Genomic DNA, 144,179 nt, shown 5'->3' on the forward strand with positions numbered 1-144,179 from the left:
TTTTCACCCTGAAGTCTGTTTTATCGGAAATCATTATGGCTACACCTGATTTTCTCTGGGTACCATTTGCTTGGAGTGTCAATTTCCACCCTTTCACTTTGAGTCTATGCTTGTCCTTGTAGCTGAGATGTGTCTCTTGTAGACAGCATATGGTTGGGTTTAGTTTTTTGATCCATCTGCTACTCTGTGTCTCTTTATTGGTGAGTCAGTCCATTTACATTTATGGTGATTATTGATATGTGAGGATTTCCTGTCATTCTATCTTTAGTTTTCTGGTAAGGCTGTGTCTCCATTGTTTCTTTGCCTTTTTGTTGTTGTCTATTATTTCTGTGTGGTGGTATTCTATGATGTTTCCCTCTGTTTCTTCTTTTATTACAGTATATATTTCAGTTCTGGATGATTTTTGAGTGGTTACCCTTGAGTTTATGTAAAAGAAAGTTTGATATTTAGAGTATTCCAGTTTCTTCAGTACGCTTACTTTCTCTATTCCCATATTCCAGTTCAGGCCTTTACGCTCCCCCTTTTTATGTTTCTGTTGCCACAAGTTGTCCCTGTTGATGGTGGTCTAATAGCCTCCTTTAGTATTTCTTGTAGTGCAGGTCGTGTATTAGAAAATTCCCTCAACTTCTGGAAGTCTGAAAAGGTCTTTATTCCTCCTTCATATCTAAAGGAGATCTTTGCTGGATATATTATTCTTGGCTCATGATTTCTCTCTTTCAATAGTTTGAATATTTGGTTCCATTCCCTCCTAGCTTGAGATTTTCTGCTGAAAAATCTGATGATAATCTAATGGGCTTTCCTTTGTAAGTTACAGTCTTTTTTTCCCTGGCTGCCTTGAGGATTCTTTCTTTGTCATTGATTTTAGACAGCTTCAATACAATGTGCCTTGGTAAAGGCCTGTTGGGATTGAGGTAATTAGGTGTTCTATTTGCTTCTTGGATTCGAGGATCCAGTTCTTTCCACAAGTTTGGGAAGTTCTCATCGACGATTTGTTTGAATGTATTCTCTGTTCCCTTCCCTCTTTCTTCTCCTTCTGGTATGCCCATTATTCTTATATTGCTCTTTCTGATGGAGTCAGAAAGTTCTTGTAGAGTTCTTTCATTTCTTTTAAGTCTCAAGTGTCTTTCTTCTTCCATCTGTGTAAATTCCAGGTTCCTATCTTCGATGTCACTGATTCTTTCCTCCATCTGGTGAACTCTACTACCTAAGCTGGATATTTTATTGTTAATTTCTTCTATTGAGTTCTTAATCTCCAGAAATTCTATTTGGTTCTTTTTCAAAATTTCAATCTCTTTTGTAAAGTGCTCTTGGTGTTCTTTGATTGTGTTTCTGAGTTCATTAAACTGCCTTTCTGTGTTTTCTTGTATCTTGTTCAGTTTTTTCAGAATTGCAATCTTGAATTCTCTGTCATTTAAATCACAAAGGTCCATATCTCTAAGTTCCTTTTCTGAAGACTTTTCACTTTCTTTCTGAGCTATCTTGTTGCCTTGGTTATTCATGGCAATCACTGATTTACTATTTCTCTTCCTAGACATCTACAGGAGTGGATTCTGCAACAGGTTGATAGGTATGCGAAGAGCTTTTGAAGTTCCAAAGCTCTTTCTGCACCAGATTCAGAGCCGGTTTGTTTCAGCAGTTCTGTTTACTCCTACAGGGATCCACCCAGATAGGTGGGGCCAGGGGCAGGGTGAGTTGTGAGAGGTGGCCCAGAGCAATGGTGGCGACCACCACCACAGCCAGTCCTGCTTCCACAGCTCCCTCCCCTTTGCCGGAACTAGTTGAGCTACGAATCTGTGTCTGTGGTCCACAGTTCTCAGAGCAGCAAATATTCTGTCCTTTCATCTGACCCTGCTACTTTATTGCTTGTAGCCCCGGGCAGGTGGGGGCGGGGCGAGCTCTGGGAGGGTAGGGAGGGGCGGCTAGTCTCAGAGCCTAAGGCTTCCGTTCTCCGCTGGGCAGTGAGGGCTTAAACCACCGATTTCAGCCCTCTTCCCTTAGTCTTTGCTCCGAGATCTGCCGTGAGCGAGCGTTGGGTTCAGCCGTTTTGTATGCTGCCCCCTCAGCCCTGTGGGCCGTAAGCGGAGCCCTAGCAGTCCGAGTCCTTCCCTCCCCCGCAGCTGTGGTAGTTCCGGGATGCAGTGAGCACGGAGCACTGAGCTAGGTCTGTGTCCTGCGCCCGCGCGGCTTCGTCTCCGCACTTCTCCTCTCCCTCCTCCCCCGCTCGCGCGATTCACCCACCTGGAGGTGAATTCAGTAGTGAGCCTCTTTGTCTTGCCTGTCTGCTGTGCAGGGAGTCCTTTGTGGAGTTATTGTTGTCCGATTCGTTGTAAATTGCAGGGGAGCACTACAGAGGCTCACCTCACGCCGCCATTTTTCCCCCTTCTCCCCAAGCCTGGCTTTTCAAATCCTGCCCAGATATAAAGACATTCAGTTCCCATTTTTTTCCCCTATATTTGGGTAATCAAGTCTCTTTAAATAAATTCCACACCCACAGTTATAGTAAAACTGCTCTTGAAAAGGTCACCAATGACCTCTTGATTGACATGTCCAATCGCTTCATCTACTTTTGCATCTGGCTTAAACTCTGCTCCACTGGACAGGTTGACCACTTCCTTATTCTTAAAGTGAGTCCATCCCTTGGCAGAGTCATTGCTCTTTCTACCACGCTGGTCCCTCTCTGGTCTCTTCTCTTTCTTCCCCTTAACTATGAACCCCGACATTCTTCCCTTTGCCTTCTCATTTCCCACCAGGCGTTGTCTCTGAATGCCTTCTCCACTTCTGAGACTTCAGTTACTACCCATGGGCCCTAATGATCCCACATCCATGTCTCCAGTGCAGACTTTTCCTCAGGACCAGACCCACCATTCTCTCTGTGAGTAGGACATATCTACTTGGATATCCCCACAGGACCACTAACACCATATTTCTAAAGTGAGTTATTTCCCCTACAAATTACTTCTCCTCTGTCACACACATCACCACTTATACTAGCCCTCAGCTGGAAACCTCAGTTATCTTAAGCAATTCCTTCTATCCCAACCTCCAGTTAATCCCCTAGTATAACAATTTCTCTATTCTCACAAGCCTTTTGCAGCTTTCCCATGCTCACTGCCACAGCTTCCATTCATCATTTCTAAAAGTCTTTTGCATGCTTTCAATCTCTCCCCTCTTCAGTCATCTGCATTGCTGTTAGAGTGGATTTTCTAAACACAAATTGAATAATATCACTGGCTTTACAATTTTCCAAGGCGGTAGATGTGTATGGGAGGGGGGTTGATGGGAAGGTTATATTATCCGCAATGCCCTCCAAATGAAGTTCAGACTTCATAACATGGCACAGAAGACCCTCCAGTCACTGAATCCAGGCTGGGATTTGTGCTTCATTTCCTACCATCTTCCTTCCACCTTCTGTGCATCCTTAGCTCGAGCTCCCAGGAACTCCTCTTTCTCTCCACTATTTCCTCTAATTAGGTGCTTAAGTCCTATTCCCCAGCATTCTGAACTCCTAGCATCCTCCAGTTCTCAAATCAAAATACACTTCTTCCCCAAATCATTTCTTGAGTGCAGGACTAGACCAGAGTTTCTCAACCTGAGTACTATTGACACTTGGGGCTGGAGAACTCCCTATTTTGGGGGCCATCCTGGGCCTGGACACTTAGACGTGTCCCTGGCCTCCACACACTAGATGCCAGTCACCCTCCTCCCCAACTTGCAACTACGAAAACTGTGTCCAGACATTTCCAAATGTCTCTTGCGGTGCAAATTGTCCCTGTTTGAACTAGATCAAGTCCCCTTTTGATCATCTCATAGTGTCCTGTTCTTTCCTGATCATCACACCCGTGGCACTTTTTCGAAGTGACTTGTTTGACTGTCTCATGTGTTTCAACTGATTGCTATCTCCAGGGGGGCATCTCCCAGGCCCTGGCACGCAGTGGGCATGCAGTCTAGCTTCCCAAAAAAGTGAGGTCCATGATGGAAACGTGTGTCATCTGTCTAGTGTCCGGCACAGTATTGGCATGTGGTAAGGCTCCAAAAATATTAATACTTGTTGAATGAAGAATGATTGATGATCCCATTCAAACACTTCTTTCTCTGTGAAACTTTTATTATCTTAGTCAAGGTCACAGTCTTTTGTTCTCTTCACCCCATATTTTGCACATGCCCCTGTCTTCTAGCACTTCCTACATTGTTCAATAATTAGAATCAGTGTGTTAATAAATGTTTGTGGAAATCAAATCATGCTCTCTCTGTCTTCAGGCCTCTCTCTTTAAACAGAAAAACTCTGTCCAGTCCTGTGCCCAGGAATCTCACCGTCTCCCTTTTTCTTGTACTTCTCCACCTGTTCTGCCCCTGGCTGCTCTCAGCCACACCTGCCACACACACTCTCATCCATCTTCCTTCACTGACTTCAAGGAGGAGGCAGGGCTCAGAGCTGCTGAAAACTGAGAACCCGCTTCCGCGTCACCGTACCATTCTGCCTCGCTCTCCCCTGGCTGTGTTCCCAGCCCTGGCACTGAATTCTGAGAGGTCTTAATAACACATAGTGCTCACTCATCGCTTCTCCCAGGGATGGAAAACCCCACCTCTGCAGTGTGCCCACCACCTGACGACTTTATATGCCAGAGGCGGAAAAGAGCTGTGATACTATTAAACAAACATTCAAACTGGTCGTGGCAAGGAAAACAGCCTGTGTGGAAGAAGAGTTCAGGACTCAGAGGTGAGTTGGGTAGCTTTTTACGCATGGTAGATGGTTAACATGCCTCCTTTGGTCAAAAGGCCTGAGGGGAGAAGATGCCGAAGTTAATCTTTATATTTGGCATCCAGCCCTCCACACAAATAACAGCATCAAAGCCTTGGTGTTTAGTTTAAGGTCAGCTCTGTTTAAACAGCTAGGCCAGGTGCAGACACACACACTGGACCTTTGAACTCTGTGTTGCAATCCAGATGTTCGGCAGAAGTGATGAACGTGGGTCACTGACAGTAAGAGAGTGTTTGGTGCTCTCTTCTAGCATCTTCCATGGGGAGCTCTGGACAGTAGACTTGGCCCCAACCCCACTTTTCTTGCCAGAATCAAGAAACAGTAGCAGCTGCAGTTGTTGCTAGTGCTGAGGGATCATCCACTTGGGAGCTGAGATAGCCAGGAGGGGGTGGAGGATAGCAGGAAAGAGGTCACAAAATTGACCACGCTGGGCCGCTGCCTGCATGTGGATGACTTGGAGACATTCTGCAATGGGAAAAATATCAGGCTTTTAACAACAGCCCTGACAAACATGATCCAAACTGGTCTCAAAAGCAATTGCTATCATTTATTAAGGGAGGGTTTGCCAAATTGCATAGTTCTTCCAGGGTTTTCCTATCCCACACTTTGCCTCAAAAAATGTATACAAAGTAAGGGGTTTGAACTTTTTGAATTTGATGCAAAGCACATATGTTGTTTGGGTTTTGTTTGTTTTTATGGTTGCAAAATACGTCATATAAAAAAGAGCCACATAGCAATAAAATGGTAATGTAAACACAACCCTCCAAAAGAATGTAACATATTTCTAATGAAAGGAAACAGCCACCTTCGCTTTATCCACAAAAAAATAAAAAATGACGAAGAGGCTCTGTTATATTCACAGATTGTGGAATCCTATTGTTTACTGCTCTTCAAATGAATATTTTTGATGCGTGACTTAAGATGGGAATTTTCAAAATGAAGCAGCTCCTGGCATAGCAAAAGGGACGCTGATGTTGGCAGCCAGGAGACTTGAGTTCCGGTCATGACTGTTGACCCTGCTTCTTGGCTTCCAGCCCCAACATGCCACTCAAGTGCTCTTGTCAAGGGTACCAGTGACCTTCTAATGGCTAAATCCAAAGGGCACTTTTCAGTCCACTTCTGACCTGACCTCTCTTCATCAGATGACATAATTGCCCACTCTTTCCTCCTTGAAATCCTCTCTCTCATGTCTTCAATGACACCATGCCATCGTGATTATTCCCTAGTATTCCCCATCACTCCTTCTCAGACCCCTTTTAGGCTGGTCTCTTTTCACCAAGAGCTGTGAGAAGCTGCCGTGGACGAGGCCCACGTGAGGCTTTGTGTGCATTTTCTTATCAACTCGTCACAGCAACCCTGAGAGGCAGGACTTAGTGTTTCCATTTTACAGGCAGCAAAGTCAGGCTCTGAGTGATGAAGGGACCCTCACCCCAAGTCACATAGCTACTAAGTAGCAGGACTGGGATTCTCATCTAGGTTCATTTGAATCCAGAGTCAGGTTCTCAACTATTACATTGTAATTTCTCTTCTTCCGTAGCCTTTGAAATAGACGTGTTTTCCAGAGCTGTGTTTGGCCCCTTTTTCTTCTCTCTGCCTCTGTCCTTGCAGGCTGTCAGCCACAGCCCTCCTCTCATAGCACCTCTCCAGTCAAAATCTGTCCTCTGATCCTCGTTTCCAACTGTTTCCCAGATACCTCCATTTGCATGTGCCACAGTCACCATGTAGAGATGGTGATGGCAGACTCTCCACCTGCCCCCCCATTACTGACGATTGGCCAAAAGCCATGATTGCCTAAAAGGTGGGCAATCATGTAACCCGATTCTGCTAGTAAGACATGATGGGGAAGATTGCTAGAAATATCTAGGAAAGGTTTCTCTCCCTCTTAAAAAGACACATGAGAGACGGTTCCTTTTCTTCCGCTAGATGTTGTGCTTTGTAATATTGGAGTGGTGACACCATCTGAACCACTGAAGGATAGGTTGAATCCAACACGAGAAAGAACCTGGGTCCCTAATCACCAGATGATTGTGTCTTATCTGGGACAGGGGCTTCCAACTATGTTAAATGATACATTTCCTTATTGTTTTATGGATTTTTATTTTGCTTTGTTTTGTGGTTGTTGTTCATACTTGCAGCCAAAAGCATCCTAAGTGACACATCAATTTCATCATGTCCACAACTCAACTCAGATTCTCCTCTTCTAAACAGTCAGAAACCTGGGCGTCATCCATGACTCCTCCCTCTCCTTCAGCCCCAGAGTTCAATCATGAATTAAGTCCAGGAGATTCTATTGTTGGAAATCTTTCTTTCTTGCTCTTTTCTCTTTGTGTTTCTCTTTGTGTTTCTCTCTCTCTCTCTCTCTCTCTCTCTCTCTCCTTTCTTTCTTTCCTTCCACTAACCCTCCTCTTGTTCTTTTAGTTCTTTGCCATTTTTTCTGGTCTTCTGCCCCCTTCTCATTCTGACCCAAGCCACTACCATCTACATTGCTCCAAAAGAGATTTTTAAAAATCAATACTAATCCTGCTACTCTCTAGATTAAAATGTGTCCATAGGCTACCCTTGTCTTCAAGATAATTCAACCAATGCAGATGGTTTGTAAGCTGCTTCAAGAGGGGCCTGGCTTGTCTGGACCCGTCCCCCGCCCCCATGGGCCCTCAGTTACAGCACACTGACTTCCGTGAGCCCACGAGCCACTGCTGCTTAACATCCCTGCACGGCTAGTGCTCTGGGCCTGGGATGCCCTCCCTGCCTGCTCTCCCTGGACAATCATGACTGGCCAGCACTTTCTCATGCACCTTGGTTTGCCTTTGGTACAACACAGCAGGTGTGAATTTCAGGCATGCCAGAAATATCTTTCCTTATTTTCATCTCTCTCCCCTTGATTTTTATTTCAAGCCCCCATCCTGACTCAATCTCAGTCAGTTTGGAGTTTCCCCTTTCTCCAGCGTTGTGTCTAAATTCTAGACCCTCTAGAGTCAGAGTGCTGAGGGAGGTGTCTGTCTGGTCTCAGGGCATCTGGTCATCATAGGCTGCCACGGAATTGGCTTTCTCTTCATGGTCCCTTAAAGTCCAGGAGTCATCCTGACAACATCTACTCCATGCTGGGTCCCTGGGATCTCTGCAAGGCAGCCGTGGCTTTGTCTGCGTAGATACCATGCCCATTACTCTTGCTCTGAGGTCTTGCTGCCTTACTGTGGCTCTGTTTACAGATAGCACTCTGCTTCTAGGCCCTCAGTGCTCTCCATCTCAGGACCTCCTTCTGTTCTCTCCTTCCCACAGCACCTGGGAAGACTTTTCTTGTTTGGGAAAAGCACTCCCCTCCACATCCTTCCTCTCAACATTTGTCTGTCTCCCATCTCCCCTAAGTTCCCATGCAGGAAATTTGAGAGTTTAGGATCATGGAGTGCAAGAGGCAGAGATTGACAGGCTCTTTTGCTTCTACTCTAGCACATTTCTTCCTTTAGAGAGAGAACACAGGCCCAATAAATTGCTTGGGAAAGGAAACTATACCAGGGGACAGAAGAACACAGAGGGACAGTTGCAATCCCCTGAGCACCACGGCCCTAACCACCCTGCTCTCATTATCTCAATCTGTGTGCATTTCTCCCGACCGCGCATTCTAGAGGCCAAGGCCTCGCTTGTACTTTATTCTAGTATTGTCGGCACCTGGTATCTGGCACATAGTAAGTGCCTCATAAATAGCTGTCAAAATTAAAAAGAAAAGTAGGAAGAGAGTGGACTTTGGAGTCAAGGAGACCTGAATGAGTCCTCCCAACTGCCTTCCCAGTTGCGTGACCTGGGGCAAATTACTTGACCTCTCTGTGGTTGGGCAGTAGCAACAGGGAGGAGAGGATCCAAAGAGAAGACAAGGGACGAGGTGGTCCTCAAAGCTCTGTCATTTGTCCCTTCCTCTCTTCCTAGCCTTCCCAGGTTCTGGCTCGATTTTACCATCTTGCTTCACCCTTCAAGTAGCCGAAACTTCAGATACCTCTGTAAACTCACTTTGTGTGTGCATAGATTTCTGCTCTTAGCCCTCCAGATGGACCCCTCCCCTTTCTGCAGTTAATGGCTTTCAGGATTCCTGAGTTCCAGGGATTTGGTTTCTGATGAAGTACAACGAACTTGAAATTCTGGTTCCGCCCGCTCCTGACTGGGACGTAGGACAAATGTCTGAGTCTTAGTTTCCTCACCTGAAAACTAGGAATGATGATAATTAACCTAACTAGATTCTTCAGAGAATGGGCTTCGGAGCCCAGGCCCCCTGGGTTCAAATCACAGCCACTTTCAAAATCTGTAGCTCAGGGCAAGTGACTTTTCTGTGTCTTAGTTTCCTTAGTTATAAAAGGGGCCTCATTACAGAACCTATCTTACAGCATTTGTTGAATTAAAATTCATTGAATGTTGAATTAGCATTCATTGAATTAAAATACTTAAAATGTTTAGCACCTCACATGAGTCAATACTCTGCATATGTTGGTTATTATTACCCTCTCCCCCAGGAAGCCTCTCTTTAGCTACACCCAAACTCATGATATGTGCATTAGTCTGCTTGGGCTGCTGTAACAAAATAAACTGGGTGGCTTAAACAACAGAAATGTCTTATCTCCCAGTTGTGGAGGCTGGAAGCCCAAGAGCCAGGTGTGGGAGGCTTGGTTTGTCCTGGCCTCTCTGCGTGGCTTGCAGATGGCCACCTTCTCACCTTGTCCTCACATGCCCTTTCCTCTCTGTGCACAAATCCCTGGTGTCTCTCTGTGTGTCTAAATTTCCTCTTCTTATGAGGACCCCAGGCAGATGGATCAGGGACCACCTCACAGGTCTCATTGTAAGTTATTCACCTCTTTAAAGGCCCTGTCTCCAAATATAGTCACGTTCGAAGGAACTGGGGGTAAGGACTTAATGAATTTAAGGGTGACACAATTCAGTCCATGACAAAATTAGATGTTCCTATGGGTAAACCTCTTTCATAAACTAATTCTTAATTAATGAATCCCAGGATATTTGGGTTCTAGGGTTTACATTTGTGGTGATAGTAGAAAGAACCTGGAATCAGAAAAGCAGGTTTTCAAGCTGGGATTTAAAACCTGCTTCAGGTTCTGTGAACTCGGGCCAGTCATGTGCCCTGCCTGAGCCTCAGCGAGCATCTTCCCTCTGAGGAAGAGGACGGTGGTCACTCAAAGCAAGGGTGCAGTGAGGGTCAAGAGCAACACTGCCTCCATGATCTTCATGCCTCCGCTTATTGCCTCTGAACTAAAAAGACAGAACCAGATGGATTATGTTGAATCTCCTTTCCACCCTCAGAATTCTATGACTCTAATGCTAAGTAAGGGTGGAAATTCCAGTATAAAGAACAAGCTGCTGGGGAAGCAATGTCTGGGACCAAGGCATCAACAGATATTGTTCAATCAATGAAGAATATCACAGCATTGTAGGAACCCCCTCACACACACTCTGCATATTCCTAAGGCCAAAACTAGAGCAGTGCCCAAGTGGGTCATTCATTCCCTGGGTTCTGGCACATGTGGCCTGTCTACTTGGGAATAATTCACAGTAGTGCGGGACCATGAACTAGGTGTGTGAGGGCCAGAAAACCTCCCTGTCGCTGAGAGGACCCTGGGATCCTCTGTCGGAAAGGACTACTTGAACTTCCATGTCTGACCACCTTCCTCAGGCACCCTCCAAAACCAGCTGGTGCTTTTCAAATGACAGTTGTGTTTTAGAGGCGGCATAGAAAAGAGGGACATTGGGGATGGAGTTGGGTAGTCAGATGCTAAGTATGAATTCAGACTCTGTTCCTGACTCTGGGCAATCACTTCACTGACTCAGTTTCCTCATCTATCAAGTAAGGTGATAATAATTCTTACTGGGTCGTTTGGGGTTTCAATGGAGTAATAGATGTAAAATCATTCTACAAATAATTTTTGTGCTCCTACTATGTGTAGGAACATTTCCTACACTGTTCTAGCCACTAGAGATACAGAATGGAACAAAACAAAGTCACTGTCCTGACAACAATCAAATTCTAGTGGAAGAATCAAGCAAAAACAAATAATACATCATGTAATGCCAAGTCATGATAAGGACTTAAAGAAAAATAAAGCAGGATAGGGATGGCACTGACTGGGGTTATGCCATGTAAAATGTCTTAGAGAGGTCCTGTCTGAAGAGGGGGCATCTAGCAGACACTTGGATGATGAGAGAAATGGAGCCATGAGAACTTCTGGGGGAGAACAGGTAGACCGGCCCTGAGGTGTAGCTAGGCTTGGCAGAAAACTGCAAGGCCAGTGTGCCTGGAGCTGAGTTAGGAGCAGGGGAAGTCAGCAGGCCTTGAAGGTCAGGATCAAGGTTCTGGCTGTTAATCTAAGTGTCATAAGAAGTCATTAGAGGATTTCAAGCAGGGGAGTGCCTTTGTAGTATACATCTTAACAAGATCCCTCTGGCTGTTTGGAGAAGAGACTTTAAAGAATCATAAACCACAAAGCTGATGGCCAAATATTTCCTGCTCTCTACCTCCTGGACACATGGTGGGCTATACTTCCTGGTCCCGAGTGGAGCCATGCAACTCTGACCAGTGAGCTGTGAACTGAAGTCACAAGTGTCACAGGCCAAGCAATTCATTCCCAGTGTGAGGCTCTCTAGAGCTCCTTCTCCTTCTAGCTCAGGGACCAACAATGTCCAGGTGGAGGTTGCTCCCTCAGCCTGGGTCCTAGGGGAAGAGATATGGGAGAGAGATGAAGTTGACCTGCAGTAGACATGTTGCTTCTGTGAGAAATCAACCTTGTACAGATAAGTCATGAAGACTTGGGAGTCATAATTATAGCATAATCTAGCATATCCTGACAGGTTCAAGGAGCAGGAGGGAGGCCAGTTAGGAGGCTAAAAGATGATCCTAACTTGAAATAGAGTAATAGAAGTAGAGATAATGAGAAGTGGTCAGATTCAGTATATCTATTGAAGGTCAAGTGCAAAGGATTTGCTGATGGACTGGATGCAAGGCATCAGGGAGAGAGGAGTCAGGGATGACTCCAAGATTTATGGCCTGAGTAATTGGGTGAATAGTAAAACGAACACTCAGAAAAGCACAGGATTCCCCCCACAGTGCTAGGCACATGGCTAAAGCACAAAATGAGAGTTCTTGTGGTTATTATTAGTAAGGGGATAGACAATATGAAATGTAGGGGCTTGGGTAACTCTTCAATCCAGAATAATCAAAAGTCAGATTTCTTACAGTGTAATTTATATACAATATAATTTACTCTTTTTGGCCTATAGGTCCAAGTTTTGACAAATGCATTTTTTTGTCTTGTAACCACCTTCACAATCAAGATGTAAATTACTTCCATCACCTCCCCCAATTCTCTTTTGCTGCTCCTCCCTTTGTAGTCAAATCCTCCCTCCACCCCTCACCCCTGGCAACCACTGATCTATTCTCCATCCCTATAATTTTGTCATTTCCAGAATGTCACATACGTAGAATCACATAGTATGTAACCTTTTGAGACTGGCTTCTTTCAACTAGGATAATAATTTAAGATTCATCTGTGTTGCACATGTCAGTAGTTTCTTCCTTTATCTTTCATGGTGTGTTGGACCACTCTTTGTTTATCATTCACCAGCTGAAGGGCATTTGGGTTGTCTCCAACTTTTGGCGATTATAAATAAAACTGCTATAAATATCTGAGTACAGGTTTTTTGTGTTAATATATGTCTTTAGTTCTCTTGTGAATTTCTAGAAGTGGGATTGCTGGCTCATATCATAAGTGTATGTTTAACTTTATAAGATATTGCTAAACTAGTTCTGGTCAAGATGACAGAGTAGGTAAATGCTGTGCTCGACTCCTCCTATATCAAAATTACAACTAAACTACAGAAAACCATCATTAAGAATTGCTAGCAATCTAGTTCAACAGAAGTTTTATAACTTCTTCATACAGAAGAAGCCACATCAAGACTGGTAGTGGGATAGAGAACAGGCTGGTCCCATACCCATGTGTGGCAGTTAAAAATTGAGAGGGTATCTTGGCTGCAGAGGTCCCTCCTGAGGAGTGAGGGGTTCCAGACCCACACCAGGCTCCCCAGCCCAGGATCTCAGTGGTAGGAAGAGAAGTCCCTATAACTTCTGGCTGTGAAAACCAGTGGAGATTGTAGCTGAGTGAGATGAAGGGCTGCTAGAGTCCCAGGCATTCCTCCTAAAGGGCCCACACATAGACTTACTCTCTGATGAATTCATTTGCTCTGAGCTCCAGTGCTGGAGGAGCATCTCAAAAGGTGCCAGGGACATACGGGGAGGAATTGAATTGTCCAGCTTCAGAGCAGAGGGCTAGAGGGGCAGCTTTCTCCCAGGTAGAAGTGCTGGCAAAAGCCATTGTTCCTTAGTTGAGTCCTCCCCTTACCCAGCCTGCATATACAGCTGGGCACCATATTTCAGTCTCCATCAACCTAGTTAACACCGTTAACACCGTTTGCCCTGCCCTGGTGATTCCTAGAGATCACGCCCCAACCAACTTTCAGGCCCACCCAAAGATTCCAGTAGCTTCTCCATACAAAGACTATGTTAGCTCATGCTGTGGATTTTCCTGAAATCTCTCAAAGGTTCACAAACCCCAAACAAGCAGCATCTGGCCTCAGCATGTCTCATATCCCTTGCTAAGCAGCCCTAAGCCTGGCACTAGTGGCAGCCAACCTTAGTTGACAGCTTAGCCTCTCCGAGGCACCTCTAGGCCCAGTACAAGTGGCAACCATCTAAAGATCACTTTGTAGCTCATACCAAGTAGCCCCAGGCAGGACACAGGCTTCAGCTGAACTTGGCCTGCAAAAGAGCCCCTCCCAAGAGGCTGCAGAACCTACACACCTGGTGGCCAGCTTCAGACAAGACCAGAGCACCACCCAACCACATCCACAAAGGGCAGACTCAGGAGGCACCAGAACACCTGCTAAAGCAAATCCTGCTCTATAGGGTCAGCCCCTGCCCAACCAGTCCTCATAGCCAATCAGCCTGAGTGTCAATCCTTCCCATTGATGTGCCAACAGCAATCAAGGCTCAACTACAACAGGAGGGACCACACAACACACAAGGGACACATCTGGAGCACCCTGCTCAAGTGACCAGGGAGACTGTGCCATTGGGCCCCACAGGACCCTTTGTACATAAGCCCACTCTACCAAGACTGAGAGACATAGTAGCTTTACCTAATACATAGAAACAAACACAGGGAGGCAGCCAGAATGGGGAGACAAAGAAACAAGTCCCAAATGAAAGAAAAGAACAAAGTTCCAGAGGGAAAAAACTAAACAAAATGGAGACAAGCAATCTACCAGATGCAGATTTCAAAACACTCATTATAAGAATGTTCAATGATCTCAGTGAGAACTTCAACTAAGAGATAGGAAATATAAAGATGAAGATAGAAAACATGAAAACGAATCAGTGAGAAATGAAGAGTACAATAATTAAAATGAAGGAGTGACTGCTGTGAGCAGCTGACCCATGGCCAGTGACCGACTGCCTCAAGCCGGAGGGAGTGCAAAGCTCATAATACCAGCATGGGCCAGGGAACTGTGTCCTACACAACTAGACTACAAACAACAGCTTGAACCGGAGTGGGGGGAGAGGTGGAAGAAGGGGAAAAAATAAAATAAAAATAAAAAAAGAAATGAAGAAGTGATGTCATAGGAATGGCAGCAGCAAGATGGTCTTCTTGAGTTCTCCTCCAGAACTTACTACAAATTGAACATCTATAACCCATCAAAGGACTCTCTGCTCAACACATTGAACAGCTAAGACAGTTAGATTATTTGAAAATGGGTAAACTGGGAGAGCAGAGGAAGAGGGAAGGGAGCGGTGTGGAGACACGGCCTGTATCTGTGGCTGCAGAGGCCCAAGGACACAGACAAGAGATCACAAGAACCAGGTGGTGCGCTCTTTCCCTGCATCTCAAAGCTGATCTCTCCCGCAAAGAGAGCAACATATCCAGCATTTGAGGCAGCAACCTCAGAGGAGATCTCCAGCTGGGTCCTAGGTCAGACAAAATAGCAAATGCCATACCTGGGTGTGGGGACAAAACCCTCCAAAGACAGTTTCCAGGCTCTCAGCCTCACATAGAAAGGTGCTGGCTCGGGTAGTAAATGGCCATCAACTGTGATCAGATGGCCAGCAGCTGTGGCTAGTTGGCCGTCAGCTGTAACCCATAGGCCATTGGCCACTAATATAACGGCTGTGGCTACGCTAGCAGGAAAGGAATGGGGGCTAGCAAGAAGATGGTGGCTGGCAAGCGCGGACTGCTGTTAGGCAGATTATGTAGATCCTGCTTCCTGTGTCTCCAGCCCAGCCGCCAGCGAGAATATATTGGTTTTACTCCCCTACTTATGGCTGTATGGGTGTTCCTTTTTGGCCTTACCGTGTCCTGCGTTCTTGGGCGGGGAGTGGGAGCTGAGACCCTGCACGACAAATGGCGCAGCGAGCAGGGTCCCCTGCGTGACACATGGCGTAGTCGGCAGGATACGGTGCTGGCCAAAGCTTTTCGAAGGGCAGTGGAGCAGTTTGTGTGTATGAAAGCTCAGTCTGAGGAAGACCAGGAGGAGCAGCTGCTGGAGAGCTCGATTCCCGTGGAGGGGTGGAAAGACGTGGATGGTTCCCCAACCAGCAGAGGCCGGAGAAAGCGGAGAAAGCGAAGGTTGTTGCTGCCCTGTGGGCTGGGAAGTGCTTGCTGAGGCAGCCAGGATGCAGGACTTTTAGTCCCAGGAGGAAACGCTTGCTGAGTCCTCCGTGGGAGATGAGGGTGAGGTCAAGGTCATCCCTCACCCCCAGGACAGCCCTGGCGAATGACTATGGACTATGGGGAATTGCCTTCTATCCCTGATTTAATGGACGCTTGACTGTTTGGGAACATACCACCATGTAGTAGAACTGGCGGATGTTTGCTTTTGTGTCTTGACTGCCCGCCATTGATAATATGTAAGCACCTTGATGTGAGCCGCTGTTTTTCCAGCACAGTACCCCGAGAGGCCCAGAGAGAGTGGCAGTGCCCTGAGAGCCCTGGCTGAGTCCAGGAAGTCTGGCTGTGCCCAGAGAGAGTGGCAGTGCCCTGAGAGCCCTGGCTGTGTCCAGGAAGTCTGGCTGTGCCCAGAGAGAGTGGCAGTGCCCTGAGGCCCTGGCTGAGTCCAGGAAGTCTGGCTGTGCCCAGAGAGAGTGGCAGTGCCCTGAGAGCCCTGGCTGTGCCCAGGAAGTCTGGCTGTGTCCAGAGAGAGTGGCAGTGCCCTGAGAAAACCTGGCTGTGCCCGGGGAAACAGGTGGTACCCTAAGAAGCCCAGGAAGTCTGGCTGTGCCCAGAAGTACTGGGGTGGTGCCCTGAGAAAACCTGGCTGTGCCCGGGGAAACAGGTGGTACCCTAAGAAGCCCAGGATGTCTGGCTGTGCCCAGAAGTACTGGTGGTGCCCTGAGAAATCCTGGCTGTGCTCAGAGAGCCTGGCTATTGCATTCACCTCCAGGCTCCTCGCACAGGGACCCTCGCAGAAGACACTTGTCGCGTAGATTGTGAGGCGAGACCCTGTAGGGGTGGAGTTTGGGGACAAAACCCCCAAAAAACAGTTTCCAGGCTCTCAGCCTCACATAGAAAGGTGCTGGCTCGGGTAGTAAATGGCCATCAACTGTGATCAGATGGCCAGCAGCTGTGGCTAGTTGGCCGTCAGCTGTAACCCGTAGGCCATTGGCTACTAATATAACGGCTGTGGCTACGCTAGCAGAAAAGAATTGGGGGCTAGCAAGAGCAGATTGCAGAGAGGCGGATGCCGCCGGTGAGAATATAGTGATATGACTCCCCTATTTATGGCTCCATTGGTGTTCCTTTTTAGCTTTACCATGTCCTGCGTTCTTATGTGGGGAGCGGGAGCGGAGACCCTGCAGACAAATGGCGCAGTGAGCAGGGTCCCCTGCGTGACACTGGGTCCCTCTCCCCACTCTCCCACAGCAATCTTACCTCTGCCCTTCCAGAGTCTCAATCTGGTCTTTGAACTAAAGAGTAGTGTCAGATTACAGAGTAGCTGTAATGCTCAGGACCTGGAAAAAGCCTCATTGCAACTGTGACCTAGGAAAGAGGCTGGGAAGAGTGTGACACTGCTGGGCTGGGAGATGGCAGACACCTACCTTCCCAGCCGTCGCCTTTTCTGGGCTGTTGTGGCAGGACAATTACAGCTGCAGAGACACATGCAGGGGTCAACAGCAGGTAGCAGAGGCAGCTCTGGGCTTTAAGCAGCTCAGAAATTTTGTGTCCTCCACACGTCCGATGAAAGAAGTGCCCTAAGACTCAGGAGACCTGGGCACAGGGAATAAACCCTCCTCCCAGTAGCTGGCTGTTGTGCTCTGAGCACGTGTATGTGCAGGTGGGAGCAGAAATTGCACTGACTTTGTAGAAACTACCAACCACACCCCATAGCCCCACTCAGCTAGAACTGCAGTGCCAGGTGGCGGGCTCTGCCTCCACAAGAGACTCAGAGGAATCTTTGTAGGGCAGAGGAAAACCTGGAGATTGTTTGGTGGGCTTAAGCCAAGACTGGTGCTTTTTTTTTTCTTTAGTATTACTATCATTTTTAGCATATATATGTATATACACATATATACATATATACATATATATATATACATTTTCCCCATTCTCTATTTCTTCTCTTCTTTTTTCTCTTCCACGCCCCTACTTTTCCTCCCTTTCCATTTTTCTTAATTTTTCCTTTTTTTTTTGGTATTTTTGATATCTTTGCCTCTGCTGAGTGTGGGTTATCAGTTGTTTTTACATGTGAGTGTATTTGGGTTTTTCTTTGTTGTTGTTGTGCTTCTTGATTTGCTTTGTTCTGAAATTGCCCTACACCAGGGCCCAGCCCAAGAGGCACAAGATTCAACACACCCAGAGGCCAACTCCAGACCAAACCAGAGTATTACTGGGTTTAACCTACAAGTGACACACCCAGAGGGAATTCTCTAGAGGCACAAGAGCCCATAGGAGCCAAGCCTCATCTGAGTGGTCAAGCTCATGCAGCAGCTCATGTACTGTGGGCATAGCCAACTCTCACAACTAGTCAGCCTAGGAGTCAATCCCACCTACTGACAAGCCAAAAGCAATTAAAGCTCAACTTAAACAGGAGAATACACACAACACAAGGGTCACCTTTGGAGCACACGAACAGGAGAATAGGGAAGTGGTGCAAGTCAAATATAAAGGACACAGACTACATAACATCACCTAGCAAAGACCGAGAACCCTAGGGGATCTACCTAGAAAACATCGAAGCAAACACAAAGAGTCAGCCAGAATGGGGAAACAAAGAAACATGTCCCAAATAAAAGAACAGAAGAAACCTCCAGAATTGGAACCAAATGAAATAGAGGTAACCAACCTATCAGAGACAGAGTTCAGAACACTGCTGAGAAGAATAGAAAAGGAGATTAGGGACGACATAACAAAGGATAGAAAAATCATAAAGAACAACCAGTTGGAACTAAAGAATACAATAACTAAAATAAGAAACACACTTGAAGGAATTACTAGCAGGTTAAATGAGGCAAAGGATCGAATCAGCGATTTAGAAGAAAAGTTAGCAGAGATCACCCAAGTGGAACAACAAAAAGAAAAAAAAAAGAAAAAACAATGAAAATGGTTTAAGAGACCTGTGGGATAACATCAAGTGCAACAACTTGCACATCAGAGGAATACCAGAAAGTGAAGAGAGGGAGCATGGGATCAAGAACATATTTGAAGTAATAATGACTGAAAACTTCCCTAACCTGGTGAAGGAAACCAACATACAAGCCCAGGAAGTGCAGAGAGTTCCAACCAAGATGAACCCAAACAGGCCCACACCAAGACACATAGTCAAAACTGCAAGGGTTAAAGACAAAGAGAGAATCCCAAAAGCAGCAAGAAAAAGACAGCAGGTTACATACAAGGGAATTCCGATAAGACTGTCAAATGACTATTCTACAGAAACTTTGCAGGCCAGAAGGGAGTGGTAGGAGGTACCCAAAGTGATGGAAAACAAAGGCCTACAACCTAGATTGCTTTTTCCAGCAAGGCTATCATTTAAAATTGAAGAAGAGATAAAGAGATTCCCAGAAAAGAATAAGCTAAAGGAAGCAATGCAGGAAATGTTAAAAGGGCTTCTGGAAACAGAAGAAAGATGAAAACAATCTAATTAATGAAGACCAGAAATACAAATAACAAAATGGCAATAATTATGTACCTATCAATAATCACTTTAAATGTAAATGGATTAAATGCTCCAATCAAAAGACATAGGGTGGCTGAGTGGATAAGGAAGCAAGACCCTTGTATATGTTGTATACAAGAGACTCACCTCAGATCAAAAGACACACACAGGTTGAAAGTGAAGAGTTGGAGTGAGATATTTCATGCAAATGGAAATGAGAAAAAGTTGCAGTTGCAATACTTATATCTGACAAAATAGACTTTAAAATGAAGAATATATTAAAAGACAAAGATGGGCACTATATAATAATAAAAGGATCGATCTGACAAGAGCACATAACCCTAGTAAACATCTATGCACCTAACATAGGAGCACCTAAATATGTAAAACACATATTGACTGACATAAAGACAAAGATCAACAGTAACACTATCATAGTTAGGGACGTCAACACACCTCTGACAACAAGGAACAGGTCCTCCAGATAGAAAATAAATATGGAAACAGCAGCCTTAAATCATACATTGGACCAGTTGAATTTAATCAATATTTTCAGAGCATTTCACCCCAAAGCTGTAGAATACACATTCTTCTCAAGTGCACATGGAACATTTTCCAAGATAGACCACATGTTAGGCCACAAAAAAAGCCTCAATAAACTTAAGAAAATTGAAATCATACCAAGTGTCTTCTCTGACCACAGTGCTATGAAATTAGAAATCAACTACAGGAAAAAAACAAAAACTAGAAGATACACAAATACATGGAGGCTGAATAACCTGTTACTAAGTAATGAATGGGCCAACAATGAGATCAAGGAAGAAATCAAAAGACATCTCGAGACAAACAAATATGAAAACACAATGACCCCAAATCTATGGGATGCAGCGAAAGCAGTCCTAAGAGGGAAATTCATAGCAATGCAGGCCTACCTAAAGAAACAAGAAAAATCACAAATCAACAGTTTATCCTTACACTTATGGGATCTGCAAAAGAACAGCAAAATAAGCCCCAAGGGAGTACAAGGAAGGAGATAATAAAGATCAGAACAGAAATAAATGCAATAGATACCAAAAAACAATGCAAAAGATCAATGAAGCCAAGGGCTGGTTTTTTGAGAAGATAAACAAAATCAACAAACCTTTAGCCAGACTCATCAAGAAAAAGAGAGAGAGGACCTAAATTAATAAAATCAGAAATGAAAGAGGAGAAGCGACAACAGACACCATAGAAATAAAAAAAAATTTAAGAAATTACTATGAGCAACTATATGCCAACAAATTAGACAATCTGGAAGAAATGGACAATTTTCTAGAAGTATACAACCTTCCAAGGCTAACTCAAGAAGAAACGGAAAATGTGAATGACTGATTACTACCAGGGAAATTGAATCAGTAATCAAGAAGCTCCCAACAAACAAAAGCCCTGGACCAGATGGCGATACAGGGGAATTTTACAAAATACTCCAAAAAGAATTATCACCTAGTCTCCTCAAACTATTCCAAAACATCCAGGAGGAGGGAAGTCTCACAAACACTTTTTATGTGGCCACTATCACCCTGATTCCAAAATCAGACAAAGACATTACCAAAAAATAAAACAACAGGCCAATAGCCCTTATGAACATAGGTGCAAAAATCCTCAAGAAAATATTAGCAAACAGAATTCAGCGATAAATTGAAAAGATCATACACCATGATTAAGTGGGATTCATTCCTGGTATGCAAGGTTGGTTCAACATCCACAAATCAATTAATATGATACACCACATTAACAAAATGAAAAATAAAAATCATATGATCATATCAGTAAATGCAGAATAAGCATTTGACAAAAATCCAGCAGCTATTTATAATAAAAACTCTTAAGAAAGTGGGAATAGAGGGACCATATCTCAACATAATAAAGGTCATATATGATAAACCCACAGCTAACATCATTCTCAATGGGGAAAAGCTAAAACCATTCCCCTTAAGATCAGGAACAAGGCAAGGTTGCCCACTGTCTCCACTTCTATTCAACATAGTTCTGAAAGTTTTAGCCACAGCAATCAGACAAGAAAAAGAAATAAAAGGCATCCAAATTGGTAAGGAAGAAGTAAAATTGTCATTACATGCAGATGACATAATACTATATAGAGAGAACCCCAAAGACTCCATGAAAAAACTATTACAACTGACAAATGAATTTAGTAAAGTAGCAGCATACAAAGTTAATATTCAGAAATTGCTTGCATTTGTATATACCAATAATAAAATATCAGGAGAAATTAAGAAAACAGTCCCATTTATAATTGCTGCAAAGACTATAAAATACCTAAGAATAAATTTAATCAAAGAAGTAAAAGACCTGTATTCAGAAAATTATAAGACACTGAAGAGAGAAATTAAAGAAGATACAAATAGATGGAAACACATACCGTGCTCATGGATAGGAAGAATTAATATTGTTAAAATGTCCATATTGCCTAAGACAGTATACAGATTCAACGCAATTCTTGTCAAACTATCAAGGACATTTTTTACAGAAATAAACATATAATCCTAAAATTTATATGGAACCATAAAAGACCCCGGATAGCCTCAGCAACCTTGAGAAATGAGAACAAAGTGGGAGGTATCATGATACCTGACATCAAATTATACTACAAGGCTACAGTAATCAAAACAGCATGGTACTGGCATCAAAACAGACACATAGATCAACAGAACAGAATAGAGAGTCCAGAAATAAATCCATGTCTATATGGTCATTTAATCTACGACATTGGAAGCAAGAATTTACGTTGGGGTAAAGACAGTCTTTTCAATTAATGGTGCTGGGAAACCTGGACAGACACATGCAAAAAAATGAAGCTGGACCACCACCTCCTTACACCATATACAACAATAAATTCAACATAGATTAAAGACTTAAATGTAAGATCTGAAACCATAAAACTTCTAGAAGAAAATATAGGAAGAAAGTTTACAGACATTACCTGGAGCAATATTTTTACTGATATATCCCCTCAGGCAAGGGAAGTAAGAAAAAAAATAAACATGGGATTATGTCAAACTAAAGTTTTTCACAGCAAAGGACACCATCAATAAAACAAAAAGAGATCTTGGGCTGGCCCAGTGGCTCAGGTGGTTGGAGGGCCATGTTCCTAATGTCCTGGGCTACCATGTGCTGCCAGGAGTGGCTGGTGGCCAGTGTGAGTGGCCGGTGGCCAGTGTGAGTGGCCAGCAGCCAGCAGGAGTGGCTGGCAGCCAGCGTGAGGAGCCGTGTGCTGCTGTGTGCTGCTGTGTGCTGTTGTATGCTGCCGTGGGCTACCATGTGCTGCCATGAGTGGCTGGTGGCCAGTGTGAGTGGCCGGCAGCCAGTGTGAGTGGCTGGCAGCCAGTGAGAGCTGCCATGAGCTGCTGTGAGCAGCCGACCGATGATCAGTGGCCAACTATCTCAGCTGGGTGGAGCGCAAGGCTCAGGATACCAGCATGGGCCAGGGAGCTGTGTCCTACACAACTAGACTGAGAAACAATGGCTTGAACTAGAGTGGGGGTGGGGGATGGAAGAAGGGGGTTAAAGTTAAAAAAAAATCAAAACAAAAAGCAAAAAGTGATCCTACTGAATGGGAGAAGATATTTGTCAATGATATATCTGATAAGGGGTTAATATCCAAAATTTATTAAAAATCTCATTCAACTCAACAGAAAAAACCCAAACAACCCAATTAAAAAATGGGCAGAGGACATGAAGAGACATTTTTCTAAAGAGGACAGACAGGTGGCAAACAGACATGAAAAAATGCTCAACCTCACTAATCATTAGAGAAATGCAAATAAAAACCACAATGAGATACCACCTCACCCCAGTCAAAATCGCTATCATCAATAAATCAACACACAATGGGTACTGGCGAGGATTTGGAGAAAAGGGATCCCTCGTGCACTGGTGGGATTGCAGATTGGTGCAGCCACTATGAAAATCAGTATGGAGGTATCTCAAAAAACTAGAAATGGAACTACCTTATGACCCAGCAATTCCACTTCTAGGTATCTATCCAGAGAAATCCAAAACTCTAATTCAAAAAATTTATGCACCCCTATGTTTATTGCAGCACTATTCACAATAGCCAAGGCATGGAAACATCTGAAATGTCCATCTGTAGATGACTGGATTAAGAAACTATGGTACATTTATACAATGGAGTATTATTTAGCCATAAAGAAGAATGAAATCTTACCATTTGCAATGATATGGATGGACCTAGAGAACATTACGCTAAGTTGAATAAGTCAGACAGAGAAAGACAAATACCATATGATCTCATTTACATGTGGGATCTAAAGAATAGAGTAAATGAACGAACTAATCAGAAGCAGTCTCAGAGACATAGAGGAAAAACTGAGAGTTGCTAGATGGGAGGGGGGGTGGGGATGAGGGAGAAGGTGAGCGGATTAGAAAGCACAATCGGTAACCACAAGATTGCCACGGGGATATAAAAATCAATTTGGGGAATATAATCAATAATGTAAATATTTTGTAGGGTATCCGATGGACACTTGTCTTATTAGGGAGACCATGTCAGGGATGGTGTAGATGCCTGATCACTGCACTGTACACCTGAAGCTGAAGCTGAGTAATAATGAATGTCAACTACAATTTTATATATATATATATGTACATATATCTATATCTATATATATATATATATATACACACATATATATACATATATTGTCAGAAGAAGCGGAGTACAGCATAAGGAAAGAGAGTGGAAATGTAACGGCCCTATGTCATGTCAGAGGGGTAGTAGATTGGGGGAGGGGGTTTATCACTTTGTGAGGGATATAAATGATAAATGTCTAACTATTACATTGTTTTGTACACCTGAAACTACTAAAAAAATCAAAATAAATAATTGAAATGAAGACTACATTAGAGGGAATCAACAGTAGATTAGATTAAACAGATGATCGAATGAGCAATTTAGAAAATAATGTAGCAGAAAACACCCAATCAGAATAGCAAAAGAACAACAACAAAAAAGAATCCAAAAAAATGATGATACTTTAAAGGGCATCTGGGACAATATCAAGCATACCAACATTCCCATATAGGGCCACCAGAAGGAGAAGAGAAAAAACAAGGATTTAAAACCTTATTTGAAGAAATAATGACAGAAAACGTCCCTAACCTGATGAAGGAAATAGACAGACAAGCCCAGGAAGCGCAGAGTCCTAAAGATGAACCAAAAGGGGCCACACCAAGACACATCATATTTAAAATGCTAAAGGTTAAAGACAAACAGAGAATATTAAAAGTAGCAAGAGAAAAGCAGTTAGTTATGTGCAAGGGAGCTCCCATAAGACTGTCAGCTGATTTCTCAACAGAAACTTTGCAGGCCAGAAGGGATAGGCACGAGATATTCATTTATGAAAAGTAAGAACTACAACCAAGATAATCATTTAAAATTAAAGGACAGAGACCTTCCCAGACAAGAAAAAACTAACAGAGTTCATCATTATCAAACCAGTATTACAAGAAATGTTAAAGGGACTCCTTTAAGAAGAGGGGAAAAAAGATACAAAAAAAAAGTAATAAAATGGCAATAACTACATATCTAGCAACAATTACTTTCAATGTATTAAATGCTCCAATCAAAAGACATAGGGTGGGCAAATGGATAAGAAAACAAAACCCTCACATATGCTGTCTACAAGAGACTAAGTTCAGATCAAAAGACACACAGAGACTGAAAGTAAAAGGATGGAAAAAGATATTTCATGAAAATATGAAAATGGAAATGAAAAGAAAGCTGGGGTAGCAATACTTACAACAGACAAAATACTTAAAACAAAGGCCATAACAATATACAAAGAAGGACATAGTGATTCCACTTCTGGGTATTTATCCAAGGAAACCCAAAACATTGTTTCAGGGTGACATACGCATTCATATGTTCATTGCAGCATTGTTTGCAATGACCAGGATATAGAGGCAGCATGGTGTTCGTCCATTAGTGGATGAATGGATACTGAAGAGATGGTATGCATATATTATAAGATGGAATATTGCTCAGTCATGGAAAGGAATGGAATTTTGCCATCTGCAGTATTATGCTAGGTAAAATAAGTCAGACAGAGAAATACAAAAATCATACGATTTCACTTGTATGTGGAATCTTGGAAGCAGAATAAATGAATAGGACAGAGGTACTCATGGATGCAGAGAACCTTTTGATGGTTGCCAGATGGAAGGGGATTGGGGGATGGGTGAAAAAAGGAAAGGGATTAAGACATACAAATTGGTAGTTACAAAATAGTCATGGGGAAGTAAAGTACAGCATAGGGAATACAGTCAACAATATTGTAATATGTATGGTATCAGATGGCTACTAGATTTATCAGAGTGATTACGTTTTAAGTTACATAAATATATAATCACTATGTTGTACACTGGAAACTAATATAATATTGTATGTCAACTATAATTAAAAATAAAAAAAATAGTTAAAAAATAATAGTATTAACAGTGATGAAAGAAAAAGAAAGGAACAACAAAAGGAAGAGAGAGAGAGAGAGAGAGAGAGAGAGAGAGAGAGAGAGAGAGAAAGAGAAAGAAATCACCAAACCATTTTCCCAGAGGAATTGTACCATATTGTACACCTACCCGCACTATGTGAGGGTCACATCACGTTTTACCAAGAACTGAGATTGTCAAGATTTTTTATTTATGCCATTCTAATGGGCAGTGGTATCTCATTGTCCTCTTAATTTGTATTTCCCTAATGAATAATGATATTGAGCATCTCTTCACATGCTTATTAAACCATTCATATATCTTTTTTGTCAAAATGTCAATTTAAATATTTCATTAGGTTGCTTGTTTTTTTTATCGTGTAACAAAAGTTCTTTGTATATTCTAGATATGATTCCTTTATCAGATATGCATTTTGCAAAGACTTCCTCCCTATCTTTGATTTGTCTTTTCATTTTCTTAAGTGTCTTTCAAAGAACGGAAGCCTTTCATTTTGACCAAGTCCAAGACACCAACTTTCTCTTTTATGGAGCATGATTTTGTTTGGTTGTTTGTTTTTGTATCACATCTAAGAAATCATCTACCAAAGGCTACAAAGGTTTCCTCCTACATTTTTTTCTGGAGGTTTTAAAGTTTTAAGTTTTACACTTAGGTCTATGATCCAATTTGAATTAATTTTTGTACATGTGTAAGGTGTAAGGTAAAACCCAGGACAATTTTGACTCATGATATTTCCACTATGCAAGAAGCAGATCAATAAAACTTTACATCTCTGATAAGCACGTGCACAGGTGACTTTGTAACTTATTGCAAAACTAGGTTAAAGTTCAAATACAAATGGTCAAGGAAGCTCCACCTGTCTTTGACTCCAGGGCTGCTTCTTTAGAAGTGAATCCTGTCATCAGTATCTCTCTGCAGATGTCCCCAGTAATACCAGAACAAGCCTGAGTCTTTCATGAGCTAGGTTCTTTCGTGAGCTAGGTTCTCCCCAGTTCCTGACTCCAGGTAGTTAGTTGCTTCAAGGAACAATGTTCTCTGGTAAACCACTATAGGAACATTTGGTGTAAAATGGGGCATTCAGTCCTAGCAATTAGGATAAAAATCGTAAACATGTCTAGTTTCTGTCTTCTTGAGTGGCTTTTTCAGCCACCAAATGATACTGTTTTCTCCTTCCTCTTCCCCTCAATAATACTAATTCTAATGTTTCATTAAAATCATTTATATCTAGGTATCCCTTAAACTACAAGAATAAAACTGGTGAGGAAAGAGTTTAGGAAGCCAACAGAGAAGAGTCAACTTGTGATAGGGGCTATTGAGGACATTTTAAGAAAGGCAACTACAATCTACTATTGCCATTACTCCATTATAGAGGGGGCATTTCAATTACCCAACACTCCAAGAAAAGAAAAAAATTGGAAGGACATAATCTCCTAATAAAAAAATCTTTCCTAAGAATCAACTGTTCGTAATTTATTTGAAAGTAGGAAAGTATGCATACATTTACCTCTTAGTTTTCTCATTTCACTAGAGATTGGTAAAAACCCCACCCCAAACCACTCAGACCATAAGAAGGTGTGACGTGGGTGGGGTGGGGTATTTGGAGAAAGGTTATTTTTTCTCTCACTTGTTTATAATAACTTTATTGGATAAATTTATTTATTCCTAAGGTTCAAAGTCCCAGTCTTAGTGAGTACTTAGTTTTTCCATCTGGGAGTAGCATTTGCAAATTTAAAGGCACAAGGAATCTAATAACAATCCAGACCCTTCCTGTGGCAGGCACCAATAGTGTTGGCTACTTTCTTGAGCAAAAGACAGGAGGGAAGCCCAGACAAGAGGCCCTTCCTGACCCATCTCTAGGGTCAGTCTAAAGGTCCTTTCACTATGTCCTCCCCGCAAGGGCTCTGCATTCTCCCAGCATCTCATTCATTAAGACAGATCGAAGGCACTCCCAGGTAAACAAATATTCTTGGTAAGTTCATCAATGGTGTAGATGAAAAAGGGGTGCTGTAATAAATTATAAATCTCTAACTGGACAGGTCATGGTGGGCAGTCATGCCTCATGTCTACAACCTCTTTAGTGAAAGGTTTTAAGCCAGCCCTGTCCATTGTTCTTGTGTATCTAGGTTAATATACCTTTGAAACAACAGAAGTAATACCCCTTGAAGGTGTAACCACCCTCAAGAGAACAAATAATCTTAACTATCCTATAATCCAATCCCCACCTTGCTTTCTCCCATCCTCATGTAATCGTCCCTCCTTAATTCAAAATGCCTAAAAAAAACTGCGAACAGTCATTCTCTGGAGCATTTGAGATTTTGCTTCTGGCAATTGTTATCAATTTTGGCTCAAATAAACTCATAAAAATTCTCTACAGATCTGGAGGTTTCTTCCATAGGTAATGGCTTCCACGCATTCAGGATAAACACCCCAAATGCCCACTAAGCCTTCCTTGCCTCACAGGAGCTAGCCAGAGCTTTGCTCTCCAGCCTTAACCTCTCCTCCTCCCCCAGGGCTCCTGCCACAGCTGCTTGCCTTCAGGTCCTCCCAACAGCATACCCTTGAACACTCTTCTCTTCCAGGCTACCTTAACTTTTTCGGGAACCCTCCCCCTTCCTTAATGCCCTCTCCACTTGGTCATTGTACTTGGTCATCCTGTACTTGGTCATTGTAGCAACTGTCACAATCATAGTTAATTAACTGTATAAAATTTGGCTCCTCAACTGGAATGTAAAGTCCAAAAGATTAGGAATCAAGTCTATCTTGTTTGTCTGATCTTCCAGTCCCTGGTATGGGGCATGCCACCTAGTTGATGCTCAGTAAATTACTATTGTTGAATGAAAAAAAAATCTCTTTAATGCATATTTCCCAGGTACTTATAGATAACAGTGAGGGGGAAAAAAGAGAAAAAAATTCCTTGCCATTATGAAGTTTATATTCTATTGGGGCAAGACGTGCTACACAAGATAACTTCATGGTATGTTAGATGTTGATAACTGCTAAGGAGAGAAAAGTAAAGCAGTGAAGAGGAACACAAGGCATCAGGTTGTGGGCTGATGTATGAAATTTTTAGATTGGGTGACCAGAGAAAACCTCCTTAAGAATGTGACTTTTGAACAAAGACCTAAAGGACGTGAGATGGCTGAAAATGTGGGTATCTGGGGAAAGCATTTCAGGCAGACAGAACAGCAAGTGCAAGCTCCCTGAAGTGGGAGAGCAACTTCCGGGAACAGCAAAGAAGCCATTGTGACTGAAGTAAAGGGGAAGGCAGGCAGAATATGGTCTTTTAATTTCCGCAACGTATGTGTGGAATCACTTACCTGCGGCAGTTTTGGAGAGCGCTTCTAATCAGCAGCTATTTTAAAACCATGGGTTTCAAATAATTTTTTTTTTTTAATTAATTTTATTGGGGTGACAATTGTTAGTAAATTTACATAGATTTCAGGTGTACAATTCTGTATTACATCGTCTATAAATCCCATTGTGTGTTCACCACCCAGAGTCAGTTCTCCTTCCATCACCATATATTTGATCCCCTTTACCCAACCAACTGAATGGGAGAAGATTTTTGCAAACAGTTCCTCTGATAAGGGGCTAATATCCAAAATATACAAGGAACTCATGAAACTCAACAACAAAAAAACAAACAACCCAATTGAAAAATGGACAGAGGACCTGAAGAGACATTTCAAATAATTTTTAAAGCAGAACCCTTCCTTCAAGTGAAACATGAAATGGAAGTTCAAGATAGGAAATGGAGGAGCCCAGGAGGGTGTCATCCCCTCAAGCTACACTGGTTCAAGGCAACACAGTGAGGACGGTTTGTCCCCTACCCAGCTCAGGTTGAAACCATGGCTCTAGAATCATAGTCTGATGCTCTGCCTAGAGCTCCAGAAGTAGCGCTGCCTGGCTCCTGTAACTACAAGGAGAATTTCAGTAGATCTTTACCTCTAACTTGTGAATGAAATTGGAGCCCCTACAGTTACAACCACATGGTGATGTGTAGGTCTGATATGTCCTTAGAAATTAGTTCTCTATAGTGGAACTTCTTTCTTAAAAACATTTTTTAAACTTTGTCCTTTTTTGAAAAGGTGAAAAGGTCAAGGATACTAAAAGAAATACAATAAAAAAAAGTCAGTCTCCTATGGATAACTAAATTACCTTGAATTTACAATGGAATTTTACACACTTAGGTACACAAACAAAAATGAACTTCTGATATAGGCAACGATATGGATGACTATCACGAATATTATGTTGAGAAAAAGGTGCCAGCCACATGAGGACATAGCATATGACCCATGTATATGATATTCATAAATAGGCAAAGCTAATCTTTGGTAACAGAAGATGGAATAGTGGTTAGCTGGAGGAGAACAACTCACTGGAAGGATGAAAATGTTCTGTATCTTGATCTGGATGGTGGATACAAAGGTGTAGTAGTTAGATACAAACAATTCAGTGGTGAGAAATGATTTGTGTCCTTTACATATATCATAATAATAAAGTCAGTCTCCTTCCCACTACCTATGGCTCCCAGCTACCCAGTTCTCCTCCCCAGAGGCCACTCCTCCTGCTGGGATTTCTTAATGCTCCTTTTCTTTCAGTACCTTCCACCAGGGGTGGAGTCCTGGGAGCATGCCAGGCAGCACCAGAGGCCAAGGCTGTAGGCACTGGGCCATGGCTGGTGGGCAGCCCCTTGGCTTTCTCAGGCTCCTTTGGCCCTCCGCCCCACACCCATGCCTCCCTCCTTCTCTTCCTCCTTTTCTTCCCTCCCTTCCTGAGAAGGCAGGGGCAGCAGTGAGAGTGGCCAGGAGGGCTGACACTAAACAGCGCTGTGGCTCCTGGCCCTCTAGGTCGTGCCTGCCTGGAAAGGACAGTGTGTGCTGAGCAAGCTTAGAGTTGACACATTCCCTCCCTCTTATTCTCTGGCTTCTGATCCCTGAACTGATCCTAGAACTTCCTGCTCCCTGGGCACTCAGTCTGCGTATGCTTCCCTTCAGCGGCGCAGTCCTGATAATAACCGACTTTGTGTTTGCATATAAACAGGGCTTAGCACAGTGGATGCCCAGGGCCTGTCTTATCTTCCCTCTACACCCCTTCCCCCAACTTCCAGCAGTATTCTTTGACCCTGTTCCACCCCACCCAAGGCTTCAGCCCAGCCAAGCCTTTTATCTTGTCATCTGGGGTCCACCCCCTACCAGAGTCCTCACCCCCCTTCCCCAGTGCCTGAGGGCAGAGGGTCCTGAGCCAGTTTGGTAAGCATTCTTGGGGCAGGGCAGAGAGAAAAGGGTACTGCGTGTTCCTTATCTTCAAAATCTCGTGAAGTGGGGGAAAGAGTACACTACCCAGGCCCCATTATGATAGTTCTCAACCCAGCATTTTGTTTTGGTCCTTCCGAAGACCGAGGCACTGACCTGCGTGCTTTTCTTGCATTAAGTCTGAATTTTCCAAACCACGTCAGGAGGAGGATTATTAGCCTCATTTTATAGATGGATTTGAGGCCCACGGTTCGCTGGCACGTGGCTGCCAGGATTCCAGCAGCCACTTCCCTAGGGAACCGCCCCATGCCGGCTCGGGTCGGGTGGGTGCAGCGGCGGTCCGGCCGCGGGAGCTGCGTCCAGCCTCGGGGACCTTTCATCGTGCCACACCCTTTTTGCACAGTTCCCTCTTGCGTCAGGGGCCTGGGAAGGGTTTAAGGCCGGAGTATGGGCTGGAGGCGGGGACTTCAGGGGAAGCCTAGTCAAAGCTCCGCGTGCCGGAGGAGCAGAAGGGTGCGGGGGGACCCGGGCCAAAGAGGCCCTGCTGGCTCCCGTGGCACTGCAAGCCTCGAGGCGTTGGTACAGGCGCGGCCGTTGCAAACCCCAGAGGTGTGAGCAAACTGAGCGGAACTACTTCCCCAGGGCGGCTTGGGTCACGGGGACAGCTTCACCCAGCGGCCGTGCCGGACGCGAAGCTGATCGCCGGCCCCCGGGCACCGCCACGTGCGCCCCGCCGGGCTCGCACGCTCCGCCGCGCCTGGCCGCGGAGCCACCAGCAGGCACGCGCGCCCCCAGCGTGCACACACTCCGGGGCACGCACACCGACGGCCCGGCCCACGTCCGCCACGCCACGCCCACCCCAGCGCCCCGCCCCCGTCCTCGCGGCGCAGGCCACCGCCCTCCCATTGGCCGCAAGGCGCGTGACGCGCGGCGCCCGGCCCCGCCCCTCGTCAGTCACTCGGCGGAGGCGGCGCTGGAGGGGACTAGTCTCGTCCGGAGACTGGCGGCGGCGGCGGCGGCGGCTCGGGCCCCAGCGGCTGAGGGCGGGCGGGCGGGCGCGGGGGAGGGAGGGGGGTCGGTCCGAGACGACTCCCCGGACGGCGTTTCTCCTTCTAGCGGCGCCGGGTTCAGCTTTGGGGGGGCGGGGGTACAGCCCATCCATGACCATGGGCGACAAGAAGAGCCCGACCAGGTACCTGCTCAGAGCTGAGGGGGCGGAAGGGGAGGGAGGGAGGGCTGGGGGCGGGCGGGGGCCGGCGACGACTAGGCCCCGGGGCCGCCCGGGCGGGGGGAGGCGCCGCTAAGATGGAGATCCGGGCGCGGGGGAGGCGGGGGCGGCGGGGCGGCGGGGCGCGCTGGGGCTCCCGCGGGGGCCGGCGGCCGTGCGCGCCGCAGCCATGGCGGCTCCTCCTCGGCCGCCGGCCGCCGCCGCCGCCGCTCCTCCCAGACAAAGGGAGATTTAACCAGGTGGGGCGGGCGGGCGCGAGCGTGGGAGGGGAGCGGGCGGGCGCCGGATCCGGCCCGCGGCTCCCCTCGCGGCCCCCCAGCCCCGAGCTCCAGTCCGCGAGTCGGCCCGCTTCCTGCGCCGCCCGGGCCCTTCCCCGGGCGCCGCCGCCGGCTGTGCGCGGCTGCTCGGCCCGGGCCCAGGCGGCCGGGTGCGGGGGGCGCCCCGTGCACCCCGCGTCCGCGGAAGGCTGGGTGGCTGGGTGGTCGCCGGGCGAAGTTCCCGGCGCCGGGTCCGCGCGATGACGGCGGCTCACCGGCGCCTGCGATGTGCTGTCCCCCTCCCGCTCCCCGCCTCTCTCCCCGTCCCCCACCCCTCGCCGCCCCAAGGCCGAAACGACAAGCGAAACCTGCGGCAGACGAAGGCTTTTGGGACTGTAGCGTCTGCACCTTCAGGAACAGCGCGGAAGCCTTCAAGTGCAGCATCTGCGACGTGCGGAAAGGCACCTCCACCAGGTACTGGAAGATCTGCGTTACCTTTTGTTACAGGACTTTCCCTTCCGCGGTGGACAGGCCAGGCAGCTCCACTTTCCGTCCCCTTTCCCACTTGTTGATGACGGCCTTTTCTGCGTCTGGGGGTGGGTGACAATGCGGTTTTGCTGGCATTTCGTGTTGGGGGCAAAGTCTCGTGTTCAATAAAATTTATGGGAAGGAATTTTCCCAAGGTTTCGTTTTATTTCAAACAGACGTTGAATTTATTTTACACTTGTGTTCTCACTGGTATTTGCTCAAAAACAGAGGGAGCAGTAGTTTTGCTATGGATTGTAGGACACAGACCTTTTATCTTTGCCATGCGTAGCACGTTTTTTAATTTGCTTGTCTTGAATTATTGTCCTCTGAGAAATTTAGTGGTGCTCGTACAGTAACGCTGCTTGTGCTTTTCCTGTTTTGAGCTGCAAATGTCTATTTTCTTACACTTGAAAACAAATGTTGGGGCTTGATAAAGGAAGTGCATTTTTTGGAAGTCTGAGTTGACAGTTTGGTTTTTTTCTGATTAGCTTATGTAGAGTGGTGATGGAGGATGATTTTGCAAAATGGTGAAGTGAATAGGTGACTGACTATATTGAAGTTGGTGTTTGAAACTATTATAGTAAAAAGAGTGTTGAAAGAATTTATTTTCATTTTGGTGAAGGTAGTAAACTGCATCTGGCATCAAAACGAGTTCACTCCATATTTAACATTTGGATATACAAGAAGAAAATGCCAAAGCTAATTTTTGTGGTTTTCCAGTCAACTTTTGACTTGTACCTTGAATTTGTTTCAGTGATGCTAAAGTTTGAAGTTAAACTAGTCTTGATGTCATTTAATGGGCAGACATTGGGGTATGTGTGTGAACTGGAGACAAAAATGAATGAATTCCTGGTGGATCCTTGAATGCTTTGCCAAAAGTCTCATTTCATCAGAAACTTGTTTTTGAATTGGTGGCTTTCCAATATGACTATGTAGTAGTACTCCATAGTTTTGACTGGATATTGTTCTTTGACTAAATGAATGTGTCCTGTTAGGATTTCATTGCTTTATTTATAACTGGGATTAAATAGGATATTGGGCCACCTAGAGAATATATCTCTGGGATGAATGGGCCCAGTTACTGGTGGAACAGTTCTGTGAGTTCCACTATCTCTTTAGGTAATGAGACCTTTGAACAAAAATATTCAAGAAGTGACAGTATTTTCACCATGAGTAGTTTTTAAAGTAAATTCATGTTAATATTTTTGTGTTATAGGTTAGTTAAGATAAAACAACCTCATTGGGAGCTTAATAGATTTTGTTTTGCTATCTAAAACACGTCATTCCATCAAATGGCATGAAAGTTGAGAAACGTATGTGTTATTTAAAGTAGTATTGATTGTATTTTATTTATGAATATTTTTTTTTTTTTAACATGTAGAATCCCACAGAGGCCAAACCTCTTTATTGTGGTTTTGCTTTGAGTGTTACCGTAGATGATGCTCAAGTAAATGACTAGGAAACTCCTAAGAACTTGAAACTTTAGTGGTGAAAAGAAACTTACCCAAATTCAAAAGTTTACATCTGATGTATTGCTGGGAATAATTATCACATAGTGAAGTACATTTCAGTTTCTACATGTATTAAAACCTGACTCATCAATGAAAAATGTTTAAAGTTTTTTCAGTCACAGATTATGACAGTGAAAATCAGTTTTTTAAAGAAACATTAAATTATTAATAATGAAAACATTTTAGACTCCATTCAGGAGCGGAATACTTACCTACTGTCTTAAAGGATCTTCGTGTAATTTTTTGATGTCTGTTGTTGAGTAGTAGGCTGTGAACACAGATTTCAGAGATCTAAGGACTTAAACTCTTACCAGCTCACAGTAGGTGCCCTTACATAGCCCTTAAATTTGTTTCATTTTGGTTACTGTCAATATTTTGGTATTAGATCTATTAAAGAAGTCATCTTTAATTGGAAAGAAGGCAGATAACATTTTGGCTTTCTTGTTATGAATGGGCTTCATGTGTGCGGAAAGAAAGGTGAAATTTCTCAGGTTTTCATCCTGTCCTATCCAGTGTATTATTGGTTACTTTATCTGTGATCATAGTTACTATGTTTTTTCCCGGAGCTTTTTTCATGTAATTTTTTCAATACCTCAAAGGTTTGACATTTTCTGATTTGCATAGTTTAATCAGAGTTGATATTGATGGCAGTAGAAAACTTGTTGGGTTTTGGACACTGGGTAATAGGCAAAAACTTGTGATTTTTAGAATAATTTTTAAGTAATAAAAGAGTTTTTCTAACCTTTTGACTGATGTAGAAGTTGGGTTTTATTATTCTGAGTTGGTGTTTGGTATGGCAGCCTACCTGATTGGTTAGCCAGTGGTTAACTGGCTAGTTAGTTCATCATTGTTGCCATCTACCAGTCAAACAAGGAAGTCAGCTTTGAATTAGTGGTGTCCAGTAAGACACAGAACTGTATTTAGCCTCTGAAGATAGAATTAATATTCTTCAATTTGATTAGGAAAATACTGTCATTTATCCAAATAACATTTATTAATCCCAGGATGTGAAAAATACTGCTCAAGACATTGGGGAGGGGAGCAGGGTGTTAAAGGTTGGTAGAACATGCAGTGGAATGACCATACTCCCAAGTTATAAAGGCCCTAAGAGCTATAAATAAAGAGCTACCGTATGAGAGATTGGCGCAGTCTGGCTTGGGGGATCAATTAGGAGTCCCCTTCCCCCTGTTTCTTCTGGGCAAGGAATATTGATTTCTACGAAACCACCTACCAACTCTTCACTAATATTGCCTTGTGGACCAGATATATTTTATTCTGCAGGTGGAATCATGAAAATGATTAGAAAGTCTTTATGCTTCTTGGAGCAGCATAGAGCAGAATGAAAAGAATGTCAGAAACTCCTAAGAAACATGTTAAGGGAAGAAGTAGGGGATGTTTAATAGGCTACTTGGAGGTTTAGGGGGGAGTCTCTACTCTGTATTTTGGATATATTATCAATTATGTAGTAGGTCTCTATCCCTTGCTGTGGTTATCTTTTTTTATAGCTTTATTGAGATGTGATTTACATACCTTAAAATCCACCAATTGTAAGTGTATAATTCATTGATTTTTAGTAATTTTGAAGAGCTGTGCAGCCATCACTATAAACCGGTTTAGAACATTTCCGTCACATCATATGATTTCCCCATGCCTGCTGTGTGATACACTTTTAAGTAGTCTATAACACTAGAACATGGAGGAGTCACCTGTAGCTGGGAAGGATGCCTCTTCAGACCCATCATGCTGATGTACTCTAAGCCTTTCAAGGTGAAAAATAACGGACTGTGTATGTAAGGTGGTGGTAGTTGGGGAAGAATCACTATCCCTTGTCTAAGTGATAGCTAAAGTAGTATTTCCCAGCCCACTTGCCAGTTTCATGAAAGAAGATACCAGCTTTTAGAAGAAAAAGAAAAAAAAAATCCCCACAAATTTAACCATTGTTAAATTGAAGTTCTTGAGTGTTGGGCATAATAACCTTTAGACTTAGTGATAAATATATTTTACTTCTGGTCTTGTTATTTCTCTGAATGTAGTGATGTCTTTATTGTAAAATAAAAATTACCAAGACATTGCTGCAGCTCTTGTTGATGAATGGTTCTTTGACAGTAGTGCTGCATTTTGAACTTCAGTTACTGCTTAAATCACACTCAACTTGAAAAATTGGAAATTTTTTGCTTTGGGTAATTACCATAGATTTAGAACTTTTCTAGTCTTTGACTCCACATTTTATCCTAGTGTTGAGTTGAAATTAGGTTTTATTTAATCCTTGTTTATTTGAACATTATCCCTCTGAAAAGTGTACTGTTTTTAGAGATGTTACAGGGAAGGAAATATGAGGAATTTACTTTAGATGCGTTAAAAGATTATGTAGCTTAATAAAAAAGTTGGTACTTAGATTGTTGAATTGGAACTTGGTACTCGGTTGTTTTGTGTGTAAAATGTTTTCCTTGTTCCCTGATTCTTTGCAGTTGTAATTTTGGACGTTTTCTCTTAAATTTAGATACCTTGACAACTGAAAATATCTTCAGTAGTAGTGAAGTACTTTAGGAGTTTTAGGGAGAAACACACATTTAGTGATAATGTCAAAGTTTTGATCTTTGCTGGAAGCTTCAAAAGTGCATCATCCTGTAATAGTGCTCAGATAGGAAAACTCCCAGGCAGCAAGGGAGTAGGTAACTAACCTGGAACAGAGCTTGGGCTCTTCCCCAAGGTCCTGGCTCATCCACCACTATCCTTAGGTCACATTGGTTTTATTGTAGTGTTTGTCTTTCATAAAATTTCCCCATAACATAGGTCAGAAAATTACCTGTCTTCCAAATCACCAAACCTTTCGGCCTTAAAGCTGGTACAAAAGCTGGATCAATCACTCTTACCCAGAAACAGAGTGACAATTTATTTTGTATTTGGTGTTACGTTGGACTTACTGATTTATTGGTACTGACTAGATCTTATGTATAGTTTGTAACCTTAAAGTAAATTATCTGGGTAGTTGTGGTTGTTTGACAAGTTTTTATTGAGCACACAGACACCTGAGTTCTGGGTGAAGTTCTGTAAAGGCAGACAAGGACCGTGTTCTTACTGAGCTTAAAATTCCGTGGAGAGGAAGAGAAAAGAAACAAGTAAACAGAAAAATCAGATAATACCAGCTAGTGATAAGTGCTACTAAGAATTTAGAGCAGGTTTGGGAACTTGAGAGTGATGAGAAGTGGATGCAGTGTCTGCTTTATAGACTGTGGAGACACCTGCCTTTTGAGGAAGCATTAATGCTGCTTCCTTTTGGAGCAAGGGCATAGTTATTTCTGTAGGTTTACTTGTGCCATTTAGCTCATATGTTTGGGGACAGTTTAGAGTTGGAGCCTTTGTGCACAGACTGCTCAACTTTTTTTAGTTGCTTGTCATAGACTAAACCCAGGCCAGCTGATTTGCCAGTATATCCTATTAGTTACAAGAATTGGAGGTTCTGTGTTATTTATTCACATGGCATACCTTTCTCGTGTGCTTCTATAGATGCTGAAGAAATCTTAAGATTAATAAAAGCTTCCGTAAGTAGCTGTAGTTTACCAAAATAGTTATCAGCACTAATTCAGTCCATTACTGCTTTAGGTGATAGTGGGTCTCTAACTGTCTCCTTTCCAACCTGTACTAAAACAGTCTGCAATCGATTTGGGTCCCGTTTTCTCTTTTGCCCCATCACCAGGGCCTTTTCTCTTCGTGGTGTGGCATCTTCCTTTATACCCTCCATCGCTGGTACTCCTCGCCTCTTTTTTTGCGTATTTACTCATAAGTAAATGTTTTGAACTGTAGTATACATAGAAGTGTGCAAATAAATTATAAGGCTTGATGAACTTTCACAATGTGAACACACCTGTGTAACCAGCACTTACATTAAGACACAGAACATGACGAGAACCCCAGAAGCCCCTGTGTGCTCTGTAGTCACTGTTTCTACTCTAGCCACTCTCCTGGCTTCTAACACCAGAGATATGTTTTGCTTGTTTTTGAACTTAATATAGTGGAGTCATATAGTATGTGTACTTCTGGGTCTGGCTTCTTCCACTCATTGTTGGTGAGATCCATCCCAGTTGTTGTGTATTGTTCTTGTGGTGCCGTTTAGTCCTAAGGATGTCTTAGAACTCAATTTTTTGTATGCAGACCCTTAGACATTGTAGAGATAGGATCTCTCCTGACTTGTCTTCATTACCTACAGACTTGAACACTATCTCCTCCCAGCAGTAGCGTAAACCCATACATCATTAGGTGAAAGGAATAAAACGATGTGTGGAGCTTTCTAGAGTACGTACTGTAGGTACATGATATACTTTGCCTCTCATCTGTAGTATTGTTCATCACTCATTTATATTTCAAGGCATTGATTAAATAGACAGAATTCCTGCATTCAGGGAACCTAACAAACTTGGTTAGGTGATAGGTGAAAAGACCATACAAAGAAAACAGATGGTGTAAAGCACCCATTGATTGAATGAACTTCATGGTAGTCGTGGAATGAATGAGTACATGGTGGAGAACATAAGTGCTTTTTGGAGGAGGTAGAGACAGTCTGGGGGTGGGACACTGGGGAAGGTCTCACTCAATCTGGGATTTAAACTAGGCTTTCGTGTTTCTGGGATGTAGGGTTTGCTGTAGAGGCTGATGCAAGTTAGTTCTTTGCCTCTTTCTACCTCCTTATTAACTGTTTACTCTTTTCAGGTGTGATTCACACCTTTCCACTTCTTCCCACATACTGATAATTCCCAAATACTATTTATTAACCACCTGTCACCACTCCCCCCCCTACACACACATTTGCATGACAAAGAATCCAGCTGGTTTTTGGGCCTCTCCACTTGAATAACTTAAATTATTTCTTGGTCCTTATTGCCTTTAGGATATAGTCCAAATCTTGAGCATCACAAGGGGCTTCTGATTTGGTCTTGTTTGTTTCTTTAGAATTTCTGGAAGCAGTCTGCCACCATCCCACCTGTCCTCCACGTACAGCATGTGTGTTTCATGCCAAACTGTTTGGTGTTTTCCAAGCATGGACCATGATGTCTCGTTTCCATACCTTCACCCATTCTTTTCCTCTGGGTTTTTTCCTGAAGTGCTTTTCCTCGCTTTTGTGGCCTAGCTGACGTCTGTTTGTCCCTCTGGATGTCTCAGGAAGCCTTTTCATTGCCCCCCATAGATGTGTAACAGTTGCAGTGCATTTTCATTGGTTTGCCTTTGTTATGTTGAGTGTGGGACCTTTCTTTTCATGGTTTTATTTTCCTGTCTGTTACAGTGCCTGCCTCTTGGCAGGGGTTCAGTAATGTATATAGAATAAATGAAGACTTGGAGTTTCAATTGGAGCCCTCTTTAACTGTTCCAGTTAAACTTTCATTTAGGGCTTGCATCTTGTGTGCGTAATGTTAGGGGAAGTTATCTTTATGAAGTGCGTCCTTAAAAGTAGTAGTCCTATTTTTCTGGTTTGTTTTCGAAACGTACTAGAAATTAAACACTGAACTACAGCCTTGAAATCTGTAGGCAGTGCATTTAAAGTACTTTCTGGAGTGGTTTTTAGCTTCAGAGCTTTATAGCACACTTAAATAACTGTGATGATTCTGAATTCTTTTTTCGTTGCCCATTTGGTGCTTTAAGCAGTCACAAGTCATATTGAAAAGTCTGGTAAAGCAGAGGGTCAGTCATTGTGCAAAAACAATTTAGAGGTGTGATAGATAAGATAAGGAACTTGACCAGTGCTTGCAAGATGGTTAAAAATGGCTACAGAACACTACTTCAGGTGTTAAAAATGGTATGCTGTCCATTGTGTAAGTTCTCTTGGGTCAACATATCCATAACTTTATGGTTGTACATGGTGTACATTACTATTTTGTTTGGTAATTTGGATTATTTCTGTTGGAAATCTTGACTCATTCACTTATTTAGCTATAATTTCAGTTCCGTGCAGTGATTGACACAGACTTCGGTGTCAGTGTTGAATTCTCCGGTAAATGCAATGCAAATAAACTGTGTTACACAGAAATCATAGTTGAAATCACAAAGTAAACAGTGAAATTTTTATTTTTTAATAGGATTAGCTATTCCTGCTCTCTTTTTCTCCATTTGTCAATTTAGAAAAATCTACCTTATTTATTCTTTGGGAAAAGAAACTAGTGGAAGGGATATGTAAAAAATTCATCTTAAAACTTTTCAAAACATTTTCCTCTAATTTAAGAGTCATAGCAATACAATTTAAGATGAAACTTTGATAGCCTTTGGGAGAGACAAGAAATTAAGTGCAATGTAAGATGCCAGTTTCATCAGTATATTGTCTTAAAACACACAGAGTGCATGGTGGTTAGTTGAAGGTGGAAAACAAACATGTTGACTGCTTTCTAAGAACAGGTCAGACTTCAATTGTAAGTTATAAGGGTTATACACTGTTCTCTTCATTATTTTACAAAACTAAAAGTTGTTTCGTATCTTAGGTGCTGCAAGAATATTCAAGGTTGCAAGAAATAGGAATTTAACTCAAAAACTACCTTACGTCAAAACAAAACAAAAAATAATGAATTTACTGGACCATTTAGCCAGTAATGACAAGAATACCATTTGAACTCAGAATCAAAGGAAAAACTGTGGGAATCAGGACCCGTCGTTTGCCCATTCCTGGACCCTTCTTTGTAGTCTGGAGGTTGGGATACTGGGATTAGCCAAGCCTAACACATCTGTAGGATGTTACTGGAAGGGAGTTGGGACACTGAGCCTAGCTCCTGTAGTTAGTACTCCATATCGGTTTTGTTGCTGGGCTAATACACAGGATATGTTCAGTTCTAACTTCAAACTACGTGTAATAAGTTTCTTGAAGGCGGGAGCTCTGTTTATCTGGCATTACCATAGCATCTTGTAAGTTTTTATCATATAGATAAAAGAAAGATTATCAGTGAACGTTGGTAAAATTTAAAAAATACTGACTGATGTTCTGTAGGTTAATTTTCTTTATCATTAGTCACTGGTTCTTTGTCCTTTATTTTAGTTAGAAGGTAATACTTGCTTATTACAGAAAATTTGGGACAAAAACAAATAAAGGTCACCCTTAATCCTACCATCTAAAATTATTTTTATTTATTAAGCAATGTATTTATTCACTGGACCACAACTATTTGAGTAACTATAGTTTTCCAGATATTATGTTTTAATATGCTAGTTGGTTGAATTTTCAAAGTGTTGTAGATGGTAGTTCCATGTGGGAGTAGGGAATCAGAAAGTGTGTGAGGTGAAACAAACTGACTCTCTTGATTTGAAAGATGTGTTCCGATTTGTTTATACAGTTCATTTTGGATTATTCTAAGGGAAAATTTTTCTGAACACTTCATGGTTTTAGGATCCTATTTGTAGAACATAAAGCTAAAATCCAGTTTCCAGTTTTCTTTTTGGATTGTTCTAATTTGGGGAAGAATGAAAATGTGTCATTGAATTCTTAGTATCTGTAGCATGATTAACTTGAACTTCTCCCAAGTTCTTTATTAGGGAACAATCAAGTATATAAGCGAACCTAGATTTAATGTTTTTATACTAAATTTGTTTAGATCGATGGTTCTTAAACTTTAGCATGCATCAGAATCACCTGGAAGGCTTGATGAAACACACTGCTAGGTCCCATCCCCAGAGTTTTTTATTAAGTAGGTCTGGGGTAGGGCCCAAGAATGTACATTTCTTACAAGTTCCCAGGCAATGTTGCTTGCTGCTGGTGTGGGGAGCACACTTTGAGAACTGGTTTAGATGACCTCAAACAGCATTCAGCGTGGCTTACTAATGAAGCCGAATAGAGTTGTTGATGTTTGTTAATGGAAGATAATGTCTTGGCCTTTCAAGGTGAATTCAGAGAGAAGTAAGTGATCCCACATTCTAGGAACCATGTTTTAAATCTAGAGCTGCCACTTGAGGTGATTTCTTAATTACTAACTATGTTGTGTGGAGTATAGGAAAGTTTACAAATTGGGGGACCGTGTCAGCTAAACTTGTAACTCTTTTACATTATAAAATCAGCTATTGCCTTACATTACTGACACTTGCATTGGATTCCAGATATATGTATTTTAAAAGCCTGTTTCTTTGCAACATGTTAGAACCAGGCCTTATAATAAACCAACGTTCCATTGACATGTTGGTGGAGAACATGAACAGGTTAATAAAAAGTACGAATTAAGTTAGAAAAGATGAGAAGCATATAACCTTTCTTGTTACACAAAACAAGATAACATCCCTCCCACCCCCGTTCTTCCCCCTTTTCTTCTCCCTCCTGCCCCCCCCCCCCCACACTCTGGTTCAAGCTGTTGTTTCTCAGTCTAATTGTGCAGCTCCCTGGCCCATGCTGGTATTATGAGCCTTGCTCTCTCCCCAGCTCAGGCAGCTCTCGCCAGCTGGGCTGCCGGCCTCTCACGCTGGCCACCGCTGGCCACCGGCCACTCCTGGCAGCACACTGCAGCCCAGCTCCAGGGAGAGCTGTTGTTCACAGTCTTACCTGTAGGGGGCACAGCTTACTGGCCCATGTGGGAATCAAACCAGTGACCTTGGCGTTAGGAGCAAGGCGTTCCAACCACCTGAGCCACCGGGCCAGCCCTAGATAACTTTATTTGACAAGTCAAATTTTAAAGATTAAAAAAAGTTTTCGTGAAGCTAGGAAATACATTCTCACAGACCTTTGATGGGTGTGTGAGTTGATACAAATTTTCTGAAGGCCATTATGTTAGTTGGTATCAAATACCGTTAAAATGTTTGTACCCTGTGACCTAACAATTTAACTTCTAGGAATTTGTGTGATCTGCCTGTAAAAATTTCTGTGTAAGTACAGGTATATTAATTGCATCATTATAACTAAAAATGAAAATTTTTAGTGAAATTTTGTAAATTTTTATTTACATAGGAATCAGCAGAGAATTGTTACAAAAGTATGGAATATTTTGCAGTGGTTGCCAAGATTCAGTGAAATTTTGTAAATTTTTATTTACGTAGGAATCAGCAGGGAATTGTTACAAAAGTATGGAATATTTTGCAGTGGTTGCCAAGATTTAGGGCTTGTGAGGCTGGAGAAGGGAGATGGGCGTATGACTGTAAAGGGGTAGCAAGAGGGAGATCTTTGTGGTAATGAAATAGATCTGTATCTTTTTAAAAAAAAAATTTATAAGAGTTTGAAACTGATGACATGTGAGGAAGCAAGATCTCAAATGCTCTCTAGATCTGTATCTTGATTGTGGTCATGGTTGTATGAATCTACATGTGATAAGATGGCATAGACCTATATACACACGTACCGATTTGCTGGTTTTGATGTACTGTAATCAAGAGCCTCCATTTCACGGAAACTGGATGAAGGGTATATGGGATCATACTATTTTTGCAACTTCTTGCGAACCTATGATTATTTCAAAATAAAAATTTAACAAAAATTTTAGAAAGGATCGTAAAAGAAAATGTAATAGAAAAAAACAAGTTACAAAATAATGAACAATATGGTCCCACTGTAATATTTCACACCATTTAATGTACACCCATGATCAGAAGATTAATTCTGAGTGGTGGGATGATGGATTCTTTTTTGTGTGTGCTTTTCTATAATTTCTGTGGATGAATAGGTATCACTTTTATAGTTGGAAGACCAATTTTTTTATGACATTCAAAGAATGATCTTATTGTGGAATATTGAAATTTAAATAAGCAGAACTATATTTTTACATTAAGGGATTTTAAAGTTTTGGTTTTACACTAATTTAGTATTAAGTTTGGAAAGTATCTGTATTTTAAAACGTGTTATGTTTACAATTTAAAGTTATTTTGTGCTTTTTGTATTATAAGATACCCTGTATGATGTTCTAAATTAGTGCTGTCCAGTATAAGTCTATGCATTGCAAGGCACACGTAAATTTAAACTTTCTAGTAGCCACAGTAAAAACGTAAGAAGAAGCTGGTGAAAGGAATTTAAAAATAATTTAAATACATTTTATTTATTCCAATATATCCAAAATACTATCATATCAACATTAATCAGTAGAAAATTGCAGTGAGATGTCTTACATTCTCTTTTTCATACTAGGTATTCAAAATCTGGTGTGCATTTTACAATTACAGCATAACTCAATTCAGACTGGCCACGTTTCAATAGCCGCATGTGGCAAGTGGTTGCCATGTTGGAGAGTAATAATAGTAGTTGAGAGCCAGGGCTTTGGTGTCAGACCTGAGTTCGAGTAACACCAGCTCTGTCATTTGCTGACCTTGTGGCCTTGGGCATGTTACTTGAACTTGTGCTTTCGTTTTTCATCTATGGATAATAACTTTTCCGTAGGTGAGTATTATAAGGATTAAATGAGTGAATGTGTGTAGCATACTAGGCACTGGACCTAGCACAGAATCCGTACTGTAAACAATATATAACTGTTGGTGATTTTATTATTGCAACGGAGTGTGTGTTGGATTGAATGACTAATCATTCTAAAGACATGACTGATTTCTTTATAATACTACTAGTGAGTAAAAATATAAATACTACATGAGCCACTGTTTGTTTTTTAGAATTAAAATTTGGGCCCTAACTTTTAAGTTATGACTGAATGAGCGGACAGAATTTGAGCACTTGTGCAAAATATTGCACCAGGCACTTGAACATTGAGACTGTAAGTCTTGGGATGATATTCGCAAATACTATATCTTTGCATAGTACTTTACATTTTGCATGCCAGTTTTATGCGTATTTTCCTAATGTAATACTCAAAGCAATCCTGAGAGGTAGTTGTTATTCCAACTTTCACAGTTGAAGAAACGGAGGCTCAGAAAAGTAGTAACTTAGTTGATTTCATTGATTTGATTGAGGTGATTACCCAGTTAGTAGAATAGAATAGAAATGTGACGTAGTTAAACAAATTAATAGGGTACCAAGGGGTTTTCACTGCATTCTTTTGATTCTATACCTTCCACCTTTGTCATCTCAAAAAAGAGCACATTTGAATGGGCCCTCTTCCAAGGCCATTTGAAGTAGAAGAGGGTAATGATATGTCAGTTGAATGGCTACCTTGCTCAGAATTATCCCAAGAGTATTAGCCTAATCAGATAACCGATGATGAAAAAAGTTAACACAAACTTGTATAGATTAGTTGATTTATTTTGCTTGTTGTGATGTTTCTGTTTATAAAGTTCAGTGTTTCTTATTCTGTCTCTTGGTTAAATATATCCACAAAAATGGACTGAGAGTATGCAATACATACTAACCGCCTTAAAATCAGATGCTGTTCATCTCTTGACTGATTCAGAAAAGTAGTTTTTTGAAAGAACATTGCATGTCGCCATTCAAATCAATGGCGAGAGGCAGTGAGTTTGAAAGATTGACTCCCAAGGCAGAGAGCAGCAGTGGATGGCACTTGTTTTCTGGGCAGTCAGACAGAGCATATGTATCATTAGATGTTCAGTTTCTGTGTTCTAATATGTAGATTCTGCTTTCACTGTTAGTCATTGCTGCTTTTATTTCCAGTTTCTTCTCCACTTAAGAAAATTGAAGTCGCATGACATCTAATTTGTTGTTGAGTACTCTAGGATAAGATGTACAATAGTAATCTATCAGCTCGTTTTGACAAGTACTTTTGGTATAAATGTATTTATAAGAAGGAGAATTATATTTTGGTGCTTAGAAATGGAGTGGTGATGGGGGAAGTGGAAGTGGAGGTAGGTGTGTTCTTTGCCCCTTGGTTTTTCTCTGTGCCTTTTCAGAGTTTTTCCCCTTTGTCCCTGTATGATTTGCCTGACAACGCCTCTTCCTGCCTACCCAACCTTGACTATAGAGTCAGGAGTATCAATCTTATAGTACAAAGAGCCCATCAGAGTCCTGTATGAAGAACTCATCATTCCTGATCTCGGTGCATCTGCAGCATCAAATTCCGCATTGGTGTTGTTTTCTTCATTGAAGGGCTGTTATGAGGATTGTGGAATGTATCTATCCTGGTTGAATTTTTGGATGAAATTTGATGGAATGTAATCATTCCATTAAATGGTATGGAGAATCTCAGCACCTAGAATTGTTAAAAGTCTCACTGTGCATAATTTGTGCTACTTCAGTTATATAAGTAAAAGCTTTAAAATATCATATTGTAAGACGTTACATATGCACAGATATCTATGCTAGGTTTGGATTTAAAACTGTGGGTTGCAATTAATATTTGAAATTTTCTGAAATTCCCAGAACTAGATGATTTCTATATCTCCTTCAGTTCTAAAATAGTGTGATTTATGTCAGTTTTGGTAGTTTATAATAAATAATAAAATGTCTCTTAAATATACAATGCCAAGTTACTTGTCCTAAAATATATAGAAAATTTGTAATGCCTCACTCCCCTACCCCCAAGATATATCAGTAGATACTTACACACTTTAGAATCTCTGAATAGCAAAGATTTGTCTGTTAAAACCTTTTGGCATTGTAAAGTTTATTTATAGCTGAACAAGTTTCCTTATTTAAGTTATAATTAATGTTTTTATTTTGAAATCGTTCATTTATGGGTAGGTAACAAATCCTAGTACCTGATTTTCCCAGTCTAAGAAATTCATTGCATACTGACCAAACCCTTAGGTTAAGATAAGGGCTTCCCCTCAGAACACCTGGTGTGGAAGGTGAAGTGTTTTTTGTTTTGTTTTGTTTAAGTGCAGAAAGGTGTACTACAGCCCTGGGGTGTCTTACTTAGTCCTTGTTATATCATTTAATTGCAAGAATGATTCTAGTCCATCTTTTTTTTTTAAAGTTTGTATTACTGAAACAGTTGATATTTGTGTCACGCCCCAAAGGCAAAGCTTGGTTCTGATAGAAGAGGTGGACATTGGACATTTTTCATGCTTCGCATTTTTTCATCTGTTTACTGAAGGAGCTAGGTGCTGTAAGTGTAACACAGACCCAGAAAGAGCTTCATTAGGTAACAGGAAGAACATTGGCACACAGCGTATCAAAGGCTGTCTTGGTGATGTGCGTCCAGCCCAATGATAATGCGTACAAGGGCCAGTGTTTAATGGGTATTGAACATAGAGCAGACACTATGCTAAGCCCCTTTCATACATTGTCTTTTTACCCTTAAGAGGCTGTGATGTATACATAGATATATCTCCATTTTACAGATAACGAAATGAGGCTTCGAGCTTACTTACATTCCCAATCCAAGGTATATATAGCAGAGTTGCACTTGACTCAGACCTCTTCCAGCTTCACAGGATTGCGTATGGTTTCTCTTTAGTTTTTTTCTTTGTTAATGACATTACCATCTGTACAGCCACCCAATCTATAGATTTCAATTTAGACACCCATCCATAGTAATCAAACAAAAGGAAACGCTTGCGTATTTGAATGTTGCTAAGAGTAGATCTTAAAAGTTGTCATCACAAGAAAAATTATAACTGTGTACGATGACGGATATTAACTAGACCTATTGTGATCATTTCACAGGACATACAGATAGTGCATCATTATGTTACACACCTGAAACTAATATAATAAGAATGATGTATGTCAATGAAACCGCAGTATAAAAAATAAAAATAAAAAAACACTTTGTAAGTCACTTGGAAATAATACCACACTAGTTTACTTTCTCTCTGTAGTTTCTAATTTTTGCATAATCTATTGTTACTCTTAAGATAGGTCCCTTAATTATCTCCCTATCAAGTTCATACCTGCTTTAGTGCTTATAGCTGAGATAGTTGATTTCACAATAGAATTCTTCAGTGTGTGTCCCTCTCAGAACTCCTAAAGAATGCCTTCCTCTTAAATTCCATTGTTTTGTGCTTGCTGGCTCAAGGTTTTAGAAACAAATTCTTGAAAGGTTTGTAAAACAGTGACTAGAGACTAAGATAGATAAGATAAGAATATCTTATCTTTCTAGATAAGAATATGGCTTAAGGAGGAAAAGGTGAATTAAAATTGGCAAGATCATGAAGTCTGTATTTTTCTTTGAAATTTTGCAGCTGAATCAGGAGCAGAATGGTTGTAGTTCTTAGTAAAGGATTTTCAAGAGGTGGGCTACATAATTTTTTGAAATGATTATTACATTAGATATTTGATTTTTTTCTGTTATTTGTCAGGAGTGAAGTCCTGGGGGATCTTTCCCTGTCAGCTGGTACTGTTTTATATGAAGCCTTAGAATTATTAGTATTTTTCAGAACTCTGATCTCCTCCTGAATTTCATGAGAGAAGATATTTCTCATGATGTATTGGGATGTTTTGGTAAAAAGAATTTGTTACATTTTAAATTAACCTATTAACTATTAATAAGCACTGGAGCACAAACTTGGAGAATAAATTCTCAGTGAAAATAGAGCTTAATGCTGAACTGCAAAGTTGGTTTCTAAATAGATGTTTACATGGAAACTTGTAAAATCAATACCCAGTTTTAAGAAATGTTTACAAAAATTGTACAAAAAATTGTACAAAAATTTCATACCAAGCAGCCAGGGGGAGCTTTTTTGCAAAATTTAGTAGTAAACTTAATCCTAATAGTTAAATCAACTAATGATAACTTGATGAACCATTATGATCCTCTTTTGGTTTTGAAAGGTGTACAGTATTTTAAGAATTAATTATATTTATAACATGATCACAGAAAATTGATATAAGGATATTTGTTTCAGTGACCAATAAATTCTTTAAAGTGTACTTTTTAGTGTTTTTTTTTTTGTTGTTGTTGCTATGACTGTAAGTTTATTTTGATTCCGGTTCAGTGATTTTTGTCACACAAATGGGTCCTAGTTATCTTTTCCTATTTCCCCTTTCCTTTGTCCAGGCTCTATAGTTTCATATGAAGTAATGTATTAGAAGTGAGATTTTTATTTGTAACTCTTTAGTTCGTCTGTATGGTCTATAAAGTGAAATTCACATTTACAGTTTTTATTGTTCTCCAACTTCTTAGTAGTAGGCAGTAAGGGGAGGTGGAAAACTTTTCAAACTCTGAAATAATGATAAATATATCTTGGATGGTTTTGTGTCATTTTAACTTTTGTAATCCTGATGTTAATGAGTCAGATTTTCAAGGAAAGAAGAAAGAGCTGAAACTTCTAACATTGACTTTATGGTGCTTAGTTTTTCATTTTAAAACTCTTTTACCTCTATGTAATTGAGTAAACATACCTGAATTGTAGACAGTAAAATATAGTATGTGGTTTTCTTGTGTTCTTTATATTCTTTCTAGACTTGGACCAGTGAATGTTCTTTAAGAGTCATATTTGTGGCATGCAGATAAATCAGACATTTGTAATAGCTCTGTTCTTGAGGATATAATTTGACCTTCAGTTTAGCAAATATTTGCATTCAAGTTGTGGAACACTTTTTATTGTATATGAATGAACACATTTTTAATTCCTGCCACTGGCTACTTAAAATCAGAGAAAACAATCTTGTTGGCTTCCTCTCTTGTCTGCTTTACAGTAGAAAGCAACGTAAGAATGATGAATGTGGAGCAATTAGCTTCGGTCTCCAGTTGTCTTACATGATTTAGAATTTTCTCATCTAACCCTAAAATTTACTTTAATCATTGGCTTCAACCTTCTCATCACTTCCTTCCCCTTCTGCCAAAAAACCCCAAATCCTGGAATTAAACAAAAGGCATCTGGCAAATGAAAGTTGATTTACTTTCTTTATGTTTTGCTTTTTAAGACTGGGGAATCAAAAGTAATGAAAGAACTCTTACCTTCCCCCTTTGTCCATTCCCCACGAAAACTTTTAGATGGTGTGAAGCAAGAAAGAGCTAACTAGATAATTGACCTTTGAGTAAATTCAGTCTGGTTGTGTTTCTTTCGCATCTTTTCTTGTGCTGGACATAAAAATGTTTGGACCATATACTGGTGTGGAGATAAGGAAGCAAGAGTAGGATTACTCTACTGTAGGGAACATGACATACAGTATAGTGACCTCAAAATCACATGAAGTTGTAAACAGGCTGGATTTATGATCTCTTCCAGTCGTCAGAAGAACCACTTTATGCTTTGGTGAAACCCTGGTGGTACAAGATTGTTTATGAAGAGATGCATGTTATAATTTATGGTGTGTGTGTGTATTGAGTCTAAATTTACAGCTAAAATGTTAGGCTCTATTGCCAATTAAAATTTCTAGGAACAAAGAGAAAATTTTGAAAATACTTTTAAGCTAGTGAGAAAATACTTTGCTTCATAAAAATACAATCTGTAGTGTATCTAGGATACACCCTAAAATAGTATTGTGTTTCCCCGAAAATAAGACCTAGCTGGATCATCAGCTCTAATGCGTCTTTTGGAGCAAATATTAGTATAAGACCCAATCTTACGTTAGACCAGGTAAAATAAGACTGGGTCTTACAGTAAAATAAGAACGGGTCTTACATTAATTTTTGCTCCAAAAGACACATTAGAGTTGATGATCCAGTTAGGTCTTATTTTCGGGGAAACACGGTAATAACTCGATTTTAAAATCTGATTTTAGAAGATGATAAATAGTAAAACTTATAAAGTTTTGTATACTAATGTATAATTTCTGTATTACTTAATGTTTGTTTTAACCCTCTGTATTTTTAAAAAGTGTTGTGCTGCAATCAGGAGAAAAGCACAATGATCTATTAATTTTTTCAGCTTTATTAAAGTAGAATTGGCATATAAGAAACTTCATATTTAAAGAATAACCTTGAAAATCACCAAAAACAACATAATAATCATATGTCAATCCTAAAACTTTTCTTTGCCCGTTGGTAATTTCTTCTTCCCCTTTCTGTTTCCAGGCATCCACTAACCTCCTTTCTGTCACTATAGATTAGTTTGTATTTTCTTGAATTTTATATAAATATAATCATATAGTATGTACTTTTTTGGGGGGTAGGATATTTTCTTTCAGCATGCTTATTCTGAGATTCATCTGTGTTTGTTCCCTTTTTATTGCTGAATAATATTCCATTGCTTGCATATTACGCTATTTGTTTATCTATTTACCTGTTGATAGACATTTGAGTTTCCACTTTCTGCCTGTTACAAGTAAAGTTGCTTTGTACATTCCTGAACAAGTCTTTGTGTGGATTATGCTCTCACTTCTGAGCAAATACCTAGCAGTGTAATCAGTGGGTGTGTTCACTTAACTGCCAAACTGTTTTTTCAAAGTGATACCACTTTAAATCCAATCCCCAAAGCACTGGATGAGAGTTCCAGTTCCGCATCCTTGCCAATCTTCATGTGGTTATTAATTTTTTAAATTTTAGACTGATACAGGGTGTTTAATGGTATCTCATTGTGGTTTTAATTTGTTTCCCTAATAACTAATTATGTTGAACATGTTTTCATGTGCTTATTTGCCATCTGTATATTTTCTTTAAGTTCTTATTTTCTTTTCCTACCTTTTATACATTTTTAAATTTGGTTGTTTGATTTATTGAATTGTGAGAGTTTCTTATTCCAGATTCAGATACATGTTTTTAGTCTTTTGAAGATCCAACTTAATAATTTTGATGAAACCTAATTTATTTATTTTTTTGACTTTTTGTGTCATTTGAGAAATCTTTGCTGAGTCCAACATCAGTAAGATTTTCTCAGATCTTCTAGTTTTGTAGTTTACCTCCTACATTTAGGTCTTTAGTCTATTTTGAGTTAAAATTTGTATACAAATTTGTAAGGGTGAGGTAAGTTTTTATTATTTATGGCTGTGTAGTGGTTCCACCACCATTTACTGAAAACGTGGTTCTTTCCTCATTGAGTTGCCTTAGCATCTTTGATGAAAATCAGTGGGCTGTGTATTTGTCTCCCTTTCTGGACTTTATTTTGTTCCATTGATCTGTTTGTCTTTTCTTTACACAGATACTGCTGTCTTAATGTGCTTTATAATGTCTTCAAATCAGGGACTATAAGATTTCTAACTTTGTTTTCAGTTATTTTGGCAATTCTAGGTCCTTTGCATTTCTATATAAATTTTAGAATCTGTCAATTTCCATAATAAAAGCCTGCTGGGATTTTTATTAGGATGCGTTGAATCTATAAATTTGGGGAAAACTGCATCTTAACAGTACTGGATTCAGTGTTCCAATTCCTGAACATAGTACAGCTCTTCATTTATTAGGTCTTCTCTCAGCAGTGTTTTGTGATGTTCGGTGTACAAGTTTTGCATATGTTTTGTAAGATTTATCACAAAATGTTCGTATTTTTGATGGCATGTAAATGTTACTACAAGTTTTTCAATTTCTGATTGTTCGTAATTAATATATAGAAATATCTTTATTAATCTTGTATCCTGCAACTTTGCTGAACTTACCTATTAGTTCTAATAGCTTTTTTGTAGAGTCTTCGGAGTTTTTTGCGTAGATGATCTTGTCTGTGACTTAAGGTAGTTTTACTTCTTTTTTCATTTGGATCCCCCTCACCCCCCCCCCTTTTTTAATTTTACTATTGCACTGCACTGGCTAACCCTTAAGTACAGTGTTGAATAGAAGTTGTAAGACCATCCTTGCATTATTCCTGATTTTTAAGGGAGTAAAGCATTCGGTCTTTTACTACTAAGTATGATGTTAGCTGTAGTTTTTTGTGTCTGGTAGGTTTGAGGTAGTTCCTTTCTATTCTAGTTTGCTGAGGTGTTTTGTTTTTTTTTATTAAGGAATACATGTTGGATTTGTCAGATGCATTTTCCTCTTCCATTTACTAAGATAATTATACAGTTTTTCGTATTTAGAGTTGAGTTACATTGGCTGATTTTTGGAATTGTAAACGAATGTTGCATTCCTGGGATAAATCCCACTTTGTCATGATGTATTCTTATGTCAGTAATCCATGTTGGATGTGTTTGGTAGAATTCATCGGTGAAGCCTTCTGGCCCTAGTTTTCTTTAGAGGTAGGTTTTAACTACAAATTAAATTTCTTTAAAATGTATAGGAATATTCAAATTATTTATTTCCTTTTGAGTGAGCTTTGACAGTTTGTGCTTTTTTAGGAATGTAGGGCTTTGTCCATTTCATTGAAATAAAGTTGTTCAGAATATTCTAAGATCATCCGTTAGTATCTGTAGCATCTTAAAGATGCCCCTCTCTTATTCCTCATTGGTAATTTGTGTTTTTCTTTTTCCTGATGAATTTGTCTTAATCAGGATTTTATTGATCACAACTTGATTTCACTGATTTTTCTTTGTTTCACTTTGTGTTATTTCATTGATTTCTACTCTAATCTTTGCTATTTACTTTCTTTTGGTTAAGTTTTATTTGTTCTATCCAAGTTATTTAAAGTATAATTTTAGATTATTGATTTGAAAGTGTATTTTTTTTTTACTTTCTTTTTCAAGTATAGGCATTTGGTGCTGTAAATTTTCCTCTCAAGTACTAATTTAGTTACAATCTATAAAATTTAATATAATGTTGTGTTTTCATTTTCATTCAGTTCAAAATACTTTCTGATTTTCCCTTTAATTTTTTTGACTGATACGTTACAGTCACGTGCTGCTTAATGGCTGGAATACGTTCTGAGAAATGTGTCTTTAGCGATTAGTCATTACACAAACATAGAGTGCACATACACAGACCTAAATTGTATAGCTTACTACTGTAATTGTATGTGCTATGCTAGTAGACATCTGGCAGTGCAATAGGCTTGTTTACACCAGCACCACCGCAAACACATGAGGCATGGCTTGCACCAGGACATTAAAATAGCTGTGACGTCACTAAGCGATAGGAATTTTTCAGCTCTATTATAATAATCTTAAGGGACCACCATCGTACATGTGGTCTGATGTTGACCAAAACGTCATTATGTGGTACGTGATTGTATTTAGAATTCTGTTACTTGGTTTCCAAATATGTGAAGATTTTCCACATATCTCTGTTTTGGCATCTAATTTAATTATGTTAATTTTATTAAGTGCATAAATATTTTAGAATTATGTTCTTGATGAATTGAACCCTTTGTCATTATGACATGATTTTTATCCCTGATCATTTTTTTGCTCCGATAATCTACTTTGTCATATATTAATATAGTCACTCCTGCTTTCTTTTGACTAGGGTTAGCATGGCATACCTTTTGCTATATGTGCGTCTATATTTGAAATGGGTTTCTAACATATAGTTGTATATAGGCAGTATGTAGTTCGATTTTGTTATTCTAATTACCAGATTCTTTTGAGTTTAATCTTGGTGTAAGACCACTTATATTTAATGTGATTATTGATATGACTGGTTTTAAACCTAGTCTTGCTATTTGTTTTCTATTTTTCCCACCCATTTTTTGTTTCCCCTTTTCTGCCTTCTTTTGGCTTAATTGAGGTTTTTGTTTCTTTGTTTGTTTAATCCCATTTATTTAGCTTCTTAACTATAACTCTTTGGTTATTGTAGTTGTTGCTTTGGTCTACACATTTACCACCGTTAACCTTCAAGTGATACATTTCACACACAACCTGACAACCTTATAGCGGTGTGGGCCTCTTTCCCACATCTAGCCTTTGGGCTGTTAGTGTCATATATTTACTTCTATGTAAGTTGTCATCCTCCACAATATTATAATTCTTGCTTTAATTAATAATAATCTTTTAGAGATTTAAAAATACAATGAAAGAAGTCAGTTTACCACACACTGTTTCTGGTTCTTCATTTGTTTGTGTAGATCCAGACTTCCATGTGGTAACATTTCCCTTCTGCCTAAAGGACTTTCTTTAACATTTCTTATAATGTAGGTCTGCCAGTGATTTTTGTGTGTGTGTGTGTTTTATTTTTTTATGTCTTAGAAGTGTTTTTTGCCGTTCTTCAGGTAATAGCTTTATTAAGATACAAGTCACATCATACAGTTCATCCATTTAAAGTGTATAATTCAGCCACATTTCATCAACCCCCAAAGAAATCCCATACTTTGTAGCCAAACCCCACCCCACACACCTATCTCCAGCCCTAGGGCACCACTAATACACTGTGTCTAAAGACATATCTATTGTGGTTATTTCATACAAATATTAATAGAGTCATACAGTATGCAGTCTTTGACTGGCTTTTCACTAGCATAGTGTTTCCAAGGCTCACCTTCTTGTGTATGTTGCCACATATATCAGTGCTTCATTCCTGTTTATAGCCAAATAATATTCCATTGTATAGATACAAGATCTGACAATTAACTTCACGAACTTGCCCCCGTGCGCTTTTGTTGGCAGCACTTTACAGACAGCTCAGTAAGGTTTCATAACCTTGGCGTATCAGTGTCTCACAGCTTTGTTTGTGTTGACGTGTGGCAGTGTCTTGCTGAGCGGTGTTCATTATTGTTGTTGTGTGTTTTTGTGTGCCATCGCAAGAACGTCTGAGTTTGAATGAGAGCAATGAACAAACATTAAATGTCTTGTTAAATTTGGCAAGAGTGGAAGTGAAGTCAGAGACATGTAAGTCCAAGTTTGTGGGGATAATGCCATGAAGAAAACAGTAGTGTACAATGGATTAAACATTTTTCTGAGGGGAGAGAACATGTCGCTGATGAAGAGAGATCAGGGCGGCCAGTAATGAGCAGAACTGATGAAAATATTGCAGAAAAATGTCGAATTGTGTATCAAAATCATCGGCTGGCTGTAGAAGCATAGCAGACCAAGTGAACATCGATAGAGAAACAGGAAAATCTGAATTGAAAATCTTGGCATGAGAAAGATGTGTGCAAAAATGGTCCCGAAGGAGCTCACCGATGAACAAAAGCAAAGGAGAGTTGAAGTTTGCCAAGACCTTTGGAGAGAATAGACAATGTTTTGGGCCGTGTTATCACTGGTCATGAAACATAGGTGTACCAACAGAACCCTGAAACAAATTATCAAAGTGCCCATTGGAAGTCAGCCAGTTTTCCATGACCGAAAGAGTTCATGGAGAGTGAGGGAGTTTTTAGCCAGTAAACAGATAATTGTATTGGAACACCCTCCTACTCACCTGATCTGGTCCCCAGTGACCTCTTTCTTTACCCAAAGACTGAAGAAGTACAGAAAGGGGGACATTCAGGACATCAAGGGTAATATGACAGCAGCTCTGATAGCCATTCCAGAAAAAGAGTTCCAAAATTGCCTTGAAGGGTGGACTAGGCACTTGGGTGCATAGCTTCCCAAGGGGAGTACTTCGAAGGTGACCTGTAGTGATATGCAGCAATGAGGTATGTAGCACTTTTTCTAGGATGACTTTGCAAACTTAATTGGCAGACTTTGTACAGCATATTTTGTTACCCATTCACCAATTGATGAATGTTTTGAGTTTTGCCATCTTTTAGCTATTGTGGATAATGCTGCCATTAACATTTGTGTACACATTTTTGTGTAGATGTTTTAATTTCTCCTGGATTGCTGGGCCAAATGGTAACCTTTTGAGGTTCACCAGTTTTCCAAAGTGGCTGCACTATTTTATATTCCCACCAACAATGTGTGAAGCTCCCAATTTCTTGTCCTTGTTTTGAAAGATGTTTTCAATAGGTATAGAATTCTAGGCTCAGTTTTTTATCAGTACCTTAAAGATGTGTTCTATTGTCTTCTAGGTTACATCATTTCTCATGAGCAATCTTTTCTCTGGTTGCTCTTTAAGATTTCTCTTTATCACTGGTTTGTAGCAGTTTGATTATCATGGTCCTTGGTGTTTTCTTCGTGTTTCTTGTGCTGGGGTTTGTTGAGCAGCATTTTACTTTCTCCTTAAAGCTCAAATTCTATTGGGAAATAAACAGAATTGTACAAAATAAGATATTGTTCAGCCTGCAATTTATAGTAAGAAATATGCCATAGAAGAGCTAGAATCCTTTGAATTGCCGTTGGCTACTGTATATTCCTCCTGAGAAAAAAGTTCTTTAGATTGGGTCTTAGAGATAATTTTATCCAACCATTATTTCCAAGAAAACTGGGTGCAATGACTGGCCCAAGGTTATGGAGCAAATTAGTAGTATTAGAGCCCGGACTAGACGCTGTTACTAGCCTTGTCTTCTTCCCATCAAATTACACCACCAATGTGACAAACTGAGCATTAGTAAGATGACTAGATGTATTATTCTCTGAACTCGATGCAGTAAGACTGCTGCTATGCTCTATATTTTAGGGTTTCTTACCTCTAAGATTCAAAACTAAACCAGGCATATGTGTATTTCATAGTGAAATAAGAACTGTTTTTTCTCAATTTCCAGCTCTCATTTTTCTCCATTTAAATACTTATTTGAAGTATTCTCTTTTATAATTACAAGTATCTTAGACTTTCATTGCTTATGTGTTGTCCTAGGATGTCTATGGTTTCGTTTACTTGACAGGTAACTTTCTTATTTGATATGAGGGGTTTCAGGGTGTGAACCTGCCTTCTCTTGACATATTTCTCTTTTCTTCCCACCTAATTTCCCCCAGTGGGAAGTATGTGTGAGTATGGGTTGGTGATTTTTTTTTTTTTTTAAGTTACCATCTGTATAACATCTGGAGTACTTCCTTTCCCTTTGTACGAGTTCCTTTTTTTAGTATCCTTTCATATTGACTATTCTGTTTGATGACTTTCTTGCACCTGGAGTACTTTGACACAGATGGAATACTTTACATGTCTGTATCCTTTTTGAAACTTAATCTGATTGGTTATGCATTCCTATGCATTTGAAACAGATTGTGTAGTAATGTGGGACATGAGGTCACCTTGTCTTGAAGAATTGAGGTTTGATGAAGCTGACTATATGAGGTTCTCAGAGCCATTTAGAAGTACATGATGAGTTTTTGAATGGAAAAGTGAAATGTTAAAATAGTTCAGAGAAAGTACGTAAGAAAAATTGGAGAATTTTTAAAGTCAGATTTAGGAGGTTTTTAAATATAGTAAAGTTAACCCTTTTGGTATACAGGTCTGTGAACTTTGGTGAACTCAGTCTTGTAATTACAATAAAAACAAATATTTTCATCACCCTAAAAAGTGCCATTTGCATTCTCCGCAGCAGTGGAAGGAATTCCAGTTTTTGTGCATCCTCCTCGGTACTTGGTATTGCCAGTCGTCCTTTGGACTGTTTTTACTGGCCAGTATAATAGGTGGTATCTCCTTATAGTTTTAATTTGCATTTCCCTAAGGACTAATGATAAGCCACTTTTCATATGCTTATGTATGTCGTCTACATATCTTTTTGCTGAAGTGACTTCTAATTTTTTGGCCCACTTTTAAATTCTGTTGTTTATTATTGAGCTTTTAGAGTTTTGCGTATGTTCTGGATAACAGCTCTTTATCTGATGCATATTTTGACAATGTTTTCTCCCTGTCTGTGGCTTTTCATTTTCTTACTGGTGTCTTGGAGGGTGGGGGAATTGGAGGAAAGTAGTCAAAAGATACTAACTTCCAGTTATAAGATAAATCCGTATTAGGGATTTAACGTACAGCATGACAACTGTAGTTAACCCTGCTGTATCATGCATGGGAAAATTAAGAGAGAGCGGATCTAAAAGAGTTCTCATCTCACGGAGAAATTTTTTCCTTTTCTTTTCTTTGCATCTGTATGAGGTAATAGATGTTAACTAAACCTATTGTGATAATCATTTCACAATCTATGTAAATCAAATCATTCTGTACCTTAAACTTGTACAGTGATGTATGTCAATTCTCAGTAAAACTGGAAAAAATAACGTCTTTTAAAGAGCAGAAATAAATTTTTATGAAACCCAATATATCACTTTTTGTCTTTCATGTTTTACTTTTATGTTTTATCCAAGGAATCTTTGCTTACATCAGGATCATAAAGATTTTTTAATGTTTTTTTTTGGAAGCTGTATAACGTTTGAGGTTTTATTTATTTATTTATTTATTTATGTATTTAAGAAGGGTGCAGGTTCACAGTGGCCCATGTTGGCATCGAACTGGCAACCTTGGGGTGTTATTACCACCACACTCTAACCAGCTGAGCTAACCAGGCACCCCCAATTTTGAGGTTTAATAGGCATATGGTTTATTTTGAGTTAATCATTGCTTATGGAGAAAGGTATGGATTGAAGTTCTTAAATTTTACATCTGGATGTCCCAATTGTTTTGTGCACCAGTTGTTGAAAAATACTTTTCTCCATTGAACTACATGAGTATGTTTGAAAATCAAACGACGATATATGTTGTGGATGCGTTTCTGTACTGTTTTGCCCCATTGATTCTTCATCAATGGAGCAGTTTTGCCAGTATTACACTGTCTTTACTGTAAGTAGTAAATCATGTAATTGAGAAGCTGGAGTCCTTCAACGTGGTACTTTTTTCTAAAAGTGTTTGACTGTAGTAGGTCCTATGGTTTTCCATGTAACTTTTAGAATCAGTTTGTCAGTTTCTGTGAAACTTGCTGCTATTTTGATGGGATTGCATTGAATCTATAGATCACCACTGTCCAATAACAATAGAACTTCCTGTAATGATGGTTGTGTTTTGTATCTGTGCTGTCCATCATATAGCAGTCACTAACGATATGACTGTTGACTACTTGCAATGTGGATAGTGAGACTGAGGAAGTGAATTTTAAAGTTTATTTGATTTTAATTTAAATTCAAATGTAAACAGTCATGTCACTAGTGGCTACTCTGTCAGATAGCACAACTATAGATCATTTTGAGGAGAATTACTTCTTAGAATATTGAGTCTTCCAGTCTTCAAACATGGTATATCTTTTCCTATGCTATTTTAAAGCCTTCTGTATTTGTTAACTGTGTTTTAGAACGTTGAGAGGGTTTAATCTTCCTGGACATACTTCTCTGAGTTATAATTTGAACTTCAGCAAAGTCCTTTCTCTTGATCCCTTCGTAAAGTCTGTTTTCATGTGTTCTACCTTTTGTCTTTAGTTGTATATTAGTTCAGGGTGCAAACGGACTATAGTATGTGCCCATCTTGCTTTTCTTTATATTGTTATAACTATCAGGCAGTGCTACAGTTTTTCAAACGGCTGCTTTCTTTGAAATTGAGAGGAAGGAAGGCTTCCCTACCTGGACCCCAAGCCCTCCTTTTCTTGGCAGCTGTCCATTCCATTTGAACACTTGCTGGTTGCCATCAGTAGGTTACCATATTCAAGGGATTGGGCTTTGCAGGCTTTAGGTGGAGATAACAGATGATGAAATCGGGCATGACAGTTTATTGCGATACTTTTTCCACTAACCAGATGCTCAAGTATTCTGTCAGGTGCCTTTGTTACCTGTCAAGGTGCTAAGAACCCAAGTTAATGATTTGAACTTGTTTGGTAAACTTGGAATCCATAACAAAAGATATGCTTGCTTGTCTTGAAAGCATGACTCCATCGGTATACCACACTCTAGAAAATATTTCTGATTGATGAGATTGTTCTTGTGCTCTATGACAATTTTTAGTCTCCCTCCAGAGATTATTTTATCTGGCTTGGTTGTAGAAGTTGTAAGTGCTGAATCTCTTTCCTACTTTTTTCTTCCGGTGTTTAGGAATCAATAGTTAATGATTGATTCTGATCACAAGTTTTATTAGGTCTACTTCTGTTCAGGAAAAGGTTTCTGTCCCATAAAAAGAATAATATATTGCAAGACTTAAACATAATGCCACTTCAGAATATGTGATCTATTGGTATTCCATAGAAGTAGTGCACATGTAGTATGTTGATTCTTTAAACAGTTCAAAAAAAAATTCATCTTGAAATAATTGTAGATTCACATGTGAGAAACACTATAGAGAAATCTCATGGCCTTTACTGTTTTCCCCAATGGTAACATCTTGCATGACTGTATTGCAATATCACACCCAGGAAATCGACAACAATATAATCCACAGACTTTATTCAGTTTCCTCTAGTTTTACTTGGTCCTGTGTGTGATGTTGTGAGGAGAGGTAGGGAAAATAGAGAATATGAAAACGCATATTTAGTTTTATGTACTTGTTATCACATGTGTGGTTTGGGTAATCACCATCACAGTCAGGATACAGAATAGTCCCATCACAAGAATCCCTTCTGTTACTCTTAGAGCCACAGTCATCTACCTTCCCTGCCACCAACCTCTCTGGAAACTACTACTGTGTTCTCCATCTCTATGATTTTGTCATTTTGAGAATCTTACATAAATGGAATCATACATACAACCTTTTAAGATTTTTCTTCACTCATCATGATTTCCTTTGAGATTCATTCAATAGTTCAGTAGTATCCATAGTTCATTCCTTTTTATTGCTAAATGGTATAACCTGGTATGGAGGTACCACAATTTTAACAGTCACCCACCGAAGGACATTGGGTTATTTCCAGTTTGGGACTATGAACAAATAAAGCCTGTTATAAACACTTGCGTACAGGTTTTTGTGTGAACATAAGTTTTCATTTCCCTAGGATAATGCCGAAGAATACAGTGACTGGGCAGCTTATATATTTGTTGACCCTACTGAAACATGTGCTGTGTTAGAAATTTCTAAATAACATGCCTTAAGTGGAAACTGCTACCATCTTGAGTTTCCTTTTAACACTAATACAGTTTATGTTTGAAAACATAATTGTCTATTGGTAAGTAAAGAATAAGACACGAGAATATTTTGATAAGTAACTTAGCTTCTATATTAAAAATTTCTAAAGAATTGAGTTGCAGAAGTTTTCACTTTTAACAGATTTATTGCATCATAACTTACCATATAATTCACCCATCAAACAATTCAGTGAACGTACACGGTTGTGCAGCCATCATTATAGCCCAGCTTTAGAATGCCTTTGTGCCTGTTTGCACTCAGTCCTCACTCTAGGTAGCCACTGGTTATCCTTTTAGTCTCGGAGTTTCATGTCAGCATAACCATTCACCATGTAGTTGGGTTTTTTTTTAAGCATTCTTAACACTTTCTATTTTGTTAAAGAAACAGGCCAAAATGGAGAGACACTTTAGCCAGTCAACATCACCAAACCAAAGCTTAATAATTAACTGACTTGTTGCTTTAGACTCTCCCTGGATGGTTGGTATTTTATTTTATTTCATTTTACTTTATTTTATTTTATCTTTTTATTAGTTTCAGGTGTACAAAGCAACATAATAGTAGGGCATTTAATCCCCTCATAAAGTGATAACCCACGCTCGAAGCTTCTACCCCTCTGACATCGTATGTAGCTGTTACAGTACTATCGACTATCTTCCCTATGCTGTGCTCCACATTCTGTGACTATATATACCTATATATTTAGGTGTAGTTGACATTTAATGTTACTTTACTTCAGCTCTTCAGGTGTACAGCCCATTGGCCAGGCATCTACAGTCTATGACGTGATCCCCCTGATAAGTCCAGTGCCCATCTGGCACCTTACACGATCTCTACAACATTGTTGATTATGTTCCCCATACTGTATTTACGATCAATTTGTATTTCCTTTTATTATTATTATTATTATTATTATTATTATATTTTTAAATTAAATTTATTGGGGTGACAATTGTTAGTAAATTTACATAGATTTCAGGTGTACAATTCTGTATCACATCGTCTATAAATCCCATTGTGTGATCACCACCCAGAGTCAGTTCTCCTTCCATCACTATATATTTGATCCCCTTTACCCTCATCTCCCTCCCCCCACCCCCTTACCCCCTGGTAACCACTAAACTATTGTCTGTGTCTATGAGTTTTTGTTTTTCATTTGTTTGTCTTGTTTTTGGTTTATATACCACATATCAGTGAAATCATAGGGTTCTCTGCTTTTTCTGTCTGACTTATTTCACTTAGCATTATACTCTCAAGATCCATCCATGTTGTCACAAATGCTCCTATATCATCTTTCCTTAACGCCGAATAGTATTCCATTGTGTATATGTACCACAACTTCTTTATCCATTCATCTATCGAAGGACATTCTGGTTGTTTCCATGTCTTGGCCACCGTAAACAAAGCTGCAATGAACATTGGAGCACACGTGTCTCTATAGAGAAATGCTTTTATATTTTTGGGGTAGATACCCAGGAGAGGGATTGCTGGGTCATATGGTAATTCTATTCGTAATTTCTTGAGGAACCTCCACACTGCCTTCCATAGCAGCTGCACCAGTCTGCATTCCCACCAACAGTGTATGAGAGTTCCTTTTTCTCCACAGCCTCTCCAACACTTGTTACTATTTTTTTGTTGGTGAAAGCCATTCTGACTGGGGAGAGGTGATATCTCATTGTGGTTTTCATTTGCATTTCTCTGATGATTAGCAATGTTGAGCATTTTTTCATTTGTCTATTTGCCATTTGTATATCCTCTTTGGAGAAATGTCTCCTCAGGTCCTCTGTCCATTTTTCAATTGGGTTGTTTGTTTTTTTGTTGTTGAGTTTCATGAGTTCCTTGTATATTTTGGATATTAGCCCCTTATCAGAGGAACTGTTTGCGAAAATCTTCTCCCATTCAGTTGGTTGCCTCATTATTTTGTCAATAGTTTCTTTTGCTGTGCAGAAGCTTTTCAGTTTCATATAATCCCATTCGTTTATTTTAGTTTTTACTTCCATTGCCTTTGGAGTCAGATTCATAAAATGCTCTTTGAACCCAAGGTCCATAAGTTTAGTACCTATGTTTTCTTCAATGCAGTTTATTGTGTCAGGTCTTATGCTTAAGTCTTTGATCCATTTTGAATTAATTTTGGTACATGGTGGCAGATAGCAGTCCAGTTTCATTCTTTTGCACGTAGCTATCCAATTCTGCCAGCACCATTTATTGAAGAGGCTGTCTTTTCTCCACTGTATGTTTTTAGCTTCTTTGTCAAAAATTATCTGTCCATATTTCTGTGGTTTTATTTCTGGGTTCTCAATTCTATTCCATTGGTCTATGTGTCTGTTTTTCCGCCAATACCAAGCTGTTTTGATTATTGTAGCCCTGTAGTACAAGCAAAAATCAGGGAGTGTGATACCTCCAGTATTGTTCTTTTTTTTTTTTAATATTGCTTTGGCTATTCTGGGTCTTTTGTGGTTCCAAACAAATCTGATGATTTTTTGTTCTATTTCTTTAAAAAATGCCATTGGGATTTTAATGGGGATTGCATTAAATCTGTACATGGCTTTGGGGTATTTCCTTTTATTATTGAGGAATATTGGGGAACATGTGTTTTTCCAGGACCCATTAGTTTCATGTCAGGTTGTTCTCAGTCTAGTTCTTGAGGGTGGGGGGGGGGGCGCAGCTCAGCTCCAAGTCAAGTCATTGTTTTCAATCTAGTTGTGGAGGGCGCAGCTCACTGGCCCATGTGGGAATCGAACCGGCCACCTTGGTGTTATGAGCACAGCGCTCTAACCACTGAGCGATCAGCCTCCTTCCCCCCCCCCCACCCCCCGCCATTTGTATTTCTTAATGCCTTTACTTTTTCCACCCTGACCCCCAACCCCATTCCCATCTATCACTCTGAAAGATCTAGTACCTAACTGGCACCATACCTAATTATTACAAAATTACTGACTATATTCCTTATGCTGTACCCTACATCCCCGTGACTAATGTATAACAAACAGTTTGTTCTGATCCCTTCCCCTTTCAACCATCTTTAACCCCCTCTCATCTTAAAGAAGTCCCTCTAAGAGTCTTTGTAACATTGGTTTGGTGGTAATGAACTCCTTCAGCTTTTTCTTGTCTGGGAAACTCCTTATCTGTCCTTCAATTGTAAATCACAGCCTTGCTGGATAGAGCAATGTTGGTTGTACGTCATCGCTTTCCATCACTTGGACTCTTTCTGCTACTCCTTTCTTGCCTGCAAAGTTTCTGTTGAGAAATCAGCTGACAGTCTTAATGAGGCTCCCTTGTAGGTAACTAACTGCTTTTCTCTTGCTGCTTTTAAGATTTTCTCTTTGTATTGAACCTCTGGCATTTTAAATATGATGTGTCTTGGTGTGGGGCTCTTTGGGTTCATCTTGTTTGTGACTCTCTATGCTTCCTGGGCTTGTCTGTCCATTTCCTTCACCAGCCTAGGGAAGTTTTATGTCATTATTTCTTCAAATAGGTTTTCAATTCCTTGCTCGCTTTCTTCTCCTTCTGGTACCCCTATGATGTGAATGTCAGTACGCTTGATATTGTCCCGGATGCCCCTTAAACTCTCCTCAATTTTTAAATATTTTTTATTTTTGCTATTCTGGTTGGGTGTTTTCTACTACCTTGTCTTCTATTAATATACATCGCTGGTTGGATCCTGTGCTTCATCTAATCTGTTGATTCCCTGTGATATATTCTTTGTTTCCATTATTGTATCCTTTATTTCCGATGTTTCTTTTTTCTGGTTTCCATCTCCATTTTTATGCTTCGTATCTCTCTGTTGAAGTTCTCCCTGAGATCATTGAGCATTCTTACAACCCGTGTTTGGAACTCTGCTTCTGTGAGATTGCTTATCTCCATTTCGCTTAGTTCTTTTTGTGGAACTTTGTTCTATTCTGTTACTTGGGACATGATTCTTTGTCTCCCCATTTTGGCTGCCTCCCTGTGTTTGTTTCTATGTGTTAGGTAGGACTGTTAGGTCTTCAGTCTTAGAATGGTCTTATGTAGTAGGTGTGCAGTGGGTATGGGGTTCAATGATGCAGTCTTTCTGGTCACCTGAGCCACACGCTCCAGGTGTGTCCCTTGTGTGGGTTGTGTGTGCCCTTCTCTTGTAGTTGAACCTTGGTTGATAACTGCACATCAATGTGAGGGACTGACCCTTGGGCTCACTGGCTCACTGGTTGTGAGGACTGGCTTTGAGTACAATGGAAGGGTTGTTGTGCAGGGACTGATTGTACGGAGCAGGATCTGCCTCAGCAGGACTCTGGTGGTGCCTGCCCAGTGCACCCCTTGGGTGTGTCATACTTGGAGGTGACTGGGTGATGCTCCAGCTCACTTTGAAGCTGGCCACTGGGGGCACCAGCCCCAGGACGACCTGGGAAGGGAACCGCTGTAGGTCTACTTTAGCCACAATCCATGCCCCACCCTGGGCCACCCAGCAGGAACCAGAAAGAAATCTGCAGATGGCTGCCGCTTAGGCTGTTCAGCCAGAGGTACAGGACACCCTCAAACCAGATGCTGCTTGTGTGCATTCTGCGAACTTTTGAGAGACCCTAGGAATGTCTAGCTTGAGCCAAGGCAGGGGTTCTGCATGAAAAAGCCATTGGAAGTGGCGTGGGTGTGCCCGAAAGTTGGGTGGGGCCAGGTCAGGGCAAACGAACCTCAGAGACTAGACTCAGATATGGCGGCCGCCTGTGTTCACACTCTGGGAAGGGGGAAGGCTCACCAAATAAACAGTGGCCTCCACCCGCTCCCCCGTCCGGGTGAAAGCCGCCTCTCCAGCCCGCGTCCCAAGCCAGACAACTCATGTCCCCACCATTCTTCCCCACCACCTCTCCAACTGCTGTCCCAGCACTGGAGCTCAGAGCAAGTGATTCCACTGGTGGGTGAGTCCACGTGTGGTCCCTTAAGAGGAGCGCCTGTGAGTGCAGCTGCATTCAGTCCCTCTGTCACAATCTCTGCTGGTTTTCACAACCAGAAATTATGGGGACTTCTTTACCTGCCCCTGGAACCCTGGGCTGAGGCGGGGCTGGTATCTCTCGTTCCTTTAGGACATGGGGGGACCCCTGCAGCCGAAATAGCCCCCTCGATCTTTAGTGGTCACACACGGGTGGGGGACCAGCCCGTGCCGCGTCTCTGACCTTCCTACCAGTTTGGAGGTGGCTTCTTCTGCATTTCCCTAGTTGAAAGGCTTCAGTTCAGCTTGATTTTAGGCGATTCCCAATAATGGTTGTTTTTGTAGATTAGTTATAATCTTGACATGGTTGTGAGAGAAGGTAAAGAGCATTTACCTACTGCGCTGTCTTTGTTGACCACTATGTAGTTTTTGGTGTCTGGCTTCTTTCAGTTAGCATACTGGTTTTGAGGTATGTCCACCTTGTTAGATAGATTATCACTGTGTAGTAGTATTTCCTTGTATGGATAAGGCACATTTTCTGTATCTACCAGTTAATGGATTAAGATTGTTTCCAATTTGTGGCTGTTACTAATAATGCTGCTGTAAACATAGTATGGACATGTGTTGTTGTTTCTTTTAAGTAGATAACCTCGGAGTGGATTGCTGACTTGTGTGGCAGTTGTATGTTTAACTTTTGAAGAAAATGTCAAACTGTTCCAAAGTGGTTGTACTATTTTATATTACCACCAGCAGTATACGAGGGTTCCAGTTTCTCCATGTCCTCACCAACACTTGGTATTGTCTTTTTGGTTGTAGCCTTTTAGTGGGTATATTGTAGAACCTCATTGTTTTAATTTGCATATCTCAAATGGTAGTGATGTTGAGTATCTTTCTGGTGCTTATTAGCCATTTGTATATCTTTTATTTAAATGTCTGTTGATATATTTTACCTATTTTTAAAATTGGGTTGTCTGCCTTATAAGAGTTGTGAGAATTCTTTCTATAGTTTAGCTGTATGTCCTTATTTAAGTATATGTGCCTTTTCATTTTCTTACTGATGTCTTTTGAAGAGCCAAAGTTTTTAATTTTGATGAAGTCCAATTTATCATTTTCTTCCTCTTAGAGAAGTATTTTTTTTAAGAAGGCAATTTTACTAGTGCAAGAAGGATATGTATTCATTATGAGCTGGGCCTTCATTAGTCTGTTTCTAAAATGATATTGAGTTACTGCGTTAAATCTTTTCTTGGGTTTTAAGTTTTCTTACCCAACAATGAATAAACAGCTTATTGTATTTATATTTTTGCCCCAGAACCTTCTGAATGTCTCATAAATCCTATGTGAAGCATTTGGTTGTCATCGTATTACTTTATATTGAAAAAGCAAGAAATATTTGTACCGTAGGCCTGTTCAGGATGTTTTCTTGAGCAAGTTACAAAGCCTGATTGAGATGCACTATATATATGTGACATAACTAACACCAAATGCCATCGGATTATTATTAGAAATGCAAGCTAGTGAAATGCAATGGCTGTTTGAACCCTGTTGTCTGTCTTCCTTCTGTTTAAAACTCATAGCAGAGGAAATGAAAAGGCTCTTTAATTTTTCCCTTTGTAACTTTTTAGTGTTGTTGGAGCAAGCTTTTAAAAATTACCATCTATAGGTCAATTACTGTAACTCTGGTTTGATAGGTGTCAAATTTTTGTCATCTTCTCTCTTCAAACCTATTTCTCCATTTTGTCTTCATTTGACATCTGCTCATGTAATAAATTATCAAAGTGCAAGGCAGATCTTAAGCAAATTCTGTTTTTTAAATTAAAGGACAAACTCATAAAGGAAGGAATGCAAACTGTACACTTAATTGTGATGTTAGGGTTGGATTTCTTCCCAAGTCATCTTCACATGCAGAAGACAGCACAGTGATAACACTTAATTGGAAGTGAACTTCTCAGGTGAATTTCAAGATGGGCACACGTAAAAGATGGGAGTACTTTTTCCATATGCTTAATGCTGTTTTGCATCAGGCATCTTTTATGAACTTCCCCTGTGCACAACAGTTCTGTGTTTGGGGCAGTGTGTAAACATGAGCTGCAAGCCATGTAAGTGAGCGATACTGTAGGTCATAAACCGGAGGAGCCTGAGGTCACCTGTCAGTGCACAGTAGCGTGAACAGGGGAATGTACACTATGCATATTGTGGCCCACAAAAGATACATGTTTTTCTTGTTGAGAAGTAAAACAACATGTCTAAACTCGGTGATAAGATGGGGGAAGTTAATAGGAATTTACTTGTGCTTTACTGAAGAGCCTCTTAAATGAGAGCGTTCTGTGCAGGAGAAAGTCCGTGTGGCCTGTGGGCTGTTTGCTGGAGGACCACGTTAAGTCCCTCTGCAGTCCTTCCCATTAGAATGACTTGGGCCTTTTGGAAGGTGCCTCCTTTTTCCCATTTTGTACAACTAATGTGGAGGCTCACCTTCTAGATGACATTTAACTGCAGACCTTTAACTTAACACAGTTTTTTTTTACAACGTAGTTGATGCACAGAAGCAAAAATATGGGAAACTTGTAATAAGCATGCTATGACCTTTTAAACAGCTACTGTTTCGGAGTTTGTCAGAAACAGACTTTAAATAACAGTTTTCAAGCCTCCTGTGGTGATGAGTCCTGCTGAGCTTCTGCTTAAGCTCCAGTTAGCAAGCCAGTACCTTGCTATGTAATATAGGCTGTCTGTTCCTGTTCTCTCACCAACCGTAGTGCAGTAAACTGATGTGTAAGGCCCCCGAGCTCATTTGGGTGCTTTGCCTCAATCTCCAACCAGAAAGCACGTTTGGTAGACTGTTGAAGAAATGTGGCTAGTCACCGAGCTGGTGACTAGACTTAAACCACCTCTAATTTTCTTACCAAGCATGGTGTTGTACTCTGACTGGCTACATTTTCACCATATGACTTAATTACATCAATGTCTTTGGGAGCAGGAAAGACGGGAGTTTGGGGAAGGAATTCCTATTTGACTAGGAAACTCATCTGATCTCTACGGTGCTCTACTCCATTTAACCATAAATATGTATATAAAGGTAAATCTGTTAACAAATAATGGAATCCTATTTGGTGCACTATAGGAAAAAACGTTGGATTATCTATTGTTTACCATTCACATCATTAGCATAGCTGTACAAGGATTGATTGGAACCCTTCTGAATCTTCTGCGAATGGTAGGAGTGAACCAACAGCACTTCTTCCTGCAGATTTTGGCCTTAAAGCTGCCAGGGTGCATAATATAGTCCTCATCGCCTAAGATGGTTCCTTGGGTCTTGGGGGATACTGGATACTCTTTTTACATTAATTTCTATTGATAAATACTGAGATGGCTTCTCATCACAGGTTTACAAATTGGCTGAATCATCCTTAATTTTTGCTGTTCGTTGGTCTGGAATTTGTTATCTGGGCTAAAGTTGATTGCTTATTTTTCTTAAATATAAAGTCTACCGAGGTTTGTGTTCTGAGGTATCTATATAATTTAGAATACACGTTGAAGTTTCTGAACAGACCATGGCAAACGATAAAGAATAACAACCGAAAACCTGTAGCACAATGAAAGTAAGTTACTTCGCTTTGAGCCAAGTGAATCCAAACTTTGCTTATTCCTCCTGGTAAAGCAAACGTGTACTACAGTTGAATTCGAAAATATTTTCTTACAGAAACCTCAAAAATGGACTTTGTATTTTAAACTTTAAAAAAGAATACTACAAAATTGGCTATCTGTAAGTTAGATGTTCTAGCACTTTGGGGAACATTCATCCTGATAGTAATCAGTTTCTCACTGTCAAGCGCATCAACGTCAATCATAAGTGAACAAATTTAAGAGTATTTCAGACTTTAAACAGTCAACGTTGAACTACAAACCAGATAAGCCTAGTTATAATGTGTGTTCAAGTGCATATAAATGCAGAGGTTGGGAAGCATTATAAAGTAATGCTCTTTCTTTCCCATTGTTGCTATTGCACATTATTACTCCATTATAAAGTCCTTTTATTTTGAAGTGGAGCATGTCGGTTGAGAGGAGGACAAGTAGTGAACCGAAATGGAGAATCTTGAATTCAGTTCAGCCTCTGCCCAAGTACTGCATATGACTGGGCAAGTCACCTGAACCTTCCCTGGCTTTCGTTTTCTAATCTGTACAACGGAAAGGCTTATACTTATTAGATATCAGCAGTGCTTTCCAACTCTAAATCCTCTAAATTGTGGGTTGTAATTTTTTATAAAGCCTTGTTTTAAATAAACACACCATCTGAGATGATTAACAAATTATTTGCAGATATTTTACAGGCTGCAAAACAGCATATCTTACTGCTTCTTCCCCCTTCACCTCTGACAGAAAAATATAACAGCAATGGAAATTCCTTACCATTTAGTAGCTTTCATATAAGGGCACAAACCGCAGGTTGAATTACATATAATCATTGGCACCAGTTCAGTGCCAACAGGAATCCCCAGTTTGGGGTGTGGTGAAGAAGGAAACTTAGTACAAACAGCTCAATGGTGTTAGAGCTCTGCTTCATTCCAGCCCACTCTGGCCCACTCTGCAGGATCTGCTCTTGGAGAAAAGCAGCAGCCCTCGGTCTTTGTTGGAAAGGGAAAGTGCACTCAGCAAGCCAGGGGAGCTGACTTACTTTGAGAGAAGTCCCCACCCCAGATCCCTGACTAGTCTGTCTTCATGCAAATGAGGACTCCAAATACTCACAATTTGATTGGTACAAAAAGCACCGCCCTGATTAGTTGGAATGGAGCCATTCTGATTGGTCAGTAAAGATGCTAAGAGAGAGAGAGAGAGAGAGAGAGAGAGTCAGTCAACAGCTCCAATTGGACAGGGAAAGCCTTAGTGCTCTTGGTTGAAATACAATTCCAGAAACTCATTCATAAGGGTTGGCTCAGACAGCAGGAACTCAGTGCAGGCAGGCAGTTCAGTGCAGACTTCTCCCTGAAGCGTGGCTTCTGTGAGAGGCCCCTGTGGAGAAAGGGTTGCTAGGCTCTGTTTATAAATTTGAGCCCACCAGTCAGCCACCAGGAGTTCTTCTCAACAGGTATATTCATTCTTGGGGTCAACAGTACATTTTGTGTTTGCCACTAAGATAACTGCAAAGACAGAGTTCTTAAACCCAACGGCCTTTTTTTTTTTTTTTTTTTTTTTAGAATTTTTATTTGTTTAGTTTATTGGGGTGACAGTTGTTAGTAAAGTTACATAGATTTCAGATGTACAATTCTGTATTACATCATCTATATATTACATTGTGTGTTTACCACCCAGAGTCAGTTCTCCTTCCATCACCATATATTTGACCCCCATCAGCCGTTTTTTAATTGGTTTTGAGAGAATTAAGCTCTATTGCTCTAATTAGGGGTTTCCAAACTTTTTTCAACGTTTTTCTCCAAGGGCCATATGCTGTAAAATACACAAACAGCCGGGCCACTCACTCAAGGTGAAGTACATATTGCCTCACCTGGTTTATTTAAGTAAACTAAATATATTTTTGGAATTTGCTGCGGGCCAATTAACAGTGGATTGCGGGCTGCAGTTTGGACACCCCGGCTCTAAGGCTTCCATTGGAGATAGTGAATTACCTTCTCTGCATGCATTCAGAATCATACCAGTTATACATATCTTTGGGAGAATTGAGAAGAGAATCAGTGAAATCCTTTTTTTGTGTTCTGTGGTTCAGGCTGAGAACCTAGGCTGTGGACCTAGAAGAATACACTGTGATGTATGTAATCAGTTCTCATGTGAATTTACAAATGCAAAACGAAGCTGGCAACAAAGGTATTCTTTGTACCTGAGACATCACCTTCCGGGCATATGCTTTTAGTTTTGCCGTAACCCAGATACTTAGTCCACTCCTGCAGTCCTTTCTGTCACTGGTGATCACGTGCTTTGACTGCCCAGATCTTTTGGAGTTCCCCACACCTACTTGTTTGTCTCTCCCCTGGCAAATATTTTCCCCTCTTAGGGATGTTCCTGTTGTTCATTTGATTCACTGATTGAAAACTCCCTAGTCATTTTCTTGACTCATCTGCCAGGGCAAAGTTGGTATTTCCTCTTTTGTGCCACAATACCAAGCTTCATAACCATCATCTTTCACATTTAAAAATAATATTTCACAGAATTGTGTCACCATTCCTATCCTTACGCATCCCCAGAGGGCAGGGACTATTAGACTTGTCAGTACCTAGTGTGTACGCGTATGTTGTTTGTATATTGAATGATTCATTTGGCACTCTTTTGCTATGTAATGGTAGGCTTTCACAGTAAGGTTTTCTGCTAGTAACGGCAGCAGTGTTTCTGGGCACCAAATAGCAGAACACCTTGGTTCTTTGGTCCACATGGAGATAAAAATACAATCTTGGCCTCATCAACACAACACTCAACCCTGCTACTACTGGTTGACAGTAGCATAAAGACATTAAAACATGTCCTGAGTGATGCAAGACTAATACGTCAAATACAGGAATGTAATTAATGGCAGAGAACAAGCCAACAGGGTTTTTTAAAAAACAGATTGAGGTAGGTGGATAGAGAGAGCATCAAAGAAGGTATGTACCCAGAAGACCTAAATGAGATCAATTCCGTTGTCATTAGATCTTAAAAAGGTCACTACAATCTCTGGGCTTCTCATGGTTTTCTTATTTAGGAAATTGTTTTGAGAGAATTGCTTGAGAATGTATGAGCAACTGTGTTGAAAGTGGAAAGCAACAAAACAGAAGTGTGAAGTTTAGCAAAATGAAACGTTCTAAGTTTAAATCGAGGTTTCTAGCTATCACTTCTTTTGTCAACCAGAGAGGTGAATAAATAAGGCCTTGCACATCATTCAGTAAATATTTCTTGAGTCAGTGAAAGAAGTGAGGCTTCAGGATAGTAACTAACAGGCATGATACTAGGTTGAACTGGGTACAGAAAGAGTCATCTAGGTCACGGTACCTCTGGAGAGTGTCTCGAAGCACCAGAGCTGCTTGAGAATGGAGTGTGAAATGAACCTAAACCTGCTCCATAGTGCATGTGGGAACTCACGCTGATATTTTTGAGGAAGGGAATGGTATAATCAGTGACAGTGTCAGAATGACGTTCTTTGCGATAAACTAAGGACAGACCGTACTATAGGCGAGGGGGTTTGTAGTAAGCAGCTCAGGGGAGCGGTACTTTGATCTACAGCCGGAGGTGGGATAATTAATAACCTTTTATTGAGTGACCATGATGTCAGGCCCAGTACAAGGCATTTAATAGATAACATTTATTGTTACTAGGTAGCCGTGAAGGTACCTAGTATTACTCCTATTTTAAAGGTGGATAAAAGAAAGTGGGGGTGTGCAGTGGTAGTAGTTGTGGGGTTGTGAAGGATTGCCCTCCACTGTGGACCTCTGCAGGCTTTGCCTTTACAAATGGTGGAGGTGAAGCTGGGTTTGATTTCTTGGGAAACGTTACTTGTTTTTGTTCAAGTTATTTACTAATTATTATTGAAATAAGTCAGACCTTTAATTTTGTTGTTACATTAAACTATTAGTCTTTATAGTGAGGAAGGATCTTTAACCACTTTGAAAATGCATTATTACCTATTTTAAAAAGATTATTGAATGAATGGTGGTAATAATATATTGTTAAATTTCTGAATATGGGGAGAGTAACAGTTACATACTTTTGAAAGTAAAACTAGGAACTCTGTTCGGTAATTAACTTCGCACTTCAGTAACTTAACCATATGAACCACCCAAAGAAGAAATGAAAATAAAATTTTATCATTCAAGCATTTAGCTGTGCACACTGTATGTGTTGTTTTATTATACCCCCAAACCTCCGTTCTTGAACAGATTACATTATAGCCCTCTCATGTGTTCACACTTTGCCTTCTGTAGACCACACAGATTGATACATGGAGATCCATTTCCTTTACATTTTCTTTTCCGGCATGCAAGCCTTCTTTCTAATTGCACTTATTTCTGAAATGCCTCATAGTATCAGCTTGTCAGTTTCCTCCCCTCAGTAACCCCAAATATTTAAATTAAATAGATTCTGTATCAAGAAGTGTTACACTATTCTGTGGGAGTTGTAATGATTTGTTGCAGTGTACTGCCATTTATCCTTTGCCTTTTTAATTCATCAGTCCATTGAATGCACTATTTAGCTTGCATCAAATATTTTATTTTGTTGTTTTTACTTTGTATGCCCTGAATATTTTGTGTTGTTTATAGGTTTGGGTCATAATCTCCAAATGGGAATTGTAATATCTTTCCTTTGTTTGGTATTGAGCTTAGTCCAGTGTAAACAGTCTCATTGCTTTAAAGAACATTTTAGTAAGCAGTAATGATTTAGTTTACTGTTTTGTGTGTGTTTTAAGCTACTCAATTGAATGAAATACTAAAGGTAGAGGAAATGGTTTGGGGAGTTTAAAATTGCTGAGTTTATAGAAATAACTTTTAAATCCCACACAAAAATAAGTGTATTTGAAAAGGGTGCCTGATGCATGATAAAGTAATTTTGCATTATTTTTGCCAGTCCTAAGAGTTGTATAATGTGGTTTTTTTTTAACACAGACATACTATTTCCTTAAGGTGCTGATAGAATAGAACACATTTCCAAGAATGTAGCCATTGTTAAAAGAAGTACTTCTATTGGATGACATCTTTACATCATTTTTTTCAAAGTGTTAACTATGTTTTGAGAAGGAAATAAAAATCCGAATGAAAAGGTGGAATGGAATGTGTTCTTGTTCCTGGATTTAAAGAAAAAAACATTTCACGTATGTTTGAAACTTATAAAAGTTTGAAGGTGAATGGCATTTGCTGAGCAAACCTTTTTTTTTTTTCCTCCATACATTTGTTCAACACTCTCTGTAAAGATACTTTATGTTAAGCTGACAATTCCACATGTGTTACATAGTTTAGGCACAGTGCCAAGTGTTCAACCTTTAGCTAACAGGAAGTAAAGGCATTAAGAAGCCCGATAATCCATTCTCACATCAACTCAGTATACTCTGGTCAATGGAACTGGGGAGAGATTGTGGGCATTGAATGGTATAGGCAATGAAAGGCACTTCTGCTGTTGATGTGAGACTCTAAAATGGAAAATGACTTCGAATAATGTTGCCTGGATGGTGTCATTTACAGTTGGCTCAGGTTCATCTTAGAAAGGAAAATTCTTGGATGGAGCTAATTTTTCTCATTGTGTCGCTTGTAACTGTTCTTATAATGGGTTTAGTTTTAAAATAGAGAATGAAAATTGCATTGCATCTTTTGAGGTAAATTTCAGTAAAAATTCGAATTTTTTTAATATGTAAAACTGCCTACTTAATGACTAAAATCTCCTTTACGCTTTGCACATTGACCTAATACTGGACAGGCACAGATAATCCAAAGTAGCCAGTGAAATCCAAAATTTTTCATAAAATGCATTCAATTTTCAATTATTATAAACATTGCCTTTATATATAAACAGTATTAGGGGTAGAATCCTATTAGTACAGATAACACTGACTAGCAATTTTTCTTATGTAACAAAACACAAGGTAGAACCAACCTGTCTACTTAAATTCAGGCAGTTTATTGGTTTAAGAGTTGACCTGTATTTGACTTTGAGTTATAATTGTCACTTGCTTGCAACTTCAGAAGCCATCTTGAACGCACTCCTTTCCTCCAATTTCTTGAGACCCTGCGACTAGTGTTCTCAGTCAGTTCTTAAAGCTTTTTGCATGGGACACAAGTGAACATGAAACATGAATCAAGTGGTTTCCTTTCCCTGTTCTTTTCCTTTTTTTGCTTGTGATGAAGGGAATCTTCTTTCTTGGACAAAATTCTTTCCTGTATTGTCTGCCTTCTTTGGATTTTATCCTTCTCCCACCACCTGGAGTTTTGACTAAAGTATTCAGGACTGAAGTGATTGCTGTCGGGGAAGTCTTATTGCAACTCGACAACACCTCACCCCACCCCTGCTTCACTTGTGTGTTTGAAAAGATGTGAAGAGAATGAGTGTTTTTCCTAGGACTTAGCTACTCAGATGTGTTTGGGGACCCCAGCAGTTGGGTTAAGTCTAGGAGGAACCAATGGGGAAAATGTCTAGGTTTAAGGAAGGGCTATGAGAAACAGCTATTTCTAAGAAGTTAGTTATTAGAGCCATCCCTATGACAAATGGTTCTCTACCCAGATTTCACATTAGCGTCTCCTGGGGAGCTATTTAAAATACCTTTGACTCCGTGAGCCCCGTCTGACTCATTGAATTAATACTCTGTTGGTGGGGCCAGAGCACCATTGTTTTTTAAAGGCTCCTCAGTTGATTGTAATATTCAGTCAGATTTGAGAATCGCTGATCTTCGGGTAAGCGCCGAGGAGAATCACGATAAGTATCTAGTAGGATGTCTGCCAGGCTGCTTACTTCTTTAGCAACTTGTGTGTATTTTGTTTAATATTTGAGCACATTCCTATTGATGCATGTAATTTTTCATGCAGCAAGTGAGTTTTAAGTTTCAGATCATATAGTACTTTGGTAGACAGTATAGGGGATTTGTAGTAGCTGACTCCGAGATGCCTGAATAACAGTGCCAGTCTAGCTCCCTGCCTGGCCTCCCGCCTCATCTTGGGGTGCTCAGTCTTAACAACCATACCGTTTTCTTTCCTACCACAGGGCCATTTTCCATGCTTTCCCTACCTGAGACTGCCAGTCCTTGACTCTTCCCAACCCCCACCATGGTTAACTTCCTCACTCCGAAGCCACTTTCTTTGAATATACCCTTGAGGTTCCTGTCCTTTGGAACACTTCCCTCAGTTGTACTTCTATTTATGTGTGTGGTTATTTGCTGGTTTGTCTCCCTATTTAGATCAAGCTCTTCAAGAGCAGACATCACCTGTTTTTATACACCATCGTATTTCCAGCATCTCGCACAGTGCTTGAGATACAGCATATTTTGAATCAATGAATTAACAAATAAAAGTTCAGAGCAACTGGATAAAAATTCCATTAGCTCTCTGTGTCTGTAGGACCAAGTAAATAGGAGAGCTAATAAGAACTCAGACTTCTGAGGCTGGAGACACTGATGGACAGGAAATCAGGAACGGCTTTGCCACAGGTAGAAGGAGGCAGGAAGGGGGTGGTTGTCAGTTTCATGGGGCCCATGGGGGTGGTCCGTAGCCAGACCTATTTGTTTAGGGCATTGTGGTCAGGCTTGGAAAAGGCAGGCATTAGATTGGTGTTACATTGTGGACTTTAGGTTTTTACAGCATATGTTGTCGAAAGACATTAAAGGTCTTAGAGGAAGGATCAAAGCAGTATTTGAAAAGATGAATTTGGCATTAGGATAGAAGCCAGCATGGATAGTCCAGAAGGAAGTAGAGTGTAGTTTGAGGGTTCTGGAGCTTCATGTGGGCTCGGCCATGTTCCTTCTGGGTTAGGGAGGGAGTGAGTTTGTGTTGGGTATATGTCATCCCCAGGCTTTACAGGATGGGCAGTAAGGATTCAGTGTGAGAAACCTTGGGGAGGAGAAATAAATAGTGGTTTATAAAGACAGTTTTTTTCTTAGAGGAATTATCAAGTGATAGCAAAATTGATTGACTTAAATAAGGTAGTTATGACTTTTCTGGGTGGCTTTATTTTTTAAAGAGATGGAGATAATCCATACCTTATTAAATTCAAAATTGGCAGCAAAGCAGTTCATCAATTCTTTAATGCTTATTAGCAGATGAGTCTTAGGACACATTTCTAATACTTAGGAATGTATTTTCACATATCTATGAATATTACTTTCATGATATTTGTATGAATTTTATAAGGAAGGAACAAAAATAAAGCAAGCCCACTGGACCCAGGAGTTAAAAGACACTAACGGGAAAGCCTTTGGCAAATCACTAAATATCTGCATTTCTTATTTGTCACCTGTAAAACAGAAATTGGACTAAATATAAGCGGGAAGAACCAATACAACATGGTTACCTACCATTCTTTTTTGTCCAATGTACCTCATAGCTGAAAAGAAAACACATCCTTATACCTAAACCAAGGAAAAAAGATAATCATAGTTGGCTTTTTTTTCCTCTCTTAATTATTCCTGTTTTGAATTGTCCAGGGAATAAAATGCACAGAGATTTTTATCAGTGTCCTTTGCTAATGACTGACCTTGCAGGAAGCCTAAGTCTGTTTAGTGGTTAAACTCACCGGAAAGCATTGGCAAAGCCAGAATATTCATGCATCCTGAAGACCTTTTTGTAATCCTGGTGGGCACCATTTCTGTAAATTTTCCATACGAAGAGCACCTTACATGGCCTGTCATGTAGAACTTGAGAGGGTCAGTTTAGTACTTGTCCTGAGATGGACTCTCCAAATAACAAAAGACAAGACTGCCTACAGCTGCCCCAGCTGTTCGCCCGCAAGGCGAGGTTGGTGGCCTGGTTCAAGTGCCTTCGTGGTCGTCATTGTTACGCCTCAGCACCTACGTCTGCATCTGGTTTTCGGTATCTAGGTCCCCAGCAGAAAATTCCTCCTCGAACTGGATTCTGTAGAACTCCCGAAAATTGTGTCCCCTCCCCACACCCCACACCCCAAAAATAATGATACTAAAGGAAGCCTAGAGAGAATAGTCTATTTGCCCCTTAACTCTCTTCCCTAAGAAGCAGGTGGCATTAACTAGAGACTGTTATCCAGTGGTTTTCAAAAGTATCCAGGAACCTTGGGAAACTCAGAGCCAGAATTTGAAGTTCAATTAACTGTAGCAACAATGTTAATTTTTTGCACTTGTTTCTCATTAGCATTGATATATGTACATGCACACACACATATATATGTATATATGTATACGTATATGTATACTTAATCTGCGATTAAAAGTTTTGCAAACTGTTTCACCCTTTGTGGAACACAATGGAGAGAGAATAAATGATTAGTTTTTTTAAGTACCAGATCAGCCCATTTAAATATTAGTTTCACATCCACTCTACTTTGAAACATTTAGAACTTTTCCATCCATTTTTTCAATCCCCAGTAAAGTAATATATTGAATATATTTATTGGTGAGATGTTTAGCCATGGCACAGCACTAAATTTACTGAATAAATTTAAGAAAATGTAAATTTTCTTAGAACATTGAGTTTTCCTATGACACTTAATATTTTCCTTAAGTATGTACATTCACAATTTTATGCTACATATTCTAAAATATTAAAGACTTTAAAACAGTATCTCAGTACATAGTGTACTTGGATTCAAACTGGATCCTTACCTGTCACCAGATGCCAAAGTTGAGGGTGATGAGGTCTTTCCTAGGTGCTCTCAGCCACCAAGCAGGGACCACGTAGCCAGGCAGGTGCAAACTTTATATGTAATTCCACAGTGAGTACCTGGCTGTCCATTTGTGGCAGATGTATCATAGCTCGGTCTTGTTGTTTTTCCTGTGAGGGTGTTCAGGGTCATTGATTGGCCCACCAGACTGATTTTAACTGCTTTTAGTGATATTTTCACCTAGGGGAACATTTAACAGGAAGTGGGGTAAAGAATTCTGAAAAGATTAATGGGTCTATAATTTTAGAGACGGAGACAAAAACATTATCTTAAGGCAAATCAAGCAAGGAGATTGGTATTCCTTTTAGAAGGCATTTCATTGGCTTCTTAGGGGATTTTCCTAGTATGAGAACCTAAGCAAATGAGGTATTTTCCAGACTTTAATTTCTTTTCATTTTCTTGCCTCCTTTAAGTATAAGAGCACTGCTTGCTTACTACCTATTGTCAGTTAAGTAGACAATTAGGCTTCTTTGTATTTGTTTTAAGTATATACTAGTCATGGATTTTTGCCATTCAGAAGATTCAGATCTAATATCGGCTCCATCGTGTGGAATCTGGATTCCACAGAAAACAAATGACTTGGCAGAGAGTGAGCAGCTAGTCAGAGTGTAAGGACTAGGTGTTGGAGGTCTCCTGACTGTCACTGTTAGGAGGGCTAATATAATGATTAAACTCACTCCAGGCATCCATTGGTCCAGAGAAGTTGAGTTTATTTAGCTGTGTGCACTTAAAAAATAAATAAATTAGGAAACTTGTAACTTGGGAATTTTAAAGCCAGATGATGGGATAATGGCAGTAGTTGAAGGTGAATTGTATGATTCCTTGCTGTATTGGGTAACTAGTACATCATGTTTGCTGCTCAGACTCCTTGTGTAATGATAAATTTATTTGCTGGACATTACAACTATCACCATCTTAACCCTGATATTCCAACTGAAACAAATTTGCATTTATTCGGGTTTGACAGAAATATGTCTTTGTTCTTAGGACTCTGGTGTTGAGATATTGTTAACTTTGGAATGGCAAGCCTTGCTCTCAGGAAGAGAATGTATGTTAGTTATAAGTTTTGTTGCTGTTTTATTAATATTTGTATAATATACAACCTGTGGGGAAGTCCTTTGAAATCCAGACACTGAAAGCTTTGCATTTGCTTTATTGTGAGAGACCATATACTTCTTGTAGTCTAGATTCTAGTAGGCAAACTGGGGCCTACCACCTGGGACCTCAGAGTGCTGTTTACATTTTTAAATGGTGGTTGTGTAAGTGTCTACATAATCTTCTTGATTTTGCCTCTTGGTTGGCTTACAAAGCCAAAATAGTTACTATCTGGCCTTTTACAGAAATCGTTTGCTGAACTCTTGTCCAAAGGAATACAATAAGTATTGACAGTATTTGATTGAATGTATGGAGAATTGAATATGAGGTCAGAGCTGGGTTCTTATATTAATTAGGTTTCACTTATGGCTTCCTCAGATTAACCATTATTCTGTCCAGAGTAGATGTGATCAGAATGTTTTGTAGAAAATAGCAGCTGTATCATAACCTGGAACGTGTGTGCTTTTTTCTAGTCATTTTTCCATATTTATAAAATGTATATTTGAGAAATGTGTTATCTGTGGGAAATTTTTGCCATTCAGAGGATTGGCATGTGTGTTATGTATTATTTGTTGCTGTGTAATAGATTATCCCCCAAATAGCAACTTAAAACAAACGTTAATCTCACACCTTTTTTTCTTTGTTTTATTGAGATAATTATTGACATATAGAACTAAGGTTAAAGTGTACAGCATAATGATTTGACTTACATATATCATGAAATGATGACCACAATTAGTTTAGTTTTAACTTCCATCACCTCATATAAATACCCAAACAAAAAGAAAACATTTTTTTCTTGTGATGAGAATTCTTTAACAGTTTTCAAATATACCGCTCAGCAATGTTAACAGTAGTCATCATATTTTACATTACATCCCAGGTTATTACTTAATCTTACAACTGGAATTCTGTACATTTTGACTATCTTTATCCAAATCTCACATCTTTTTTAAGAGTTAGAAATTTAGGAGTGGTTTAGCTGGGCAGTTTGGGTTCAGGATCCCTAATGAGGTTGCAGCAAGATGTTGGATGGAGCTGTAGTTATCTGAGGGCTCGACGGGGGATGGATGATTTACATGACTGTTGAAAACCTCAGTTTTTTTGTTGGTTGTTGGCAGGCAAGGAAGGTCTTAGTTTCTCCATACGTGAGGCTCTCCTTAAGGCTTTGTAAGTGTCTATGACATGACTGCTGGCTTCCCCCAGTGGTCCAAAGAAGGGCAACAACACTGCGACGCCAGTATAGTTAGCATAGTTAAGCTCAGAAACCACTTAAGTTATATTCTGTTTGTTAGATGCGTGCCATTACGTGCAACCTGTAGTTAAAAAGAAAATTAGTCTCCCTAGTTTTTCTTTTCTTGTTGTTTTCAGTGGAGAGCTCAAAAAGAATATGTGGACAGATTTTAAAACCAGCACGATCTGTTTCGGTGATAGTGGTAGGAGCAGAGGGTGTTGTGTGCTTTGGGAATTGTGAGTGGAGGTTGGTTTTGTATTTTAAAGGTACGATTGGGTTACATGTAGTAATATTAGGTGTTGGTAAGTTTTCTAGGTAAATGACCAAGAGAAGGTGTATGAATATGTATCTTTGGGGTGGAATTAGGAGTACTGGTTTATTTGGTTGGTGTAATCTGTGTATTTTGTTGATATCAGTGTGTCTGAGGAGCACACACATTTGTGTGTGCTTGTGTAGGATTGCTTGTGGTGTGGGCAGGCATGTGTGTCTGGAAGGGTATGTGCTGGCATGTCTGGTGTGTGAGGTTGAAGACGGGTGACCCTGGGTGTGTTGTTCGATATGGAAGGAAGGTTGATGTTGGAAAGGGTAGACGTCCCTCCTACCAGGCAGGCTGAGATTTCGTTTGGTGGCCTCCAGGAGAGGCTGCATCTCTGCTTTTGGGAGCTGTCTTTGCCTTGAACTGGGATTATTTCATTACACACACACACATATTTGTACTTATATACATGTATAAGTTTTATATGGATGGCTTTGCTACACAAGCCTGTGGAACACATCTGCCCCAAGCCACTGCATTTTAGTCTGCCCCCTCAGGCATCTGCTTGAGGTATCACCAAGCTCTCTTAATACTCGTATTTCCAGTTGGCCCCAATGGATTTAACTATGAAGGAGATTGAACAAATCTTTGTAGAAAGACTTATTTCCTCGTATTCCAAAACATCTCTATTCTGGGAAGACTTTAAAGTGCAGATTTGGGACTCAGCGTGGTTGTTCAAGGTGTCACAGGGAAAAGAAACAACATCTCTCAATCCTGTAATACTAGACTGCTAATCTGAACATTCACGATAATCTACAGAGGCTCAGCTTTCAAAAAAGAATAAATGAAAACTATTCTTGATCATAACATACTTCAAGTTTAGCTTGGGAAATTAAGTACACAACCCAAAACTCAATTTAAGAATGGATACGCAAGTTAAGAAATATAAACTCTATAGTCCCTCTGTAATAAAGGGCAATGATGTGGCTGGGTGGACAGGGAAAGAAGGAAGGATTCTTGGATGGGAATATTAAATTGTGCCTTTATGGAAGTAATGTAGATGACTATAGGAAAAAAAGATAAGATAGCGTTTGTGTGGGACCATTTTCAGTCATTTTAATTTAGCTAAGTTTTTGGGTGCTGTTCAAGGCATGCTCCAACTTAAATACTAAATTTGCAGTTCTCATAGTTGATAAGAGAAGAAGCAGACAGCTTCAACAGTAACATCCTGAGATTCTGAAAGTCCTAGATAAAAACTTAGCTCGTTACCCCTGTTCTTGTTTGTTTTTATGTAAACTGGTATTTGCTGAACCAGTCGTATCCATGGGATCTACAAATCTTCTGAAATTACACGCAGACATTACTCTGGTGTGTGCACTTTTTTCTGGAAAGGTTAATAGTTTTTGTTCACAAAAGCTTCCAAGAAAGACACCACCCACCCATGTTAAGAACTCCTGAAGAATCTGTTTGAGGTACAGATAGTGTTCTTTATCTGTTTCCTCAGTACTTAGCACAGTGAATATGTCCCAGGGACACAAGTCTGGAATTTTTCTGGGAAAATTCATTATTGTAGATGTCCCATGATTCCTTCCACTAGCCCATGTTTCTGTTTCCTTCTCCTTGAGCCCCAAAACAGCAGAACAAAATGCAGCACATTTTAAGGAGGGCACTTTCCCTGGATCACTTTAACATTTTTTATTTTTTAAGCACTTTTTAAAGACCATTGATAAATGTTTGGTAATACTGTCAGTCACCTCTCTGAAGCTTTAGGATAAGTATTAAAGAAAGTTAACTATTTTGGATTAAGTAGGGGGCTGTCAAATCTGACTTCAAAACTGGAATATTAGAGTATTTTAAAATTAATTTAGTTTTATTTTTAAGTGCTTTACCTTTCTACTGCAGTGATAACTACTGTGGCGCAGCTGTTAAGTGACCCGTAAGAGTATGTCAGATCACACCATTTTGCCTGTTCTGATAGGCCAGTTCCCCACATTCTACCCTTTTGGAGGTGCTGACCCCTGTTAACATTGTTGACATCTCACTTGGTGTTGGAAAGTGGAAGTGTAAAAATTTCCCTCGACATGTGAGAAGATTAAGAACATGACGTCAGTTGGCACTTGGAGTAGAGGAATAAGAGTTTTAGTTTGCACCTACTCTTCTGTTATAAACAGAAAAAAATTTAGGAGTCTTGATTAGCTAGTTACCTGGTTGTTGCTGTGTGAAGGCAAATTAAACTCAGATTCTTGAAAAAAGTTGCTCGTTTTTTTCTAAGCCTGCTTACTCATCTGTAAAATAAAGGAAATTTTTCATTGTTGTGAAAAAGCAGTTACTTTGCAACTAAGAAAGGGGAGAGAGCACCCAGCACACACCAGCATGCGCTGCAGGTATTCCCCCTATCTGTGTACCCATCCCCGGCTATCTGAAAGAGTGTTCTTGTGAAACGTTCCGTAATTCGAAGTGGCATAATAGAAGAAGCAATTATTAACTTTCATGCAAAAATACTAACAATCCCAGAAACCTACTAAATCATACCAAATAACACATGAAACCTAACGTACAGTAAAGGCAGGAATGATACGATAAGTACATAGCCTGTGTAAAGTAGAAGAAATAATGTATGTGCAGTGTAGTTTCTTGTATGAAAAAGACTGATTTCTCCTTAAATGTAAGATAATTTAATGGAACATAACACTTTGTACACCCATCACCCCAGTCAAGCAACACTCTCCACGTTATCTATCCAGGCCCACTAAAAAAGACCACTTCACTGCTAGCAGAACCAATGGGAACTTAGGCAGCTTTGAGATTGTTTCTGCGTGTGAATGGTGAGTGCACACAGCTTTCAACACACACAATGTCTTTATTTCACACACCACGATCAAAACCCTTAATTATGGCCAGTTTTATGCCAGTTTTTTACAAGCTCTGTTGGGCTTAATGGTACCTTAGGACAGTCTTCCTAATGATGCAGGGAATAGATGGAGGTAAAACGCAGACGCTCACAGACGCAGTTCAGAGCTCTGGGGCTTGAGGCTGAGAGGCTGTGTGGTTCCTGGGAAGAAGCTTGGCGGGGCCACTTACTGCTCGGGGCACAAGCTGCCCCTGGGACAGCTGCTGCAAAACAAACTCTGAGTGCTAAGTTCGCTTTTGTGTGAAAACGTAGGATTTCTTTTTGTCATCATGTACAGGTGCTAATGTAAGTCTTTCGTAATAGCGCAGTGGCACAAAGTGAATTCTCAAAGAGCAAGAGGGATGTAGTATTAGCACTCCCAGTAGCATTTGTAACCATGCAGCTGCCATAAGATTGTCCTAGGAGTTGTAATGTGTAAAACGTATAAACTCATTACCCTATTGGGTACTAATCCCGACTGTTTATCACAGACACTTAAGCACATTTCGGAGTTAACTTTTATTACTAGAAGAAAGGAAAACAATAAACCACAACTGCCTTTAGGGTAACAGAATACCATCCCATCCCACTCTAAAGAAAAAGCACCAGTCCTCATACTTTATTTTGATGGTGAGACAGATGGAACACGAACGAAAACCCTATGAAAGTTAGAAATCCATTGAATGTAAACAGGAAAAACAATCAAAAGCAAAGAAGCTTCTGTGATCAAGTAAATGTGGAGTCACTAGGTAAAAACGGTTACGCAGAATTCATGTAGAATTTTTAGGTCTTCAGTGTTTACTGCCTGTTGTGAGCCTTAAAGGTGATTCTGTGAGATGTGTTTTCATATTTATTTCTTCAAGAAACATATTTAGACCTTGCCAGACACTACTTGGCAACTGCTCTAGGTTTCTGTAAAGTTGCACTATGACTACAAGTCCTAGCTAGGTCTTCAGAAATTTGAAAATCCTGTTTGTTCCTCACAGCCCTTTCGAAACCCTGGAAACCTTCTCCCGCTCCTCCTTAGAGGTGTCTTTCATCCATCCCGTCCACTGGATCTGTTTCCCCTTTGCATGAAATTGATACATTTTGTCCTTGTTTGGTATTTATCCTGCTCTACCTCATGGACCCTGTCTTGTTTATTTTCAGTTTATTACAACGTCTAGTATGGGGGTCAGTTTTGCATTTAGCGGACCTTAAATATGTATAGATTTGAACTCTCACCCTCCCTGATAAGGATCAGAAGTGAGCAACAAGCTTCTGGGTTTTTTTTGTTTTGTGATTTGTTCTTTTCCTCCTAAGAACTGTGGATTTCCTCTTTCACAAGTGCAGCTGTGCACAGACAGCAGTGGGGCTTCGGGCAAGATCCTGTTGATCCACAGATGGGCTTTTCGGGAGCTTAGGGGCCGCATGGTAGAGGAGTTTGGCTTTCAGCCCCTTGTCCAGACTAGTCATTATAGCCTGTGGATTTTGGAGTGGGGGTATCGCTGTATGCTGTACCTCCCCCACAATTAAACCACTTGCTGTCCTTACCACTGCTCTATTTTAAACATGTTCATATTTTTCTTAACTCTCTGGGATAGCTCAGTTTTGCCAAAACCTAGGGAGCAAAGGGGTCCATCATATTCTTCTATAGCTGAAAAGGTTGAATGAAACTAATTCTGTTATTATGCATAACAAATAAGTTAGAATGATAATGAATATTATTACCGTGTTTCGCCAAAAATAAGACCTAACCAGACCATCAGCTCTAATGCATCTTTCGGAGCAAAAATTAATATAAGACCCGGTCTTGTGGAAACATGGTATTGAGAGTTTTGTGCCATTGTGAAAATTAGAAATTGAATCTGCTGGTTCTTTCAGGAGAAGGTGGGTTATTTGTAGAGTAGGAAACACTTTGTTCTGTGATTAAGGTTTTAGTGGTTAGTCTGATATGTCTTCACCTATATCCCTACCAATCAAAAATACATTTTCTAGCTGCTGTTAGAGGGGAAGGGTTTTAGTCTTGATTTACTGTACTTGTCATTCCCATGAGATATTTCATACTTATAGAATGAATATGATTATTGATGTATTTGTGTCATCTTAAAGTTTTCATTACTAGATTTTAAGTTTGGCATGTGTGTACATATTGAAATAATATGGCTGTAGCTTATTCAGAACAGTTAAGTGTGGGAGGAAGTTTAAATTTTTTATGATTGATGGATTTAATGCAGTTACAAGAACAAGTTTCTTTAAAAGACACTTGGAAAAGATGCTGGATTAGTGGTCAGAAAATGAATGCATTGTAATCTTCTTCAGGAACAACTCTTCTCAGTTCTAGCATGGTATTTTAAGTGCATTCCCAGAATGAGATGTGGGTGTGGATGGCTCTTACGTTAACAGCAGGCATCACGGACGGCTCCAGGGTAACAGTTGGCATAACTATAGGGCACTGTCATTGCCGCATACCACACACGCTGGCCTGGACTGTACAGGGCTGCAGCAGCTCTACGGATTTCTCCAGGGAGTCCTCACTAATAACAGCCTAAAGAATCAGAAAGCTGAACTGTTTTCCATGTAGTATTTAATAATATGAGGAATATGAAATTTTTTAATTCCATATTCAGTTTTTAAAACTGATATTGAAAAAACTGTTTCGCACTGGGCAGATTTATTTACCTAGAAAATTCACTAAGGAATCACCAGTGGTGCTCAGTAAATGTAGTACGGCAGTTAAAGCTCGTCTTTTTTTATTCTTGTTAGAGTAACTAATGTAGCATCAACCCTCTGAAGCATATTGGTATAAAACTTAAGTTTTTAAAACTTGAATTTACTTTATGAATATGTATATGTATGACATGAAGACCAAAATAGCTCTTTTGTACTTTGCCCCCTAGGTGTTTATTTGGCTGGTTCCAGCATTTTATCCTCAACTATATTGAGAGGAAGGTAGGACAGGTATTCGAACAGTTGGGGAAACTGAGGCTAGAGGCTGTGGTTCTTTGTTATAAATTATTCTATAAGTTGATAAAAGAACTAGGGCTAAAATTTTGTTTTCATAACATCTATCACTCTTCACTAGGCCACTTATATTCAGATTAAGAAATACAGCCAGCAGATTATCACCATAAATACTGTCGTCCTGTAAAAAACTAATTGTCTGATCTCAAATTCATTATTCTAGTTCGCTGAACCCCTTCAGATTTTCATTGTCATCCAAAGTGCTAGATATTCCTCCAGCTAACCTTTTCAGTCTTGTCACGTGTCTTAATGATTTTTACAAACCTTTTTATATAATATACACACTCTTACTCATTTTGGTAAGTTGGGTAATTTTTAAAAGTCAGTTGATAGCATGTTCTTGAAGAACTGTTCAGCTTAGTCTGAAAAAGCTTTATTCTATTACTCTGTGCCTAAATTAGACAAGTAGTTGTCTTTTTACTTTCATTCTCTTTCTGGTTTCTTGTACCTCAATTAAGACGTTATGACATTACTTGGGTGTGTAACCCAGCAGACTTCTGGTTCGTTTTTTTATAACTTTTTTTTAATGAATACAATTTAAACACAAAAGTAGAGACAAGTCTTCCTGCCCATTTCCCAGCTTCAACAGTTATCACATTATTAATAGAAGCTTGCTGATCTACACAAATAATTGTAAAAGCTTATCGTTTCTGGTAAGCCATCCACTACACTTGAATAAAAGTGCATCCTCAGCAAAAAGTTGGCCCAACACCATTAGTCATTGGGGAATTGCAAGTGAAAACCACACTGAGATATTAGTCCACACCACGGGAATGGCTCATGTGAAAACCACATTGACCCTACCCAGTGTCGGGAGGGTGCGGAGCGCTTGGGATACCCATACTTCGCGGGAGGAAATGTAAAACTGTATGATCAGTGCAGAAGAGTTTGGCAGTTTCTTATAAAGTTAAATATACACTTGCCATAGGTGTTTTAGCCAAGAGAAATGAAAACATGTCCACACAAAGACCTGTATATGAATGCTGAAAGCAGCTTTATTCATAATAGCTGAGAACTGGAAACAGCCCAAATGTCTGTCAGTAGGAGACTGGGTAAATAAAACACACAGCAACATGGATGAATCTCAGAAATGTTTTGCTCACTGAAAATAGTCATATGCAAAATGAAGACTATATTCCACATAATTCCATTTATGTGAAACTCCAGGAAACACAAATTTAATCCATAGTAACAACAAATTGATGGTCTCCCGGAGCTGGGAGTAGGGATTATATAGGAAGGGACACAAAGGGATCTTGATTGGACATTGTGATCACACTGCTGTAATCATTAGTGATTACACTACTGTATGTGTGAATCAAAAGGTAAACTATACACTCAAAACTATGTGCATTTTTGTTGTGTCTAAATTGTACCTCATTAAAACTTAATCTGGGCAGAAATTGGCCAAGCCACCAAACCTCAGCACTTTCCCCCTTCCTGGTCCTCTTCTTGTTTATGGACGGCAGGTGACCACGCACCTGTAAGTAAGCAGGGAGTGCTTTTGGTGGTGCCACTAGTTGTTAGTTTTCTAGAGCTGTGGATAAAGAGGGAGAGATAAAGTCAGAGACAGTTTCTTGGTTACTTTCCCCCACCACAGGTTACTTACTCTTCTTTGGAATGTGCACACAGCCTTGGCTCTTGTACCCTTTTTCCTGGGCACGATATCTCCAGGTTGTTCCAGAGTTTGGAATCTTTTTCCTTTCCCCCCTCAGAATACCAGAAAAACATATTTTATGTTTGAGCGAACGCTTTGTCTAATTGAAACCTACCATTCTTCCTGGCATTTTTACCTCTGGCCACAAAATGTTTGAGGGTCTTTAGACCTCAGTATGTCTTTAGAACATGGCAGTTTTCTGTTAATTTCTGTTAGATTAGCGAAAACATTCTGAGAGAATGTACTCGTTATGAGATCCAGATTTTCCACCTGCTTAGATACCACCCAACTTTTGTTAATGGTTTTGCTGTCTGGAATATAACACTAATTGGAGAGCATGTAAGGATTTATCACTTTGCAAGACTGTTAGAATATTTTATTCCTTCTCAAGCTGGTCTAAAATGGTTTTTTTGAGTACAGTGCTTAAGAATGTAAAATACTCTAAGGAACGTTTGCTTTGCTCTTAGAAAACTAGTCTAGACTCTGAGGATTCAGACAAGGTTGGGGGTTTGTCAAAAGGTCTCACCATGAAGGAAGAGCTGGTGGCAGCTCCAAAGCTGGAGCAATTTAAGCAACAGTAAATAATGATAGCACTGGATTTGAACCCGTAGGTTAACATATACACCCATGAATTTACACTGATGTAACTAAATAAAGAAATGGGAGAGAAGAGAGCTCTTAGAGAAGAATTCCAGTTGATAAATGTAGAAGGAAAGGGGGAACTGGAAAATCACCATTAGAACAAAACAAACAATAGTAATTTTTGCATAATCCACATTTGGATGCTGAAGTTAGTGGGTGAAAATTTGAGGAGAAACAGCATGTTTGTACGTTTAGTCTCAAACATCTAAGGTAAGTTACCTAAAAGATAGTAACTTTCCAGTAGGGAGATCTGATAGACACACCTTAGGCAAGTGGTCATGGTTAACGCCACCAGTAAGAGGTGCAGAAACATCACACCCCTTGCTGTCACGCGCCCAGGAGGACACACAGCTTTGCTGTGTATTGTCCGAATGTATAACCTCATTCTGCTCATGAGAAAACACCAGACAAACCCCAATTGAGAGACATTTCTATGAAATAACTGACTAGTACTTGTCAAAAATGTCTAGGCCATCAAAGACAAAGAGACTGAGAAGCTATTGTAGATAGGAGGAGGAAAAAATGAGTAATAACAACAGGTGATGTGGGAGCCTACACGCAATGCTGAAACAGAAAAAGGACATTGGTGGGGAAACTGGTGAGAATTAAGTTTCCGGTTTAGTTAACAGTATTCTATCAGCGTTAATTTTCTGGTTTTGATAATTACACTACGTTTATATAAGATGTTAACATTAGAAGCTGTGTGAGGGGCATACAGGAACTCTACTATTTTTGCAACTCTAAAATTAGTTAAAAACAAAACATTTAAATTTTCTTTTTAGACTTCTATAAAAGCATTTGAAAATCTTGAATATTTGCAAGTTAGTGAACTAAACTTTCAGCAAATCTTTGAAGATGGTGCATTTGCAGCAATTTAAGTCCTTTTCAGACAAAGACATTTCGGACTCATTTATAGAACACACAGGATCTTTACCGTTTTGGAAACTTACTACCAAGCATGCAAATTGGCTAACTTTACCAAGGGCAGGTGCTTAATTTGGAATGGAATACCAACTTGAAAACTTCTGTTACTGAAATGGGGGCAGATGATTGCATATATGTGCTAGACCGTCATCCCAGTTTATCCACATATCCCTTTGATAAGCTAAGGCTTTAGCTAAGTCTGTGTAATTGGAGAGCTTGCTGGTAGTGTGAGAATCCCACTGGATGCTGCAGTACTTACCCTGTAACGGTGTGGTTTCTCTAAGGTTAAGTAAGCAGACTTGTTAATTGTACCATGCTTTTGAGAAGTCAGTTGTTACTTTCCACAGATCTTTTACTTTGATGGACAAACAGAAAAGACCAAGAGCATACCTGAAGGACTTATACCTGACTTCCTAAGAATTTTGTCCTAGTTCCTTGGCCCATTTTCAGTCTTCGTTTACTGCAGCTTTTAATATTATTGACTCTTCTTTCCCGGAGACATTTTGTCTCCCTCTTTTTTAGTAGTATAACACTCCGCTTTGTTTTCCTCACGTTTGCTGGCTACAGTTCATTTCCCTTGCTTCCCAAGGTTCATCAGGTAGGTAGTGTGGATTAGTGGAAAGGGCACAAGCTTGGGTTAAACTCCACTTGCGTTAGCCTTCTTTTTGTTTCTGTTGGACCTTTGGCTTTGATTCCTTCAATAACTTCAAAAAGTTGGGAGAATATGAGATGATATATGTAAACACTCAAGGAAGCATTTCATTACCTGTCAATCTTCTTACCTCTTTCCCACTTTAAAACTGGGAGATCTGTTTTATTTCTAGGGTAAATGTTTGTATTCAGTGAGAACCTCCTGCCCTAAGCTTGGTACTCGGAAAAGGCGGTCTAAAAGGTGACTTATACCAGGGTCCTCAGTCCTGAGCCCCAGACAGACTGTTGAGTACAGCATGATAACACGTTGCTGTATTTCATGCAGACACAGCATCCGCTGTCCACACGATATCAGATGACATATGAAGTCTGGCAGTTGAGTCCGCGAACTTGCCACCATGTGCGTACATTGGCAGCACTGTACAAACAGCTCCGTAAGCTTTCCTAACCCTGGTATATCAGTGTTACAGCTGTGTTCCTGTTAACGTGTGGCGGTGTCTTGCTGAGTGGCATTCATTATTGTTGCGTGTTTTTGTGTGCCGTCACAGAATGTCTGAACTTGAATTAGAGCAGTGAACAAACATTAAATTTCCTGTTAAACGTGGCAGGAGTGGAAGTGGAATCAGGGACATTAGTCCAAGTTTATGGGGATAATGCCATGACGAAAACAGCAGCGTACAAGTGGATTAACCATTTTTCTGAGGGGAGAGACCGCATCACTGATGAGAGGTCAGGGCGACCAGTAAGGAGCAGAACTAAGGAAAACATTGCAAAATTTTGTTGGATTGTGTGTCAAAATCGTTGGCTGACCGTGAGGAGCATAGCAGACCAAGTAAACATCAATAGAGAAACAGTTAGGAAAATCTGAACTGAAAATCTTGGCAAAGGTGTGTACACAAATGGTCCCGAAGGAGCTCACCGATGAACAAAAGCAAAGGAGAGTCAAAAGTTTGCCAAAACGGTCAAAGTTTGCCAAGACCTTTTGGAGAGGCAAGACGATGTTTTGGGCCGTGTTATCACTGGTGATGAAAGAAGGGTGTTCCAATCCGACCCTGAAACAGAGCGTCAAAGTGCACATTAGAAGTCAGCCAATTCTCCACGACCAAAAAAGTTTCATCGGTCCAAATCAAGAGTCAAAATGATGTTGCTAACCTTTTTTGATATCAGAGGGATTATTTATTAGGAATTTGTACCAACTGGACAAACAGTTAACCAAGTTTACTATTTGGAAGTGCTGAAAAGGCTGCGTGAAAAAGTTAGACAAAAATGACCTGAACTTTTTGCCAACAATTCACGGCTTTTGCATCACAACAATGCACCAGCTCCCATGGCACTGTCTGTGAGGGAGTTTTTAGCCAGTAAACAAATAACTGTATTGGAACATCCTCCCTACTCACCTGATCTGGCCCCCAATGACTTCTTTCTTTACCCAAAGAGAAAGGAAATATTGAAAGGAAGACATCTTGATGACATTCAGGACATCAAGGGTAATACGACAGCTCTGATGGCCATTCCTGAAAAAGAGTTCCAAAATTGCTTTGAAGGGTGAACTAGCCGCTGGCTTCGGTGCATAGCTTCCCAAGGGGAGGCCTTCAGAGGTGACTGTAGTGATATGCAGCAATGAGGTATGGAGCACTTTTTCTAGGGTGAGTTTGCGAACTTAATTGTCCTACCTCATTCCTTCTCGAGACCAGCATTAATTGAGCTGCTGTCAGGAAACAATTCATTTTTTTGAAGCACATTTGGGGAGCATAGCATAAAATGTGAAGGTCAGCACTGCCTTGGGTGTTAACAGTCTAGTAGGGAGAGACGGATACTAGGGTGATAGCACCAGGGCGGAGGTAGAGGTATGTCCGGGTGTGTGGACCCTGAACATTGGGCCACCAACTGTTAATTTGTCAGGAGAAATTGGAAAAGCAGTGGCAGTTGAGTTGGGTTTTTAAGTAGGTATGGATTTTTCAGTTGGCTTATGGGGAAGGACATTTCAGAAGCTAAGGGATCAGCAGAGGATCAAATGCACCAAGTGAAAAAAGTTATCTTGGGAAAAGATGAAGTCTTGTGTGGCTTGTGCTAGACTCAGAAACAAGCTGGGTGCTGAGAGGAGTAAAGGCGGCCTGGTGAGGAATGCTGGAACTAAATAAACTGAGGAGCCCTGCGTATCCAGGTGGGGAGTTAAGATTCACTTCTGTAAGCCACCGGTTGTGGCAGAGGTTTTAAGCAGAGAAAGAGGCAGTTACACTTTGGTTTTGTACCTTGGTCTCAGTAGCGTCATGTAAAATAACTAGAGGGAAGACGAAAAATGCCAGGTAGGACTTTGGAGGAAGGCATTGAGGTCCTGAACTAGAATGGAAAAGGCAGATTGGAGAGCCAGGTTCCCAGGTCCTCGTGCGTGTGGAGGAGGAGGAAGACGAGAGAATACAGTGTTCTCAGGAAAGTGTTGTGAACGCGACAGTGATCTGCATGTGATACTGAAAGCCTTACAGAGCACCCGTTATAATACGCTCATTTGACATTTCACCACACTTATTTGCTAGGAAAGTTCTTTTTAGGATTTTGCTTAGGTAAGAAAGTACTCATAGGTACGGCTGCCCAGAATTAACTTCTTATAAAGAAATGTTTGTTAATGTCCTAAACAACAGTTCCTTTGGTCCTTCAGAATCATAAGAATACAGTGTAGAAAGAAGTGGTTATCAAGATTTGCCAACAGATGTTTTCTTTAGCTAAAGTGGACTTTGATTCTGTGCACTGAGATACGGTGCACACTTGGACCTGTGGGGGTGTAATATGTGGCTATTGACAGTCATGGCAACTTTCTGTCATTTACTCAAGGTTTTCTTCTTATCCAAATAATGCTAGTTATTTTCTGGTGGTTTCTTCTGAGACAGGTCTCATCCATGTGTAATAAATATAATTGATATTTAATTCAAACACTTGTACTGTGCAAAATGATATATGAATTCCCATCTTCACTTTGTGTCGCACTGTCCCCCATTGTCCCAGCAAAACAAAATCATTTATTGAGTTGAAAGAATTGTTAAACTTCGTGTCACTGGCCTATAGTTACTAGTGGTTTCAGAGTCTTCACCTTTGTTCACATCTAATTTTAAACCATTTAAAGTAATAAGACCCTAAAATGTTCCTTCCCTTCCTGGAAATAAAGACCACGATTAACCTGAAATGCCTGAAGTGTAGGTGATGTGAACTGTCAGTGTTGTAATTGTGTGGAGATCATCAAACAGTCTTCCCTCAAGCATCTGTTGGGTGACGGACTGGACTGCTCTCGTGGTGTTACACCCAGAGCTTGCCTTACACTTTACCTCGGCTGTCCCCCCAGAACAGGTGCACACGTTAAAATCATGTCACTTCTAGCTAGGTAACTGATGTGTTCCTGACCAAATGTATGGTGCTTAGCTAGCTATACAATTACCAAAGACATCGTGTTTAATCATGTAAATGATGTATCTTATGGTGGGTGGATTTATGTACTGCTATGCAGTACAGACGTTTATTTAATAAAACTATTGCAAAGTATTTGAGAAGCATGATCATATCACTTTATTTAAAAGGAAAAACACAATATTAGTATATTGAGTTCTTAGGATTTTTCTTCCGAAATGCTACCATTTTATATCCCTTACCAGTTAGAATGATGAACACATTCCAGGTGTTTTTGGCAGATACCTTCTGATAAAATTTTGACAGGAAATGCTATTTTTTTCTGGGCTGCCTTCCCATATTTGTAAATATTTCTGTGCCCTTATATTCTTGTATAGACCAGTGGTTCTCACCTGTGAGTGATTTTTTTTCCCCCCACTCAGGGAACATTTGCCAATGTTTGGAGAGATTTTTGCCTGTCAAAACTTGGAGATAGTTGTGCTACTGGCATCTAGTTGAGTAGAGGCCAGCAATGCTGCTAAACATCTGCACTGCATAAAAGTACAACCCCCACAGCAAAGATTGTGAGGTCCGAAATTTCAGCAGCGCTGTGGTTAAGAAACCCTGTATTATACATCCTTCCAAAGTAATGAGGGGCTTTAAGAAAGTTTTGATTACCGGTGATGTAGGAGACCATTATAATGTAATTTGACCATGAGCTGGGTTGTTAGAACTGCTACTTTCTAGTACGCACATTTTTAAGGAATAGATTTGAGGAAATCCTTAAAGATTACCTTAATTGAGTTGAACCCTTTAATTTTACAGGTAGGGAAACCAAGACCTGAAGCTGGCAACTGATTTGTTAGACCTTGGTTTTCTTTGAATTGTCTAACAGCTTTTTTCTGTTTGAAGAATTACCAATTCTTTTATGTGCTTTGCAAGTGCCCAGTTTGGTGACATGAGCTGTAATTTCAAAATGGTTAAATGCATTTTAAATGGGATCTTTGACAGCTATAAAGTAATTTGCAAAACATACTGGATTGCTTTAGTGTAGTGTTGCTTAGATTAAAACCTGGTTCATCATCAAGTTTATTTGCATCTTAAAATACGGTTTGCTTAGAGATTTGTAGTTCTGTGATTCCTCATAAATCACTGACGTGATTCATAAGGTAATTTTGTGTGTCTTTTGGGGGAGAGGGAGAAGTCATATCAAAGTCGGTAAACCAGCAGTATAGTTCATAGAATGTGCCTTGTGATGTGTATTCCTTAAAAGGAGGCTGAATGAGTTACTAACAGCATAAGCCTCAAACTTGTCTTGTGTTAAGAACAAAGAATCTAGTTAGTTGTCTTTACTAAATCCTGAATACAAGTGTCTGACTTAAAGAGCCTTAGGGATCACTTACTCTGCTGTCTTACCAGTGAGGAAACTGAGGTTTGGGGAGAGCATGTAACTCGTTCCAAGTCACCAAGTTAGGCTACAAAGTAAATACAGAAAGTAGAGGGGAGAGTTTAGGTGTCTCGCCTGTTAAGTACTAGGATCCAGCTTGTGTGGCAGGGAGTACCCCTTAAAACAAAAGACCTTCCCCAGAAATCTGGGCCACTGAAGTCTATTATGTCCTGTCTTCACAGCTCCTTGGAAAATGAGCATATCCCTACAGAATCTAGTCTAGGCAGCACCCTGCCTCAGCATGTAATGTAGGCACCAGGAAAAGAAGTCTGTTGAATGAATTTGGAAGCATAAGGCAGAATGCCAGAGGTGAGACAGGGAGAGGAAATGGCACCAGCAGGTTACGTGTCTGCTGCTTCACCCTAACGAACAAACCAATGCACGCTGTGTTGGAGAGGCAGGGTATGGTGACTCAGGGAGTAGGGATTGGACGCCTACTGGGCTTTCCTCCTCTTCAGTGAGGCAGGTGAAGAAAGGAAGGTGTGTGTCCACCAAACTGTCGCCGCAGTACTAGTAGCTGCTGTGACACAGTGCCACTAGTTTGCCCATGACCCTGAAATACTACTCAGAACCGATCCTCAGTAAGGGTCTTTTGCTTCCTGAGGGTTTGGTCTGAGTAGTATGTTTTTTGTTGGTGGGCTAGTTTTTGGAGAAATGCTGTGGGAGATCTAAAAGGTAGGTTTCTTATGGGACACTAACTTAAAATATTTCAATGACCACACTAAAATTCAGTTATTTTAGGCACCACAAGGGAGAGGAAATGGAAGGAAGCCAGGTATCTATAGTCTATGGTTGAAATACTTTAAACCCACTTCTTGGAAGTTGTTCTGGTGTTTAGTAAGTATAAATTTTTGCTTTATTTTCAGAATGTTTCCTTAACCTGCAATTGAAGGTGATATGATATGCTGCCTTTCATGTTTCTTTTTCGAAGTTTTACTAAGAATTTAAGGTTGACTTAAAAAGCTTTCTAAAGAAAGTTTTCTTTTTTTCTTTGTGATGAAGCAGACTTGCACAGAAAAATACTTCGCATGGTTCTGGGGTAATAGTTCTCCAGCGTTTTGGTCAGAGGATACCTTATGATCTTTAAGAGCTTTTCTTCGTGTGGTTTATATCTACAGATACTTCCCGTACCAGAAATTATCCTACACTTGGTGGTGCTCAATTGTATGTCAGTAAGTGTGTCTTCAGGGCATGGGAGACATTTGAATGTTCAGAATGACAAGTTTGAATCTACATTGGAACAATCCAGATTCTGCTGTTTATTAAGAAGGCTTATGTTAATTATTTTGGAGCCCGTAGTTGCTAACCGAGAAAGTGGAGTACTGTGTATGTTGTGCAGTTGAAGTCTGGTGGCCTCCTGAAGGCATCCTCTTTAAAAGGAATATCTGAAAAATCAAAATTCTCTCTGGAATATGCAGGAAGACCAGCAGCTCTGTCGCAGAGGACGCAGGGTGCAGCTATTGGTGCTGCACAGCCCAAGTCCCTGTAGGACACTGCCCTATGTGAAGGGTGTGTGTCTCTAGAACCGCTATGTGGGGAAGACTTACAGCCTCTCGGACTTGTAAACCTTCCCATTTGTTTCCCCCAAAGCTGAGGAAGGGTAGTAGACACATCTATAGCTGGAAAAGGAGTGCTCTGAGATGTCAGTATTGTCTTAAAGGGAATTATCGTGTAGAATGTGTCCATACACTGTGACAAGACCTAAGTGAACTTACCTCATTCAGTCTTGAGCCTCTCCTTGTTAGATTAGGTTTGGCACCATTCCCATTTTGAGTAATTGGCCTGAGCTCAGTAGCCAAGATAAAAGTCCAAAGGAAGTCCATACCCCCACCCTATCATTTGTGAAAGTGACAGATGGCAAGAAAATGTGGGAGAAAGGGGATGGCTTGGTCTGGTTTCTTTTGGGTTTTTTTTTTTTTTTTGAATGTGATGATTGAAGTCATATTTGAGGGGAAATTTTAAGTTTCCTGGTACAGAGCAGAGTGGTCCTCCTGAGTCAAGGGTGTGTACTGGTGGGAAAGAACCTAGAATCAAACTAAGACCCCTTCGGGTCACCCAGGTCGTTCTAGAAGGTGAGCCAAAGGACATGAGAAATTTCATGAAGACGTGTTTTACACGAAAGGGAGAAAGAACTATTTATGAGACAAAGGAATAGCAAGAAGAGATACTCTTTGAAGAGCCTAGGCAAATTAATAATACCATGCAATGTGTGATCCTAGAAAAGTTAAGTGACAGTTGACACCTTAAATTGTCCATATTACAATGATGGCTGGCTTCAGTGAAGGTCTCAAGGTCACTTAGGTCACTAGGTGTAGCATGGCCTGACACTGGCAAGAGCAGGTCTGGGGAAAGGCCATGAGTACTACTGTTTCCAGAGCAAAGCCAGCTGGGTGTGAGTCATGTTGGCCTGAGCCAGCAAGCTGGAGAGCACCTGGTCACTGGGACTAACAGCTACGCAGTACAAGGTCTTATGTTTCCTGCATTAGGGAAGAGTTAGGTTGGAGCTGTTGTATGGTTTTGTCTTCCTGTAGCCGAACAGATGAGTATTTGTCCAGTGTGGTCTTAAGATCATCAGTCCTTGAACGGAAAAGAAAGCGCTTACCTAGAAACTCCCTGGGAATTTACTTCTAAACCAAATTATCTACCATGCATTTCCCCATCTGTTATTCTTCACTGGGCTAGATGGTCACATCGGTGACTTTTAGTAATACTGAACTGTAACACTGCAACGGTATGAAAAGGCATAGAAATGTTTAAGGTATTAAAACTTCATTAAAAACTTTCAGCCTAGCCTAGTGTAGCTAAAAGAATACTAGATTCTGATTCTCTGGTCTAGTAGTTAGACCTCTCTCTTTTTTAGTGGCTGTCTTAACTTTTCCTTTCAAGTCGTTGAGGGTAAAGTGAGGCACAGTGGTCAATAAAAAAAAGTACAGGTGGAGGGGAAGAAGCCCTAAAGGTAGGTAGCCTATTTAAATCTGCTCTATGTATTTCTAGATTAAAAACCAGTCTCATGTCACCTTTTAAGGTCTTGTGGTCATAGATGTTGGAGCTAGAATCCTAACATCTGAGTTCTATTCACAGCATTTCTCCTCTGAGTTATCTTTGGTATTTAAAAAAAAAAAAATAGAATGGGTTGGGAGCGGTGGGTAAAATGAACAGAAAACAAGTTGTTCTTGTGTAGGGCCTCTTTTCTGTATTAGTCATCAAAACCAGGGGCCATTAGTGTTTAGTGGGTGGTGGTGTTGGTATAGACAGACTGATACTTAACACTTACAGTCCATTTTTTCATTGCATGGCCCAGTTTAAAAATGGATTGTATTCCACAAATGTATTTGCAATTTGATTATTTACAGCTTGGAATACATTTCTGTATGCAGACTAGGCCAGACAAAGATCAGATTTACTAGCCCCATTGTGGCTTTTAACACAGTACTTTTGCAAAGAAAAAACATAGTTTATTTTTACACATGTGGCCTACCTAGTTCCCTGAGGTTGGATTTACTATTACTCCCATTTCATTTTTAAAATGTAGGTGGCAGGTGTTCCTGAATAACAGCCATGCACAGAGTACTTTGCTAAGTTGTCAGCAGTAAAGAAGTTCCGCCATTGTTGGGTGGGTAAATGTATCCTAGCCGGCCGTTGCGCACGTGTAGGATGACCTTTGAGTGTAGGAACAGGAAGAAGGAGGGTCATGGGAGAGGCTCCTCTTGATCAGAGTACCATGATGTGCTCTATCAAAAACTCGGGCTCCTGCCAGTGAGCTAGGTGGAAAGGCAGTCTGGGAGTTGTTAAATCCTCAAACTGGCTGATACTTCTACTAACCTATCGCCAAAGCGAGGAAGGCTGGGGAAGGAAGAGGTGAAGGCAGTGTCCAAGAAACTCAAGGGCCATGAAAGCTGACTTGAAGACATTTTGTAAGTTGTAAAGTACCTTTTTCAAAAAATGTATGAGTTGATCATCTGATTTCAGAGCCTTTGGGGTAATTTAATTGAAAAAGTAGAACACCAGATGGAATTCTGTAAGTGGGCAAAACGCACCTGCGATAGTTTAGGAAGAGTTGGACATAATTAAGAAAAAGATAGGATTTGTTTGAGATGCCGCCTGCTCTTTGTTGTCTAACCCACAAGACCATGGTTTTGCATGGTTGCTTGGCGTGGTGGCTAAGACATAAAGAAAGAAGCACACGACAAGTGAGTGGTGAGATCTCAGGTTGCCCCGAGCACACAAGCTTTGAAAAGGGGAAAGGGTATGAGAGAAATGCCTCTTTAAAAAATAAGGTTTGCCTTTGTTCCCCAAAAAGGGCACACAAGTACACATATCAGAACAATCCTGAAGGATATCTAACTTTGTGTTCTCACTTGTGTTCCTTCACGTATGCTTGAATTCTGATATTTTCCTTTTCAAACTTGAAGATGTCCCTAGGTAAAGATTTGCTTCACTTTTTATGGAATGGACTCTTATGTGAAAATGCAAATGAATAGGCATGTTTTCCTAATGACATCTATTATTGAAATTTCACAGCAGATTTTCATTTGTAAACTATTGAAATAACAAAAGATCTATAAAATCATTTTAAGGCAACATTTTTTTTTCATAAAAATATACAGTCTTGAAGAAGAAGATACTAAAAACTTGTTTGGTGCCAAACTTACTCATGAAGGAAACCAGGCCCTTCTGGTCGGTCAAATAGGGCTTTTCTGTTTGTTTTTTGTTGTTGGTTCAGTAAGAAGTGGTCTTACGGGCGGTCTCAAACCGGTGGCCTCATTGGAGGCTTAGACACCAAAAGCTGTAAGCCATGTGCCTGTCATCTAATGTTTCCACTGTCGTGTGAAGGCTGTGAAATGCTCGCGTAAGATCTGTCAGTTGGGAAACAGGTGCTTTTGGAGAACCCAGACTCAGCGCTGTGTTGAAGAACTGACTTGCTACGAGTCGTGCCCCTTACAGTGTGTTGTATGAGGCTTAGAAGGCGTCATTGGGCCATGTAAACCTGGGGGGAACCTTTCTCACTGGGGAGCCCCGTTACCACTGGAGTGAGGGTCCGTCCAGGACAGGCAGTGCTCCAAAGGCAGTGGACCCGTCCTGCCGATGCCCCTGCCCTTCTCTCTTCCCTTAAGGACAAGCCGGTAGTCATTGCCAGAGTGAGGATGTGGAGGCTAAACTAAGGAGGGTATTGGGACTCGGAGGAGTTATCTAGCTTAACTCTACTCTGGGGTGACCTGGGTTTGTCATCCCTAGTACCTACCTTGTGCCGGAGTCACAGCACCGGCCCCACCTCCCCACGCGCACCCACAGCCACACCGGGCCTCTTCCCTGGCGGAGGCACTTGTTTGTGGTTACCCTCACAAGAAGAGTGCGTGGAGAGTCCCAATGGGTGTGGGTTAAAAATCCCAGCTCAGCCACTGAAGTGTTGTAATCTTTAGGTAAGTTTCTTAATCGTTCTGCTTCTTGGTTTTCTTAATCTGTACAATGGAGACAACGGTCCTCCTAGAGGAGGTTGTGCGAAATCTAGCTTCATGTTGTACCTGCCACATGTCGGCTGTGCGATGGCTCTGCCTCTCCTACTTCGGGCGCATGTTGTGATGTCTGATCCGGAGAGGCTGGCACGGCCAGGAGTGCAGTGTGTGGAGCTCTACACTCCTGCTGGGGGTGGGACGTTCCCGTGCTTCCTCGTGCAAGCACTGAAGGTTTTGTGGAAGATCTCACAACTGTGGACCGTGTAGTTTTCTTTACCTTCACCTTCCCTTTCCAAAAGGTTTGCGGTGCATTGTGAACCATAAGAGCTGGTAGGCACTGTTCAGAAACACTGTGTGCCTTTTAAAAATTAATTAGGTACATTTCCCTACCTCGCCAAGTTCCCTGACCCTGGGGGAACTCACTTAAAAAAGCAGCTGTAATAATTACAGGAAAAAAAATGCTCATCTGTTGAGGGTTTTATTGCGGAGAAGGACTGAACAATGACTGAAGAGTTAGGTTGTTACTTAGGACATACAGAGGGTGCCCAAAAAATGTATACACATTTTATTTTTAAAGATTTTATTGGGGAAGGGGGACAGGACTTTATGGGGAACAGTGTGTACTTCCAGGCCTTTTTTCCAAGTCAAGTTGTTGTCCTTTCAGTCTTAGTTGTGGAGGGCGCAGCTCAGCTCCAGGTCCAGTTGTCGTTGCTAGTTACAGGGGGCGCAGCCCACCATCCTTTGCGGGAGTCGAACTGGCAACCTTGTGGTTGAGAGCCCAGTGGCCCATGTCGGAAGTGTTTGGAGTTAGGAGCACGGAGCTCCAACCGCCTGAGCCTCCAGGCCGGCCCCTGTATACATATTTTAAGAAAGGAAAAAACTTAAAATTACGCTGATGGTAACCACTGTGAGCACCTCTTGTAATTGTAGAAGTCAAACGTGACTTGTATTCAGCTTTTGTTACCGGTATATATCATTACAATTTTAATAGTTTTTTTCCTTTCTTAAAATGTGTATACATTTTTTGGCACCCTCTGTATATGACATTTAGAACAACAAGACTTTTGGAACCACACAGGTGGTCTTAGTACACACCTCATTTCTTGGTAACAGATTCCACACAGCCTTCGGTTCTTTTCATTCATGAAATTTTGCTTTAGTTGGCCATTAGAGGAGAAGGACACTTCTTTAAGCATTCTAGTCAGAAATTCGTTTTCTTGGGAGCATCTGAGCATACGTACACATGTTGTATGTTAGGAGTTATAACTGATTTTACCTTTTGTGCTGTGGATAATGGATTGTGATGCTTGTGCTAAAGGAGAATCCTGAGAGTGTATTAGCTGAAATGTTAGAGAATGGTTGCCAGTGGCACAAACACGAAGGTGGTCACCTCACCTGGTGTCCATGGTATCTCGGCATACTGGCCTTGTTAGGGAATATGCATTCTGGACGAGCATGCTGGCTGTGTAGGTAAGGACGTCTGTAAGGCACCACACACTCGTGCCTTCAGGACAGCTGGTGAGATGCCAGTAGCTTCTCTCTGTTCATTGCCAACTCCCTCTTCTGCTGTCAGTGCCTGCTGCTCCCCACCCTAGGCGCCACCTCTAATGTCCGTCCGTGGCTTTCTCTTGGCTTCTCACCGCCACACGCTGCCCACAGCCCCCTTTACCTAACGTCCCTCTCCTGTCTCAGAAGAAAGTGCCCCATTCCTTCCATGTCCTCTTTCTGTCCTTTGCCAGCCTCCAGGTCTCTCTCCCTTAAGGTACAACACGTTCAGTCTCCCTTCCCCTTCTGACAGCTTCCAGTAGCGGCCAGGGCCATTCTTTACCTCAGCACCACAGTTCTCAGAGGGGTTTCTGTTTCCTGCCTCCATAGGATCCCTCTGACCGCCTTTAGTGGCTGATGTTTGCCGTCCTGATCCCATGTGGCCTGTTCTTCTAAAGTCTGCAGTGACCTGATCACCAAAGCTTGGACCCCTTTTCTCAATCCTCATCCTGCTTTGTCTTTCTCTGCAATGTCCGTTCATTCTTTATTCATCCAGTAGATAATTTTTTTGATACCTGGTACTGTGCTGAATGTCATGGTGACAAAAATGATGCAGGTGTGGTTTGCCATCAAGGGGTGTATAATTGATTGGCAATTTCAGTGCGAGGTGGTCAGTACTGTCACCGAACGTCGTGGGGTGTCCTGGAGTGAGATGGGCGCCTTTCACCTCGGGGTGGGTGAGCCTGGTGAGGACGCTGCCGGTTCTGGGCAGCACCTGGCGTTCCTTTGACTCTCTCTATTGAAGACACTCTTCTTGCACTGGTGTCCAGTGTCCTCTTGTTCTGGCTTTGGACTTCCTGGAATAAAGTCATATGCTGGCTTAGTGGAGATTCTCCCTCAAGGTATAGTTTTTCATAAAGTTTTAATGGTTTATTTATTGTATTACCTCTGGCTGAATTATTTCATTTTGACACCTGAGTCTTGGTTAGTGTATGGCAGTTTGTTTTAACTCTGATGTAAACTGCTTGGTAATCCCTGCAGACAGTTGGTTTCTTTGTATACCTAGCAAGGGCCTGTGAAATGTTTCTCAGTGGTGATTATCTTGGTGGGTATTAACACAGAACCTGTGAAAAGAGAAAGCTACCTTTCACATGGGTTCTGGGGGGATCAGGGCTCTGGCCTTAGAGCTAGCACATTCCTCTCCTTTTCTAGGGCTCCTTCCCATCTGTGTGTGAATCCCTTGCTCAGTGATGAGTGAGACCTTTGTGGTCCAGGCTGAGGCGTACCTGACTGGCTTCTGTGGTGGCCTCCACGGGACCAGGGCCTGGGGTGCTGCTGGCAGTGAGAGGAAACTTGCTCTGAGAGTGTGTCTTTGTTGGTGTGTTTTCTGGCAATGCCACTCTACCACCGTGCCAGTACTGGAACATTCAGAACAAACCCAGTGCCCTCCGATCAAGTCCTGAAGTCAGCCCCTGCCTCCTCCTCGCTTGCATTCCTTCTCAGCCACATCACACCTGCTCCCGGGAGGGAGGTGCTCAGTAGCCCAGTACCCGTGCTTAGCTTAGGGCTCAGCATATCAGCTATCCAGCAACTCTCTTTGTGTGTGTGTGTTTGTTGGTTTTCTTGCAAAAACTGGCAGTTATTTAAGAAAGAAGCTTTGTTTTTCCTAGGTTTGTTTCTGGTTTTTGTTTTTTTCCCCAGTCCTCAACTAGTGGCTCTCCCATGGATGGACCAAACCTTGTCTGCCCAGTTACTTTTATCTGGCCGGCTCCTCCATCCTGGGGAACAGAGAGGAAGCTGTAGGATGGAAAGGAGACTCTTACGTTGTTGTGGCAGCCAGTTGTCTCACCTCTTGAGTACATCCATTTGGATATTTGTTTCCCTGCCTGGGATTTGGAGAGTTTATTATGTTGTAAATGTCGATCTAGATGGGAATGTCTTTGAAAATTGATATTGTATGGAAACAATGCCCAGGCTTTCCTTTCTTCCTTCCATTTGGGTTTGAATGGTCATGCATTGTGAAAAGTGTTTGGCACCAGTTAGAATTTGTAAACAATAGTGTTAACAGCTAGTGTCAGTTGGAGATTGGCGGGGACATAATGGGCGATAGCACAATGAATGTATCACTTGTCTAAGGATTTATAGTGACTTTCAGTCTTCACCCCCTTGGGAGCTAGTGTGAAGCAGTTACCTTTCACTGCTCTGTATGTGTAGTCTGCCCATCAGAGCTGCGGGGAGAGCAGACCACGTCGGCATAGATTGAAGAGGGAATGTCACACTTCTAATTTTATTCTCCTTTCAAGGGATTACCAGTGTCCATTTAATAAAATGAGATTAACCTCTGCAGCAGGAGCATTTGAAAGCTGTCAGTATAATCTTGACAGCTCCAAAGAACTAGTGTTCTCTTAAAAAGTGTCCTTTTTTATTGGCTGAAAGGCATTTTTACTGTTTGTGTGAGCATATGTCATTAAAGGTACGGAAGTAAATTTGAAAGAGGAAAGTTTTTATGGATTTATCCATGCTACACAGAAATAGTGATGTAGAAACAACACTATGTAATTGAGTTTTGAGATGCCAGTTACCAGTAATAAAATACCTCAGAAATTATGAGACCAGAATACACAAAATTAAAGAACTATTTACAAGGTAAATAATGATGTGTCTTTCCTTGAATGTTTTAGAAAACCTCGGATCAATTCTCAGCTGGTGGCACAACAAGTGGCACAGCAGTATGCCACTCCCCCTCCCCCGAAAAAGGAGAAGAAGGAGAAAGTTGAAAAGCAAGACAAAGAGAAACCTGAGAAAGATAAGGAAATTAGTCCTGGTGTTACCAAGAAAAATACCAGTAAGAAAACAAAGTAAGTTCCGGGGTTACTCAGCACAGTATATTATTTGCGGATGAATCAAAGATGTCTTTTAAATGCCTCTCTTGGTATCCCCCTTTTCTAGACCAAAGTCCGATATTCTGAAAGACCCTCCGAGCGAAGCAAACAGTATACAGTCTGCAAATGCTACGACAAAGACCAGTGAAACAAATCACACCTCAAGGTATTTGAAACTAGAATGAAATTCTAAATGCTGCTCTGATTTACGTGGTCATAATTGAGAGCCAGAGTGGTTTTGTGCGTGTGGCTTTGCAGGCTGAGAGGGAGTGGGCTGTGGGACTGGAACCTTTTTAAATATATGTGAGCAGTTCCCGCTCTGTGGCCAGAACAGGAGACAGATTAATGGACAGTCGTTTTGCCGTGGCCCAAAGCTTGACTAACTGCCGGTGGTTTCTGTTGCTGCTAAAGTCGGTCAGCAGATGTAGTGGTACGCTTTGGGGGCTGTGTGGTGGCAGCTAGGGTTCATTGCCATCCTGTCATGAAAGCTGAGGTGTGTGTTGATGGTATCTGCCAGAAGTCGGTTTTAATCCAAAGCTTATTTAATTGGCTGTTCCCACGTGGTGTTGCTTTCAGGCCCCGGCTGAAAAACGTGGACAGGAGCACCGCACAGCAGTTGGCAGTAACTGTGGGCAACGTCACCGTCATTATCACAGACTTTAAAGAAAAGACTCGCTCCTCGTCCACGTCATCATCCACAGTGACCTCCAGTGCAGGGTCAGAACAGCAGAACCAGAGCAGCTCGGGCTCCGAGAGCACAGACAAGGGCTCCTCCCGATCCTCCACGCCCAAGGGCGACATGTCAGCCGCAAATGACGAGTCCTTCTGAACTTGCACACGGAATTGTGAGAACTATGAATCAGGGTATGAAATTCACATCCTCCACCTGCCCGTGCTGCCGGCCCCTTGGGGAATCTTCTGTGGACATCGACCTCTTAGCGATGCTGCCGAGATCCTTTCCGCCTGGCCTGGGCATCTGGCCACCAAGGAATTTCACACCCTGACAATTACTCTTGACACTTTTATGTATTCCATTGTTTTATATGATTTTCCTAACAATCATTTATAATTGGATGTGCTCCTGAATCTACTTTTTATAAAAAAACAAAAAAATCTGCTGTGCACAATTTTCCATGTACATTACAACTGGTTTTTTGTTTTTGTTTTATTGAGGGGTGGGCTGGGAGGGGGGGAACATTTATTTATTGTGTTCACGAACTCCATTCTTTCAGCATATCCTTTTAAGTTTAGTTCTTTCTTCCAGTTATACTATGTGCTATCAGTTTTGATATAACTATATATATAAATATAAAATTATATATAAAGGGTTATTTGAAACCAATCCATGGCAACGCTGGTGCTTGATACACTGTGAAGTGAATACAACATTGAACAGTTACAGATCTGGGGCAGTCCTTCTACGAAAGACCTTAAATTAGAATCAGTCGTACATGAAGCATGTTCCAACCCACCCGAAAGCTTGACTCTCTCATCTGTCTAAAAGAGTACTGGATGATATAAAAATATATGTTTTTAAACAATGTGATCTCACACTTGAAGACTGCCCCAGATAGCCTGCATTTGCAATGGAATAACTGACAAATCACAAGTGGTTTAGTTGGGAGGGCTTTTGTCGTTCAAAAGTAACTAAACCAGCTCCAGAATGCCAAGTATTCGTGTAAATTACGGTTACATGTTAACGTTGCTGTTCTTACATAAGCACTCGTGAAAATACGGTATCTGTAACTTGAATTCCATCCATTTTCCAGACCTCTACTCACGTCTGAGGTAAATCTGTAACTTGTCTATCTTAGTTTTAGGATTAAAACTGTCTAAACTGTATTTTTGATCCATACAAGAAGCAAATCCCTGTTTCCACTTTGCATGTGACATTGCAGTGGTGGTTTTTGTAATTGAAATTTGTTTGCCTCATGTCCCTTATTTCCCTTTCCCTTTACCAATTCAGTTGTGAGGATTGTTTTTCTTTCTTAAAATGTACTCTTGTTTGTTTTACTGAACAAAGGTTATCAACCACACATTCAGTCTGGACATGGAGCTTTCCAACGTTTAGAGACATTTCTCAATTCCCTGCTGTGGGAAGGAACTCAAGTGGTGAATGTTTTAAGTGGTAGCAGCCAGAGTTGCAGGGAAAGCTCATACTTCCTGGGAGCCTGTGATCTTTTCTTCCTCAACATAAAGATAGCTTGAGTAGATTCTCTTTTTCAAAGTGTCTTTTCACTCATAATTTTACTGTCCTGCAAAAACAAAACAAAAAAGACCACTAATAATGACTCCACCCTCCTCATTTTTAAAATGTCTCGTTTTGCTTTGCTTTGTTTGGATTTAGGGTCTGTCTTCTCTTTGACTCGTACCGTTCATGTCCACAGAGTTCACAGACTTCAGAATCATTTCCAGCATGGGAACTTGGGGTCCCCTTCCCTCTGTTTGATCATACCTTAGGGGCTCATGGGAGGGCCAGCTGATTTGTAAGGAAGCACCACATTTTGGTGTATAAATCCTGGTCTGCTTAAAAATAGAATGAATTTCTGTCTGTGGAGGCAACGAGTAAAAAAAAATTAACAGCTTGATTTGAGTAGCCAACAGGAAAGGTTCCTTTCACATTTACATTAAAACTATTCTGTAGTCAATAATGTACCATAATTTAAATTCTGTTCTCAAAGGTAAAGATTATAAAGCAGTGCCATTTGTTGCTGTGGTCCTACTCAAATGCATGGACAATGTTCCCCTCTTTTTAAAAACAATGCTTGTATCTGGGGTACAAGCTATGCTTATCTTTTTAAATACATTTTTAAAGTATTTATTAATGAACCAAAGGAATTCAGATGCTTTCTATAAGCATCAGCATCTATAATACATAGTGATTTGACTATGAATTTTAAGTCCACATTTTAATATCAGTGGGATATTGCAAAGACATTCCTTCTAAAGTTTTAATATTCCTTTTATTAAGGGTCTCAGGGAGGGTAAATTAGTCAGCCATATTTATTTTCCAGAGATATAAGGAATTGCTAAGTTTTTTAATTAACTTTTTAAAGAAATTTAAATGCCACCAAACTCATGTGGGTTGCACTGCTTTTTGAACCAATAAGTAAGTGTTGGTATGCACTTTGTTCAGAAACACTGTGTACTTTTCCAAAATTTGTTTCATGTAAAGTGATTGGACCCCTAGATTAGTGGAAAAAGCTGATTAACCAGCTACTCATAGGCTGCTAATTAATTCATTGCCAATGCCTTGGTTTTTTGGTTTTGCCTCCGTAATAAATTAAAGAATAAATTAATGGGGAGGGGTGAAGGAAGGGAGTGTTGCTTTAGGACAGGTGGGATGAAATGGCCATTTTGATAGGAACTGCAGCTAACAGAGGAACTTTTCTTGGCAATCACATGTTACTGGGCCGGTCCTTTAGGTGTCATTGTGTATTCTGTGGAGGTAGTGAGGTGGTAGGTACTTTAGACTTAATTTCTGAAATTGATAAGATCCCTCAGGCATGTATTCTGGAAATGGAATTCCTGTAACTTACTGCATTTGAGGTTTGTCCTACAACTAGTAGGCAGCATATATAAAAACACTAGTGTAGATTAGAAAGATACATTAAAAGAGGGCCAGAAATACTTGGTATTCAGTGGCACAGTAAGCAGGTTATAAAAAAAAAAAAAGCAAAAAATAAAGCACAGTGTTAGCTTGCAAGTTTCCATTTGTTTTAACACCACATGATCTTTCACACACTTGTGCGCGCGCACATGCAGCTTACCTGACATGCTCTGCTTGAGTCATGCAGTTAAAAAAGAAAGGTAAAGACATCTTGACACCCACGAAATATTTTAATAAAAACCTTTCAGTTTCAATCTGGATATTTCAAAACATTGGCAGAAGCTTCTGTGAGTTTCGTCCCACTAAGATATTCACCTGCCTTATCAAGACCATTCTCAGTCACTTTTTTAAGCTACCATATCTTAAATTATTGAAAATTTATTAATTGCTGAATATATAATAACCTTTGCTTGTATGTAACCGAAATGGTTTAAGAGCCAACATTTAGAGTATGACAATGGAGCTGAACAGTTTTTAATGCGCAAGCAGTTCTGTTCTTGTGTATGACTTGTAACCTTAATTTACTGTGTAAAGATGGTTACATTATTTCCTTAGCTTTGTTTGTTGGAGACAAATAGAGAATGCTTGTTAAGTATGTCAAAACATAATCTTACCTTGTGAATTTTTGTTAATGTATTATACGAGCTATATTTTTCATTTGCCCAGAAAGACAGCTTGTATAACGCTTTTGGAAGTTTCTGCTCTGTAACGTCCTTAGAGCTGACAGTCTTAGGTTTCTTTTTTTCTTCATGCTAAAGTGTCGGTTGGTGGTTTTGTGAACTGGTCAGAAATTCACAGGTCTTAAATGTTTGGGGGAAATTTATATTGGACACTGCTCTTTGTCTAGCAAATAAAAGATGTTAATATATTCCTGTTACTGGCATGTGCACGACTATGTTATTAGAAGCCACTTTATCATTTTCCTGCTTAAATAGAAATGTCTATTTATGAATTCTGCTTGTAGTTTTTTCACAAATAAAATAGTAAAATTTACATTGAAATCTTTATTTTTGTGCGTGTAGATTTTAGCCCTTAGAAAAGTAGTTACTTTTTGTACTTAGATTTTTAATTTTTGGAATATTCCCAGTATGAACAGGAGACTAAGAACTTAAATTATTTATCAGAAGCTGAAGTTGGTTTACCTGTCTCAGTACTTGGCTGCAGAAGGAAATACAGGTGAATGAAAGAGTGACCGAATTTTGGAAGAAAGTGAATTAATGTCTCTAAGTGCATCCTTTGAAGGAGATGGCAGTGATCTGAAGAAGGGAACGGAGGTGATGGCTAACTGCTTAATTCAGTCTGACTGAAACCCTTGGAAGACACCTGTTTGGCCAACGAAGTAAACGAAAGGCAGTGTCAAACCTAGAAGCCACAGGAGCAAAGGTGGCTTATTGCCCCTAGGAAACTGCTGCTAAGGCCAGTGATGCCGCTTCCAAAGAGTATGGAAACCATTTAAGAAACTTCCAGGTCCATCCCCAGGGACTCTTTTTCGTCCCGGGTCAGCCCCTGAACTAACACTGAAGGAAGGGAATATAAACAGTGCAGGACCCTAGTTTGAAAATGGGTTTGTCTTGGTAAAAGAAAACTTGGCAAGCTCCATTTTCCTTTGTCCTTATTTTCTGGTACTGAATCACAACCCAGGTCTGGCTGCTGGGAGGGTTGAAGGGCAGGGATCACCTGGTGTCTGTTTCCCAGGGGCCAGTGTGGATACAGGTAAGGGATAGGCTGTAACTCCACCCAACCGGTTTGTACCTGAGGAGTTCTCTGTGAGGGTCGCTGCTGTGGGTGGCACTGGTGTCACCCTTCAGGGGAGTATGGAAGCTGCTTCCGAGGCATGCAGCAAGAGATTGGCCCCTACAGTGAAAGTGCAACGATGTCCTAGGAAGGGTGTGGGTTCTTAGCAATTTTGAGGATGAGAAGGGAGGCAAGAGGCAACCTGAGCAAGAAGCTCAGACCTAGACCCCCTGGTGAGGGACACCGTGATGGGGTGTGACCATCATGGTAAGGAACTCCTGAATTGACCTTGTCTTAAGCTGGCAGGTGCCTATGCTTGTGCGTTCATAGGCCTGTGACATGGGAAGCAGCCAGCCTCCACCTGGGGCAGCGAAGATGAGGGGTGTCAGGCCTGTGGTCTGTCTTGTTGCTGACCTCCCGGCAGTTCTGAAGAGCCACTCTGAAACCTTAAAATCATAGCAGTGAAAGGTTCACAGCTATCCTTGCGTCAGGACTAAAAACTCTAGATCAAGGACTTACTTGCTAATCACCAAAAGGAGCTTCCCTTAATGGCATTTGTCAGGAAGCACAATGGAAATGGACCACTGAAGACTGCAGGGAAGGCTCTGACTTTCCTAGAAAAGATTGTAGGTCATGTCTGGAAAGATGGGGTGTATGTGGATCTCCAGGTGTCATATTCTGCGTGGTAAGCGTGTGTGCTCTGCAGGCAGCCACGAGGCTCACTGCAGCGTGTGCCTGCCACACACCCAGCAAACGGGGTGAGTGCCGAGGAGGGCATAAACTGAACGGTCCACTCCTGCAGGCGCTTTGCACTGAGACCTGGCATACAAGGACACAGCACTACTCAGTCGCAGTGCTCTCCGCTGAATTCAGATTCAGACTCAGCTCAGCTCTGCGAATCACAGCCCCACGTCCTGTGAAGTAAAACTTCCGCAATTGCTGCCCTGGACAAACCCCCCCCCCCCAAAGCAACTGAGGAAGCTTACAAGGCCAGTTTTAATCCTCATCAGTTGTGGGCACTCCCTGGAACCATAGGAACTTCAAGAGGAAGGCTAGCAGGAGTGGGAAAAGAAGAGAAGTCAGTATCCGGTGCCCAGCTCTCCCAGAAGCTCAGCTCCCTGGTCAGAAGGCCCCACAGGCCTACCAGCCACGTAGGCCAGACGGGCCTGCCCCAGGTGGCACACTGGTTTGGTGAACCTTAGACACTAAGGTAACAAGACACAGCACCAAAGGGTTTGATGCCTGGAAACAACAGGATATGCTTTTGGAGTCAACGGGGTGAGACTGCCACCTCCTCCTGACTAAGTGACCTTAGGCAAGTCACTGTCTTAGGTTCCTTTTCCTCATCTCAGGAACATTCTCCACTGCCCTATTCTCCGCTTGAAGGGGCCCTGGCCAGTGTCCAGTGCTCGCTTGTATTTTGCCATGTTTTTAATAATGGGCAGCAAAATACTCTTCTGAACATTCATTCTGATGTTTCACATCACTGATGTCAACAGCGGGAATGAATGAAAAGGGTTTGTTTTGTCTTGTAATTGTTTTATTTTTAAATTCTTGAATGAATGAATGAATTAATTTATGTTCTTGACCCAGAGGAAGGAGCAGTCGCCACATGTAAATAAAATCCGGTGGTATTTTTGACAGCTGCTTGATGTTTCTCTGTCTACAAACAGTGTCACAAGGAATATGACCTTTTTTTTATGTTCACTATCCTGTTATTAAAAAAGAACATCACACAATAGGAGCTTCATAAGTGTTAGTTGCTGGGTTACATCAGTCCAAGTGAACTGGGGGTGGAGACATGTGTGAGTGGGTGGTGGTAGGAGCCACGGTTCACTCTAGAATCTTCTCTTATGCTCCCAGCCCTGCAGCAACTTCTCATTTCATTCTGACTGTAAGCCAGTTACACTTAACTCGGACGGGCATCATCAGCAAGATTTACCTCAGTAGCAAGAACGGCACATTTTGCGGGTCCTGTTTGTGTGCCTCCGGTGTATGATTTTGTTTAACCCTCCCAGTAACACTCCTGAATACAGCTGGGGGACAGGTGCAGACCAACCAGCGGCCACACCGTCCCCAAGGCCTTTGTTTCAAGGCCTGTGAGCCGCTAGCCCCTGGCTGTCCTCTGTGGCCTCTCGGGGAACGTGGAGCAGTGTACTCTGCCGGCAGTGCTCTCGAATCCACTTTTACCTGTCGCTCTCGACTCCCTGGACACCAGGAGACTTTCTTCCTGAACAGCAGGTGAGAGCCTGGCAGCCTCTTGACGTGACCTTCACTTCAGTGCCTTCTAAAACCCCCACCGCCCAAGACCCAGACTTCAGAAGATTTGGCGTAATAGAGTCGCTGCAGGAAGGAGGTTTGGGAGGCCTGGCGCCCAGAGCTGAGGTGACAGCGCCTGAGCTGGGTGATCCCTCCTCAGTGCCTGCTGGGGACCCTGGCATTTCCCAGAAGGGGAGGCTTGAAACAGTGCCCATCATGTAGGAGTGTTAAATACACAAGGTAAGTGTGTATCGAGACACTTATCTTAGGAGCATCGAGTGGGGAAATACAACTTCAACATATATTTTAGAAATAAAAGGCAAAACTTCAAATTTCACATTCTCGATAGATGTGTTTCCTTCAATGGGAGCTTCAGTTGAAAAGTTTGAGATAGCTTCCACTTTCCTTTCTCCCACCCACAGGGAGCCTAGTTTGGGGAGGTATGGAGGGGCGGTTAGATAGCTATTTGGCAAGGCGTGGGTTCCGAGGCCCCCCTGTATGTGTTTCCTAGTCTCTAATCGTTGGCAAAGGCAGCCAGCAGCCCTCTCTCACACAAGCTCCTGAATGCTCTAAAGACCATGGGAATCACTCATATCAGAGCCGGTCCTTAACCTACCTCTGTTTTTCATTTGTCTCTCCCCCCCACATAAAGCCAACCCTCCACAAGAAGACCACCTTCGACTCTGCTGCTGCTTGATGTTAAAATGACATAGTTCGAAGGCACTCACCCATTCCATGACTTCTCCTCATACTGACAACTGTTTTCACCTTACCTTCATCCTCAGAGGACACATTCTTCCATTGCAGGGCCTCCAATCCTGCTGGGAGCTTGCACCCCAAGGGGAGGGGGCCCTTTGGGAGGAGCCGAAACGGTGGCCAGCCTCCTCCTGCTGCTGCGTTGAAAGTCTTAACTTTTCATTTCCTGAGTTTTGTATGCCTCAGCTGGGCTGCTTTTCTCCTCATTTGTCAGTTGTCACCATATTTTCCTTCTCTTCTGCCCACCCTTCAGTCTTTGCCCACAAGGAGTCCACCCTGGGAATGAGCGTCTGACCTGACACATGCACAGACACAACAGCCTTTACGTCTTGACAACCCTTGACAACCCAGACTGGAAACCAGGTCTGTCTGATTAGATGTGGCCATGTTTGAATATAAAAACAGTAACATTTCCCAGTTACATGGTAGACCCTTGTTTCCCTTCCAATTTCTGTTCTTCCCTCATTTGTTAGTAACGGACCCCAGTTGTTAGCAGGGCAGGCTGCCCTCTGGGATAAGAAAACATTCCCCAGACTCTTGTGTAGCCGGGTATGGCCATGTGACTACATTCCATCCAATGGGAAGCAAGCTGAAGTCTGTCGTGTGTCACTTCTAAGACATGTCCTCAGATGATGGGAGTGAGACAAGCATCATGTTACTTTCCCTGATTCCTCAAGCTTCCAACTTGGAACTTGAGCATGATGGCTGGTATCTATCTGTCATCTTGGACTATGAGGTGACCTTAAAGATGGAAGCTACATACTAAGGATGGCAAGAGCTGAAAGATAGAAGCCTGGGTCCTTGATGCCGCCATGGAGCTGCCATGCCAGGTCTGCCTGCCTAGCCCTTGACCCTTTGAGTTGAGACAGAAACCTCTTTTTTATTTAAACCACTTTGTATTGGGGCTCTTCAGAGAAAAGGAACCAATAGAAGACATTTTTTTCTCTCCCTCTCTCTCTCTCTCTCTCCCCCCTCCCTTCTCAGAGAGAGAGGTTATAGAAATTGGCTCACGTGGTTATGGAGGCTGAGAAGTCCCACAATCTGCCGTCTTCAAGCTGGAGACTCAGGAAATCCAGTGGTTTATTCAGCTCGAGTCTGAAGGCCCGAGAACCAGGGGCCGATGATGTAAATCTCAGTCTGAGCCCATAATCCCAAGAACCAGGAATGCCGATGTCTGAGGGTAGGAGAAGATCTCTAGTTCAGCAGAGAGAGATGGAATTCACGGGTTTTTTTTTTACCTTTTTGTTTTATTCAGGCCCTCAATGTATTGGCTGATGTCTGCCCACATTGGTGAAGGTGGATCTCTTTACTCAGTCTACTGATTCAAATGCTAATCTCTTCCAGAAAAACCCTCACAGACACACCCAGAAATAATATTTAACCAGCTATCTGGGCATCCCTTAGCCCAGTCATGTTGACACACAAAATGAATCATCTCACACCATTATTTGGGGTTTTTCTGTTGTACGAAGATGAATTTAACATTAACTGATTTAAAAAATTCTTAGTGAAACTGATACCCCAGGAAAACGTGCTACATTTCTTCTGCAGTATCCTATACCCTGGATTTGAGTAGCTTGGGCCTATGGATGATGCCAGGGTCTAAAGTCAGTAGATAACAGTACGGATCCAATTATCACTTAATAGCTGGATGACCTTGGGCTCTCCTATACAATGGGATACCTTCCCACATGGCTGTTGTGGTTAGTCCAACATACTTTTCTTGGTTGCCTACTTTGTGCTAAATATTGTAATGAGCCAGAGCTGAGTAATAAGAGTCCCTGTCTTCTAGTGGAAGATTTCTTAAGTGATATCTCAAGTGTCAGCTCCTCAACTTAGTTTTCGCGTCTAGGAATTTTTGAAGAAAGTGAGACTGAAATTAGACCTTAAATCAGGAGTTCATGAATGGGTTTCAGAGGATCTGTGAGGTGAATTCCTTGAAATTATTTACAAAAACGTATGTGGCACATTTTATTGCAATTGTGCATTTGGGGGTGGGGGCAGTGTTCAGAGGTTTCACTGGATTCTACAGTGGTTCCATGATCCCAAATTGAAGTACCACTGCAGGTTAAAGAAGGATCCAGATAATTTTGGTATTGCTCTCTCTTTTCTTTTTGTAAATGACGCCTCCCTGAAAAAGAAAGAATCTATATTATCAGAGAATGTGACGGTTACACGAATTAATGGGGAGCTGTTAGGCAGCTTCAAATTGAAGAAATCCCCACCTGAATCAGTCAGTTCAGGCTATGTTTTGCTGCTATAAAAAATGACCTTAAATCTCCAAAGCTTACAACAACAAAGGTTGATTTCTCACCCATGCTACTAGTCTCTAACAGCTCTATTTCGTGTCATCTTTACTCTGGAGGCCAGGCTGATGGAGCATCTGTCCCTGGCATGTTATTGTCAGTCTTGAGGCAGAAGGGATAACTAGCCATTCTCAGGCTCTTCAAGCCTCTGCTTAGAGAGGACACAGGTGGTATCTGCTCACATTGCATGTGCTAAAGAATCACATGACCACACAGGATAGGAATGTATAATTATCCCACAGGATAGATGCCACAGAGAGGGGCAGCAAGTGTTTTGAGCATGAGACAGTCTACCACATCATTTTTTTGGAATATAAGAATACAAACAGAAATTGACCATGAACTAGAAAGAACTAAATCTAACCTAACTTCCTCCATTCCACTCCCCTCACCTCTTCCTCCTATATCCAAGGAAAGACTCTGAACAGAAAAACCTGGTTTTCCATTCTTGCTGCATTGTTAAAGGTGGAAGAAAAGTGAAGCCAGGTTTGGTATTCTGGAAGGGCCAGGCTGATGGTGAGCAAAGCTCCGTATTCCCAGGCATCTTTTTGCTTCGGTCAGCTAGACTCCTCTAAAGTGTCAATTGGGAAATGTTACTGAAATTGGGAGTTTCGTGGTCTGCAGTTTTGGGTACGGGAAGGGATGTAGTTTTAGTTGCACGTTTAATTGTTTCTGCTCCAGAATATCTTTGTGTGAATTTGGCCCGTCTTTTAGCTCTTGACAATGAGTCGCCTTTGATGATCCAAAGGCAGGACTCATAAGAAGTGCATGTGTAACTGCATCTGTGATTAGCCCAACTCTTTGTGCCCCAGTTCTGGCTTTATAACAGGGTACCTTCACACGTGTGCATGCTCCCGGATATACCCTATTCAACAGGCTCAAAGTCTAAAGAATCTCCTAAATCAACAAGGAATGTTGCATGTTATGGACTGGATTGTGTTTTCTAAAATTCACATATGGATGCTCTACCTTTATTACATATATTGTATGACTCTATTGACATGAAATGTTCAGAATTGGCAAATCTACAGAGACAGAGAAAGTACTTAAGTGGTGACCTAGCACTGGGGAGAGGGTTGGAGAGAAATGGGGAATAACTGGTACAGGGTTTCTTTTTGGGTGATGACAATGTTCTGAAGTTTATTTTGGTGATGCTTACACAACTCTGTGACTATACTAAAAATCATTGAATTGCACACTTTAAATGGTTAATTGTATGGTATGTGAATTATATGTAAATCAATCTGTGTTTAAAAAAAAGCACACTGATTTTTAATTGCTCTGGCATCTTCATGTCTGCTACAACCCTTTGTATTGTTTTTGGAAGTAACTGGGCTAAGTGTTACATATCAGTGTAATAACACGACACATTGGAGGTGGTCAGGGTCACGGACGGTGGGTCAGGCGGACCTGAGGGGACTCTCAGGTGAGTGACTTAGTTTCATAGTCTGTGGAATAAGATTAATAACAGAACCACAGGAAGGGATTTGATGTTCTCTGGGAGAGCCCTGCTAAAGGACTATGGGGACACGAGGAGCTTTCTGCCTGTCTTCTACCCAGGAAGGGTGCTGTGGAGGGGTATTAAATAGGACTCATTTGGCTGCAAGAGACAGACAACAAAACAAAGCAGCTTGAGCTTGAGCAAAGGGCATGAATTGGCTTGTGTTACTGGGACATCCAGGTGTCACTTCAGGCATGGCTGGATACAGGAGCTTCGTTGATGTCACCCCTCCATCTTTCCCTGCTGACTCTATGGCAGTGGTTAAGAGTAAAGGCTCTGGAGCCAGACTGCCTGGATTTCAGTCTTGCTCATTAGCTGACCTTGGGCAAGTTACTTTTCTATGTCTCAGTGTCCTAGTGTATATAAAATGGGGATGGTGATAAGTGTACCGACCTCAGAGGAGAGATATGGGGATTCAGTGAGCTTATACATGTCACATTCTTAGAATAGTGCTTGGAACAGTAAATACTATATAAGTATTTATTATTATTATCATTGTTATTTATTTTGTGATCCAGGTGCAGCCAGAAACACTCAATCAGGCAAGAAAGTTGGTTTCCAGAAGCTTGGGTGTATATACCTATAGTATAGGATTAAAAAAAAAAAATTAAGAGGAGGACTGTTGTCACACACTAGCTACAAGTCTTCGGGAGTTTGAGTCATGGACTCATTGCTGACCCAAACAGAGGAATATATGCTATGCTTGTCCCAGCATGATGCTCAGGGAACTACGTACCAAAATGGTGGCCTGGGGAGACCACATGAAGACATATGGAGTTGAAGAGGCTACAGGAAGCAGAAAATGGCCAGGCAGACAAAAACCAGCACTGCCTCCACCTTCTACAAGGACGTTTCTCAACATGGCTGGAGAGAACTGAGTTCGGGGATGGCTACGCTGGGGCCATGGAAAACAGGGAAGCTCTTTGGCTCAGCTAATGGTGGGGCTCAGCAAAGGGGCTCAGCCTTGGTGCTGGAGGCCTGCTCTGTGCCATGTCATTCCAGTTATCACTAGAAAAGTGAGGTCTCTCAGGCTTCCTTGAGGCTGAGGAATGCGATGTGGTATGCATTACCCACCAAGTGATGGACCATTTACCTTCCCCAAAGTCGGGAGCAAACAGACCTAATTGGTGCAGCCACTGGAATATTGTATGTCTCTCATTGTGGTCCCAGAACTTGAGACCTTCTTACTTTTGCAACCAGAACAACATGTTGAAAAGATGGTGGTCTTCAGCCTAAATGGAAAAACTATAACAAAACCTACATTTTCGATGGTTTTGGATTCTTTGAAGTGGTTTCTGGTTAATCCCAGCTCCATCAGGCCATCTGAGAGGTTTGCTCTGTCAGGGGTCTGCTGGATTGAGGAAATGATTTCACTAAGCCAGCCCAAGTCTGCATTCCCAAATGTGGAATTCAAGAATTCCTTTTGGAGAAAATGAAACAGAAGCTTCCAACAAAGGGTTCTTGGAAGTTGGTTTGTAATTAACCTTTCTGTGTAACATGAGACTTGTCAACTAAATGGAGTGGGAAAAACAGATTCAATTTTAATAATGAACAGACACTTGTAAATAGCAGTTCCAGCGGTCTTTACAGAGTATTGATTACCATATGCGGGGTTATTAGTCGACAGCCATGTCTAAACTGATTCAGTCTGTTTTCTTTTTAATTCGGGTTTTCTCCCGTACTTGACAAACAGGCTCTGGGTAGAGCAGCTGCACAGCTCTGGAGCTTGGGGCACAAACGCCACAGCGAGGCTGGACTCCAGTCCCTGCCCGCATCGAAGCTGTGACCTCATGGGCTTGTCTCCAAACCATAATTGAATTCCCATTTGATCTGTTTGACCTCAGTTTCCCACAGAGCCAGTTCCCTGATGGACAGAGCGTGCTCTGGGGACATAGGAAGCAGCGGGGCTTGCTCCCTGTGCCCTCGGGCAGAATGCAGCCTTTCGATAAGTCTTATTGGGCCCACTGGGGTTAAAAAATGTTTTAGAATGTGAATGTCTTAGGATGCTGCGTTAGTTTGCGAGAGCTGCCATGGCAAAGTACCACAGACTGGGTGGCTCAAACAACAGACACTTAATGTCTCACAGTTCTAGGGGCTGAAAGTCCAAGAGCAAGGGTTTGGCAGCATCTCTGCTGAGGGCCGTGAGGGAGGAGTCCGCCCCAGTCTCTGTCCTCAGCTGTAGAAGGCCATCGTCTCCCTGGATCTCTTCACATCATCTTCCCTGTGTGTGTGTCTGTCTCTGTGTCCAAGTTCCCCCTTTTTATAAGGACACCAGTTGTATTGGATTACAGCCCACGCTAATGACCTGTCTTAATTTACTCATCCGCAAAGACTCTGTCTCCTAATGAGGTCACATTCTGAGGTACGGAGGGTTAAGACTTCAACATAGGAATTTTGGCAGAACGCAGTTCAAGCTGGGACGTGTCATGTGCTGCATTTCTCCATGGTTCTCTCCATTCGCTAGCCTCCCCCTTTAGGTTCCCTACTGGCCTCTGTATGCTTTTGTACTGTGGCTCTGCCCTCTTTTAAAAGTCTGTTCATTAGTTCATTCATTCATTCATTTACTCATGTGTTCAATCAATCAAACATAATAGTGCCCACTTTACAAGATTGCTGAGAAAATGAAATGAGATAATATATTTACATTTTTAGCTTAATGTTTGGCATATAGTAAGCATTCAATCACATTTATTTGTCTATTCATTTACCAATATTTAAGAAGCACCACTAAGTGCCAGGAACAGGGCTGAGCGGAGCGTGCAAAGCCAGGCTAAGTCTCTGCCCTAAAGAGCATAGGTGAGGCGGAGCAAGCTGACTGGAGGCACTAGGCACAGCAGAATGTAAGAACCAACTGTGATAAGTGCTCTGTGAGGCCAGAGGCAGGAGCCGGTGAACACAGGGCTGGAGCAGAAAGAGAGCATCAGGAAGGCTCGAGGTGGGCTCCAAGGGGCAGGCCACTCAGAGCCTGTGGTCCACAGGGAGGCAGCGGGGCTTCCTGAATGTGTCACATGACGCTACTGAGAGCTTTCCAGCAGAGGATGACATGATCTGAGTTGCACTGAGGGGAACAGGTTGGAGTGGGTCAGGAAGGGATTCCAGGAGAGCCCCTGGGAAGCTGCAGCAGGTGCATGCTGAAATGAAGGCAGAGGAGTCTAGACTCGATAAAGCATGAAGAGTTACTTCAATCCTTCATTCGTTCCACAAGTATTTATGGAGTACTTGTACGGGGCACGCAGTGTGTTAGAGCTCAGGGACATGGCGGTAAAGAGGACGCAGTGCCTTGTGTAGTGGATGTTCAATGGGGAGATAAAAAACAAGCACATGCTCACACAGATAACGTCATTCAGGACACTGGTAGGACACAAGGCCAGGTGAGGTAAAGGGGAGTGGCTGGGGGCTGTCTAAGGCAAGGTGGCAGGAAAGGCCTCTCTGAAGAGCTGAAGCCTGGATGGTGACAAGGAGCTGCACACGGACAACTTGGGGAAGAAGATCCCAGGTGCAAGGCACAGCCTGTCAAAGCCACCAGGAAGGAGGGAAAGGCTCAGGTTCTGGCTGGAGTGCCAGCCAAAGGCCAGCTCAGGCAGGGGCTTATGGGTGTAGGAAGGCATGCACGTTGCCTGGGGCTCTGCAAAGTCAGCTGCTCAAGAAGGCTTTCAGCAAGGAATGCCAGCTTTGACAAAAACAAATGGAATTCTAGGGACTTTGCTCATACAGTCCCCTCTTTGCTTAACTTAGTTTGAATTGAGTTTTGGTCACTTTGGGTCTTGATGAACACATTTGGGAAGAAAAACTTTTCTGGGAATCTGTATCAAGATCCAAGAGTCACAGCCTGTTAGAGCTGGATGAGGCTCCAAGAGGCACGAGGCTAGTAGTGTCCCGGCTGCTCCCTATGAGAATGCGGGGTGCTCAGACCCAGGCCTGTGTCATCTGGAACAGCTGGTCTGCCACCACTGTCACACATGGAGGTCTGCGTGCACTGTCACTAGTGGTGGCCTTGCTGAAAACCGTTTGAAAACCACTGAGCCAAGTGCGTGCCGCTCTAGAGATGGGAAAACTGAGGTCCGCGGAGATTATTGAGTGCCTGAGACCGCACAGCTGGGAAGAGGTCTCAGCAACAGTGGGTCGTGGGTCTGCAGCCCCTCCCCCAGTGCTCTTGGCAGTGAAGAAGTCTGCCTACCCCCAAGGGAAGTTTGCGGTGAGGGCAGAGGTGTGGATTCTGAGGATGCCCTTCCTAGACATGGCCACTGGGCTTAAAGTATCTGTGGCTTTGGATTCATCCATCCCAGGAGAGGGGGAGCCATGGGTCCAAGTTCCCAAGCCGGGACCGTTAGTGCAGAGTGAGGGGAAGGCCCTGACCTGGAGCTTCTGTCTGTAGATGCACACAGACTGAGGGGACTCTCGCTAAGCTAGCATCCCGGGACCGCATGCCTGTGCCCAGGGCCGTGCACTGCAGCCTAAAATAGGCATGTGATGCACAAGCTTTTTCATCAGATGAATTCAAGCCCTGGATCTGCTGCCCTCTGTATGTGAGATGTGGGCATATCACATAAAAAAAAGACCTCCCGACCTTTCAAAGTGTGATAGTCAGACTTTGCTGTGATAATGCCACATGACAAACAACTTCCCCCAAATCTCAGGCACATACAACAACCATTTATGTGTCTTGCTCTTGGATCTGTGGGTCATCTGAGGTAGGTCTGCTTTAGGCTTTGGGTCTGTAATTGGGTACATTCTATATATTTCTTCATTCTGCAACCAGTGCTTACCCAGAAGATAATGGTAAATGGAGGAAGCACAGAAGACCAGGACAAATGAAGCAAGTTCATTTGAGACCTCTGCTCGCACACTCACTCTCTGCTGGCCCAAAACAGTCCAATGGCCAACATGCCCCCGATGTGGGAGATGTACAAACCACTTCCTCTACCACCCACTTCCTCTACCACCCACTTCCTCTACCACCCACTTCCTCTACCACCCACTTCCTCTATAACTCACTTCCTCTACACCCCATCTGCTACAAAAAGGCACTCACCCAAGGATATCTTGCCTTTCTGAGTGGGCGAGACTTTGCCTCTTCTTTCCATGAGGATCAGGTTGGAGATTGTCCAAAGGAACTTTACCAAAGACTCTGGAAAACAGAAAGGGTGTAATAGATTCTGCTTGCCAAGAATCTATTCAGCTAGTAAATGATTCCAGATTTCCTTTTGGTAAATCACCTCACCCCATTCTCAGTCTCTGTAATTTGGGGGTGACAGATTACTGTCCTTACCTGTCAAGTTGAGCAGTGGACACGTGATTCAGTTCTGGCCAATGGGTATACGGCATTACCTTGACCAAATGACCGGTCCACACTGGACCAATGACAGTGATATTCAGCGTTTGTACTAGAACTATTAGAAGAGAGGGTCATGTTTCCAGTGAGTTTGTGAAGCAGGGTAGAAGCCTGGAGCCACAGGTGGCCACTTTGTACCACTGGTACCATCAAGTAAAGTTGATACTGAGGAAAACAAGCCCAGAGACGAGATGGAATTGTGAGAATACTGACATCTGAATCTAGCTATGCCCGAAAACCGTAAACTTTACAATAAATTCTTTTTCGGGATGGAGGTGAGCTGAAGCCAGTTTAAATTGGATATTTGTTCCTTGCAACTGAAAACACCTTACTAATTCAGAAATAGAGCTAATGGTGGTAGAGGGAGATGGCTAAGATCAGCCCTGGGTTACAATCTTTGTCTTGTCCCAGAGTCGTGTGGCCTTGCTGAGCCTCTGTCTCCTCATCTGTAAAATGGGAATATTTCCCTTGGTGATTGCTGTGCTGCTAACCCATATAAAAGAGATCATCTGGCAAATTGTAGTTACTCCATGAATGATGGATGCTTATTATAACCAAAGGATTCAGGAGCAGGCCCCCGGTCCTCCCTGGGAGAGCATCCCACTTCACAGTTTGTTTGCCCACAGATCCCACAAGTCACAGGACACTCCTTCCTGTAGCCTGCAGGAGAATGGGGTCGGCTAGCACTCTGAGCTCTGGCAGCTGTACCTTCTCTCCCAGAACCTCCCTCTCCCCTCCCTCTGCCTCCTCTCCCTCTGGGCCCAGAGCGCTCAGCATCCTGGAAACACTGGCCGTCCTGCCCCACAGACCAGTCCCATCCCTACCCCTGTGGGAAGGCCCGCACCTCTCTCTGTCACAGAAGCAGGGCTCCGAGATGCAGGGGACTAGGTAGCCTTGGAGTTCCTTCTGCTTTGGTGGAGGGAAGAAACCAAGGTTTTCAGAGCCAGGAAGTGATACACCAGAATTCAAACCCTGGTCTCTGCCTCCACCCTGCATCCCTGGGGGTCACAGATAACTTTCGAGAACATGCTAATGGACATTTTTAATTTTAACAACTCTGTATCTATTTAGGCAATTATCCTCCATACACTTCCACATGAGAATGTCTGACTCACAAGGACAGGGATTCCTGTCTGTGCCCGCCCCCTGCACAGTGCCCAACACTTCCTAAACATTCTGTTGACTGCATATGAGGTCTGAAGACCGCATTCGCGAGCTCATCCTAGGAAAAGTGCTGCACACCTAATTGCTGAATATCATTATGGTCACCTTCAAAGTACTCCCCTTGGGAAGCTATGCACCAACGCCAGCACCTAGTCCACCCTTCAAAGCAATTTTGGAACTCTTTCTCTGGAATCGCCATCAGAACTGTCGTCGCATTACCCTTGATGTCCTGAATGTCATCAAAATGTCTTCCTTTCAATATTTCCTTTATCTTTGGGTAAAGAAAGAAGTCATTGGGGGCCAGATCAGGTGAGTAGGGAGGATGTTCCAATACAGTTATTTGTTTACTGGCTAAAAACTTCCTCACAGACAGTGCCCTGTGAGCTGGTGCCTTGTCGTGATGCAAGAGCCATGAATTGTTGGCGAAAAGTTCAGGTCGTCTGAACTGATTCTCCATACTCACAAATAGTTCTCTCTGGAAATCCATTTGAGCAGGATGGAGGTAAGTCAGTTTGAAGACAAATACTAAGGGGAGAAGAGTATGTGGAAACAGGGGTCAGGTGGAGCCTGGATTTAAGAAATGCCAGGTGACTCTGCCTTGTGAAAAGTCTGTGACCTCCAAAGCATGTCTTCATTTCCAATGGCTAGCGTAACAAATTAACCACAAATTGAGTGGCTTACAGCTACATCAATGTATACTGTCCCAGCTTTGGGGGCTGGACATCTGAAGTCAAGGTGTCGGCAGGGCCGCCCCCCATGTGAAGGCTCGAGAGGAGGAGCTTCCTGCCTCCCAGCTTCTGGCGGCTCCAGGTACTCCAGGGCCCGTGGCCACATCAACTCCATCTCCTCTGCCCCGGCCTTCACACCGCCTTCTCATCTGTGTCTTCTTCTCTTCTGTGTCTTAAACAGGACTTAAGCTAGCCCAGGATGATTCCTTAACTTCATTACATCTACAAAGAACCTTTATTCAGATAGTCACATTGACAAGTTCTGAGGGTCAGGACTTGGAGAGATCTTTTCTGTAGTGCTTATTCAACCCACTACACCTGGGACGGGCACCCTGTGGAGCAACAACCCCAGCCATTCACTCTCACCTCTCCAGGGAAGCCAGGCTATGTCCCAAAGCCTCTCGGGGGATGGCAATCTTGGGGACATTTGGTGGGACCTGAGTAGTGCAGCAGTCGTTCCTGGGGACGGTGCTTCTCCCAGGCAGCCGTCACGGGGTCCTCCCTTCTCTGTCTGCCATTTCTGAGGAAGAAGGAAAGGGTGTGAGTTGGGAGTTTCTGGTCCCTGGGGAATTGACGGAGCACGGGAGCCTGGTTGCTACCTCTCTGGAGTTGTCTTGTCCCTCTGCAGACTTTTAGGAATATTGCTCTCTGAGTGCTTGTGGGAAGTAAGATAGGACAAGAATGTCTACATGACAAATGTGGCTTAGAGGCCAACATGCGTGTGCTGTCGTCACTCAACACATAGTTACAGGTCATCTGCCATGTGCCGCCTGAGCAGCACGGCAGCAGTTCCTGCCCATGGGGCTTGCCACCTAGGACCAAAGACAGCTTAAAAGTGAGCTTATGGATAAACAACGACAAACTAGTATCACTGTTAGAAATAAAACAGCCTGGGTGTGGGGATGAAGAGTAACTCATGGGGAGGACTTGCAGAGGAAACTCTATTTGCTCTAAGACGTAAAGGTGGGGAAAGCATTACAGACATGGGAACGGCATGTGCACAGGTCCTGAGGTTAGAAAGAACCCAGCACATTGGATAAATGAAAAATGTGCGTTATGTTGGAATGCAGTCAGAGGGGTTAGCAAATACCAAATCCTGCCGGCCCTGTGCCTGTGGGAAGAAATCTGGATTTTATTCACAAGATTTTAAACAGGTCGTGTCATGCCTTGTCTTAAGTTTTTACAGGATCCCTTTAGGGAACGGGCAAAGAATAGATTATAGGGCAGGGCTTGGCAACCTTTCTTTGCACAGTTCCAGACAGTAAATATTTCTTGCTTTGGGGGCCATACAGTCTCCATTGTGACTAATCAGCTCTACTGTTATATAGCACAAAAGAAGCAAGAAGAAATATCATACAATGTATGACTGTGTTCCAATAAAACTTTATAAAAACTGGGGATGGCTGGTTAGCTCAGTTGGTTAGAGCGTGGTGCTAATAACACCAAGGTTGCCGGTTTGATCTCCACATGGGCCACTGTGAGCTGCGCCCTCCTTAAAAAAAAAAAAAAAACAGCAAAAAAAATCTTTATAAAAACTGGGAGTAGCTGGATTGGCCTATAAGTGGTGGTTTGCTGAGTCCTGTTGAAGGGTAACAAAATGGAAAGCAGAAGAGCACTGTGGCCCTGAGCAAGTGACTTAACCTCTTTGAGCCTCAGTTTTGTACACTGTAGAATGGGCACACCTTACCTCCCAGCTACCACAAGCCCGGGCTCTGCGCTCAGCACTATCTCCATTAATACCCAGCTAACCTCCTCTAAAGTCAGGCCAACATTTGTTCTGCTAATCTTGCTTCCTTTTCTTCAATGAGGCATTAGTCACCTCCCGCCATGGCCAGCCCAACTGACCGTCATGTCACCCTTTGTCTCCTTTGGGAGATATCTTTGCAGCTGCAGCTGCCACAGCATGCCCCTCAGGGCTACATCTGGGTTTAATTAATCTTTGTTTATACTTTCCCTGTTGCTTTTTCCCCATCTCCCAATGTGAGCGATTTATAAACTTCTCTTTCTGTCGCTTGGTAGGAAGGAAACTGTACAGAAGGGTAAAGGGTCGGTTTTTCTTGAAAATCCTGGCGGGGGAAGGGACAGGTAGACCCAGAAATGTGGGGAGTCTGGTGGCACGTTTGCCTCCACCTTCTGGGCACAGTTCAGGCTAAGGGCAGGGCGGCTAATGTGAGGCCTTTTCCCAGCAAGCTGTTGGGGTCAGTGTCATGGGCATTGACCTCTGAGAGCAGGGACTTCAGGGGAGAAAGCAGGGCCTCCTCCTGAGGAACTGCTGGGTGGGACCACCCTGAATCCAGCGAGGCAGAGGAGACAAGGATGTGCAGAGAAGCAGGGAATATGGCCAGGACTTCAGGGCCAAAAATGGGTGATTCCCAAAGACCAGTGAGAGAGGAAAGATGGGTGGGTGGGTGGATGGGTGGGTGGAAGGACACACAGATACAAAGAGAGGTGTGGAGCAGGTCTTTTCTACGCAATCAATTGAGAGTCCTTCATTTGTCAACAAGGATTTCATGAGCACTATGTACCAGCCGTGTGTCTGGTGTTGATTATTCAGTTCCAAGTGAAACAGCCACTCTCCCTGCTCTCACAGTGCCCTCGATCTGCTGTGAGATCTAACGCTCCAGGCCAACAGAAAGTACTTTTATTCCTCTGGTGACTTCTGAAGTTGAATCACACATCAGCCCAGTTACGCATCACCCGGAGGAGACGACAGAGGGCAGGGCCTGGTACCCACATTCGTGAATTTTAAGAGGCTGGCAGGCAATATTGAGACAATTAATGTATGGGAATTAACTCTGCCTGAGGTCAAATCCGTAGCTTTGCCACTTGCTAGCTGTATGACTTTGGGCAATCTCTCTATACCTCTGAACTTCAGTTGCCCCATTTGTTTATTTGTTATTGTAGGTGCTGAGAATATCACAGTGAATGAGGTAGAGAAAATCCCAGTCTTTGTGCAGTTTACATTCTAGTTGGAAGAGAGGAACAATGGACAAATACACAAATCTCTAATATACCAGTTCATGATGAATGAAATGGAGAAAAGTAAAACAGGATCAGAGGAACAAGGATTACTAGCAAGTGGGTGACAGGTATCATTTGAGCAGACCCTTGAAGGAAGTGAAGGAATGAGCCATATGGATATCTGGGGGAAAGCATTCCAAGCAATGACAAAAAGAAGTGCAAAGGCCCTGAGGCACAATGCGATTACAGATGTGAGGAGTTAAAGGCTCTTGAGATTGGGAGATCCTGCTGAGTCCAGTGTAACCACAGGGTCCTTATTAAAGGGGAGGTGGGAGATGGAAGCGACAGAAGCAAAGTGAAAATAAGTGGAAGCAAGAGGGTACAGTGAAACAACAAAGGGGCCCCAAACCAAGGAATATCGCTGGCCTCTAGACACTGGAAAAGACAAGGAAGCAGCTTCTCTGCTGAAGACTTCAGAAGGGGCGCAGACATGCTGACGTCCTGATGATGGACCTCAGACCTCCAGAACTGTAATAATAAGTTTATATTATTATAAGAATATATTATATTCTTATTCTTATATTATAAGAATATAAACCTCCAGAATAAGTTTATATTGTTATAAGTTTGTGGTGATTTCTAACAGCAGAGATAGGCAACTAATCCAAGAAGTAGCTTATTTCTTCTTCTGTAAAACAGGACAGTGATAGGCTCTGCCTGAGGTCCTACAGAATTAGGGGCACAGGCTGGGGGACTCAGCAGCCCTGCCCCCGTGGGAGAACTTCTTGGCTACTTCCAGAGAACCTGACCAAGGCTGAAATTCGCATTCCCCTAGTGTTCCTGGGGGCCAGAGATGATGGCCTTGGTTCTGCCCCATCTCAGCCCAAGCGCAGGCAGAGGGCATCTTTAGCTGCCGCCTCACCAGCAGGAGGCACCCTGCTGTACTCCTTTCTGTGGAGCCTCCAGGCCTTTGCACAGGCTGCCCCTCTGCCAGGAGGTGCCCGGCTGGCATGCTGTGTCCCTCGGCTTTGCCCTTTGTGTCTCTGACCCCTTCCGTTCCTTCCCCATCCCCCCACTATTCCTCCACTAAGTAGAGGCCTCTCTGCTGTTCTCATCACGCCTTCCCTTGTCCTTCGCACACTCTTGGTATTTAAATGCTGCTTTTCTTCTCTGCTTTCCCCTCCAAGAGTAAGACAAATAACTCTTATTTATTGAGCTCTTGTTGTGTGCCAGACAGGGCCACTGTGACGAGCTGCCGAGGCTGTGACTAATCAGCGAGGACGTGAACAGTGTTCCTGAATCTGTGGAGGTGACAGAAACTGTGCCCCGTGATCCTGGACTGCTCGCCATGGCCCAGGGCTACGTTGTGGGCACAGAGCCCCAGAAAGCAGTTTCCAGGCTCCCGGCCTCACATAGAAAGGTGCTGGCTCGGGTAGTAAATGGCCATCAACTGTGATCAGATGGCCATCAGCTGTGGCTAATTGGCCGCCAGCTGTAACCCGTAAGCCATTGGCCACTAATATAACTGCGTGGCTACGCTAGCAGAGAGAAGATGGAGGCTAGCAAGAGCGGATTACAGAGAGGCGGATGCCGCCGGTGAGAATATAGTGATATGACTCCCCTACCTATGGCTCTGTGGGTGTTCCTTTTTGGCCTCACCGTGTCCTGCGTTCTTATGTGGGGAGCGGGACCAGAGACCCCGTAGGCCACCCCGCACGACAACGTCCTCACATCGACTTTGCAGAGGAGGAAGCGGCTGTGTGCAGAAGGGCACACTGTCAGGTCTTTTATGTTTTTTAAGCATTTATTGAGCATTTTGTTAAATCCTCACCATGACCCTGTGTGATTGGTGTTATCATTGTCCCCCATTTACAGATGGGAAAGTTGAGACTCAGAGGGGAGAAGTCATTGACCCAAAGTCACAGGTCTAGTAACCACTGAGCTGGGATTCAGATGTAAATCTCCCTTTCTCTGAGGTCTTAAGCCTCAGGAAGGAATTAATGAGGAAGGCAGGAGTCGGGAGGGGACCTTCTGTTTCTTAGCCACGAACCTGGCGATGCTTTTGTTCCTGGTTTGTTGTAAGTCACAGCTATGGGTGGCTCCGACTGAGCTCACATCATCAGGCAGCAGCCCCGTGGGAACAGGGCAGTGATGTTAGTGTGGGAGGGGTTTTTCTGGGCTTGCACTCAGATTCTCAGCCTACTGGGGAAATTCCTCCCCTTGGCCCACCCTGACTCAAAGGACAGGCTGGGCTTTTCTCCTGGCGCTGGAGGGCCTGAGACACTGGGGCTTCCTGGAAGAGGCCTCTGCCCCACCAGGGCCTACTCATGACAACTGGGCCCTCAACTCTTCCCAGGGGGACCCTACAGAATTTCCTCCTGTTTTTGCCTCCCTGCCCGTGGGGGCCAGGCCCCAGTGACTGTGGTGTCAGGAGCAACTGGTGCTCCAGAGATTCTGTGGGATTCTTTGTTGGGACAGGTGGCATTTCAGGGTGGCTGGGGAGGGCCTTGCCAGGATCAGTGAAGGAGCTGCTGCCAGGCTGTGCGGCTGCCTCCCACCACTTTTGGGGCTGAGCTTCATGGCTTCACAGGTACATTTGCACTGAAAAGCTTCATTAATCCTAAAATACCCCCATGAGATGAGTATTAATAATCATGAAAGTTCTCATTTCTTCGTTGTTTACTGGGTACCAGGCACTGAGCTGAAGTCTTCATCTGGATTATGTTGTTTTCCTCTCGTCATAAGCTTACAGAATAAAAGCGATTCTTGATATTATTACCTTTTGTGGGTGAGGCATCTGTGAGTCCAGATGCCAAGTGGCCTCTTTAGAACATCTGCTTAACAGATGAGGAAACTGAGGGGCCGAGAGAGGAATGCCTTGCTGAAGGTGGTCACCTCTGCCCCTGGAAACCTGCTGCCCATGCCTGTGGGAGAGTGAGACGGGGCTGGGTATCACCACTGCCCTGTGCTCTGGTGAGGCGGCCCTGGGAGGACTGGGTCTCGGGAAATGCCCTGGGCCCTGAGGGCCATGGGCCTCAGTTTCCGAAGTTCTAAAGTGGCAGAGGTAGCAGAGGTGTGCCTGGTAGACCCGCTGCCCTTCTCAAGGCTTCCCCAGCACAGCACTATAAGACCTGAGTTTTCTAGAGCAGCAGTTTGGCCCTAATCCAACCCCCACAACTGGCAGTCAGTGGCCTGTTCCACCCCCACTGGCCTTTCTCTTCCTCTCCTCCCCCACACCAAGCTTCTATAATTGGAGTCCTGTCAGTGAGTTATTGGCTCAATATTTTTATAGGTTCTCCCTGCTCCCCTTCTCCCCACTCTCCCTAAAGAAAGGAACTATAAGACTCGAGCCAAAAACACAGCTCAGAGAATGTGTGTCAGTGACCCAGCCCCCAAGTGGGTGAGGTAGAGAGCTTTCCATCAGGCCCAGCCCTGGGCAAGGCCTACACCAGTTCTCCCTCTGGCAGCTCCTGCCTCTTTCTTCCTGCTAGGCTGTTCCCCTCAGCTCGCAGCAACCAGCAGGGCCTCTAATGGTTCTGGGACAGGTAGGGACTGTGTGGATAGGCTGGCGCAGCGGCAGTGAGCCAGGAAAGGCAGTCAGTCTGGCGCTGTCTCATAGTCAGACCCCAACACACAGTCAGGGCTATACAGTGAGGCAGGGCCACTCACAGCAATCACAGCTGCACGTGGCCAGTCAGTTAGTCACCGACCCACAGTTGGACTTGGTTACACTGTCATAGCCGTTCACATAGGGGTCACAGACATGGCCAGTCCGCCAGCTACCCAGGCGACCTCTGTTAGCCAGTCAGGCAATCAATCAGTCACTGTCTCATAGCCAGGCTCGGTTATACAGTTAGGGCCACATGGTGAGACGCGGCCACTCACTGTGTGAGTCGCAGCCATGGTCAGCAGGCTTCCGGCCAGCTGGTCAGTGTCAATCTGCCAGCCAGTGAGCCGGTCAGTCAGTGAAGGTAGGGTCACACAGCCCGTCTCAAACAGCCAGCTGGTCACCTTGTCATCTGTCACCCAAGAGCCAATTAAAATCAGTCAGCCAGTCACCACATTCCAGTCACCCAGTCAGTAGGGTACTGTCTCCCAAGCAGACCCGGTCACACTGCCACAGCCACCCAGTCAGCCACTGAATCAGCTGGGCAGCAGCCAGTCTCTGCAGCCTCAGTGCTCTCCAGCACTCAAGGCAGCAGGGCAGCCATGTGCAGTGACTAAGGCAGGGAGTCGTCCGCCAGCCAGGCCAGTCAGTCACAGGTAGTCACAGGCAGCCATGGTCTGGCCTGCTCAGTCACAGCCACAAGGAAATGCCAGCCAGCCAGCTGGTCGGTCAACCTCGGAGCCAGGTGTACAATGGAGGCAGTCAATCAGGCTCTGGGGTCACAGGCAGACATGCAGTCAGTCTGAAAGAGACAGTCACTGCCCCAGCCAGCTAAAGTAACTCAAGACTGTTGGTGAGGAAATCAGTCACCCAGTCAGCCTGACTTAGCCACCAGCCATACTGAATTAGTCAGTCACAGTAGTCAGGTGGTCAAAATAGTAAGTCACAGTAAGCTGCCTTGTTACCCAGCCAGTTTGAATTAGGCAACCAACCAGTCAACCACCGAGCCCATTGCTATCAGCCAGCCAGTTGTGTGTCAGTGAGCCTGTCTCCCAGGCAGCCAGGCACTTAGCCAGTCAGACTCAATCCATCAACCCAGTTGCAGTCAGCCCAGGAGTGGTAGTTAGTTCACAGGCTCCCACAGTGCGAGGCCCAGTCAATCCCAATCACAACCAGTCAGCCATGGTGAAACACCTCGTCAGCCGCCATTAGTCAGTTACTCACCTAACCTTGTCAACACCCAGGTGCAGGCTGGCTTCTTACAGGACCAATGATCATTTTTAGCTAATTACCGAGAGACACCCTAAATCAAACCGAAAATGTGCTTAACCTCCTTCAGCAATTGTCTAGAGTTAGTGGTCTCAACTCAGCATTCTGTTCCTGACTCATCAGAAAGATGGGGTGAGGGGGAAATAAGCTGACAGGACTCCCACTGTCAGCCAGACAGGCCACAGGTGGATAGCCATGGACACGGCAGAGGACCTTTGCCCAGCTTTCTACCCCCACCACCTGGGTGCTCTGTGAGGGTTGTCTCAGAGCTGGGACCCCCAAGTGTTTTCCCAGCGGAAGGAGGCAGGGAACAGTGAGAGCATGAGATGTCCCCGAAATCCCTGGCATCCTGCTTTTTCTCCCTCCTCTCTCTTCCTCCTCTTCCTCGTACTCTTATTCCTCCATCATTACCTCCCTTTCTTTTCCCAGATAAACGCCTAGCCGTCTCCCATTAGCTCAGATCCTATAGCTGAGGCCCACAGGGCCACTCATCTCCCCGACACACACACACACAGACACACACACGCATACGCACACACACACATGCAGACACATGCACACACACGCACACATGCACGCGCATCTGCACACACACATGTGCACACACGCACATGCACGTGTGCACACACAGACACATGCACATACACACGCATATGTGCACACACACACGCACACACATAGACACATGGAAACACCTTGCTCCTTGGTTTGCCTCCTCATTTCAGAATATCCTGTTCCAAGCAGCCGTGTCCCTCCCGCTCTGTTCTCATGGTTTCCTCCTGCCCAGTGTTGCCTTTGCTGGACCCAGCCAGCCACCATCCTGGCATGAGTGTCAGTGACCTGGATGTGGGTTTTCCTGCTGCAACTCCTCCTCCTCCAAGTTCCTCTGGAGGAGAGGGATGATGGGAACAAGCCTGGGGAGGGAGGTGTCTCTGGCTCACTGAATTCCTGTGCCTGGCTGGGGGCTCTCCTGGAGCCAGGCAGGTCTCCCCAGGCGGCTGTTACCTGTTACCTTCATTACTGGGCTGACACTGGCTCCAGTCCAGCTGCGGAATCAGCCAGGATTTCTAAGCCCGAGGGGAGAACTGTTCATCTCAGAGAGACTGAGGCTGCTTTCTGCTAGAATGGAGTGTGCTCTTGGCAGAGGGCCTCTGGACCCTTTTCTAGCACCTCGGCTCAACAGCTTATTGGCCTTGTGACAACACTGGGCACATTAGCTAGGTTGTAGAGCTGTGGCTACCTTCTCGTTAAAATGGAGAAGAGAACAGATTCCACCTCATAGGGTCTAGGTAAGAATGAAATGAGGAAAGCCTGAAAAGATCTTAGGGCAGCATTCTGTGATTGCTGACTTGGGAATAGTTTTTTCCAAGCAGGCAAACTGACTGCCCAGGCCAAAGGGGCTCCTGGAGGCTTTTCCCGTGTTCCTTTTGTCAACCTGGTTGTATGCATGCCTTGCACTGTCAGAACTTCCAGTCACTGTGTGCTCAGCACTGCTGGTTCACCCTTCCCTCTCATGATAGCCCATGAAGTCCGTGCTTTTGCTATGCCCATTTTAGAGAGGAAGAAACTGAGATTCCAGGAGTTGGGGTAATTTGCCCAAAGCCAGTTAGTGAGCCGCAGAGCCAGAACTAGCTGACTCCTAAGGCCCATGGGTGATACATGTTGCTCCCTTCGTACTGATGGGGGTGTGTGCACCCCATCCCTGCACCCTACACGCTGCCCTCGACATTCCACTCCAGTATTTCTGCTTATATGTTTAGCCTGTCTTTCTTCCTGCCTCCCTTATCCACGTTGACTTCTTCCTCCTGTACTCTAGCGCTTTGCTTTCTGCTTGATGTCCTTCAATACTTGTTCTTCCTACTTCTTTAGAAAGTAACCTCCTGAATGACAGGGGGCACAAGGACCCTTAGAGTAAAGCTGACGCTCCTCAGCAGTCCTTGCTTTGGGGCCTGGATGCCCGCCTGACTTGTGGGTGATAGGACATACCTATATTAGTGTTTGCTCCAAAAGACACATTAGAGCTGATTGTCCAGCTAGGTCTTATTTTCGGGGAAACACAGTAATACCAGGGCTACTCTTTGCCTTTAGGACACCCTCTCTGTGAGTCTGAAAAAGCCCATCCTCCAAGCATATGCTGCCATGTGGCCTGGGGCTTGGCAGGAGGCTTGGCAGGGCAGTCAGTTAGAAGACGGAGCAGTGCGCACAAGCGGGGTTTCAGTCCTCACTCACCCCACAGGAGGCGGTGCTGACGCGGGTGGGGCCTCACGCAGCCCCTCTCATGGCTCCAGCCTGCACACCAGAGGACCTAGAGGGTCCTGCAGAGAGGGCTGCATGCAGCATGTGTCTGTGAGCTGTGTGGCCTGGGACCCGGGACATACTGGCTTGGACTTCCTTCCCCTCCCACTCTCCCTTCTTTAACGGTTCCTGCCCTCTCCCCTTCTTTCTTCCCCTGCTTTCAGCTCTGCCCATCTTCTCTTCTTCCTTGTCTCCTTTCTTCCTGCTCCCTTGTCCCTTCTTCCCGCTTCCCCTCTCCTCCTCTCTCTTCCCTCTTTCTTCTCCCCTCTCCTCTCCCCCTTTTCTTTACACTCAGCCCTTCTGTTTCTTTTATTCCTCCCCTTTCCTTCTGTGGGGACAGAGCCCCAGAGAGCAGTTTCCAGGCTCTTGGCCTCACATGGAGAGGTGCTGGCTTGAGTAGTAGATGGCCGTCTGCTGTGGATAATTGACCATCAGCTGTAGCCGGTTAGCCAATTGGCCACTGATATTACTGCCGCGGCTGCGCTGGGGAGGGGAGTCGGTCGGTTGGCAGGCAGAGTAGTGGACAGCAGGTCCCACGTCGTGTGAATCCAGCCTCCAGGGAGACTATAGTGGTGTGACTCCCCCACCTATGGCTCCGTGGGTGCTCCTTTTTGGCCCAGCCACGTCCTGCGTTCTTATGTGGGGAGCGGGAGCGGAGACCCCGCAGGCCGCCCCGCACGACACCTTCCCTCTCCCGTTCCCCCATATCTCTTCCTCTCCTTTTCTGACTCTCAGGCTGTAGGTCCTTCATCTCCTTCCCAGTCCATTTCCCTGTCATCTTTTCCTTCAGGCCTTCCTCCTTTTTCTCCCTCCTCCACTCTCTATGTCTCTCTTTGTCTGTCTATTTCGTCCTTCCTTGCTCGCTCCCTCCCCCCTTCTATTTCCTTCCTTCCTCCCTGGAGGTCCTGCTTCTCTGAGGCTGGGCTTGCAGGCGCTGCCCCATGTCTGTTCGTTCTCTAGTGTAACCTGACCCTGACCCTGAGCCACAGCCTCTGTGCGGCTGGGACTCGTTTGGTATCAGATGTGGGGGGCAGCCTCCTTAGGGACACCACATGGCCCTCATAATCTGCGCCCTCCCCAGGCCTGGCCACCTCACTGAGGGTGTCCTGAGCATCTTCAGATTCCATCCCTTCCTAGGAAACCATCCTCCTCTCTTCCCTGGGGAACCCAGCCTCATCTAGATTTCACAGCTCCCTAGGGAGAGGCTGTCTCCAAGCCCTGCAGGCACCGCGCAGGGCCTGGCTCCCTCCAGGGCCATTGTGAACAAGGCACAACCAGCTCTCCTCCCTTCTGACTCTTCCCCAGTGTCACAGACAAAACCAACACATACCAGCCAAGGTCTTAGTCGCACATCTCCCTCTGCCTGCCTACTCTGTGCTCCCAAGTCACCAGTCCCCACTCTGCACACCCTTTTGAGCCGCATACCTGTCCTGGGGGCACACACCTGTGCTTCATGGGTGTGTGTGCAGCAGGCTCATGTGGGGAATAGCAGTCAGCCAGGCGCCAGGGTGAGTTCTGTCAGAACGACCACCCAGTCTTCCAGGTCCTGTGACAGCCTCCTCTTGGACAGTCCTAGATTGCAAGACAACTTCCTTTTCCTGGGAAGGACTGCTAGGCCGTGTGGACCACAATCGGGTGCTGTGTTTTCTTTGCTGCAGTTATACCCTGCACCATCCCCACCCCTCAGCTTCCGCTCCATGTCGTGGCTGCCTATTATTATGTTTGTTGAAAACATTTGTTGATCACGGATTGTGAACAGTTGAGTGGAGATCAGTGGAAGCAGAGGGCGCTCAGGAGACTGGTGGGGGGAGGTGGTGACCCAGGGACACTTCAGAAACTCTCCTTTGGCTGAGGAATTTGGATCTGAAAGGAATGTAGGGAAGGACTTTCTGGAGACACTTAGAAGCTATCTTTTTTAGCACTGGGGGAGGTGGTAGGAGAAAGACTGCTGCCATTCAAATCCCCACATGATGAGGGGCCTTGCTCTAGATTACAGGACTCTTACTAGCAACTCTTTATAGGCCCCCAGCTCAACAAGGGTTGGGAGGGGATGGCTAAATCTGTAAAGCTTCCCATGATGACTAAGCTACTTAGCTTCTCTAAGGGACACTGAGTGGCACTCTATCCCACCCCCCGCAGTTTTGTAGATGCCTTTTTTTATTTGGATTCATACTTGGCAATGATGAGATTTTTGAGGGGCTGCAGGATGGAAGTTAGCAGCAGAAGCCCTTAATTCCCAGCTTGGAGGGGCTTTGCAAAGATAGTTCCTCTCCTGCTGAGCACAACTCTCCATTTTCCCCATTTCCTGGCTCTAAGGAGGAGGGCCAGGCCACAGTGTGAAATGCTGTTAGAGGAATCCTGCTGGGGTGACAAGTCTTGGGAAAAAAAGGCAGATGGCTCCCCACTGCCCTCAGGATGACATCCAAATGGCCTGCCTGCTGAATTAACAAAGGCTGTCCTCATCCGGCCTTCTGGCTTTGCTTCACCCGCTGCCTTTGCCACACGCAGCCCATTCCAGACACTAGAATGTCTTCAGTCCTCAGAGCAGGTCTCCTGGCAACCCAAGCTGCACCCTTATAGAGAATACTTTCCTTCTATCACCTCTTAGCTAACTCCTGTGCATCCCTCAGGACTTAGATGTCACTTCCTCCAGGAAGCCTTCCCAGGATACCTCAGGGGAGAGGCAGTAGAGCATAACTGTTAGGATCAGGCATATTTGGGTTAGAATCCTACTTACTACCTGTATTAGTTTTTTAGGACTGCTGTAACAAAGTACCACAAACTGGGTGGCTCAAACAATTAAAATTTATTGTTGAAGTCTGAAATCAAGGTATCAGCAGAGTTGATTTTTCTGGAGAGCTGTGAGACAATCTGTTTCATGCCTTGTTCCAAGCTTGTGGGAGGCTCAGGCACTCCTTGGCTAGTACATGGCACTCTCCCTGTCCTTTGCAACACCTACTCTCTGTGTGATCTCTCTCTGTCCAAATTTCCCCCTTTGTATAAGGACATCAGTCATATTGCATTAAGGCCCACCCTAACGGCCTCATCTGAACTTGATAACCTCTGTAAAAATTCCATCTCCAAATAAAGTCTTATTCTGAAGTAGTGGGGGTTGGGACTTCAACATATCTCTTTGGGGAGACACAATTCAACCCATAACACTGCTCTTTGACCTTGAGTGTTACGTAAATTCTGTGAGCGCTGTTGTCTTCATCTGTGACTATGAGTGGGAGGGAAATTGACCTAGGGTGCTGGGGACTTTGGTTTGAGGCTGCGTTCAATCGACCATCTGCGTAACCTTGGGCAAGTCCCTTAATCTCTCTGAATCAGTTGCCTACTGCTGCAAACTAAACACTGCTAAGTTCAGTGGCCAACCACCATCATATATTTTGTTCATAAATCGGCAATTTGGCCAAGGCTCAGTGGGGAGAGCTTTTTCTCAATTTAAAAGCTGAGACAGCTCAATGGGAGCTGGAGGATGAGTCGAGATGACTCATCACGTGGCCATCTGGTAGGTCCTGGTGTCGTCTGGGAGCTCAGCCAGGGCTTTGGGCCAAGGGCCTTTGTTCTTTTTGTGAGTCCCCCACAGGGCTGGTTGGGCTTCCTCACAGCATGGCAGCTGGGTTCCAAGAGCAAGTGTCTCCAGAGAACCAGGCAGAGGGTGCACTGCCTTTTATGACTCAGCCTTTGAAGCCACACAGTGTCCTCTTCATTGAAGCCATAAGCCTGCCCAATTTCCAGGGCTGGGGACATAGACTCTGCCTCTTGATGGGAAGACTGTCAAAGTCCTGTTGTAAGAAGCATGTACAAGTGGAGGTCCTGCTGTGTTCATGCTTGGAAAGTGCTATTTACCACACTCTTTGCTGCCCTACCTGTCATAAATTACCACATTCTTCGCTGCCGGGCAGTGAGCCAAAGCTTTTACACGCGTGATTTTATTTAATCCTCACACCCCCATACTGCTGATGCTATTATTATCATCGGGCAGATGAAGAAACTGAGGTTCAGAAAGATGACATGCCCAAGGCCACGCAGCTAGAAAGTGGCACAGTCACATCCTCTTTGCCTCCAGATACCTCTAGACCTCAGATACACGTCACCAGTTACTGCCATCCGGAAGCTCCTGCCTATTTCCCCCCAGGACCCCCCATACACCTTGCATGACACCCAGTCTTGGGGCTTACCATGTTCTTGGCCTTGTGAATTCTACCTCTTATGCCCCAGTCTTTCTCATGCAAGAGGGTCCAGCTGGTAAGTGAGGCAGGTGTGGTTCTCTGAATTAGTTTTAGGCAAATGGTGGCTTCCAGAGGCTCTTGTGAACTGAGAATACTGTTTCCATAGGAAAACATCTGGGTTCAGCCCACTGCTTTCCAGACACTTCTGGAAACTTCTGGAAATACAGTTGGAAACTGTCTTTTACCACCAACTTTACCTGGATGGATATGTAGGTAAATGTGTGTGTGTGTGGTATGTGTGTGTGGGGGGGATATCTTTCGCTACATGGTTTGGAGTCTGACAAATTGGGTCCAAGTCCTGATTCTGGCAGTCACGGGGCAGCAGTTCATAATCAGAGAACAAAAAGCTAACCCTCACCACCACCGCATTTTAGAGATGAGAAGTCTGGGGTTCAAAGAGGTGAATTGACTTGTCCAAGGTCACAGAGCATATAAAGAGAGGAGTGGGGTGTTGACTCTGGAGCCTGAGCCATTTTGGTCTTAGCTCCTCCACATGGAGCCAAGTCTGTGCATGGCCGTCGGATGACACGACAACAGCTGTTTGGCTGCTGAGGGGAGCCTGGTGGGCAGTGGGGATGAGCAGTTGTGCAGCGTGGTTATTAGGTCAAGGTTCAGCTGACTCAACATTCCCACAGAACTTGCTTGTGCCACTTACTTGTGTCACCTTGGAAAAACACTTAACCTCCCTGAAGGTTCAATTCCCTTTCTGAAAAGGAGGCTAATCACAGCTACCTTACTGGGTCATTGTGGTTGGGAAAGAAGAGTGTGCGTGTGAAGGTCTCTGTAAGGGCTTGGCACATGGGACACACTTGGTAAAGGTGTCTGTTTCTATTCTTACCCACCACCTCCCAGACACCTGGTATGGAGCTAGGCTCAGAGGCTGGGCCCATCAGGTGCACCATGAATGTTTGTTGACTGAATGACGGTTCCCATTTTCTAAGGCCCATAGGAAATCACTCTTTATGCTCATACAATGGCAGACATGCAAAGAGGACCTATAAAGTACATGAATGAATGAACAAATGAATGAATGAATGTTTTCTTTATTAGGCTGGTTCCCTTAGAAGCCAACTCTGAGGCAAAGATTTGAGGGGCCCCAGGAAACACTGGTAAAGGTGAGACAGGGAAGGAAAAGTAGCCGAGAGGGAGTGTTAGCCATCAGGCTACTGCTGGGGGCACTTGGGACTAAGTGGCTTGGCGTCCCCTGGGAGACCATGCGGAACATGCCTTAGGACTGAACCCCTCGTGCTATGAGGGATCCACGTCCTTCCATTGTTGCTGGAGGCTGCTCCTTGGAGCATGTACTGATACGATCTGCACGGCCAGTGGGCCTCTGTGGACAGAGGGGGCCCAGCTGTCTGCCTGGAAGCCTCTGGGTGTCAAAGAGTAGGGCATCAGGGAGGCACCAACAGGCTCTGTTTGCGCTCGGAGGGCTCCCTCATCCTGGATGTTCGACAAACTATGAATCTGTATCTGGTTTCCCTGCAATATTCTGAACCCCCTTGCCCCCTTCCACACACACACACACACACACACACACTTGGAAGGGCCCACATTGTTCCCCAGAATGATGGGTCTGTCTTGAGCAAGCCCTCCTCCTGCTGGCATGCTCTCCAGCCTTGTGTCCCCAATGCCTCTAGAGTAGGGCGTCCTACCTGCGATTCCAAAGAGTTGGGGCTGGCTGGCAGGTCTGGGAGGAGCTGCTTGGCATGAGGGCATTTAACACACTTTTGCCTAAAGGAATAGGGAGAAGATTCTCTACAAGGGTGCCTGGAGACGGGGTGAGCCATGGCCTGTCTGTCTACCTCACCCCAACTGTAAACCCCAGGTTGGCTCTGTGTCCTTTTGAAGAAGTCACCTTTTCTGTGGGATGAGGGAAAAGCTGCCTGCTTAGCATAGGATGGAAACTGACAGTCACACTGCACTTGTTGTCAGGCTTGAGTTCTAATCCTGTTTGTGTCACTTTCTGGCCATGACCTTGGACAAGTTACGTGGCACTACAGTGAGGTAGGAACTATTATTGTCTCCATTTTCTAGATGGGGAAACTGAGGCTCAGAAAGGAGAAACAGATTCCTAGGGTGCAGAGTGTCAGAACTGGGATTAGAACCCATGTCTAGGTGACTTCAGAATCTGGATCGTCTCTGCAAACATAACAAAAAGAAAGCCCTCTTATATCTGAGCAGGAGGAAGGAAAACAACTTGAGAAAGTTGTCCGTCAGGCAGATTAGAGGAACTTGCTAAGAGGGTAGGAGAATTCTCCACCAGGATCGGCTACGTAATTTGCTGGATCCAGGACAAAAGGAAAATACAAGGCCCCTGTGAAACAATAACTGATCATTTCAAGATGGTGACAGCAGGACGTTACCCTGAGCACACTCAGCTCTTCTAAGTGCAGGTCCCGTGTGATTGCTCAGGTTGCCTACCCATAAAGTCATCCTGTTCTCGTGCTTTAAACAGCCAGTGGGGGCAGGGGGGGGTTCTCTGTGGCAGGATGGGTAAAGAGCAAGCTTCACGGTCAGGCGACCTGAGTTGGAATCCTGGATTCCCAGCCTCCAAGCTAATGACCTTGAACAGCTTCTTTAAGCCCTCTGAGCCTATTCCCTCATTTGCAAACTGGGATGTTATTTCTTTAGGAATATACTGAGGCAGAAATAAAAGACGCAGGTAAAGTGTTGGGCACAGTGCCTGGCTTACAGCACGTACCAACAATACTAGGCACTGGAATTACTGGTTCCTCCCCACGCCCCAGCTCCCAGGGGCAGAGGCCCCAAGGAAATGCCAGGTCCCAGCTGTCATTACCTTTGCAGCTTAGGCTGGGAGCTTGGAGTCTGCAGTCTCCCTGCTCTGGCAGCCCCTCCTGTCCTCCCCAACCCCCAGGCTTTTAATGAGTTTAGTATTTTCATCAAATCATTCTTCCTACAACACAGGGCATGGGGAAGCTAAAAATAGCTCCTCGAGTCACATGATGGCTCCAAATGCGGAGGCTCCCAGCAAAGGTACAAGAGCGACTCCCTGTTTCCTAGGAAATGAGAATCATTGTGATGCCTGCTGCCAGGCTGCCGCCAACGCAGCCAGAGAGGCTACAAAGGCAGTTGTTTCCTGTGACATCCCAGCATGTGTGTGACAAGCGAAGGGAGGAGCCTGGGGAAGGCAGAGCCCCCGGAATTGGGAGATCCATCGTCTAGTGCCCTTGGGTTTGAGACAGAAGCTACCTCTAGCTTTCAGGAGTCAGGGGACCCCAAGGCAAGGGCTTCCTCACTCCTGGAGCCCCTCATCCTTCCTACCGGGGAGCTGGCAGCAGGAGAGATGGGTTTCCACTCAGTTACTGACATTCCCTGCCCTTCTTCTGTTGTCAACAATATGCCACTAAAGGTATTTTATTATTTGGAAAGGAAAGATCAACGCTCGCTCCCCCAGGGAAAGCTTACCAGACCCCTCAGTGCCCTCCTCCCTGCAATATGAGATGATTCCTACACTCTAGCCAGTGTCAAGAACCCCAAACTTGAGAGCATTACAGCCTGAGAGGTCCTCATCCAGCAGGGCTGCAATTGGGCCAAAGAATCTGTTTTTTGAGCTGGTTTCCATGTGATAACGCTGT

The 144,179-nt window shown here is 42.6% G+C and overlaps 1 protein-coding gene across 1 annotated transcript; it reads left to right on the plus strand.

Moving 5' to 3' along the window:
• The first annotated feature begins 31,788 nt into the window (after positions 1-31,788).
• On the plus strand, positions 31,789-111,426 carry RYBP (RING1 and YY1 binding protein). Its single transcript, XM_081071677.1, has 5 exons — positions 31,789-31,924; positions 32,566-32,691; positions 106,623-106,799; positions 106,891-106,989; positions 107,400-111,426. Exons 1-5 carry the CDS (start codon positions 31,893-31,895, stop codon positions 107,650-107,652), a joined length of 687 nt encoding a protein of 228 aa, XP_080927803.1. The 5' UTR covers positions 31,789-31,892; the 3' UTR covers positions 107,653-111,426.
• Positions 111,427-144,179: the final 32,753 nt, after the last annotated feature.

This window comes from Rhinolophus hipposideros (assembly GCF_964194185.1).
Source record: "Rhinolophus hipposideros genome assembly, chromosome: 14".
Lineage (NCBI taxonomy): Eukaryota > Metazoa > Chordata > Mammalia > Chiroptera > Rhinolophidae > Rhinolophus > Rhinolophus hipposideros.

Bases quoted from the DNA above. Each gene is read 5' to 3' on its own strand.
- RYBP (XM_081071677.1), top strand. From the start codon at position 31,893: ATGACCATGGGCGACAAGAAGAGCCCGACCAG. The intron at 106,800-106,890 runs GTAAGTTCCGGG...CCCCTTTTCTAG, and splicing joins AATACCAGTAAGAAAACAAA to ACCAAAGTCCGATATTCTGA. The intron at 106,990-107,399 runs GTATTTGAAACT...TGTTGCTTTCAG, and splicing joins GAAACAAATCACACCTCAAG to GCCCCGGCTGAAAAACGTGG.